The sequence below is a fragment of the Carya illinoinensis genome, chromosome 6 (genome assembly GCF_018687715.1).
Source record: "Carya illinoinensis cultivar Pawnee chromosome 6, C.illinoinensisPawnee_v1, whole genome shotgun sequence".
NCBI lineage: Eukaryota > Viridiplantae > Streptophyta > Magnoliopsida > Fagales > Juglandaceae > Carya > Carya illinoinensis.
Window position 1 is genome coordinate 30,533,381 of NC_056757.1, and position 139,248 is coordinate 30,672,628.

The 139,248-nt window shown below is 35.3% G+C and overlaps 14 protein-coding genes and 2 long non-coding RNA genes across 19 annotated transcripts in view; 9 read left to right on the plus strand and 7 right to left on the minus strand.

The window, feature by feature from the left end:
- LOC122314215 (ethylene-responsive transcription factor ERF113-like) overlaps nucleotides 1-2,130 on the plus strand; it is a 3,065-nt gene extending 935 nt beyond the window's left edge. The window contains exon 2 of the mRNA XM_043129639.1: nucleotides 1,447-2,130. Coding sequence (XP_042985573.1) covers nucleotides 1,447-1,976 — 530 coding nt within the window. The 3' untranslated portion in view covers nucleotides 1,977-2,130. The remainder of the gene's footprint in view (nucleotides 1-1,446) is intronic.
- Nucleotides 2,131-10,987: 8,857 nt separating this feature from the next.
- Nucleotides 10,988-16,506, minus strand: LOC122313969 (E3 ubiquitin-protein ligase ORTHRUS 2-like). Of its 2 annotated transcripts, XM_043129315.1 has the most exons (9): nucleotides 15,939-16,506; nucleotides 14,788-15,320; nucleotides 14,287-14,412; nucleotides 13,473-13,572; nucleotides 13,275-13,336; nucleotides 13,100-13,202; nucleotides 12,706-12,850; nucleotides 12,367-12,584; nucleotides 10,988-11,758 (listed from the first exon to the last, which is right to left on the minus strand). In XM_043129315.1, exons 1-9 carry the CDS (start codon nucleotides 16,413-16,415, stop codon nucleotides 11,255-11,257), a joined length of 2,268 nt encoding a protein of 755 aa, XP_042985249.1. In that variant the 5' UTR covers nucleotides 16,416-16,506; the 3' UTR covers nucleotides 10,988-11,254. The 2 variants fall into 2 exon arrangements, with proteins under 2 accessions (XP_042985249.1, XP_042985250.1); XM_043129316.1 differs by lacking the exon at nucleotides 14,287-14,412.
- Nucleotides 16,507-21,581: 5,075 nt separating this feature from the next.
- LOC122314512 lies at nucleotides 21,582-23,936 on the plus strand. Its single transcript, XR_006243734.1, has 2 exons — nucleotides 21,582-21,945; nucleotides 23,144-23,936. It is a non-coding gene; the product is annotated as an uncharacterized LOC122314512 (long non-coding RNA).
- A 6,610-nt stretch (nucleotides 23,937-30,546) lies between these two features.
- LOC122312750 lies at nucleotides 30,547-35,225 on the plus strand (the record flags this gene model as incomplete). Its single annotated transcript, XM_043127409.1, has 3 exons — nucleotides 30,547-31,146; nucleotides 32,241-33,485; nucleotides 34,026-35,225. Coding segments are annotated over 3 exons (3,045 nt in total), but the record flags the coding sequence as incomplete, so codon positions are not given.
- Nucleotides 35,226-44,118: 8,893 nt separating this feature from the next.
- LOC122312751 (glycine--tRNA ligase, mitochondrial 1-like) lies at nucleotides 44,119-45,520 on the plus strand. Its single transcript, XM_043127411.1, has 6 exons — nucleotides 44,119-44,124; nucleotides 44,227-44,286; nucleotides 44,433-44,513; nucleotides 44,588-44,751; nucleotides 44,820-44,992; nucleotides 45,276-45,520. Exons 1-6 carry the CDS (start codon nucleotides 44,119-44,121, stop codon nucleotides 45,518-45,520), a joined length of 729 nt encoding a protein of 242 aa, XP_042983345.1.
- Nucleotides 45,521-47,681: 2,161 nt separating this feature from the next.
- Nucleotides 47,682-49,727, plus strand: LOC122314116 (geraniol 8-hydroxylase-like). The gene is made up of 2 exons (XM_043129524.1): nucleotides 47,682-48,770; nucleotides 48,883-49,727. The coding sequence occupies exons 1-2, from the start codon at nucleotides 47,883-47,885 to the stop codon at nucleotides 49,486-49,488; spliced, it is 1,494 nt and encodes a 497-aa protein (XP_042985458.1). The 5' UTR covers nucleotides 47,682-47,882; the 3' UTR covers nucleotides 49,489-49,727.
- A 504-nt stretch (nucleotides 49,728-50,231) lies between these two features.
- On the minus strand, nucleotides 50,232-53,714 carry LOC122312509 (phosphatidylinositol transfer protein 3-like). Its single transcript, XM_043127145.1, has 6 exons — nucleotides 53,285-53,714; nucleotides 52,339-52,591; nucleotides 52,207-52,243; nucleotides 51,294-51,399; nucleotides 50,952-51,062; nucleotides 50,232-50,576 (listed from the first exon to the last, which is right to left on the minus strand). Exons 1-6 carry the CDS (start codon nucleotides 53,417-53,419, stop codon nucleotides 50,460-50,462), a joined length of 759 nt encoding a protein of 252 aa, XP_042983079.1. The 5' UTR covers nucleotides 53,420-53,714; the 3' UTR covers nucleotides 50,232-50,459.
- Nucleotides 50,617-50,945, minus strand: LOC122312510. Its single transcript, XR_006243201.1, has 2 exons — nucleotides 50,695-50,945; nucleotides 50,617-50,654 (listed from the first exon to the last, which is right to left on the minus strand). It is a non-coding gene; the product is annotated as an uncharacterized LOC122312510 (long non-coding RNA).
- A 12,688-nt stretch (nucleotides 53,715-66,402) lies between the features above and the next one.
- Nucleotides 66,403-70,790, plus strand: LOC122313416 (probable beta-1,4-xylosyltransferase IRX10). The gene is made up of 4 exons (XM_043128395.1): nucleotides 66,403-66,823; nucleotides 68,100-68,488; nucleotides 69,324-69,565; nucleotides 70,101-70,790. Exons 1-4 carry the CDS (start codon nucleotides 66,727-66,729, stop codon nucleotides 70,612-70,614), a joined length of 1,242 nt encoding a protein of 413 aa, XP_042984329.1. The 5' UTR covers nucleotides 66,403-66,726; the 3' UTR covers nucleotides 70,615-70,790.
- A 1,218-nt stretch (nucleotides 70,791-72,008) lies between these two features.
- LOC122313417 (transaldolase-like) lies at nucleotides 72,009-75,877 on the plus strand. Its single transcript, XM_043128396.1, has 7 exons — nucleotides 72,009-72,290; nucleotides 73,274-73,442; nucleotides 73,620-73,669; nucleotides 74,107-74,407; nucleotides 74,840-75,028; nucleotides 75,123-75,305; nucleotides 75,464-75,877. The coding sequence occupies exons 1-7, from the start codon at nucleotides 72,109-72,111 to the stop codon at nucleotides 75,707-75,709; spliced, it is 1,320 nt and encodes a 439-aa protein (XP_042984330.1). The 5' UTR covers nucleotides 72,009-72,108; the 3' UTR covers nucleotides 75,710-75,877.
- Nucleotides 75,878-78,416: 2,539 nt separating this feature from the next.
- LOC122313495 (sterol 14-demethylase) lies at nucleotides 78,417-81,399 on the minus strand. The gene is made up of 3 exons (XM_043128560.1): nucleotides 81,238-81,399; nucleotides 80,494-80,995; nucleotides 78,417-79,669 (listed from the first exon to the last, which is right to left on the minus strand). Exons 2-3 carry the CDS (start codon nucleotides 80,953-80,955, stop codon nucleotides 78,671-78,673), a joined length of 1,461 nt encoding a protein of 486 aa, XP_042984494.1. The 5' UTR covers nucleotides 80,956-80,995; nucleotides 81,238-81,399; the 3' UTR covers nucleotides 78,417-78,670.
- A 1,108-nt stretch (nucleotides 81,400-82,507) lies between these two features.
- On the plus strand, nucleotides 82,508-85,812 carry LOC122313496 (octanoyltransferase LIP2p2, chloroplastic-like). Of its 2 annotated transcripts, none has more exons than XM_043128562.1 (4): nucleotides 82,508-83,089; nucleotides 83,175-83,439; nucleotides 83,880-84,030; nucleotides 85,144-85,277. In XM_043128562.1, the coding sequence occupies exons 1-4, from the start codon at nucleotides 82,917-82,919 to the stop codon at nucleotides 85,161-85,163; spliced, it is 609 nt and encodes a 202-aa protein (XP_042984496.1). In that variant the 5' UTR covers nucleotides 82,508-82,916; the 3' UTR covers nucleotides 85,164-85,277. The 2 variants fall into 2 exon arrangements, with proteins under 2 accessions (XP_042984496.1, XP_042984495.1); XM_043128561.1 differs by having other exon boundaries at nucleotides 82,517-83,089; nucleotides 85,164-85,812.
- LOC122313497 (uncharacterized protein At4g14100-like) lies at nucleotides 85,717-87,159 on the minus strand. 2 transcript variants are annotated; one of them, XM_043128565.1, is made up of 3 exons: nucleotides 86,558-87,159; nucleotides 86,249-86,438; nucleotides 85,717-85,939 (listed from the first exon to the last, which is right to left on the minus strand). In XM_043128565.1, the coding sequence occupies exons 1-2, from the start codon at nucleotides 87,024-87,026 to the stop codon at nucleotides 86,254-86,256; spliced, it is 654 nt and encodes a 217-aa protein (XP_042984499.1). In that variant the 5' UTR covers nucleotides 87,027-87,159; the 3' UTR covers nucleotides 85,717-85,939; nucleotides 86,249-86,253. The 2 variants fall into 2 exon arrangements, with proteins under 2 accessions (XP_042984499.1, XP_042984497.1); XM_043128563.1 differs by lacking the exon at nucleotides 85,717-85,939 and having other exon boundaries at nucleotides 86,012-86,438.
- A 957-nt stretch (nucleotides 87,160-88,116) lies between these two features.
- Nucleotides 88,117-94,403, minus strand: LOC122313493. Its single transcript, XM_043128559.1, has 4 exons — nucleotides 92,984-94,403; nucleotides 90,540-91,111; nucleotides 90,219-90,438; nucleotides 88,117-89,600 (listed from the first exon to the last, which is right to left on the minus strand). Exons 1-4 carry the CDS (start codon nucleotides 94,229-94,231, stop codon nucleotides 88,251-88,253), a joined length of 3,390 nt encoding a protein of 1,129 aa, XP_042984493.1. The 5' UTR covers nucleotides 94,232-94,403; the 3' UTR covers nucleotides 88,117-88,250.
- Nucleotides 94,404-101,355: 6,952 nt separating this feature from the next.
- Nucleotides 101,356-104,099, minus strand: LOC122314011 (indole-3-acetic acid-amido synthetase GH3.17-like). The gene is made up of 4 exons (XM_043129380.1): nucleotides 103,495-104,099; nucleotides 103,303-103,404; nucleotides 102,312-103,162; nucleotides 101,356-102,127 (listed from the first exon to the last, which is right to left on the minus strand). Exons 1-4 carry the CDS (start codon nucleotides 103,782-103,784, stop codon nucleotides 101,550-101,552), a joined length of 1,821 nt encoding a protein of 606 aa, XP_042985314.1. The 5' UTR covers nucleotides 103,785-104,099; the 3' UTR covers nucleotides 101,356-101,549.
- A 28,898-nt stretch (nucleotides 104,100-132,997) lies between these two features.
- Nucleotides 132,998-139,248, plus strand: part of LOC122312752 — a 7,675-nt gene continuing 1,424 nt past the window's right edge. Inside the window, exons 1-7 of the mRNA XM_043127412.1 lie at nucleotides 132,998-133,061; nucleotides 133,804-134,288; nucleotides 134,587-134,682; nucleotides 134,820-135,477; nucleotides 135,566-136,902; nucleotides 137,009-137,785; nucleotides 137,927-138,784. Of these exons, the coding sequence (XP_042983346.1) occupies nucleotides 132,998-133,061; nucleotides 133,804-134,288; nucleotides 134,587-134,682; nucleotides 134,820-135,477; nucleotides 135,566-136,902; nucleotides 137,009-137,785; nucleotides 137,927-138,784 (4,275 nt within the window). The remainder of the gene's footprint in view (nucleotides 133,062-133,803; nucleotides 134,289-134,586; nucleotides 134,683-134,819; nucleotides 135,478-135,565; nucleotides 136,903-137,008; nucleotides 137,786-137,926; nucleotides 138,785-139,248) is intronic.

Below are 139,248 nucleotides of genomic sequence, written 5' to 3' on the forward strand. Positions count from 1 at the left end.
CTACTACTTTGCGTAAATATCTGATCTTCCTCTTTCTCTCTCTCTCCCATGGAAATGGAGACATTCTTAATTTTCATGCTTCTTTCTCAGATTTTCATGTATTTCACATTTTTTTAATGTTTATTGTCTCTTTTTTCTTTCTTTTATTTTGATTGAATGAAAACCCTTTCACACATCTTCCATCAAGTAAAGCTTTAAATTCCACTACTGATCATTTTCTCGATCTATATATGTTCCGTGGATTACCATCCTTCCAATATTGTTCCGTCTTTGACCAAGTGACCTTTAACCTTATCCTGGCTAGAATTATACTATATATGTCATGCCATGTTCTTAAGATTTCTACATATGTTATTCATTGCTTTAAGTCTGCCTAACTTGAAAAAAGTCAGCTAATTCTGCTAGCCCATTAATGTTTGCTGCTGATAAAAGTTTCGGTGGAGATACGCACTCTTCCAATGTATGCAGTAAAAATAATCACTACTTTTGCCTAGGTAGCTCTAACCTTAGAACCACCGGGTCTCGAACAACAGTTCGAATAATGCTTCTGATCTTCTACTGAAGGAAAAATGTATGAGTTTGTATTCAATAGATTTACTTTGATTTTCACATGAGTCTTGTGTGAAATGAGTTTTCTCACCTCTCCTGCTCAAAGTAATAAAAACAAATTAACGCCTTAAACCAAAGTGCAGCATTACTTCTCAGGTTAGAGTTTAAGAATTAGGAATTGTATGATGCATGTGGCCGGGATTTGTAGACCACTTTTAAGAATTTTTTTTACTTTGTCATAGTGCATGAGGTACTAATTTTTATTGTGGAAAAGTGCAGCTGATGCCCCACTTCTAGCTTTCCACATTATGCATGCATGAAAATGTTAGGAAGTTAGGGGAGCGGCATGTTGCATGCGTCTAATAGCAAACTCGAAACATAAACCTAGAGAACTGCCATAGACATAAGGGGTTAATATAAGTAAATTTACAAACTTCCATAGTTTCATAAAATCTATTAGATCTACTTTACAATAAAAGTAACTTTTAAACTACATCAGTTTATGGTTTACTTTTGTACAATCATTTTGTTTTGTGGTTAAAGTATTTTCCTTAATCCTATATATATCTTGTGTACGCACCTGATCAATGTACCCAACCTACACGATATGTTAATAATTCTGCATTATATGATCTCTACTAGCTAGGAGTTGTGCAGTAAAATAACTCCTGGCCAGTAAAAGGCATGAGAGTGTAATAAGCATCATTATCTGATTGTATATATTAGCTGACGATCGAATTCGAGAATATTAAGTTGTTATTTAAGCCTATTTCTTCGAGATCCCACTTAAATATCGTAGTTATTAATTATATTAAGTACATATTAATGCCTCATATCATGTGCTGTGGCCCTCTTTTTTTTTTTTTTTTTTTTTTTTGCATGCATGAACTTGTGAAGAGAATACAAGAAGACGACACTATAGAGGAGTAAGACAAAGACCATGGGGAAAATGGGCAGCTGAAATTCGAGACCCAAAAAAAGCAGCCCGAGTCTGGCTCGGCACATTCGAAACCGCTGAGGATGCAGCCCTGGCATATGATAGAGCAGCTCTGAATTTTAAAGGCACCAAAGCCAAGCTTAATTTTCCTGAACGAGTTCAGGGAACGACGTCCGAATATGGATGCCAATCGGCTTTTGGAAATACACGAGTCTCCCAGTCTGCAGTACCTCCTGTTCAAAATCCAGGGCCAGTTGTTAATCCCCCTCCGTCGACCTTGTCACAGGAGACTTTCCCTGGCCTATATCAGTACGCACAGCTTCTTTCCAGTTCTGATGTTGAATTCCCTTATTACACTTCGAGTCTTTTTAATCAAGAATCTTTTGCTTCACAATTCTCGTCATTTTCATCTCCATCTTCCGCCTCATCGCATCATCCCCACCAAGAAAGACAAGAGGAAGATCAGGATGACAAAGGTCGTCAATTCTAGCAATCCCATTAATTAATTAAGCGAGTGATATCTGTAATATATATGATTTTAGTTATATATTTTGTATCCATCCATCCAACTTTGTGAGTGCTTGTATCATAATTTGCAATCTTCCCTTCGATTGTTTCAATAACAGGAGATCTATTCCCGGCCACGGAACGAGGAGCTAGCTTCTGAATATTGTTTTGTGAAATCACTAGTTAGCCTAAATGCTTAAACCGGTGAGAATATATAGATTTTTTTTATTTATTTTATATGTTAACACTTTCCTGACCTTACGTGTGGATCAGACTCTCCCTTAATAGGTGCATGCATGACCCAACACGTAGAATATTTAATTAAATGAGATAGATTGTAGAGTTAGAGTTTGAATTTAGAACTTTTATTCTATTAATAATATATATTGAAAATAATCAAATCAATACGATTCAAGATAATATCAAATCAAAGTGATTTGATAATTATGAAAATCAAATCAAGATAATATCAAAACAACTTATCTTCAATAGATATTATGTGAAATTATCATTTCTCCTAAAAATTTAAACTATAAAAAGAAATAGATTTTATTTATTTATTTTATATCTTAACAGTTTTGGGCCTTTGGCATTTTGGAAGCTAGTCTAGTCCAATGTTTAATTTGTATGGGGAGGACATGGATTTATGATTAGTACTAATACCCGATAATCATCTGCTTAATTAATTTGTATAATGAGAGATCGATTGATAGATTGTGGGGTACCTAAGCTTGGCAACTATATTATATATGCATGCATGAGAGATTTGGGTTCGGTTAGTTTCTACTTTGAAGTACCATTAATTAAGATATTCCTTGTCGCTTTCTGGAAAGCGAACGTGCGCGCTCATGTACTGATCCATAAGCGGACATGATTTTGCAGCATTCCTTGCTATGACATGCATGAATATTATGCGAGTCTTTTCATTATATATTATTTTTTTCAAGAATTTTACGGACAATATTTTATATAATATTTAAGATAAAAAATGCTTGATATATATAAAATAAAAAACAACAAAAAACTAATTTATAAACAGATCGATCACATGTCGTGAAACCCTTTCAATATATCCGATCTTTATTATTCTAGATATATAAGAGTTCAGATGAGAGCTTGAACTCGTGTCCATTGATCGTGAATTGATTTGGTTTTATATTAAGTCACGGATACAAGTACTGTTGTAGATCTTCTTTCTCTTTCTTTCCCATTTACTTCTAACTGGTATTTTGAGCTGCTTTCTAGTCTCCCCAGGTAGCTAGCCTGCCTATATGGTAATTTGGATTAAGAAAAATAATTTATTATGATTGATCAAAAAGTAGATTTTATTGAAAACAGTGCTAATTTAAATTTTAAGTATGAAAAAATCAGTATTGGTACACAGATTAGTACGCAACTTTATTTATATATAGCAAAACTCTTTGGATTATATATGCAGTACTACAGATCAAGAATTAGTACTCCATCGCGTATGTGTAATTATTACAGAAAAGTTTTACGTGATTTATCATTTTTATTTTTTTTATTTAAACACGTGATATTAATATGTAAATATGTGTGTTTAAATATAATGATAAAAATAATAAATCATATGTTAGTGTGTGGCATAGGCCAGCATAATAAACAGCATTTCTCATTATTTTTTTATATATATCGGTATTTTTCACAATTTGAATACGTGATATTCTTATAGGATCGATGTCATGTAACTAGTTAAAATTAATATTTATATGAATAATTTAGTTACATAATATACTTTGAATGCCACATATTCGGTGAGTACGTAACAATATTTCGTACGTACGTTACACCCGGCCAGTACTCTTACGTACCCCTGCATGATCACTCAGGTTAAGCACTACGTACTTGCCAACGTTAATTAAGGGTACTTGCACAAGTTTAGACAGAGTACTGAAAGAAAAAGCTTGAGATTGATGATAATGATGTCTAGAAGCTGTTAAGGACACGAATTAATGAAAGTAGCTGCTAGCTAGCCTAAACATCATGAATATATACAAACTATTATATATGAATACAAACCATTTGGAGGAATAGATCATCATATGTTGTAAACTTTTTAATTTTCTGTTTCTGTCGTTAATTGCAAGGTGCGTATGTGATTGTTGTGATAATCATGATGTGATCAGCACCTCGAAAACACATGCATTAGCCTACGTTTTTCTTATAGATTTTGTTATCATTTGTTTTTTGGCCTGGTATTAGATCGTCAGTTAGCTAGGCAAGCTGAAGCTAGCTAGCTCGGGATCTTTCGGTTTTTTTTTTTGTCTGTCAAACAACGTCAAAACATGTTGAATCTCACAATATCTTATCACTTGGCCGGAGATCATTGTCTTCTTGGCTTATTCTAAATGTAAGTGCATGCCCGAGCTCAACATGCATTAATAATGTCAAAACATGCATATATGCTCATGCTCACGCTCACGTACAGTCAGTAATCTTATATAAATCCCTTCTAGCTAGTAGCTATAACAGTACTACGTATCACGAAAAACTCCAAAGTCATGAGGTCGCTTCAAAATTAAAGTGGAATATTTCATATTATTTGATGGAATGGGGATTCCGGCCGCGCCTGCCCTACCAAAATCACTCCACTGATCTATCACACATGATCCATATAGATCTGCATGCGCTCTCTTGATGATGGAGTGAATCAGATCGAATTATCCATTTTGTAAATTCATGTAGTAGTACTATCGTAATGATTGAGTTACATGTTAAATGTTGCTATCACTCTTTTGTCCTGCTCGGAATGATTAAGATTCTGGCTTGGTCCACCTTAATATTTTTTGCACCACTACTGACGTGTCTGGATATATATATGCCATTATAACCAATCTCTCACATAATTACAACATGTCATCATAAGAATTATTTGTATTCATCAGACATCCGCATGCATGCATGCTGATAATTAAAGTTCCATCCATGTTAAATCAACCCATTAATTACCACCGATATGTACGTTTAATTATTTGAATGTCGACGCATTAATTTAGATAATTAGCTTAATTTCATACTTTGACTAATTAAGGGAATGAAAGTCCTACCATAATGATCTTGTCCATGTAGAAAAGCTACATCCGATCAGTACCCCCCAATATATATCATTTTTAGTAATAAGAACAAAACTTTCTATTTTCATTTTATTTTATCTACAATAAACAAAAAAGGAATGATATTTGCAATCTTTAGGTGGGGCTTCACACACTTTTAAAAAAAATAAAAAATAAATATGAGACTCACAAGAAAAAATTATTTAAAAAAAAATTAGTAGCGTTATGTGTATTTATAGTTTTACTTACACTTTTACTTACGAGACTCATTTTGTTAGTTTTCTTTTTTAAATTTTAGATTTCATGATTTTTAGTATTAATAACTGATATATGGAGAAGTAAGGTTTTTTTAAGTATATATGAAATTTTCACTTATCCTAAAAATTTAAGCTAATAGGAAGATGTAAATTTTATTATTTATTTTATATCTTAACGCTCTCTCTCACATGTGGGCCAACCTCTTCCTCAATAGTTGACTCAACACATGGAATATTTAATTAAATAGGATAGAGTATAGAGTCTGGATTCGAATTCAGGACCTTTACTCTAATACCATATAAAATTATTATTTATCTCAAAAGTTTAAATTGATGAAAATAGATAGATTTTATTATTTATTTTATATCTTAACAGTATATTTAACATTTTTCTTTTTCTAGTGGTGAGCCCCATCTTTTTTCAAGGTAAGGGCACGAGGGTTGCATACCATACGATTGCATCTATCACTACTCTACAAAAAATACTATCATATAAGAAAAATATTATTTATCATGTATGTAATATCATTCTTTTATAATAGTCTTGCATGATACTAGATGGATAAAAAAATAACGCTATTATATATGCCCCTAATTTATATCACTCACTTTAACTCCTTGATTTAGCGTCACATCTCTTATTATAAATAAATAAATTTTCTCTACCTTTTATGTTTATGTTTTTAATTTTTTTTAATAAATCAGGTAGCATTATGTTATATTATTACATTAGAGACAATTAAGTGATTTAAATTAGAAGTCAATAACATCTCTAAACAAAACTGTTCTTATTTATTTATTTGATGTATGGGAAATCTCATGAGGAGAAGAATTCGATCCTTAATTCTCTTAATGAAAAAGCGAAAGTGTTGCCATTCGATTCTTATTTATTTGATAAACATAAGAAGACAAATAAGATCTCTCTCTTAGCTTTTGGGATATGGGACAGGAATCGAGCCCCCAAAGGTAAAAGTTGGTACGAGAGAGAGAGAGAGAGAGTGGGGGGATGTTTACGCATGCAGAAGGTGCAGTGGGCCGTGCCAACTTGCCCAAAAAAGCAATCTGCAGTGGGCCATTTGAGACCGTCCAAAGCCCAAGAAAAGTGGCTTTGAGGATTGGATGAAAGGGAAGTCACTCAGAAACCGACAAAGAGGTAAAAAAGAAGCTTCGAGTTGGAGCTTTAGCTTCTTCCCCCTTTTTCTCTTTTTTTTTTTTTCTTTTTCTTATATAATTAATAATTGAAAACCGCTCAAGCGTGAAGGCTGACATGGGAAGTGTTCCCTTCCCAAGACAAGCATGGCATGGGATCAGGGGGAGGGAAGATTTGATGTATATATTGATATTATTTATTGACATGATAGAGACAAGAGGCTGCACTTTGCGTGGGGGCGGTGGCTCTGTGTGGCCCATTTCTCACTCTCTCTCTCTCTCCCTCCGTTTCTTTTTTGTTTGCTTTCGGCTTTGTCCGGACGTCAATTTTTGCGGCTCTTTTCGCAGCGGTGAATTGTTCTCTCAGGCTTCATGATGATAAATCTTGAAATACCACTCAATGCATAATAATGGATTTTTTTTAATAAATTAACTTGAATTTTATAAAGATAAGTTTATCAATTAATATGATTTAATGTGAGAAAATTAGATCATAAATTCTTTTATTATAAAAAATATCTAAGGTTTCACATTTAAATTTATGAAATCTTCAAACTTTTTAAAAATTAATTAAGATTTAATTAAATTTATGTGCTTCAAAATTACTATGAATAGAATTGAAATGAAATTTTCTCTTTATGAACAAATTAGATTATTTAATTATAAATAAAGATAATCACATCATATACATTTTCTAAAATTTAATATTTTTCCTATATTTAAGCGTGATTCACCTAATTTAAATAAACAGATAAAGAGACGTAATTGAGGTAGCAAGAGTCTACATCAACTAGCTGAAGAGTGAATGGAATCTATCTAAAGTCTAAAGATGATCTTCGGGCAATCCCCCTTTTTGGGGTCCAGTCCAATTCAAAGCCCAGAAAGTCTGTGAATTAATTTGGGCCTTATGCAACTCTTATGGATCAAGACAAAGTCCAATACAGCTATGAAGTGATGAGGTTTCCATTTATGACGGAGAACAATTTTCACGCCTAACTGTCGTTTACTTTCAGAGATGATATAAAATGAATTATGATTAAAGTTAAAAATTAAATAAAATATTATTAGAATATATTATTTTAATATTAATTTTTTATTGAAATTTGAAAATTTTGAATCGTTTATTTTATTTTATATAGAAATTTGAAAATATTGTAATGATTAAATAAAATGAGATAAGATGCTTTATGAACAATCACAAAATGGCTAGTGGTAATCATAAAAATGGTTCAAAATCAAGCTGAGCCATTCAATGTCAAGTTGTCAACTTGGCAACAAAGTGCACCAAGAAAGGATAGTGTAGTACGCAAACGTCATTCAATCCATTAGAAATAGGACTGTTCATTTGGATATTCGGATGTACCTGGCCCGGAACTCGAATTTCAAAATCCGGGCCAAAATCTGGCCCATGTACACCCGGTTATGACCCGGTCTGAAACCCGGATGAATCCGGATTTGTTGAAACCCGGAAATCCAAATTCCAAGTATACCCCTTTTTTCTTTTTCTTTTTTTAACTACAAAAATCTATGTTGTTAAATTTCTTTTAAGAAGGATTTTGTTTTCATTCTATTACAAATTTTTCGAAAAGAATGTTAAAAAGAATATTCTTTCATATACAAAAATAATTATTTTTTTAACTAAATGCATCTTAAAATAAAATGTAAAAAAAAAAAACTGCAATCACTACATATTATAATATTTGGTGCATATTCTTTTATATACAAAACTAATTCTTATTTTTAACTAAATGCATCTTAAAAAAAAATGCAATCACTACATATTATATTATTTGGTATTTATACATTACATTACAAAACATAATTACAAAATATGAAATTACATATAAAAAATAGATTACATAGAGCCACCAATACATATTAAATAATATGTCTGCTTTATGCAATCAATGCATTTCTCAACAGCTATTGTTGGTCTAATCTTATCTACGACTCCTCATATACGGTTTGAGTTGAGTATTTCTCACCAATAATCTCCTAGCACCCATGTAATTAATAAATAGCATAAATTTTAGTCAAGTTGAAGAACAATCAACTTATTTGAGTTGAATCAATAAACAACATTCCTAGATAATCCCTACAGAAGCTGTTTCACTTCTCAATTCTTGAATTCCAAGTTCTAGACAATAAGGTAGAGATAGAAGAGGAAAGAAAACATACATCAGAATATCCTTCTATATGGGAGATACCTCAATAATGAAGTTCCTAACTTTCAAACTAAAAAAAGGCTTTGAAATTTCATTGTACTTTGGAAGTCTAAGAAAAAGAAATGGGGACTATCTATATTGAAGCAGGATGCAGTTTACTACATATGGGTGCGAGTTAACCTATACTCCAGATCAAAGGCCCCAACCATCATCAATTTTCTCAAACTAGTAGCTAAATTCAGTCGAGGACCTTACAGAGCAGTTATTTGTATGAATTCAATGCATGCATAAACGAGAACATCATCACAAATAAATGGGAGAAACAGTTCAAGGTTCTACTGCAATTTTTTTTTTTTTAATACACAGAATCTGTTAAGCTTCATGACGTTATTAATTTATTATTATTGTTTTCGAACATTTTCTTGCTGAAAACCAATGAAATTATTGCTTCCAAGAAAGGTGCAAAGAAATTCAAATGCATCATTACTAGAACCAGAGGCTTCCAGATTCTGAAACTAAATGGTGAGACTAACAATTTCATTTTAAATAAATTATGTCAAGATTTATTAGTTGATGGCTTAAAAGTATCTCTTCTGCATACCTTTTAAAGAGCATAATTAGAATCTACCTCATCTAAATGCATGATGGTGGTTGCAATAAGCAAAAAAATTATGAATATTAAGGTTTGTACTCTTTTGACAACACAATAACAAATCGAATCATAAATATTAAAGAACTAATACGGTATGGGCTGTGATTACAAGACTCAAGTGGTGTTTCCTCACACATACACAAGTGCCCATGCCCGTGCCCTAACAAATAGAACAACCTTCTCAACAGAAATCAGATTAATAATAGTTTATTTATAGAACAGGGCACTCTTGTACATGGATGGGCTATGCCTATTGCTATCAATAAAAGTTCTTGCTTACTTATCAAAAAAAGTTTATAGAACATGGCAGCATTCAAATAATATTTCATAATACTTGCTTCCATCCTGATAGCAATGAAGCTTAGTTCTCGTATTGCAAAAGGGTTAAGACACTAAGGAAATACTAACCTAAGAGATACAATAAAAACAGAATAATAACGAAACAGAACCTAATTTCTTAGTCTTCTCTGCTTTACCATTCTATTTTTCTAAATGTAACGAGATTTTTAGGATTAAAACAAAAAATGTAGGAACCCTAGATCTGGGCATAAAACACAAAGAAATAAACACAAAATAGATCCAAATCAACAAATTAATAACAGGAAAAAAAAACCCCCTAAAAAATTGATGCAGATATGAACTTGAACAAATTCTAGCATAGATCTAACCATAAAAAACCTATTAAAAAAAACGGATACATGTAGATCTAAACTACCTTTTACGAAATGAACATCTCGAGTAAGAGAAACGGCGAGACCAGAGTATACATGCAGCCAAGGCTAAAACCCACAATATATATATATACATTAAGACCTGAACTACCTTTCACAAAATGGCGATCTCGAGCGTGTCACGTGGGTTGTTTCCAAACTGGTTTCGCGTGAGAGAGAAAGGTCTGAGCAAAAAGAGGCCTGCGGTCTAGGCTTGGGGAGAGAGAGAGGATTTGAGATTCAGGCAAGAGAGGGATCGAGAGCTCGACGATTGAAAATGGAAACGAAGGTTTTCATATATATAGTCCGAGTATCGGGTTTTAAACCCGAAACCCGGATTGTATAACCGGATCCGGACCGGAATGATCCAAATTTTATAATGTGAGTTTCGGCCCGGATTAAATCCGGAACCGGGATCCGGTTATCCCGGTTCCGGACCGGGTTGAAAAAAAAATTCAACCCAGATGAACAGCCCTAATTAGAAAATAAGTGAATAAATATAAAATTCACATGAAAAAAATTAATTTTTTAATAATAAACTTTACTTTTTTTTAAAATGATTATACGACACTTTACTTTTTTTTTTATTTTTAACATTACTCTACAATTAAAGAATCAAATAGGAAAAAAAGATAAACTCTGCCGAACCACAGAACATGTACTTTCTATAATTCTCTTTTCTAGCACATTATTTCTGTGTGGCAAGTATCCACCACCGTGGCAATGCATTACCATGATTAAATCCCAAAGACCACAGCAATAATTTTCATTTTTTCTATTACTGTTTGGCAGTGAATTAAAATGAGCTGCAACTAGTTGTTCTCATAAAAACACTCAGCTGTTGCAGCACCATTTCTTAAGAAAAAAGGAGTAAGATATCCCGAGTCAAGTTCCTTGCCAACATTAAACTGCATGCTCTATTTATGACATCTTGATGCTAATACGCCGAGTTTAGTCATTTTTCAACATGGAAACATTAAAAAGATATCCATGGAAAATGCCCGATCATCATTAGAAACAAATCAAATTAAAGACGCCAACATGTTCAATGATCAAGTTACATGGATCCCAGAAAAAGGAACATCCACTATCCCCTCATTGTTCTCAAACTAAAGATAATGTACAAGGAGGGTAGCAGCTCAATAACTAGTTTGAGTGCGCATTTTCCCCGAGAGAGAGAGAGAGAGAGAGAGAGAGAGGTACTGATACCACAGTTCCAGCTTTCTTTTATGATGCAGCAGAACTGATGGTCAATCAATTCATTCGACCACTTGCATTTTTAGCCCTTTTGCTTACAGTCTTCGCTCCAACATCCAATGTTGACAAGCTGCCTCCATTACCCGACTGTTTCCTTTTGCAAGTCTCTGTGACTTTGCATTCTACTGCAGGATCTAGTAATATGTTACTGGAGGCCTTTTCGGCTTTAATATTATCATCAACACCATTTTGGCCTTCAGCAGCCTGATGCTGCTTAGAGAATGTTCTCCCCTTCTTTCCACCAGGGTTTAATTTACATTTGTTAACACTTGCTTTTTTTAACTGGTCTGTTTGCCGAACTTCACTTGCAATCTGAGTTTTCAAACTGTTGTCCTTTGCTTCCTTCAGAATTGCATTTTTCGCATCACAAATTTCTACACTGTCGGTAACTCCATCCCGCGTCTGGTGGGTGCCATCAGTTTCTTCACTTGACTCAATACCTTCTGCCTCTTCAATTGTGCGTTGTAGTGATTCTATCACCTCCATCAGTTCTCTGTTAACCTGTTACAGAAACTCAGATATCACAAATAAGTTTGTGCCACTCCTTGCTATTTTGATGAGCATTGCAACCTTAAGAGATGGTTGCAAAATGAGGGCTGGTCACTACAGATACGTAAACAGTACATCTGAATAAAAAATGTCATCGTTTTTGTTAAAAAACAAAATTGCCATCTAACAAGTCCTGCGATATACAAGTTTAGAAGCAAACAACTTGTTCAAGTGCAAAGAACATAATCAACTCATTCTAAATGGCACGTTAAAAAAAATTGTCATCTAACAAGCCCTGCGATACACAAGTATAGAAGCAAACAACTTGTTCGACTGTAATGAACATAATCAACTCATTCTAAATGGCACATAGGACAGAATAAAACAGTTCAATTTCCATTGAAAACTAAAACTCATACCCAACCCAAGCCCCACTCTTCCAGGTAACCAAATGTAGACTACATTTGCCTCAACCAACTAATTAGAAGATCCATCAACCTGCGATCATATTGCAGGCTTGTGTGATGCTGAAACATTTTCACTAGAACTGTTCAGCATAAATCATGTCCAGGCATTATATGAATGTCAAAATCCAAGTGAGTGTGATCTACCAAGCATACCTGCGGATTCTGAAGAAAGTCAGCTATGTCAGTTGAACAAGAAGGGCATTTCATGATGTTCTTCTGTGCTCTTAACATTCGTCTGCCTTCACATGTCCTCTGTCTCATGAAACTTTTACCAGAGAAAGCACCCTCAAGACAAGCTTTGCAAAAGTTGTGAGCACAAGGGGTAGTAAGTGGGAAAGCCATCAACTTCCGACAGATGTGGCAGCTAAACTCTGCATGGTCAATTAAGATAAGCATGACTTCTCAGACATCAGAGTGGATTGAAATATGGTAAAGCATGAAAATGAGTGATGAAAATGAACTTTATAAATGTGAATTATACAGGAATATAACCTTTTAGAAGTCTAGCTTTCACAGGCATATTTTGTGTTCGCTGTGTAACTTTCCTTGTGATCTTCCCTTCTTCCAATTCTCCATTATCGACCGGTTTTCTGCTACATGGTGGAGGTCTCTTCCACCTCCAGCAACCTCTTTCCTCCTGAGAATCAATATAGGACAGTTTAGGACACTTAAAAAATTAACATCTACCCTCTTTGCTAAATGGTCTAAGAGCCCAATAGGAAGGTCTAGAGACTCCTAGAAACAATCTTTTATACCCAGATACACTTTTGCAGACATTGTGTACACCAAATAGGAAAGAAGAAATGAAACATAAGGAAGAAAGAATTAGAAAAAGACAGAGAGGGAACCCCCTTTGAATACAGGAAGTAATAGACATTAGCTTTACATCATAGTCCCAGGATGGAGTTGCCTTCCTTTCGGTTATGTCAGTTGCATCCTTTAACTCATTAATGATAGGCAGTGGTCTTGGCCGGTCTCCATGATCATCACTACAGAATCATCTCCAAAGATTTAGTCTCATACACGCATGCCTAGAGAGAGACAGGGTGGAAATAACAGACCTTGTCCAGGGGGCAGGATCATTGTCACATCTAACAAAAAGATATCTGCAAACCTTATACCCCTAACAAAACAAACATTAATCGGTTAAGAAGCTATATCCCTAAACATAATACAATTTATCATTGAACAAGTTCAGCTAGAACACAGCAGAAGCGGCTATTTTATTGTTTTTCTTTTAACGGTCATAAGCATCTTACCTGAGTCCCATTTTTCCGCCAGCATTTCTCAATTCTGTAAATCCCATCATAACGCAACCCTGTCTCTGGGGCATAAGAAGAGCGCTTCTCCTTGTTAGACCTGTCCCCCACTCCCAAAACAATTTAATTAAGAAAAAGATAAATATACAAAACAGAAGTGTACACCTTTAGAAACAATCTCATGCAGCTAGTCTCAAGCTATAAGTATTTTTTTTTTTTCAAGAAAAAAAAAAGTAGCTTATACAGTGAAATGATCCCCTTGTTGGAACTGATGACCAATAACTGAATTTCTACCGAATAGTTAATGAAATAGTGATATAAGTACCAATAAAAATAAGGGTTTCAAGGCCCAACATTTTGTGGAGTTTTTCACAAAGAGAATGGCATTGGCTGCCTGTTTAGGAAAAACGATACCTTCCATTTGATCATCTCACCCTGTTTTCTTTTAACATGCAAGCTCATTAACTGTAAGTTCCTCCATAGGAAAACAAAATGTTTACAGAATGGATAAGATCATTAACCTTTTCAATGTCTAACGTTTGTTTTATATGCCACCAAATTTGTAGAAGTTGAAAACTATGATTATCCAGTGACTTTGCTTCATTCACACTAGGAAGAATCTATGACTACTATAAATGATACCACAACAGTGACCCATTATATTTGTATATTGTTTGAAAACTGAGATTGGCAATGCAAATACAGTATTATCTATTTTTTCCACATAAAAGAAATTTGCAATAAAGAACAGTCAAAGACCCAGATGCAGCGGCATGCTACCAGATTATAATGAGCTTCCATTAAAATGACTCACCTCACCACCCGAACAGGATAACCCTTCCGGCAACTTACTCGTAATGCCTCATTGAATTTTTCAAACTTTTGATCAAAAGAGTGTTCCTTGTTTGTGCGTTTATTGCCACTAAGGTCTCTTCCGCCGCTATATTGTAAGGAATCAAGAAAAGACCATTCGTTGAAGACGTGAGCAGCATACTACAAACAAAACCAGGGTCTTCTTTTTCTATTGAAAAACTAAAACTAAATAAGCGCATGTCATCCATCCAACTTTAATAGTTATATTTCAAGTATTATGACCATTACTGACCACTTCTTTGACAAAATAATCATGGAAAACCTTTATTCCGTACAGTCATGTGAGAACAGCATCAAGCAGATGCAAAAGACTTGTTGAATAGATGAAATTAGTCATTATGAATATACTGCAGCTCATTAAAAGAATTGGTGAAAAGCAACCCAATTACTCACTAAAGCCAGAACTCAAGTATGAATGTCAATAGTACTGAAAAGAAAATACCTCCCTGTGTAGAGGAACCATTCACCATGGTCCTCATCGTCTTCGTAGCCTCCAGATAGGGCCACTGACTGGGCACCATACTTTGACTGCCCAGCAATTCCTGCAACAAGAGGAAGATGCACACCCCACTGCCTACATTCCAGCCTATCTTCCCAGGTCTCCCCAACCAACACACCCCGGTTTCTCTCAGGGTCATTTTCTGCTAGGATTGGCCCTAAATAATCGGGAGGGACTGTGACAAATATCTTTCCACTACTAGCATTGGCCTTTCCACCTTTCTTTGCTCGTTCACTGGTGTATGCTTTATCTGGGCGGTCTTGGTTGCGTATGAAGTGATAAACCTTTGGGGGACCCCCTACAGCATTTGATTTTGACATTCTTGCCATTCGAATGGCAATGACAAGTGTAGAGTTTATCCGAGGCTGGCTTGCCATACCGGCTGGGATTTTATTGCGGCAATTCGCACAAGTGCGCTTGCCCTGCCCGATCCATTTCTGGAAGCACTTTAAGCAAAAGTTGTGACCGCAAGGAGTCTGAAACAACAAGAAAAAATAATGAGGTCACGAGCTGCTGCCAATAACAGAAACACTCACGCACTCTACCTCGCAACCATCATCCATTTGCCTTTTAAGTTAACCAGTAGACGTATTATTCATCATATTTAACCAGTTAAAGCACAGAAGGAAAGAAAATGCTTATAATTTCATATATAGCCGTGGTGACGGCTTCAGAACTAAATTAATCTGGTATAACATAGAAAAGCCCCAGGCATTTCAAATACTTCCAAAACAGCTAAAACCCCATTAACTCTCAGCTTTGAATTCCCATTTCAAATAGCGGCTCCAAGAAACGACAGCATTCCCCCTGCCAGTAAGCCCACCGAAACAGCTAGAAGATTGTAAAAGATATACTCCATATGCAACAGCACAGATTCGAAATCTACAATGAAGAATCCAATGCCCAGTGGAAAACGACCGATTACCACTAATAATACTTCACTACGCTACAAACACGATAATGCATACTCTGAACAGCTTAGCTGTTTTCCCTACTGTGAAGTTAAAATCATGCACAATGTGATTTGGTGAGGTTACTTGGCCAAATAGAGCAAGAAATTATAGAAACAAACGACCGAAAACGAAATCACACACCGTCACAGGTCTTTCCGGTAACTGCATGCAAAACGAGCAGTTCAAACTGTTATCGAGAATACCAAGAACTTCGTCATCTCCGGTGATCATTCCCTTCTTCTTGAGATTCGCGTCGTCATCGTCGTTTCCATCTGAAGATCGCGCGCCCTTATACATCAGCTCCTGCCGTCTCCTCGCCTTCTCCCGATCTGTAAGAGACCCGTTCGACTCGATCGCCCGAATCTCCGCGATCAGGTCTCCGGAACTCCTCGACGGTCCGGCACCGGCGCATGTTTTGGGGGAGATCAACAAACAGTCCGGGCAGTCCCAATGGAGGGCATCGACGAGGGTTTGGGGGCGGGAAGAGGAGATGCAAGCAACGTGCCAGGGCGTGGCGCATGTTTTGCAGGTGAGGGTGTCGCCCGGAGAGGAGGGCTTCTTTTTACATACCATGCAAATGCCGTCACCATCGCAGGGAAGCTCAATGGCGTGCTCCATGGGAGTGAAGGATACGGCACGAAGTCAACAAGAGGATTGAGGGTAGTAGGTCCACAGAGAGAGAGGGGGGGGGGGGCAGCGAGGAAGTGGGACTGAAGCTGGTTTTTCAAGTGTGAGTATATTTTTGTCGGGAATTGATTTTGAAATTTCAACTTTTTCCCTCTTCTACTTTTATACCATAAATGGGAAATTATTTTTCAGGCGTGAATCATGCGGTGCTTGTACAGCAAAGTACAAATGGAAGCCTTCCCAAAAGATTTTATTTAGATTTTGTAGTTAGGTCCCTCGATTTTTTGTTAGCTCTGAATTCCACTTAAATAATAAAATATATATATATATATTTATAATATAAAATATGCGAATGTCACATTTTTTTTAAAAAAAAACTAATAAATATAATATTTTATTAATTAAAAAAAATACAACACTTGCATAATTTAGAAATATATCTAGCATTATTTATAAATAAAACACATGAAGTAGGTATTTCACTTTATGTATTTTCCAACTAGTATTTAATGTGACGTAAATATTATTTATTATTTTATTTTTAGTTGACGTAAACACACGTAGAGAGGGAGGATAATTCTTTGAAGATTTATTTTATTTTGAAAAATTCTATTCATAAGTCTCATATACCACATATTATTATTTTTATTATTTTTTTAATTTTTTTCTCTTATTAAATGTGTAGTATATGGATAATTAATAGAAGAATTCTATTATTTTAAAAAGAATAAAACTAAAGAAAATTTAAAAAATAAATAAAAAAATAAAAAATTATATGGTGTGTGGTGTATAGACTTATGAGTAGCAAAGCTCTTTTATTTTTAAGGCTCATTAAAACTTGACGTGTATAACGCATTATCCATGTCATTTAATTTGTATTATTTAAATTTTAATATTTATCTTCTAAAAGTATTAATAGTGATCTAGTTAAAGTTTTATCAACATTTAATTAAGAAATTCATTTTTATAAATTTAGCTAATCATTTTTTAACAATTTTAAATAATAAACTCTTCAAATCTATTATTATTATATTAAAATGTTAATTTTAATATTTTTATTTATTTTAATTTTAATCTGATTTTAAATGAACGGTTTGACCTTTTTATTCAAATGAAATGGATAAACCCTACAAGGAAAAAGAAAATCTCAAGAAAACAAACAATTATTACGAAAAATAAGATCTTTTTTTCGCAAATGGACTTAACTTTCCATAACTTTTAAGATTCTTTGACTGTTTAACAATCACCAAATTTGGCCAACAGGTGAAAAAGTAATTTTTTATGTCCAAAATAAAATTTGGCAAGGGAAAATAATTTTCGTTAAAAATATTGTACATATATTGAGTCCATTATAATCAATTTTTATGCAATCTAACTAAACTTTGACCAAAATTTAACTAAGTTGATTTCACTATTAGTGTTCAAAAGTATCGTTTAGATAGTGAGTTGAGATAAAAGTTTAGAATTAAATAAAATATTATTATAATATTATTATTTTAAGATTTGAAAGTTGAATTATTTATTAGATTTTGTGTGAAAATTAAAAAAAAATTGTAATAATGATATGAGATTAAATACTTTCACTATCCAAATGGTGTCTAAATCAAATTATATCATATAAACACTTTACTGTGTATGATTTATATATTGGCTTGAGAATATAAATTTTTTTAATGTCCCTTTATAACAGCAAAGTTCCATGCTTTTAAAAACTATGTAATATATAGAACTATGTTGCATGACTTGACTAACATATCAAGATTTTGAATATAAGTAATACTGTAGTTTATGTTTTCGTTTACCACATCCATTATTTTAATATCAACTTATTTGAGAATAACAATACCATTTTTACTATAAAATTTGTTATTTTCAATTGCATCACCGCTCACCTTATGTAACACAATTTGAGTGTGTTCTATTTCAATTACTTGAATACAAAATAACTGTAAATAATTATTAATGGTGGTAGCTCAATGACTACTGAGTTATTTTCATATGGTTTAACATGTATTAAATTATCATTTTGAATTAAAATATGTGTTGATGACGTATTTTGTACACTTTTTGGCCAGACCCTTGTCAATTCAGGTCTTCAACTAGGATCCTGCGGGCACAAAGCAACTACTGAATCTGGCGACTGATGTGGCGTTCGGGCAAAACTTTCGATACCTAAGTCAGCCAAGACCAAATAGGAAAATTAAGAAATAGTTGTAGCAATCAGAGGGTGTGTCCAACCCCCCATTTTGGTGCCTAGGGTTGTAAGATAGGCACCCGGGAAGGGGGGGAGTCTCTTAAGGAGTCTTCTCGAGATGACGTATTTCTCTTTTTCCTTATCCAAACGACTTCCTATACTACCTAAGTCGTGGATTGCCCCTGACTTGGCACCTGTGTCCACCTCGTCAGGGTTGAAGGCCTTCGAATGGGCCATCATTGCACTTGCTCGGATATATGCCCTCGAGTGCTAGGCTCGACTTTTAGGGCTTTTAGTAGTTTATGGGAAGTGCTCTTGTTGTCTAGATTGGGCTGTATTCTTGGACCTAAGGTTTCGGGGAAAATCACCCCAACAATTTGGATTTGCATTATACAAATAGTATTAATAATTTAAAATTCTATGAAAGTTCTATTTGGATGTTGAGTTTTTTACTAATAGTAATGAATTGAGATTGTTAAGTGAGTTTTGTGGGACCCACTTAATATGAGTTTAAATGTGTTTGAATGTTAAGATAAATATAGATATATCTATAAAAAATTAAAAAAAGTTATGGGTCTTGTGTATAAAGAGATGTTGAGATTAAAAAAATTATGAGTCATGTGTAAATAGATTTTAAATTGAGTGATGTTCAGTGACTTGGAAGATGAATATTTGAATACTAAACTCAGTTTAAAATTAGACTGAACTGAATTAATTTTAATATTTTTCAAATTTAAATACTCAAAAAGTCATTTTTAGCGAGGAGCGATCGAAGGTTGATAGTGGGTTGGCCTTCCATCGAAATAGTTCTCAAGTTCAGTCATGTTGGCTGATTTGGTTTATTTTAATTAGTTTTTAGTTTAAACAATTAATATAAGAGATCACTTAAAATATAACACGTTAATTTATTTGGCAAGAGATGATAACATTCGTAACGAAGAATAAGGTTTATGATATAAAATTTTAACCATTTTAAATAAACACAGTATGAAAATATTTAATTAGGAAATAATTTTGTTAAATGAAAACAAAAGCTATACAACAAAACAAGATTTTTTCCAGAGTGAACTAGGTGACTCTTAGCGACAAATATATTAAATGCTAAAGATATTGTAAAATCTTCAGTGTTGTTTGTTGACTTTTAAGGATAATTAAAATATAGAGCGTGGTTCTCACGTGCGGCCCATATTTGTGCCTGATTTTTATGCGTCATTATTTTTTAGCTCTTTTTGAGACATGCATCATATCATTGGATTTGCTATAACGATATGATATCTGTGATTAAAAATAGATAAACGTGTTACTTTTACTGGCCATCATAGATTTTAAAATTTATTGGAGTTGCTTTAATTCATCTTTTTTTTATCTATTTTACTGTTTCTTTCTTTTTTTAGTTTTTTTATTATTAATTAAAATAATAAAAAGAGTTAGGTCTCGTTTGATTATTAGAGTATATTAAAATCAATTCAATTTAATTTAATTTTAAGTTGAATCTAATATTTAAATATATAACTCTCAAATCATTAAATTAATCTCAATTTAAAATATTTTTACACGTGTAACATATAATATATTTCAACTCAATACCTTACATACGAGATCCACAATCTTTCTTAATTTCCTATAAATAAATTTAAACTTATCTTAATATCTAAACACATATAAACTCATTTTAGGTGGATCTTATAAAAATTATTTCATTTTCTCATGATTCATCTCATTACTTTATGATGTCATGTTTGATAGGCATGTGCAAAATACCCGCACAATCCGATCAGGTCAAACCGGTTAAAGTCGGGTTGAGTAAAGGTCGGTTTCAACAACCATCAAATCCGACTAATATCGGACGGTATTTGAACCCACTCAAATCACTGGAGTCCTGGACATTTGCTGCAGATCGCTAGAGTCCTGGACATTGAAAGATCCACTTACACCAATCTCAACAGGCTCGTTTCCCAGGTAAAGGAAAATAACAATTTCAAATCGTATGAACAACATTGCTAACAGGGAATTTTTTTGTGGGCAGGTGATTTCTTTGACTGCATCTCTACGTTTTGATAGTGCTTTGAACGTGGATCTCATAAAGTTTAAGACTAACTTCGTTCCCTACCTGAGAATACATTTCATGCTTTCTTCGTATGCGCCGATTATTTCAGTCGAAAAGGCCTACCACCAGTAACTCTCCATGGACGAGATCACAAACAGCGACTTTGAGCCGTCGTCCATGATGGTAAAATGCGAAACTTGCCACGGTAAGAGGTTCATCCGCATTATAAGAGGTTCCCTTCGTCTGTATGTTAAAACCGTCAATGACAAATCCTTGAAAAAGAAAGAGAAATCTTGCATAAATTTTGGGTTTGCTATACAGAGAAGAGAAGAGGAAAATGCAGAAACAGAAAAAAGCCTATAGATTAACTTTGATATGCAGAGAAGAGGAGAAGAGGCTAGATGCCGCAGTTTACAGATCTGCTTCCCTGCCTTTAGCGTAGCGTTGCTCGAGCTAGACGCCGCCGTTTACAGATCTGTTGCCGCCGCTGTCGCTGCTGATGCTGGGTAGGTCGAGATCTTCTCTTACTTCAATCCTAAGACCACTTCTCTCTCTTCCTCTCCCGTGGTCTGTAGATCTTTGGATTATTTGAATTAGTTTATGTTTCTGGAAGCATTGATAACGACCGTGGTTCTAAAGTCGGGTCATACGGGTTCGACCTGGTTTGCTTTTGATCGGGTCGAGTCGGTTCAGGTTGGCTACTTGGATATGATCCATTGGGTCGGATCGGGTTCAAAATCGACTTTACAATGCCGGGTTGCAGGCCTAATGTTTGATATGTAGACATTTTAAAATATTTCTAATTATGGATGCAAGTTTATTTGATGAATAGATGATGATATTTTTTCTTAAAAAAAATGAAATATTATATTTTAATGTTCACTTAGCCAAAAAATAAAAAAAGGAGAGTGACAAACAGCATATTGGATCAACATGGCTTTAGGCCGAATATCTATCGGTTACAGAGGCGATCTCGAATCGGAATTGCGCTTTCACTGCCCCGGTCCAAAAACAGTTCCCGTATATGCAAACCACCATCCATTTCGGTAAGTTCCACTCATCTGCCTCCTTTCCACATACACCACACGAAAGTGGTGACGTGGTTTTTTTTTTTTTAAACGCCCTAAATACCCAAAGTCTGTGAAATGTGGGTATTTCGAATTTTTTCCCCTCCGCCAGCCTTCACGTCCGCCACCGTTTGGACCACCGACGAGAACAACCGACCTACTGCATTCAGCTCGCATCCACGTTTAGCTCACGTCCACTTTCAATTCACACAGGTTTTCTCTTTCTTTGTTATTCCTGAAATCTCTCTTCTTCTTCTTCTTTTTTTGTTTTTTGTTTTCCCTTACTCCCCAGTAAGTTTCTTGGCCTCCAGATGGTTGAAAAATTCTCTCAAAAAGCAGTCCTTGTTGTTCAATTCTACGTGGGGCTCTCATTCGAGAGACTTATCGCCCTCTGTTTGGGGCTTTTTTTTTTTTTTGTCTACTTCCTATGGAATTTTATTAACTATGACTTCTTTGCCTGATTACTCAATGAATATTTTTTTAGTATTTTTGTTTTCCCTCTTTTGTATAATCATCATGTAAAATGTAAGCATTCGAATTGGCTATCGCAAGTTCAGTACATTAATTTTCACACAAAAATATATTTGATAGGTTTCATTTCTCAATTTGTGGGAACTTGGGACTTGGGGTGTTAACGCATCTCATCTAGGAGTAACATGAACAGCATCTAGATAGCAGGGATCACGGAGTCCAAGCACCTGCATGGTGCATTGACACTTGAAAACCCGAGATAGAGCCAGAACATGATATGCATGCTTTGGAATTCAACTTGAACCGTAATATTGGCTCAAGATATCTACTTATCAAAAAAATATCGGCTTAAGCCTAGCACAGTTTGAGGAGCCCCAGCAGATATGGGAAAACTCCAAGTTTCTTATAGAAATGAGGTCCAGCCACTACCTCAGAAGAAAATGTAGAAAGAGAAGAGGATAATGACACCAGAGCTCTCATATGGAACAAAATTCAAGTCCAAAATTGAATGATTAGAGCCGTAGTTAGAATATTAGTTTGAGTTGGTAACCATGTTTTTTATTTTATTTTTTATAAGTTGGGTAACAATTTAATTTCCATATCTTCAGTTTGCATCTAAATTTGAAATTTTTTTTAAATGCATTCTTGGATATTTGTTACTCTAAGAGTGCAAACTACATTGGACAAGGATTTAAATATAATCTCTTTATTACATCATTTTCATGTAGATGCAGGACTATGGTAGTGGATTGTCTCAATTGCATGCAGCTTGAAAAAGCACTTGTCACATTAATCTCTTAAGCAAAACCAATCATTCTACAATGTCTCTCTTGATTCCCAACTTCCCTTTTAAGGATTGTTTAACCACCATGCTTTTAAACTGAAGTATTTATTTTCTAGATTTCAGTTGAAGATTTATGTTTAACCACCATGCTTTTAGACTTGAAGGAAAATATTTGATGAGGAACAAGTTGGTGAGGCCCCGAACCCCCAAGTTGGTGCTAACGTTAAAGATGTTGTTGGAACCCAATGTAGTACTGTCACACAACAAATACCATCGGGCAATGATAAGATGTGAAATTGTGGTTGAAAATCATTATTCTATTTTTGATGGATTTCTTGAAGTATTTTGTGAAAATCTGGAGACTTTCTTTTGGAGGTTGTGGTTGTAAAGAATGTACAGATTTCTGGGTGTTCTACTTGTATGAAAATTATTATTCTATTTTTTATGGCTTTCTTGAAGTATTTTGTGAAAATCTGGGGGCTTTCTTTTGGAGGTTGTGGTTGTAAAGAATGTATAGATTTGTGGGTGTTCTACTTGTATGACACATCCTTGATTGTCACCAACTAGTTTTGCTTAATTAGTATATCGGGGTCGGGTGGGGTTTGGGTAGGTTTAGGTATTATAAGTCTTCCTTGATGAGATTGGTATTTTCTGTCCTCGTATTATATTAAAAAGTGAAGGGGAATTTTCTTATCAAATTAAAGTTTCTTTGTGTCATCTCTGCTGCTGTACTCCATTTAAGCAAACTGAATAATAGTGACATTATAACGTGTTTCAATGATTAATCTCTATTAATTTCTTTCTGTGGCATTTTTAACAGGGTCACAGCAAGAGCATCGAACCGATATGTTTTGTTGATGAATCATAGTTGCTGTAATTTTGTTTTGATGTGAGCATCTTTGTAACTGACAAATTTTGAATGAGTGAAACTAATTTACAGTGTAGCTGAGTCAGTGGATGTCCATGTTTGACGCATAGGGAAGTTTTTTGTTGCGACATATTGCTGTGTATGAAGCATGGGGTCTTTTTGGTTTTCGGCATGCACTATCTCACATAAATTGCACTCTCAAAAGTTTGTATCCCCTAAATGGAAAAGATATACCAAATCCAGGAGCAGAAGAATATGCAATCAAAATGACCATCTCATTCCAGGTTCATATATTTTTACAAACCGACATCTACCAACCTGATAGCACTTCACGATTACGAGCTGTCAAATACAAAAGCACATCCTCATCTATCAACCCGATACTTATACCAGATACTTACATAAAATCACACTCCCACATCTATTAAAATGAACTCATGAATATTTTTCACAGCCCATGAAGCAAATGTGAAGTCCAAACCACACACTCACTACATGATAAAACTAACAAATATTTTTTTTTTAGTCCATGAGATGTTTTTACAGAAATTGATAGTTCTATATCCTTGAATGAAAAATTGGATTACCAAATAAATCAACTACTAATTTAAATGAACAACTTTATGCATTTTAAGTACATTTACCTTCTGTTTTTGTTGGTCCTCTTTCTTTTTTACTTTTGGCTGTTGAGCATATTTTTAATCTTTTCAAAAAACTGAAAGTGCATATACTCAACTGATTGAGAGTGGGCGGCTACCAACTGGTGGGTCCTAAATGCTCTAGTGAGAAAATATTCTACATGGAGTTGTTCTACGGAACAACAACTGTAGCAGCTGCACACTTGCACACCAAACGTGACATCCCGTTTGTTTGTTTTTTTTTTAATAATTCTAAACGTGCGTTTTTAGAAAATATATACGGTTGGTGTTTTCCATTTCGAATTCCTCCCTCCCGCGAAACCCCTCCTACGTCGCCCGCATGACATCGTCCTCCGCCCAGCGCCACCGGCGACGCCGGCTCTCCGCCTAGAAACACCGTGTGACGCCCCCAAATTCCGTTTGGGATCGGACGGACATTTGAAGCGTCGAGACATGCAACACAAGGTTACCTGCCCCCGTTCATGACATATGTTCCTAGCATGCATATAATATTATGCAATATTCGCAGCGGATAATTTTTTTTTCTTTAGCAATACTATGCACCAAATTGAAAATATCCCAAATGCTTAAAACATACTTCATACATAAAGACCCATTGAATAAATCACAACACTAGTCCAAAATGGTTATGATCCAAAAAGTACTAAAGATGCAACTCCATTGTACAAGTAGTAATTTACGTTAACTTCTATATTAACATTGACGTCGCACCGTCGCTTAGTCAACTGTGTCTAGTTGATCAGCTCCTGATTCTCCTTCAGGTCCTGTAACAAGATCTACCATTCTGGGGGAATGGTAGTTGAGACTACTAAAGTGAGATTTGATTACAAATCTCAGTAAGTTAACAAAAAACTTCCACACATGCTAATGATGCATGGATGACAGTAAAAGCATAAATGCATAATTAAATTCATAAGTAATTAAAGCATAACTTGACGTACAACATAGCATAATTGACATAACTTAAATTGAAACATGAACTGAACTTGACTTGACATGAACTTGATTTGAAACTTGATTTAACAGGAAAAATACATACTCCACAGTTGTTGTGGCCCCATGTATTCTACGTGTAAATACATACTCCACAGTTGTTGTGGCCCCATGTATTCTACACAAACTTGACTTAACATGAAAAATACATACTCCACAGTTGTTGTGGCCCCATGTATTCTACGGAAACTTATTTTTTAACTGCTTAAATACATACTCCACAGTTGTTGTGGCCCCATGTATTCTACATGTCACAATTGCTGTGTCTCACATAGTGTATGCTCCACAATTGCTGTGACCCCATACATAAGTAATCAAGATGAAACGTGACTAGAATACGAAATGACTGAAGCCCTGACGTAACATAACGTGACTTGAACATAAATTGAAATACATGACCAACTTGAGATAGAAACATTTCGTAACATGGCATAACATATAATAGACAACATATTTAACATGACATACTTGCAACAGTGAATATTACATGACTTGACATACATGTAATAGATGGCATACTTAGCATGACGTACTTGTAAGGTACAGTAATACATGACAGAATATATTATGTAACAGATAAAAATTGACGACAGAATAAATTCTGTATAATAGACAATTACGTGATAACTTGGCATGGCATGACATATATGATAACACACATACATACACTGTAGTTCCTTTACTTAGCACACATACACAGTAGATTGCTAGTAAGTTAAAAACTAACTTACCTCGATCTCCGCGTTTCTTATAAAACTTCAAGTGCGACCACGAGGAAAAAAGCTTCAAAATGGGTGTGCAAAAGACCTCCTAAAAGCTGTCCGAGAGAGAGTGTTTGATATTCTTTCAATGGAAAGTGTAAATGAAGATAATTTCGTGGGGAGAGGTGGCTAGAGATACTTATGGATGAGATATGGAAGAGATGAGGCTGGAGTTGAGAGTTGAGTGTAGTTTTCTCCTACCCAAAATATCTATAAAAGATTATCTTATAATATTCTATCCAATAGTATCTACAAAAAATCAACTTAAGATATTTTTATCTAATAATATCTATAAAAATCAACTCAAAATATTTTTACCCAATAATATTCATGAAAATTACCTCAAGATATTTCTTTTTATCCAATAATATCTACAGTTTTGAACAGACGTTTTGTCCGAAAATATGAAAAAATGTTATTGCGCCATAAGACTTTAAATAACCCTCCGAGTCTAATGGCACAAAGCATAATACATTTTGACACTTCTAACTATCTCCAATAATCAAAAACACACTTCTGATACCATAGTAAATAATAACACTAACTATGTAGTTAGACAAAAACCTATACGATTAATGGATTCGTGAAAACTTATGGGGTTTTCACGAGGTTCCTAAAGTTAATAGAAATTTCACAATTGAATTTCTAGCGGACTGTTACACACCGACTAACACTACATTGCTCATACAAAGCTGCCGCTCCTCGGGAAATTGTTTAACAAGCAAAAGGTGCTTGTTTTTGGACTGCGAAGACCAGACCTCTCTGGCCGCCGGCGTTGTTCAAACAGAAGGTAAAAAATTTTCTACTTCTGGGAACTTCCATATGGTTACGTTCATCGTGTACTTGGAGAGGTGAGTTATGGGTTTTGTGAGATGTATATTTCGGATTAGGGCATGGAAAAAAAAACAAATTTGCATGGCTTTTGACCGCTGGTTTGGACCTCTGTTTTGAAGCATCTCATTCATACATTGTTTGATTGGAGCTGATTATCTGTATTGCGAATCAAGTTTTTGCATCGTCATTCACCACTCTACTGTACTCAAGCTGTGGTTTTATAAATAGAAAAGGAAAAAAAAGAAAACGTGCGTTTTTAGAAAGATCCAGTGATTCATGGAACATCATATAGCTCAAGCCTCACAAATATATGCATACAGTTCATATAGCTGAAAAGTGCACATCCAAACGGCTTTTAAGTTTGGAAATGAACTTCTTTTGTCATGAATCCAAACTCATACCAATTGTTCAATTTATCCACATTTTTTTAATCTTTTTTATGGTAAAGAACGTGGCTTCTAGCTCAGTCTGGAAGTCTATAACAATTATCATTCAACAAGATGCCATGAGTTTCATCAAGAACATAAAGTTTTATACCTTCATGTCACCAGCTCGCCTTCCAAACTTCTAGCTGCAACAACGCCAATGAATAAATTGTGCCCTTTGGCTCTGGTGCTGGCCTACCAATCTCTGCAAATGCCTCCCATAATCGTGGACAATCGAACTTCAGTATATTGTGTCCTGCCCAAATCCGTCCTATACATAAAATAATCATAAGATATTCATTTATAAAAAAATGTGGGACCTGACCAAAAATAAGAGCTAAAACCATAATGTTATTCTGACTTTCTTATGTGAATTCAAATTCCATAGATTTTGCTTTCATCATTTCTATTATCTGCTGTAAATTGTAGTGCAGAAATGCTTCTCCCCAATTCCCAATTTGGGGAAAAGTTGACTTTTAGCATTTCCTCATTGATTATGCTTATTGGGGATTATTATAATGAATAAAAATATTATTAGCTTTACATTTGGCTTATTGGGTTGGACCTAATTTGGCTTTGATACTGGTTTGTATGATTATATATGCAGCAGTTATAGAGTATGATTGATTATAATGTTATTTTGAAAGGAAAGATCATGCAATTAAAATCTACCACCAAGGTTCTGGGACCTTATTGAGAACTTTGCAGTTTTGTCCAGTCTCTGATTTTCTAGAAAAATTTTCATATATTGATTTATAGTGTTGAGATTTTGAACAAAAAAATGGCAAGGTCTAGAAATTATAAATTTGTGTGCAGTGGTCATCATATTGATGTGCTGAATTGAATGCTAGTCTTGTTTCATATCCAGTATCACCATGACTTGGTTATGAAATTATTCAAGAACTACTTCCATTCATGCAATAACTTAATTTTAGTGTTAACTTTGGGTCCTATATGCTACTTGCCAATACTAATTCCAGGCCAGTTGTGAAATTGAAATGTGATTTCAGAATTTTAGGCTGTGTCTAGGCTGAAAGCACAATTTCTAGCAATTGTGAGTCATAGTGATGAAATAGATACTGCTGGTATTGGTGTAGATTCACATGAGATTTAGCTTCCTGTTTTATGCTACAATAAATGATTGCAACTAATTTATTAAACTATTAATTAACTTCCTATTTTGTAGCTGTTGATATTCTGTGGGAAGCAGAAAGCATCATTCAGTCTGGATGAAGCTTCTAGTTCAGTAGCTTCTAGTTCAACAGCAGCAGTAATGAAGTATAAGTAGTGGATACTCTGCAATTCTCATGAAACACGTTCGGGTCCACTGAAACTTAAAATACTTGACCAATTCAATATTAATGTTCATATTCCTAACCAATGTAGGTACTGTTGAACCCAAGATTTCAAGTTTTGTGTAATTATATATTTACACATGGAGTTTGATGATAACAAATGAATTCAAAGAATAAAGAAGTCTCAAGCTCAAGTTGTCTACACAATGGAGTCAAGCACATCAAGGAAACAAGCATGAGCAAGAAGGGAACAAGTTCACATTAAAATTATAGAGTAATGTTGTAAATCTCTTCAAAATTCGAAATTAGGATTAATGCTCAAAATTAATATTTTATCATAAAGCATTAAAATTGTTGAACTCAAGGTTTCAAGTTTCATGTGATTATAAATCTACACATGGATTTTGATGATAACAAATGAATTCAAAGAATAAAGAAGTCTCAAGCTCAAGTTGTCTACACAATGGAGTCAAGCACATCAAGAAAACAAGCATGAGCAAGAAGGGAACAAGTTCACATTAAAATTATAGAGTAATGTTGTAAATCTCTTCAAAATTCGAAATTAGGATTAATGCTCAAAATTAATATTTTATCATAAAGCATTAAAATACATTTTCCACATGTGCATGAATATTTTTGAAAATTAAATTTGAAAATTTTGAAAGATGATTGATTGTCATCTTTTGCATGTGCATGCCTTGATTAAAGGGTTGAACTTTGAAAATATTAAAGATGATTGATTGTCATCTTTCACATGTGCATGTTTTATTTGAATATTTTCAAAAGTGATTGATGCTTTTTTAGACTTATACAAAAAGTAAAAGATTAGGTTTGAATTTTTTGAAAATGAAAGTGTGCTCATTTTGTCATATGCCAAAAGTAAAAGATTAGGTTTGATTTTTTTGAAAAAGTGAATGATGTTGTCTTTGACAATTGAGAAAGAAGAACCTTTTATTTGAATTTTTTGAAAAAGTGAATGATGTTGTCTTTGACATGTGAATCTTTTTAAATTTGAATATGAAGTCTCATATGCCTATAAATAGATCATTTGAGAGCTTCACATTTACAACACCAAGAGCATACAACATTCATTCAAAGCTTTCATTCTCTCTTCTCTAAACATTGAGCCTTAATCCTTGTTCATTTTGAGAGATATAGCTTGCGCTGTATTGTTCTTATTTCACTCGTTGAGGAGTGTTTTCTGATAACCTACCCACTATCAGCTTTTGTATCAGAAAAAGGGTGTGTATAACCCTTGTGTGTGTAGAAAGTATTCTACACAGGGAATAGTTGAATCACCACGTGTAAGGTGATTGCAAGTGTAGAGGGTGTTCTACACGGATCCTTTGTAGCGGTGTTGTTCAAAGGTGTAATAGGTTTCTATCTCCACCTGAAGGAGGTTGAATAGTGAATTTGGGAATCCTCAAGGGGTAGCTTGAGGCGAGGACGTAGGCAGTGGGGCCGAACCTCGTTAACATACTGAGTTTGCTTCTCTCTTACCCTTACTCTTTATATTTATTGTTATTTCATATTTTGTTTATATTTTATATTATATATTTGATTTATAATTGTTATTTTTTTTTTAATACAACTCAATTCACCCCCCCTCTTGTGTTAGTCATCTGGGCAATAATTGGTATCAGAGCTAAGAGCTCTATTATAAGATTAACTATCTTTTGAGTTAAGATCTTATGGCTAACATTGCAGCTTCATTTGGTGAAGGTCAATCTAGTAGTCGGCCTCCACTCTTTTGTGGAGATAATTACTCATTCTGGAAAGTTAGAATGAGAATATTTCTTCAAGCTCAAGGTAGAGAAATATGGAAATGTATTGTAAATGGACCTTATATTCCAACAAAAGTGGTTGGTGGAGTAAAGGTCAAAAAGGAAGAAGAAGAGTTTGATCGTGAAGACGATAGACTTTATACTTTAAATTTAACTGCTATGAATTTATTATATAATGCTCTTAATGGAAATGAGTTTAATAGAATAATGAATTGCGCTACGGCAAAGGAAATTTGGGATAACTTGGAAGTAACTTATGAAGGAACTTCGCAAGTCAAGGAATCAAAAATTTATATTCTTACTCATGAATATGAAATGTTTAAGATGAATGATGATGAATCTATTTCTAGTATGCACACTCGTTTTACTAACATCATAAACAGCTTGACAGCTCTTGGCAAAGTTTATTCCAAGGTGGAGATAGTAAGAAAAATTCTCAACTCTTTACCAAAACGTTGGGAATCAAAAGTTACAGCGATTCTTGAAGCTAGAGACCTCAAGAAGCTCGAAGTCAATGAACTCATCGGGTCACTTATCACCCATGAGTACACATTGAAAAGAGGAGAAGAAGAAGGAAAGCCAAAGAAGAGCTTAGCACTTAAAGCTGTTCCTCATGAAAGTGAAAGTGATGAAGATGAGGAAAATGACGATAAAGATGAAGAAGTTGCGATGATAACAAGAAGAATTCAGAGGTTCTTGAAGAAAAATAGAACTCCTCCGAGGAAATCTTTCAAAAAGTTTTCCAAGAAAGATTCAGGTAAAAACGACACTTTAATTTGTTATAAATGCAATAAACCTGGTCATATCAAGCCAGATTGTCCTATGCTAAAGAAAGATCGAAACAAGGGCAAGAAAGCAATGAAAGCTACATGGGATGATGATTCAAGTAGCTCAGATAGTGAAGCAAGCAATGAAGAATCAGCAAATCTTTGTCTTATGGCTAAAGATGACATTGAGGTAACAAATCTTGATAATATTGAAAATCCTTCATATGAAGAATTGCAAAATGTTTTAGAAGAGATTTATGAGGAATTTGAAAAATTGGGTATCAAGTATACTGCTTTGAAAAAGAAAAATTCTTCTTTAACAAACGAAATTGAAATTTTAAGAAAAGAAAGTATCATTTTGAAAGATGAAAATCTTGAATTGAATAAGAAGAAAACCGATTTAGAAAATATTGTTGAAAACTTTACGAATGGAAAAAGAAATTTTGAAAAACTTCTTGGTAGTCAAAGATGTGTTTTTGACAAGGCAGGTTTGGGATATATGCCAAAACAAAAATACAAACCTTATAAAAATTTCTTTGATAATCATTCTACCTCAAAGACTAATATTCAAAATTCTTTTCATAAAAATAATTTTATCAAAAAAAGGATATTATTATAATCATTCAAGTTTTTCATATATGTCACATGCTATTTGTAATTTTTGTAATAGAAATGGTCATAATTATCATACTTGTCCTATTAGAAGAAATCATACAATGACTATTAGGGCCATATGGGTACCTAAAAATCTTGTTTCTTCTAATACTAATAAATAAAGGACCCAAAGAACTTGGGTACCAAGAAAAATCATTTTAATTGTTTTTATAGGTATGCATGAAGTCATCCACAAGCAAAAATAAGTGGTTTTTAGATAGTGGATGTTCAAGACACATGACGGGAGACAAGACTAAGTTCTTTGATCTTAGATCTAAAGAAGAAGGACACGTGACATTTGGAGACAACTCGAAAGGGAAGATCGTGGGAATAGGTAAAATTGGTAATGAATCTTCTCTCATAATTGAAGATGTTCTACTTGTTGAAGGTTTAAAACATAATCTTTTGAGCATAAGTCAATTATGTGATAAAGGATTTACAGTTACTTTTAAAATGGATAAATGCATTATTTTGAATGATCATGATTGTAATATTTGTTTTATTGCTTTTAGAAACAATAATGTTTATACAATTGATTTTGAAGAAATTACCTCACAAGATGCTATTTGCTTGTCAGCTCAAAATGAAACTAGTTGGTTATGGCATAGAAGATTAGGTCATGCCAACATGGAACTTATTTCCAAACTTTCAAAAAATGATCTTGTGAGAGGTTTACCAAAAACATATTTTCTTAAAGACAAAATTTGTGATGCATGTCAATTTGGTAAACAAACAAAAACTTCTTTTAAAACTAAGAAACATATTTCCACTACTAGACCATTGCAACTGATACACATGGATCTTTTTGGACCAAATAGAGTTGCAAGTCTAGGAGGAAAATATTATGCATTTGTTATTGTTGATGATTTCTCTAGATATACTTGGGTCATCTTTCTTGCTCATAAAGATGAGGCACATAATGCCTTTACCAAGTTATGCAAGAGAATTCAAAATGAAAAGGGCTATACTATTTCAAGTATCCGAAGTGATAGGGGAAAAGAATTTGTTAATAAAAATATTGAAACATTTTGTGATGAAAACGGTTTTATTCATAATTTTTCTGCTCCTCGAACTCCTCAACAAAATGGGGTAGTAGAGAGGAAAAATAGATCTCTTCAAGAGATGGCAAGAACAATGCTCAATGAGAACAACTTGCCTAGTTATTTTTGGGCCGAAGCGGTAAGTACTGCATGTTATGTTATAAATAGAGTTATGTTAAGGTCTAAATTAGATAAAACCCCCTATGAGCTTTGGAATGAGAAAAAGCCCAACATTGGTTACTTTCATGTATTTGGATGCAAATGTTTTATTTTGAATGACAGAGATAATTTAGGCAAGTTTGATGCAAAATCTGATGAAGGTATTTTTCTCGGGTATTCTACTAATAGTAAAGCTTATAGAGTATTCAACAAAAAGACTTTAACTGTACAAGAATCTATGCATGTAGTATTTGATGAATCTAATTCTCCACTCTCCAAGAAATCTATTGATGAAGAAACAGAAGGTATAAATAACACAGAAAGTCTCAATCTCAACAAAGAGAAAGCAATAGAGGAAGTTCAACATGGAGCCATCAGGAAAGATCATCAAAATTTAATACAAGATGCAACCAAACAGTGGAAATTTGTGAAAGATCATCCAGTGGAACAAATTTTGGGAGAACCTTCACAAGGTGTAAGTACTCGATCATCTCTTAGAAATATTTGTAATCATACTGCTTTTCTATCTCAAATTGAACCCAAAAATATTGATGACGCACTTCTTGATGAATCTTGGATTCTAGCTATGCAAGAAGAGTTGAATCAATTTGAAAGAAATGATGTTTGGACACTTGTTCCTAGACCCAAAAATTATACTATTATTGGAACAAAATGGGTTTTTAGAAACAAGAAAGATGAGTCTGGAGTCATTACTAGAAATAAGGCTCGACTTGTAGCCCAAGGTTTTAATCAAGAAGAAGGAATCGATTATGATGAGATATATGCACCTGTCGCAAGATTAGAAGCTATTCGAATGCTACTTGCATATGCTTGTTATAAAGATTTCAAACTTTTTCAAATGGATGTTAAAAGTGATTTCTTAAATGGTTTTATAAATGAAGAGGTATATGTTGAGCAACCTCCAGGTTTTGAAAATCATATTTCCCCAAATCATGTTTTCAAACTCACAAAAGCACTATATGGACTTAAACAAGCTCCTAGAGCTTGGTACGAGAGACTCAGTGGTTTCTTGATTGAAAAAGGTTTTTCAAGAGGAAAAATCGACACAACTCTTTTCATTAAATATGAAAATGATGATATTCTTTTGATTCAGATTTATGTTGATGATATAATATTCGGTGCTACTAATGAAAATATGTGTCAAGTTTTTGCTAAGACTATGCAGGAAGAATTTGAGATGAGCATGATGGGTGAACTTACATTCTTTCTCGGATTGCAAATTAAGCAAGCAAAAAGTGGGACATTCATCAATCAATCAAAATATATTAAGGAATTACTGAAGAAGTTTGGGATGGAAAATGCTAAGGAAATTGGAACATCAATGAGCCCATCAACTAAACTTGATAAAGATGAATCCGGTAAGCCAGTTGACTCGAAGATATATCGAGGTATGATTGGTAGCTTATTATATTTAACAGCCAGTAGACCAGATATTATGTTTAGTGTGTGCTTATGTGCACGTTTTCAATCATCTCCAAAAGAATCACATTTAATTGCAGTTAAGCGCATTCTTAGATATCTTAGTGGTACAATTAACCTAGGGTTATGGTACCCTAAGCACACATCTTTCGATCTAATCAGCTACACAGATGCAGATTATGCTGGCTGTAAAATAGATCGAAAAAGCACTAGTGGAGCATGCCATTTCTTAGGTCATGCATTAGTTTCCTGGTTTAGTAAAAAACAAAATTCTGTTGCACTATCTACTGCTGAGGCAGAATATGTTGCTGCGAGTAGTTGTTGTGCTCAAGTTCTCTACATGAAGCAACAACTTGAAGATTTTAAACTCATGTATAATCACATTCCAATCAAATGTGATAATACAAGTGCTATAAATCTTTCAAAGAACCCAATACAACATTCTAGAACTAAGCATATTGAAATAAGGTATCATTTTCTTCGAGATCATGTGCAAAAAGGTGATATAATGTTAGAGTTCACAGACACACACGATCAGTTAGCAGATATTTTCACAAAACCTTTACCAGAAGATAGATTATGTATGATCAGAAGAGAAATAGGTATGATGCATGCTATGAATATCTCTTAAAAGATAGACCAGAGTCAATAAAAATAGAGATAGATTTTTTTTAATACTTTTACATAAATTTGAGATTCTTAGCCTCATGTTTGAGACGCTCATTCTCTTCATACAATATCATGTCATTCTTATTCATGGGAACCGGCAAGCGGAATGAAGAATCTAATAAAGATTTCAACTGTTTATTCTTCTGCCGAATGATTCCTTCCCTTGTGTGAGACTCTTGAACAATTTGTTGAAGTACAACAATTTGTTCTTTGAGCTTTTCAACTTCGTGATTTTTGGCTTGTAGTCGCTGAGAAAAAGCCACAATAGAGGAAGAGTAGCGAGTCCCAAGACTCACCAAGTCATAAATAGTATCAGAATCTGACTTATTAGTCAGATTATTATTTTCTTGCTGCAACATGGCACCAATGGTAGCTGCAGAAAGAACAGGAGGTTGAGATGCAGAATGCCTCATGGATGGATCTAGAGAAATGTTAGAAGAATGAGCCATTGAGAAAAGAATAGAAGGCTTAAAACGAGAATGCTGAAGGAATGCAGATGAGTTATAGAGATGAGATGAAAACTTGATGCGGATTAGATGAACTTCAGGACTGATTTTATAGAGATAGCATAAAGAATAAGACAAACTATTTTCTCTTCAAATCTTATTTAGTCAAAAGAAATACAAGATATGCTGGACACGCATTGTCAAAAGTTTTCTTACTAAGCCAGCGAGATTAACAGTAGATTGTCCCTATTTTTCTAGTAAACGATGAACCTCTGCTGTTATCTGCCGATGTTGACCTTGTATCTGAACCCTTTCTCGTTCCAGCTCTTCTATTCGTGGTTGCAGATCATGAGCATACAAATCTGCAAATTTTTTCAACTCTTGGTTTTCTTGCTTTAGCCTTTTATTCTCACTATCCTTATTAGCAAGCTTCTGTCGTAACTCAGATATTTGCATGTTAAGATGATCAATCTCACTCACCCTCGCCATTAACCTTCGAGACATGATCGTAACAGAGGCAGCATATTGATTACTGAGCATTCTTGATTCTGCAATAATCTCAGAATCAGCCTTACTAGAAAAACGGTTCACTGCTCCTATCATGGTATTGACGGCCTCAGGAGAGAAGATTGATGATTGATGCGTCAAGGGTTCCTGATTCAAGTCTGGAACATTAGTGGAAGAGAATTGCTCAGCCATTCTATCGTTGTGGAAAAACAGAACTCAGGTCAAGAAGTGATTATTTTTTTGGCATCCGATAGATGAAAATGATCATTTTTTTATAGAAACTCGGAGCCTTCAATCCCGTTTGTCAACAACATCAGGCGATTGTTTAAATTTTCAGCCGTATTAAATTCATAGAGTTAGGCCTCGAGGCTTTGCAGTACTTGTCGGGTCACGGACGGCACCATTTTTCAACTATCTACAGTGACTATTAAACGCATCGTTTTCTTTAGTCCATTTATTTGCTGCCGATCCTTTTTAATGATGCCAAAAGGGGGAGAAGTTTTAGACTAGAACATTAACATTGTTTAAATTGCTAAACTTGTTATATATGCTTGGAATTATATTTATACTTTTGCTTGAAAAACTAACGCATATTTTCAGGGGGAGCTTAAGTATTAATACAGGTTTCAAGTTCTATCAAATATTTGTCATCATCAAAAAGGGGGAGATTGTTGAACTCAAGGTTTCAAGTTTCATGTGATTATAAATCTACACATGGATTTTGATGATAACAAATGAATTCAAAGAATAAAGAAGTCTCAAGCTCAAGTTGTCTACACAATGGAGTCAAGCACATCAAGGAAACAAGCATGAGCAAGAAGGGAACAAGTTCACATTAAAATTATAGAGTAATGTTGTAAATCTCTTCAAAATTCGAAATTAGGATTAATGCTCAAAATTAATATTTTATCATAAAGCATTAAAATACATTTTCCACATGTGCATGAATATTTTTGAAAATTAAATTTGAAAATTTTGAAAGATGATTGATTGTCATCTTTTGCATGTGCATGCCTTGATTAAAGGGTTGAACTTTGAAAATATTAAAGATGATTGATTGTCATCTTTCACATGTGCATGTTTTATTTGAATATTTTCAAAAGTGATTGATGCTTTTTTAGACTTATACAAAAAGTAAAAGATTAGGTTTGAATTTTTTGAAAATGAAAGTGTGCTCATTTTGTCATATGCCAAAAGTAAAAGATTAGGTTTGATTTTTTTGAAAAAGTGAATGATGTTGTCTTTGACAATTGAGAAAGAAGAACCTTTTATTTGAATTTTTTGAAAAAGTGAATGATGTTGTCTTTGACATGTGAATCTTTTTAAATTTGAATATGAAGTCTCATATGCCTATAAATAGATCATTTGAGAGCTTCACATTTACAACACCAAGAGCATACAACATTCATTCAAAGCTTTCATTCTCTCTTCTCTAAACATTGAGCCTTAATCCTTGTTCATTTTGAGAGATATAGCTTGCGCTGTATTGTTCTTATTTCACTCGTTGAGGAGTGTTTTCTGATAACCTACCCACTATCAGCTTTTGTATCAGAAAAAGGGTGTGTATAACCCTTGTGTGTGTAGAAAGTATTCTACACAGGGAATAGTTGAATCACCACGTGTAAGGTGATTGCAAGTGTAGAGGGTGTTCTACACGGATCCTTTGTAGCGGTGTTGTTCAAATGTGTAATAGGTTTCTATCTCCACCTGAAGGAGGTTGAATAGTGAATTTGGGAATCCTCAAGGGGTAGCTTGAGGCGAGGACGTAGGCAGTGGGGCCGAACCTCGTTAACATACTGAGTTTGCTTCTCTCTTACCCTTACTCTTTATATTTATTGTTATTTCATATTTTGTTTATATTTTATATTATATATTTGATTTATAATTGTTATTTTTTTTTTATACAACTCAATTCACCCCCCCCTCTTGTGTTAGTCATCTGGGCAATAAAAATACATTTTCCACATGTGCATGAATATTTTTGAAAATTAAATTTGAAAATTTTGAAAGATGATTGATTGTCATCTTTTCTATGTGCATGCCTTGATTAAAGGGTTGAACTTTGAAAATATTAAAGATGATTGATTGTCATCTTTCACATGTGCATGTTTTATTTGAATATTTTCAAAAGTGATTGATACTTTTTTAGACTTATACAAAAAGTAAAAGATTAGGTTTGAATTTTTTGAAAAGGAAAATGTGCTCCTTTTGTCATATGCAAAAAGTAAAAGATTAGGTTTGAATTTTTTGAAAATGAAAGTGTGCTCATTTTGTCATATGCCAAAAGTAAAAGATTATGTTTGATTTTTTTGAAAAAATGAATGATGTTGTCTTTGACAATTGAAAAAGAAGAATCTTTTATTTGAATTTTTTGAAAAAATGAATGATGTTGTCTTTGACATGTGAATCTTTTTAAATTTGAATATGAAGTCTCATATGCCTATAAATAGATCATTTGAGAGCTTCACATTTACAACATCCAGAGCATACAACATTCATTCAAAGCTTTCATTCTCTCTTCTCTAAGCATTGAGCCTTAATCCTTATTCATTTTGAGAGATATAGTTTGTGTTGTATTGTTCTTATTTCACTCATTGAGGAGTGTTTTCTGATAACCTACCCACTATCAATTTTTGTATCAGAAAAATGGTGTGTATAATCCTTGTACGTGTAGAAAGTATTCTATACGGGGAATAGTTGAATCACCACTTGTAAGGTGATTGCAAGTGTAGAGGGTGTTCTACACGGATCCTTTGTAGCGGTGTTGTTCAAAGGTGTAATAGGTTTCTATCTCCACCTGAAGGATGTTGAATAGTGAATTTGGGAATCCTCAAGGGGTAGCTTGAGGCGAGGACGTAGGCAATGTGGCCGAACCTTGTTAACATACTGAGTTTGCTTCTCTCTTACCCTTACTCTTTATATTTATTGTTATTTCATATTTTGTTTATATTTTATATTATATATTTGATTTATAATTGTTATTTTTTTTAATACAACTCAATTCACCCCCCTCTTGTGTTAGTCATCTGGGCAACAGGTACACATGGTGATCAGGAAGCAGCAGTGCAAATTAATATTTCACAATGCATGAATGCATATATATTAATGCTAGCTGCAAGCATGATAGAATGCTATCTATATAGGTAGGTAAAGAATCTGCAGCAGGAGAAAAGTATGATATTGCTACTGTGTACTAAAAGTAAGGCAATATTGTGGCCTTACTTTTAGAAATGCATAATTAATGATGACCAATTACTTTTAGAAATGCAAATTAATTAGGTATATATATATATAGCTAGCTGGACCATGCATCGACTCCATATATGCAGTACTGTATTCAAGTAACCATAAAAGCATTAACAACGGTGAAGTAGACCTAGCTGCCATTTATAGGAATTTACTTGTTTTTATCTGTTTTTATGTTGTTGTTGAACTTCATACGATAACACCAACAACAATACTGATTTTTTTTTTTTTAATCATTGGCCCCTATAAAAAATAAGTGCATGAAAAGAAGAATAATCTACTTATTGTACGCATAATGTAAAGTATAATTCTTTCCAGAATAATACTTTCCTGCAAGAAAGTGGGGATTGAATAAATCTAGAAGTGTGAAATTGTGTTATGTAATCCTGATGACTTTTATTTGCTAGAAAGTCATTACAATATATGCTTTGATCCCTTATAGGTCTCGGTAATCAAATGGAGATGTCTATCTGAGGAAAGCTGAGTTTAACAGGCATCGTCTTTTGGTAGATGCAGTACAGTTCACTGGATTCAGTCGGAATGCACTATATGCTGCCACTATATATATGGACAGTTTGAGGAGGCTGCACTGAACTGAAGATATAACTCTTTTGGCAAGGATTTTGAATGGTTCATATAATGTCCATTCAAAAGGATGTTGCCTGAATCTGTAGTAATTTCATTTTAAGACTAGAGTTTGTAGCATTTTCTTGTACAGTCCAATGGATATGTATTAAAATCTGAACTTGTATAGCAGGAAGTTTGAGACATACTTGATGGCTGTTCTTCTACATTCCAATATGTTCAATGACTTACCATTTTAAAGTTTACTTTGTATCTACATCTATTAAATTTGATTCTACCCTATCCACAACAAGAATGTGGGACCAGATCTCAATTTTGATGAGGTAAAACGTTGAATTGCCATCAGGATGCTATTATATGACCATAACAGTTTTGCCATTGAGTATAATATATGCAGCGGAGTAATAATCAAATTAATGACTCCAAAATGCTGCTAGTTATTTTCATATATACTTGGGATAATTCAACCTTGCTGAAAAACATAAATCCACCTTGCCCTTCAAATCATATGAGGATCAGAAAATGACAAAAAAAATATATGAAGTGCATAAAAACTGAATGTAAATTAATAACAGAAGTAGTTTTGAGCAATGTCACTAAATAACACTTAGAGAAGTCTACAAAGACAATTTAATTGCACAAAAGTTCTTTACACGGTGAAGGTTAACACCATACAATTTACATACATGGTCTTGGTCCACAAACCATGTGCACTTCAAAAGAACCATGCAAAACCCAAAAGAGTTCATACACCGTACTTTACATAGAATTTATCCGAACCAAATCGACACTATTACAATTTTTCAGAATCCAGTACAAACACAAAAGTTTTTGCTTTTGCTTTTTTAGATTTTTTGCTAACTCTCTCACTTTATCTTCCCGTTTCCGAACGGCATACTCGCGCTGTAATAGCGAGTAAAAAAATGTGATGAAGGAGCTTGAACTTATAACCTGGATAGCAAGATATAGAATTCTTCCTGAAGCATTTGCAACTCCTGAAAAGATCGAAAAAATTTAACATTAGATGACATAATACATCTGAAAATTTCTTTACGTGGATTCTTGTTTACAGTCATCGCTATATGCCAAACTAGAAGACCTTTTTCTATGATACTTCTTCCATTCTTCAGGCTCCCCATATCAAACACATAGTTTATTGTATTCACATTAGAACCATATTTCTGCTCTACGTAAACATTCAAATTCCAGGATATGGTCATCCAACTCTTCTCATCCTCCATCCCTGGATTTTAGTTCTTAAAAGAAACCTTAAATTTCACACATTAACCAGCCCTACTAAACCTAGAAAGCAACTGAAATCCACCAATTTTTCATTCCACATTGCCATGTAGCCAGAATTTGAAGCTTACATCTAGTATTCACATATCTGCCTACCTCTTTCCTTTTCGTATTCAAGTACACAAAAAACCTGGTTCACTAAGCCACTTCAACATTTAATTTCCCAAGCAATAGAAACTAAGAAAGCAATGCAAGGTAAAAGTCAAACCAACCAACTGTCTTAGGAAGGTTATAGATAACCACAGAACTCATAATGTTTGCCAGCGCAAAAATCCTGCAAACCCAGGTATTAGAAACATGGAATGTACAAGAATTACAATCATCGATGCAAACCAAAATTACATATGTGCTGGAGATTACCGGTCATCATATACATTAGACTTCCCAACACTCTCAAATCCCTCTGTATCAAGGTACAAGACAGAAGTACTAACTCCATCAATATCCAACTCTATTTGTCACAGAGAGAAAAAAGAGAAATGTATGCCATGAGAGGCAACATCGGCAACTAGAATCACAGATTATTTTCTAGCAAATACAGGGAGCAAAAAAGAATGAAGTAAATAGAGACAAAAAAAAATTTATTTTTGCCCAAGCCCTAGAATCACAGATTATTTACCTTCCCACGTCATGAGAGGCAACATCGGCAACTAGAATCACAGATTACTTTCTAGCAAATACAGGGAGCGAAAAAGAATGAAGTAAATAGAGAAAAAAAAATTAATTTTTGCCCAAGCCCATTCCCACGTCATGAGAGGCAACATCGGCAACTACAATCACAGATTATTTTCTAGCAACTACAGGGAGCGAAAAAGAATGAAGTAAATAGAGAAATTTTTTTTTTCTGCCCAAGCCCTAGAATCACAGATTATTTACCTTCCCACGTCATGAGAGGCAACATCGGCAACTACAATCAAAGATTATTTTCTAGCAAATACAGGGAGCGAAAAAGAATGAAGTAAATAGAGAAAAAAAAAATTCTGCCCAAGCCCTAGAATCACAGATTATTTACCAATTATTTACCTTCCCACGTCGAGAACACAAGTTCGGGAGAGAGGAGGGAACTCGAGCCCAGTTTTTCAAATGTTTCTAAAAAATCAGAAGGATGAGGAGATTCGGGGGGAGAGTTTGTGCGAGACGAGGGGGAGCTGGTATATGGGAACCGAGTCGAACGTCGAGAAGGAGAGAGGAGGGAACTGGAGGCTCTGTTTCTCAAAAGTTAAAACGAAAATCAACTGGAGCTGAGGGAGGGAACGGAAAGTCAAGGACTCTTTTGTCATTACACATCGCCACATAGGGTGTGCGTCCGGCTGCTCCCAAACAGGGGCTGACGCGAAGATTAATTCTTCTACATGTACCTGAACAAATCCAGTCGATTATATCTTCTTTGAAGTATATTCCCATATCTCGAGACAAGCCTAGAGATGGGAGAGTCAAATCCTTTTTAACCAAAATCAGAAAAAGCATTAAACCACGGACTTCAAGCATCCACTGTATAGTTATAACACTAGTAACAACTCAAAATCTGCAAAGAGACTATTATTCTAACGAGTTAAGGACGATAGTAAATACATTGGTGGAGATTTCTGCACATTATATATATATATATATATATATATCCATTTGAATTTGTAAAATTGAATAGTTTTCGATCAACCAGATTATTTAAAACCTAGAAAAACAAAAGACCACAAATAACTACACTAATGGTTGTTTGGTGACAGAGAAAAAAAAAAACACAAGTCAATTTCAAGAAAACCAGACTAAATGAAAAAACAACCAATAAATCGAATCTAACAAAAAAAAAAAAAAAAAAGAAACTAAGAACTGTTACAAAACAAGGAAATATATTCTGAAGTTACTTTGACCGCCGTATTTCGTTGTAGACCAGCACTACTCATCACTCCCTGCATTAAAGCATGAAATTTGCCATGAGTACATACACACATGCATGAATACAATTATACTAATAAATATGGATTTATGCATATATATATATATACATGCACGTGTATATATATTGGAAATATTATTTTCCTTATACCAGTGTATCGACAAAGTAGGGAGTCTTTCTCCAATGGCCTTTGAAGCTTTGCAAAGGTAAGGCAGAGGATCTGAAATTGGACAAGAGGAAAAAAATAAAAATTTTTAAGAAAATAACTGAGAGATATTTTGAAATGCAGAGAATCAGATGATGAAGGAAATGTTTAAGTAAACCCTCGAAGATTCTGAAGACAGTTCATATCTGATTGGTGAGGAATGAGAAAAAATCTAGAGAGAGGACACTGTGCTGAACTTTTTATAAGTGAGATTTTTATTCTGAGAGTTTTTATTTAGGCGTTGTGTCGTGGAGTAGAAAACGGGTTGCCTTTCCCAATAGACTCAGAAATCATAAGCATAACCCCAACTTAGAAATCATAAAATTGTGCAATAATAGCCTAGAAATTGGAAACCCAGCTCAGAAATCATAAGCACAACCCAACTCAGAAATCATAAAATCGTGCAATAATATAGATCTCGGGTGCAATAATTAGACTATAACACAAGATGTTTTGTTCACTCCAATCACTATATATTATGATGAGATGGAATAATATTTATGAATAATATCGATAATTTAATTTCATTTTGGCACATTGTTATTGATAAAGCTTGCTAATGGGATATGAGCCTCCTCCATTTTTATTGTAATAAGTAAGAATGCTTGTAAGAATACTTTTGTCGTCCAGCAGCTAACAAGATATCTGCTATAGTCTCAAGGCATAAAACAACATTCGTGTGGAGTATTGATTAATTGATGTTTGACAGGAGAAAAGTGGTGTCCCTCTTGTGGCTCAGGAAAAATTCCCAGAACCCAGAGAAGTGGGGGTAGTTCTTTTCTCAATTAGCCATAATCACTTTCGTTATCAATTCCATAAGCACAAGTGCATGACCTATCTTGCAAGACAACACTCTTTTAATTCACCTGCCTGATGTTGGCTAACATTACTTTGAATGATGGTGTATAATTCCAGAAACTAGTGATCAATCCAGTCAAAAAAGAGCTGGGACTTGCATTCAAGGGGAACCAAAAAATGGTGGTCGAAGCTTTGGAGGTAAATATTTAATAGCCATCTTTTGGCTAGGCAAGATTTCTAGAAAATGTAATCATTTGCTTTCTTCATTTTAGGCAATGAATGAAAAAGAAGCTTTGGAAATGAAGGCTGCTTTAGAATCCAAAGGAGAGAGTGAATTTCATGTGGGCACTCTTGGAAAAAACGTTACCATTAAGAAGAACATGGTTGCAATTTCAAAGGAGATAAAGAAAGAACACCATAGAGTTTCACACCATCTGTAATCGAGCCATCTTTTGGCATAGGGAGGATAATATTTTGCCTCTTTGAACACTCTTTCTATACAAGGCCGAGTAAAGCTGGGGATGAACAATTAAATGTGTTCCTTTTTCCGCCTCTTGTAGCACCTATTAAATGCACGGTTTTCCCACTTGTTCAGCAACAATATTATGAGGAGGTGGCAAAAGTCATCTCCCAATCATTGACTACGGCTGGAAACTCACATAAGGTTGACATTACAGGTATTTTGCCTTTTCACTAATTTGCTTTGGCTGTTATAAGGGATGATTGGGTCACGGGGTAAACGTGTGAAGACTGGGGCCTTGGTATCGGTATGCTCAACCTTCTGTCTTGATCACATTTGTTTATGTTCAAGCTGTCTTGTCTTTGTTTTGCAATTACTCCAGTTACCATGAAAGCTCTGATAGTTTGCCTTAAAAAAAACTACAATATGTAAAATGCTGTCTTATGCACATATGTATGTGCTTCTTACTGATTATCTGCGCGCTTGAATAATGTTTACAGGGACTTCAATCGGTAAACGATATGCAAGAACCGATGAACTTGGTCATGGTGTACCATTTGCAAGCACTGTTGATTCAACATCCTCCGTGACAATTCGGGAGAGGGACAGCAAGGATCAGGTCCGTGTTAGTGTAGAAGAGGCAGCGTCTGTTGTAAAGGAGGTGACCGATGGACGGAGAACATGGACAGATGTTTGGTCTACTTTCCCCCATCATTCCTCTGGATCCGTCGAGGCAGATGAGTGAAGTTGGATCGTGATGCCGACGCGAACAACCTTTCGAGTGACACCTATTGTTTAGATTGTTCAGCCAGATCCTTCGCTTCATACATACTGCTAGCAAATCCTTTTGCATTGTGACGCGCAACCGTAAGATTTATGGAAAATTATATAGGTATTTACCTAGCAGATTCCAGCATGTTCATGTTTCTCCTGGCAATGTGCTTTGTACCGTATGTCAATGCTGCCATTCCTTGCTATGCACAACTTGATGAATATTGGGCGACGGGGGAACTTCAGAAAAAGAATTTTACCCGCGAGATGGAAAGTGAATTAACTTGATGACATTACATACCATAAAAATGTTGTAATACGCTTAACTTCAGTATTAGACAGTTCTAATAAACTTCGTTCAGTTAAGCCGTGCACCGCCTTCGAAATTTCCTGTCCTTTCCCTGAATCAGAGAAGTGAAAACGTTGTCGTGTCACTCTAGTCGGTCAGAGAGCGGTGGCACAATACTACACGTTGAGTGCCTCCGTGGCGGCATTCTGGGCTCTTATCTTCCGTAGGCTGTGTGTGTGTGTGTGTGTGTCTCTGTCTGTGTTTCTGGTCGGCGAAAGCGTAGGCAACAACGACATTTGCGATCAAGAAGGAGAAGAAGATGCTGAGAGTTGCAGGGAGGAGACTCTCGTCAATGGTACCGAGGGCAATTCCGGTGCTCCCCTCTCGCCATCTGCTTATAAACAACCCCGACTCTGGTACATCCTCCAATTGGGTATTCTTATATCTTTGAAGATTTCCTCGTTTGCTTTCAGGATAAAATATAAAACTTTAAAAATTTGTCAAAGTTTTCGTACGGTGAACAGTTTTACAAAAGAAAAATTTTATATATAAATTCACACAACACACCATATTTTTATTACTATTTTATTTTATTAAATATTTAGCATCTAGATAATAAATAAATAAAAATTCAATTAGTTTAAAAACATAAACCTAAAAATAGATAAATACTTCAATGCTATTTAGTGATTTTGAAACCACTGACAGAATCCTCTCTGACATCTGACAGATCCCACCACATTAAATAAAGAGAAATTAAAAACTAAGGTTCTATTTAGTTATTTGAAGAAATGTTTTAAATAATAATTAATAAAATATTTTTATAATATAATTTTTTAATATTAATTTTATATTAAAATTTAAAAAAATTTTAATGATGAATTGAGATGAAAGTTTTAATTTTATCTAACCAATCCGGACCTAAAAGGGAAAAAGAATTCGAAATAATTCTGCTTCTGTGAACAGTAACAAACTAGTTTGATCAACAGTTATGCTAGCCACTTTCAACGGTATTTTTCAGAATAAAATACTATAAAAATTAAATAAAATACTTGTGTGGGTCCCACCCCATTAAATACTATAAAAAAATCAAAATAATTTCATCTCATCTCATCTTTATAAATAAATATACATTTCATCTTATCTTTTTATGAAAAATTCTATATACTATATTACTATCATACTTATATTTAACTAATTAAAATATAATACATTTATTACTATTAATTAATTATTTTTTATAATTTTTTTTATAATCAAATAATAATAAATACATCACATTATTTATAATAAAATATAAATAAAATATATAATATTATTTCTTTTTAATTAATCTAGTACAAATATTAATATACAGTACAACGAAATTCGATCTCATCTAACAAATTCCTATCATTTCATTTTCTCAAATGAAGCCGTGACTTAAAGGTAGATAGTTGACTTCCACCTCTTACGAGGTGGATACGAAGCGTATTGTTGTCCACCATCAAAATTTTATCACATCTCAAAATTTCTATCGCATTTCATTTTCCTAAATGATAGTGATAGATTACTATTCTAATACCATCTATTTATTATCTAAATTTATTTTAAGTTTTTTTATTTTTTATTATTTGTTATAGTATTTTTTTAACATCTTTATTCATTAAAAAAATTAAAAATATATATATAACTTTACTAATATAAATTTCATTAATTATTAAGTAAAATAAAAAATAAAAATATTTAAATAAAAATAAATAAATAATAATATGATAATAACTCTCGTTATTCATAAATGAAGCCGTGACTTACGAGGCAGAAAGTCGACTTCACCTCTTACGAGGTGGGTGGGTAAGAGGTGGCAATGCCAATAAATGACGTTTGCGTTTCCCATCCACATCCCACTTCTCAAGTCCTCCTAAATCATATCAGGGAAACTTGGCTCCTGCAAACACTGGAAGCATTGTTCAAGTTTTGTTTTCCTTCGTCTATGGAGGAAGAATAGTTGTCTGGTTTTCTCTATCTTTGTTATTTCCACTCTGATCAGGTTACATAATTAGGAAATATGGATTTGTATAGCACTTTGCTATGTTTTTGCTTCACTTGGGTTATCTTCCAAGCCTTCCGCATAACTCGAAGCACTGCAATTTCGAAAAAGCTTCCACCTGGTCCAAAACCATTTCCAATACTCGGAAACCTCTTGGATTTGGGTGACAAACCCCACAAGTCGCTAGCCAAGCTTGCCCAGATTCATGGCCCCATAATGAGCCTAAAGCTAGGCCAAGTAACAACAATAATCATTTCTTCGGCAGAGATGGCAAAAGAAGTTCTTCAAACGCATGATCAATTGCTGTCCAACCGCACAATCCCGGACACAGTTCGAGCCCACAAACAGGATGAGTTTGGCTTGCCATGGATACCAATTTCTACCCGGTGGAGGAACCTTCGCAAGATCTGCAATGACCAGCTATTCTCCAACAAAGCACTCGATGCCAACCAAAATATCCGAGGCATGAAATTGCAAGAGCTCCTTGTCGAGACTCGTCAAAGCAGCCTATCCGGCGATGCAGTAGAGATTGGTAAGGCGGCTTTCAAGACTGCGCTTAATCTGTTATCGAACACTGTTTTTTCAGTGGATTTGGCCGATCTGAATTCTGACACAGCTAGAGAGTTCAAGGAGATTGTCTGGAATGTCATGACAGAGGCAGGGAAACCCAACCTTGCTGATTATTTCGCTCTGCTTAAGAAGATCGACCCTCAACGGGCAAGGCAGCGCATGACAGTTTACTTTGGGAAGCTGATGCATCTCTTTGACCACATGATTAGCCAACGATTGCATGAGAGAAAGGTGGCTGGTTCTGCTAAGTGCAATGATATGTTAGATACCCTTCTCAACATCAGCGAAAAGAACAGTGAGGAGATGGACAAAACTAAGATAGAACATTTGTTTTTGGTAATTATTACTCTCAATTCTGGTTGAAATTTCTTTTAAATACTCATACATTTGATCAATATGGTTTGTGATCTACAAAGAATTTTCTAAAATTCTCTTTTTGCTGGATTAGGATCTATTTATTGCAGGCACTGAGACAACTTCAGCCACACTGGAATGGGCAATGGCAGAACTACTCCACAACCCAGTGGCATTGTCAAAAGCCCAAGCAGAGCTGGAACAAGTTATTGGCAGAGGCAACCCTGTAGAGGAATCGGATATTACGCGATTACCTTACTTACAAGCCATCGTCAAAGAAACATTTAGATTGCACCCAGTTGTTCCACTTTTACTACCCAGGAAAGCAAAAGCAGACGCTGAAATTAATGGTTACACAATTCCAAAGGGTGCACAAGTCCTAGTGAATGCGTGGGCCATAGGTCGAGACCCAAGTATATGCGACAATGCAAATTCATTTATGCCAGAGAGGTTCTTAGGGTTGGAAATTGATGTTAAAGGCCGGAACTTTGAGCTTATACCCTTTGGTGGCGGAAGGAGAATATGTCCTGGTTTGCCATTGGCAATAAGAATGTTGCACTTGATGTTAGGTTCTCTTGTCCACAATTTCGATTGGAAGCTTGAAGAAGGGATAAAAAGCGAGGATATGAGTATGGAAGATAAGTTTGCCTTAACTTTACAGATTGCTCATCCGCTAAGAGCCATTCCTATTCCAGTCTAAAGCTGCACAGAAGAATTTTCTTGGTTTTGGTGGAAGGACCGTCCCCCTCCCTTGCAATCTAAAGCTACGTAGGGAACCGTGTTTTTGTTTTGTTTGATGTACTCGCACTTTGGTATTTTCTATCTAATAAAACATATATTTTCTTTGTGCTCTGTAGTACTGTATACAAGGAAAACTGTTCCGGATGATTTCGTGTAATACATTATATTAATTTTATAATAAAAATAATTTTATAATCTTATATGTTATATAAAATTACGTCAATTTTTTTTATTTACTTTTATAAAAGATTCAAACATCTTTCCATTTGGATCAGAGAAACTTGTAACGTGGTAGTTCAAGAAAACACCATTATTAAAAGTTTGAACGTTTCATATGTAATCTTCTTGTTTTATTATGGGTTTATCCTCCCTGAATTGCCTAGTAGGTTAGCGTCAAAAATCTAATATTTTATCTTTTATTGAACATTATTTTTAGTCATTTATGATCCTGTCAATTCTGTTTAGAGTTTTGTTATATACAAATAAAATATCGTAATAATCTACATATCAATATTGATTCATTCATATTCATATTCAAATTTTTTAGTATTATTTTTAATAAAATTTACTTTTTAACTAATCACATTAGATTAATATATATATCAATACATATTTATACTTATAATTAGATTTTTCTTTTTTCTTTTCGTTCAACCTCTCATGCCATCCCCTACTGTTGCCTGACGCATCTAGAAACTGTCATCAACAGGAATTCTCGAATTATCTTCATTTCTTTTTGTCACAGTTGCACAGAACATGCTGAAGAATAAAAATGTATGATCTCAAATATTGGTGTGACAGGCCAAATATATATACTCTCTGGCTTAGGAATTTTGAAAAGAAAACAGATTTTCCAGATCTATGTTGTGTCAGCTGAAACAGCTAAGCCGACAAGTAATAGAGAGAGAGAAACCCCGTTAGTTGAAAATTTTATGCATCTTGGATAGGGACTAATGGTAGTGGGCCTCCGTACGTATCTGGCAGTTGGCTCTCATCAATCTCATTCAGCAGAGTAGATCTCAGACTTTTGTTCTCAACAAAAATTATCTGTAAACACACATTTTTGACGCATAAACAGTCAGATTAGTTGATGACACAATCAACACCAGTGGGCTTCCTCTGTACCTTTTGGATAACCCATGCTTTTAACCATTTAAAAGACTACAAAAATATCCGTCTGACTTTCTGATAATATTGATCAAGGCTGAAAGTTTTGATACTTTGACCGATCATTCAAGGTGGTAACTTTCTTTTCTATCAGAATCATATGATTTTGTCGATTGCACTGATGCCAAGATTAAATGCATCAAATAGTGATGGTATGAATATTTGGAACTGTAACATAATAGTTTCTGTGTCCAGTGGTTAATTTGCATGCATGAATATGCATTTTCTTGCAAGAAAGGACATCCCATGCTTTACCTTCTTTTTAGTTTTGCTGTCAATGAATGGGTAAACCGCTTTCCATGCCGTCATGAATAAGTAAGGTACATGGACTATGAATAACTTGCCTAGCCTCTCTGGGTAACAATCCTGTCATTAAAAAACCAAATTGCTAAAATTAAGCTTTTTTTAATCATTGCCTATATATATTATATACATATACTCATAAAAGAATTTATATATATATGGATTATCATGCACAGCTGAAATCAAAGTCCCACTAATGGAATGGTGGAATCAATGAATCATTGACGCCAAGTGTATTTACTCATTTATAAGTTGTAGCAATAACATGGCATCTTAGAAGTGGGAGGATCAAACCTGCAAGATTGAGAGAGCTGCCAGATATCCTCGTATGTCACTGTTAGAGTATCCCCATCCTTTAAGATCTCCAATGCACACAAACTTCTCCTGTCCTCCTGGCATTCTGAAAGACCAAGACCACATGCATAAGTCGCAGTCCATGATTCAAAGCTCTTACACTCAGAACCAAACCATAACTTAAAAGGAGGTTAGCTAGCTCAATAGCACAACTTTATGTGGTTTGGTAAAACTTATTAAAGACAACTCTGGGTTGGGGATGTTCAAATTTCTGCCCCACCCAAAGCGAAGCCAAAAAAGGCAAAATTTCAACCCGTTGGCCCAGATCCAATCCGACAATTCCCAACTCAGCTCAGATCAATAGTCTCTGATCTCTGGATCAACGGAAGGGAACAAATTGAATCAGAAGAACATCCCTAACTCCAGGGTCTGTTTGGTTTAGAAAGCAGAGGATTGAGGAAATATGTCTAGAGTTCACAGCACCTTCTTGCTTAAACCACGACTTATTCTTTGAAATTATCATGTAAACCATTCTCCAAATGCAGGGAAGCTGCTTTCTTTCTTTAATCTTTCTTACATTTTTTAGATTACATCAAAGGAGGCTGCTTTCTAGGAGATAGATAGGTTGTCAACATACACATGTTATCCATCTTGTCTTATCCATCTCTTCTGATAATAGAGCCTCAAATGACATGGCATATCGACTTAGAGATTAAACGATTCTTCACAGACAAAGATATCCCCTCTCCAGGGAAATCTTTGACCCATACAAGTTGAAAAACATATCATCTCAACTTTAAAGATAAAATGATTCTTCAAAGACAATGATACCCCCTCTGTAGGGATATCTTTCACCCATAAATATGGTGAAACAGATGTTTAACGTCTTGATAGGGATGGGAGAGAAAGTTACCTGGAACATATTTTGTCTAGAGTGTAGACCACAAAACCTGCAGAAGATTCACCAGGTCCTATTTTCAGCATGGAGAATTTCAAATGATTTGAGTGAAATCCAATTTGCTAGAGTTTCAAAGTCATAACATACGCTTGAACTCCTCTATGTTGTTTTGCTTATGCCTGCCGCCAAAGACAACTACTATGGGGCGTCCATTCTTATCCAGGCCTTGCATAAACATCTTGTTATGGGCAAGTTCGTTTGGAATCTCCGATGCCCCTATGGAGCCATTAGGAACGAATTTCTGCCTCCAGCTCAGGTACTTCAGGAATAGGTTAGAAGCCTTCTCAATGTCTAAATCACGAGCACGCAGAAATCTCCTGATCATGAAATTGTCCACTTCCTGCAAAACAAAAACAATCCATATAATCCAGGAAAATAAATTATGTTCAAATAAATATAAACACAAATTGTAACATGAACAAATATACGAGCTTTAACGTACAAATCAATTCTACTAACAAACAAGGTTATTGAATCTAAATAAAGCATCGCATTGGCCTCTTTGTTTTCCTTGAGCTGAGACTCATACTTACAAGGATATTTTTCTAACCGTGTGAGTTTAAAGTCCAATTGTGAGCATCATATTGCAATTTTTTCAGTTTATGAGGTCCTTCTAATTATAATAAGACTGTCACATCTTAATTGAAACAGGTTTCTGGAAAAATATAGTAAAAGAATAAAAAAGGTATGTCAAACATTTGGGATCCAAAGTAAACGATCTTAGCTAAGTTCAACCTTCAGGTTTAAGTTTAACCCCGCGCAACCTCATTCTATTATTCTGAGAGACGGGTCAAAAGATTAAACATTTGTGTGCCATATTAAGCATATCATTCCTTAATTTAAACACCCGAATCCCTTCAGTTGTACAACGTAATAACTCTTAATTTGCCTCTTTTTCATCACGATAGACACAGCACCACTAAACCCAGAAATAATTTAGCTTCAAAACAGGAACAGTAATAACCATCCAAACAACAAACTATCCGATGCTAACGAAAAAGGCAACGAAAGGTCGAAAAGAAAAGGGTGGGACCTTGGCAGAGGGATCTTCTGCTTCGACGAGCGCCCTCATGATGCTCACTTTGTTTTGCTCAATCTCATTGCTTTCCATTTTCAAGCTGCTATCTTGCAGCTCATTTGCTTCCACCCCGTTTTCTAACAACTCCATTATTCTCTATTAATATCTCCCCCTTACCAAACACGCACTCTTCCCTCAACCAAACCCAACACAGACGCCTACCTCTCTCTCTCTCTCTCTCATTAAGAAACTAGACAGAGAGAACATTGAAGAATGAGTGCATACAGTCGAGCTGATTCGGACTCACGGGATCTAACGGAATTTAGAGTTCCCATTGAAATTAAACCGTCGGTGTTTCGAGAGGGTCGTGAGTCGCGGGCTGAAAAGTCCACCACAAGAATTGTAAATATTTTCAAAGTTAAAACAGGTCTCCAATATTGACTCTGACATTGCAATGGTTGGTGTTGAAAATACGCCACTACTTTACTTTTGGCTCCTCTACGAGCGGAGCAACCTCTCTCCCAATAAGGTGGGTCCCCTCCCCTGAATCTCTTTTCATCCTGCGGCCTATCAAAGAAGGAATTGTAACGTAACCTCCTTTTTTATTTAAATAAAATAAAAAATATATATTTTTTAGAAAATTAAAAAATAGAAAATAATATTTCATAAGTTTTAAAAAAACGTATATATACAAATAAGATTAAAAAAAAGGGTAACAATGACTTATTTTAAGCAACAATAATTATTTTATAATAAACTATTTTCCCAGAAAATATATATGCTTTCTAATTTGTTTTTTTAAAATAAAGTTCATTTTTTTAAGACATTTTTTTTTAAATGACTTTGAATAGTTATACTTATTTCGGAAAATATTTTGTTCTTTCAATTTCTCTTAATAATTAACTTATTTATCGAGTATTTTAGGTCTTTTTTTTTTTTTAGAAGCGATAGATTAATGACTGTTTTGGTTACACAATGTCACAAACTCAAAGTATCTCGTCTCATCTTATATAATTATTATAATTTTTTAAAATTTTCACAAAAAATATAATAAAAAATTCAAAAACTTTTTTAAATTTTAAAACAAAATTAATATTAAAAAATTATACTACAATAATATTTTATTTAATTTTTAACAAAACATCTCATCTAAAATATGTAACCAAACAATAACTATAATTTTTATGCTAATTTTTTTGATAGAAGGGGTAGATTATAATCTTTAATAATTTGAAGAGATAATTATGGTAATGGATTGTTTGGAGGATGATTGTAAATTAAATACTAGTTTAAACTTGAAAGAGAATTTGTATATTTTCTCCAAATTCAATAGAGATGTGGATTGAAGTCAACCGCTGAATTAGCTGCCAGCCTGCCATTAGAAAGGGGGCAACTTCCATGATTGCAGTAATGGCCGACAAGTACAGTTAAATTAACACCATTAATGGAAGACTACAGCTGATGCCATAAATGGATACAGACTATGATACGTTTAAATTTTTATTTTACTTATTTATAACATTTTCTTGAGATTTTTTGCAACTTAGGTGACGTTTGTAAGTTGGTTTAAAAGAATTCAATTCAGTCTAATTTTAAATTAAATTTAATATTTAAATATTTAATTCTTAAATCATTAAATTTATATTAACTCAAAATTTCTTTACACATAGAACCAATAATTTTTTTCAACTGCACGCATCTTTACACACAAAATTTATTACTTTTTTTAATTTTTTATAAATATATCTAAACTCATCTTAACATTTAAATACATCTAAATTTATTTTAGTTTGACTATACAAAACTTATTACTATTTATAAAAAACTCAAATAATTTCAACTTAATTGAACATCCAAACGGGCCTTACATTTTGAAATTTTTTTAGAAAAATGCTAAAGTCACATGTCCCTGCAGAGAATTTAGAAAAATTATTAGGTATTTTAGAGTATAGATAACTTATATAGTAGTCTTAACCTATAATCATATGTAATGTAATTAAAATCATTAACATAAATTTTAATTTTAATTATCATGACACTATTTATATTAATATGTTTTGATGACTGAAAAAATGGTTATTATATTATCAAATTGGTCATGCTGTGTAGACTCAATGGTGAAACCAAACATTTTTCTGTGTAATGCCAACTTTTCTAGCATGCAACATTTATGTAAAATAAAAATAAAAATAAATCTTAAGCTTAATTCCATTGTACATTGTAAGATTATAACTCTACATCAAAGTTACATATTGGTAAAATTATCTTATTTAAAGAAAGCTTTTATTTCGAAAAAAAAAGGATTTATAATTTAGCATATACATATAAAAATAAAATTCTAAAATACCCAACTTATCATCCATTGAGATTTCTTATGACAGTATTTCATGGAATAATATTCATCCATATCATTTTTTTAATGACATTTTTAGAGATTCGATAAAATCTAATGTGATTTTTTGTAAGCTCATCTTTCATTCTAGTATGTAAGCTAGTTTATACAAGTTTTATACAAAAGTCTAAATATTTGGTGATACATTAAATATTGGGTGGTAGCCTCAAATGGGATTTTTTCAGTTAAGAGTGCTTATTTTGTTGCTTATGAGTTACAGAGTATGCATAAGGGGCAGTCTTCTAATGCTTCGGGGTTGGAGGCTCAATGGAAAAAGATTTGGGGTTTGCAGGTCCCAGGGAAAGTAAAACAAGTGTTATGGAAAGCTCTTAATGATATTCTACCTACAAAGACTGTGCTGGTTAAAAAACAGGTTTTGCAAGATCGCTTGTGTCCTATCTGTACTAGAGAGGAGGAATCCGTCTTGCATGTATTATGGACATGTCCTGCAGCAACTGATGTATGGGAGGACTCATCTAGTCCTGTGAAGAAATGGCATTCAGATTTTGTGGATTTTTCTGATTTATGGGGCAACTTGTCTATGAAACTCGAGGGACAGCACTTGGAACAAGTTGCAGTAGTCTGTCATAAGCTGTGGGCTAGACGAAACAGATGGGTGTTTGAACAAATCTTCCAAGATCTAGCTTCTCTTTTTATGGCTGCTTTGAATGAGCTTGAAATTTTCCAGGCAGCAGGTAGTATACAACAACAGCACAATTCTGCAGCAGCAGCAATTTTCTGCAGCAGGAAGTATACAGCAGCAGCAAAATTCTGCTGCTGCAATTCAGCAGCAGCAACTTTCTGCAGCAGGTAGTATACAGCAGCAGCAAAATTCTGCAGCAGCAGTTCAACAGCAGCAATTTTCTGTAGTAGGTAGTATACAGCAGCAGCCAAATTCTGCAGTAGCAGTTCAGCAGCAACAACTTTCTGTAGCAGCAGGCCAGCAGCGAGTAGAGGTCCACACCATGTGGTCACCAGCAAGAGAGCCTTTTTATAAACTTAATTTTGATGCCTTTTATTCAGCAGATAGTAATTGCATGGGGATTGGGATTGTTTTGAGAGATGGAAGGGGTGATATAGAGGTGGTTCTGGCTGCACCAAAGACTCATGTTCCTTCAGCTTTTCATGCAGAATGCTATGCCTTGTTAAGAGCTATGCAACTGTGTAGAGAATTGGGTTTTTCACACATGGTGTTCGAAGGTGATGCAAAACAGGTCATTGATTGTGTTACTGGCAAGTGCTCGGATTGTTCTTGGAAGGGGCAGCTTGTAGAAGACATCCAATTCCTGTTGAATGGGCAGGCCAATTGGAAGGTTTCATTTACTAAAAGGGGGGGCAATCACACAGCTCATGCTGCTGCACACTTGGCTAAGTTTCTAAATTCCGAATGTATGTGGATTGAGGAGGGTCCTAGTGAGGTTATGGAAGTTGTATTGAGGGACAAAAATTATATTATTTCTTGATGGATAAATGAAATTATGTTTTCATTCAAAAAAAAAAAAAAGTATATAATACCCAAATAGATATTTTCTTGCCTAGTGAAATTTAATAGATAAAAGCTCACAACTATTCTTCCATACAAAAGATCAATCCTAAATTATTCTTCTAGTATTTATTTCACTTTGGATTTCATTTTAAGAAATTTAATATGATATAAACAAGAACTTTGGGTTTTATATTAATAAGTTTATTATTATCATGAATTTGGTTTTAATTTTAAGTTTTCTTTTAGAATCTACCCATCAAATTGAAAGAATTGTTGTGGGCAAAGAAATTAATTTTGAATGGACTAGATCATAGTAAATAGGAGAAACTTGGAGATGAACTTTTCCATGTATATACAGATTTTAGAAAATTTTGGAGATTACACCAGGGTTGTAATTTTTTATTTTTGGGGTTGGGAGGGGGGTGGAATTTATATATTTAGAATTTTGAGGAAAAAATTAGGCGAGATTTTAATTATTAAAATTTTTTTAGGGGCCATGGCCACCCGTATCTATAACTTGGCTCCATCATTGTGTAGACTATAGAGCACACCATCTATTTTATTTAAGAATAATTTTATATATAATTTTAAAGTGCGTAAATATCGTATAATTGATTTTAAAAAAAAATTGAATTTATTATTAAAAAATTAATTTTTTTTATATAAATTTCATGTTTTATTTATTTATTTCAAATACGTAGCGGTTGCTCAATTCACAATTATAAATATTTTTTTTATTTAAATAATAAAATTTAATTTATAAAATTTAAATTTTAAATTAAATTATTTCACGTAAATATTTTACTCAATATAATTTATATAAATAGAATTTTTCTCAAAAGAATTGGGTTGGGGAGTATTAACTATTAAGCATGGGCGCGGAAACCTCCATGCTTGATGTGAATGAGATCAGTTTCCAGGTGTAAGATAGGTGGGGCTCGGAGCTTGGGTTCTGTTTCAACCAATTTTCGACACGGTATTTAGCCCCAGTCCTGGCCCGGATTCGGATTTATACGTACGAGTCAGCCCAGAAAAGTAGGAGAGATCGAGCGAGGCAGTCTGGCAGAGAGAGTTAAGATTCAAGACACACAGGCAGTCTGCAGAGAGTTAGGCGCTGCTAAGTCTAACAGATAATAAGATGAGAAGAGATAAAATATTTTAAATGATACTAAATAAAATATTATTATAATATAATTTTTAAATATTAATTTTATATTAAAATTTAAAAAAGTTAAATTATTTATTATATTTTGTATTAAAATTTAAAAAAGATGTAATGATGAATTAAAATGAGATGAGATGAGATTTTTAAGTTTAATTAACAGACCTTAAGATTCGAGACACACGGGCCTCCAAAAGCACAATGCTGCTGCTGAGAAAGATTACTAGTGCATTCAATCAATAGTATAAATTATATTTAAATATTTTTAAAAAATAAAAAAATATATATCAATACTAGGACTGTTCATATGGGCCGGATTTTATCCGGCCCGGCCCGGAATCCGGTTTTACCGGATTGCAAAATCCGGACCTATGCGGTCCGGGTACAGATTTAAAATTTGGGTATCGGATTAAAAACCCGGTATCCGGTTCCGTTATCTGCCCCTCCATTCTAATCTCTCTCTCTCTCTCTCTCTCTCTCTCTCTCTCTCTCTCTCTCTCTCTCTCTCTCTCTCTCTCTCTCTCGTTCATCTTCGCCTTATTCTCTCTCCCTCAGCAGGTGTGTAAACGATGCCCTCCATCACATCCCATGCAGTACATTGACGTTAAGTAGAAGCAAACTGGCTCCATCACATCCCAAGTAGCGCACAAAGACATAGGCCTCTTTGTCAATGGCCGTGTGACGCCCCCAAATTCCGTTTGGGATCAGACGGACATTTGAAGCGTCGAGACATGCAACACAAGGTTACCTGCCCCCGTTCATGACATATAAGATGCAATATTCCTAACATGCATCTAACAATATGCAATATTCGCAGCGGATAAATTTTTTCTTTAGCAATACTATGCACCAAATTGAAAATATCTCAAATGCTTAAAACATACTTCATACATAAAAACCAATTGAACAACTAAGATCACAACACTAGTCCAAAATAGTTATGATCCAAAAGTACTGGAGATGCAACTCCATCGTACAAGTAGTAATTTAACTACTATATTAACATTAACGACGCACCGTCGTTCAGTTGATTGTGTCTAGTTGGTCAGCTCATGATCCTCATTCAGGTCCTGTAACAAGATCTACCATTCGGGAGGAATGGTAGTTGGGACTACCACTGTGAGATTTGATTACAAATCTCAGTAAGTTAACAAAAAACTTCCACACATGCTAATGATGCATGGATGACAGTAAAAGCATAAATGCATAATCAAATTCATAAGTAATTAAAGCATAACTTGGCGTACAACATAGCATAATTGACATAACTTAAATTGAAACATGAACTGAACTTGACTTGACATGAACTTGATCTGAAACTTGACTTAACATGAAAAATACATACTCCACAGTTGTTGTGACCCCATGTATTCTACGTGTAAATACATACTCCACAGTTGTTGTGGCCCCATGTATTCTACACAAACTTGACTTAACATGAAAAATACATACTCCACAGTTGTTGTGGCCCCATGTATTCTACGTGTAAATACATACTCCACAGTTGTTGTGGCCCCATATATTCTACACAAACTTGACTTAACATGAAAAATACATACTCCACAGTTGTTGTGGCCCCATGTATTCTACACAAACTTGACTTAACATGAAAAATACATACTCCACAGTTGTTGTGCCCCCATGTATTCTACGTGTAAATACATACTCCACAGTTGTTGTGGCCCCATGTATTCTACGGAAACTTATTCTTTAACTGTTTAAATACATACTCCACAGTTGTTGTAGCCCCATGTATTCTACGTGACACAATTGCTGTGTCTCACGTAGTGTATGCGTCACAATTGCTGTGACCCCATACATAAGTAATCAAGATGAAACGTGACTGGAATACGAAATGACTGAAGCCCTGACGTAACATAACGTGACTTGAATATAACTTGAAATACATGACCAACTTGAGATAGAAATATTTCGTAACATTGCATAACATATAATAGACAACATATTTAACATGACATATTTGCAACAGTGAATATTAAATGACTTGACATACATGTAATAGATGACATACTTAGCATGACGTACTTGTAAAGTACAGTAATACATGACAGAATATATTATGTAACAGATAAAAATTGACGACAGAATAAATTCTGTATAATAGACAATTACGTGATAACTTGGCATGTCATGACATATATGATAACATACATACATACACTGTAGTTCCTTTACTTAGCACACATACACAGTAGACTGCTAGTAAGTTAAAAGCTAACTTACCTCGATCTCTGCGTTTCTTATAAAACTTCAAGTGCGATCACGAGAAACTGTAATTAGTGATTCTAAAAATTAGAACTAAATCATTAATAATTTGAAATATGGAAAATACTAACTTAAAGAATAAAATTTTCATTTTACTCTCTACATGTGGGAAAATGACCGTTTTACCCATAACTTAAGGATTTTGCATACTAGTTCCAAAAGTTTCCAAAATTTACATTCTTCATGTAAATTTTATCCTAAACTTAAATATCAACTCAGAAAAATTTAAAACAAAACACAACTATGAAGAACACACTATGGCTTAAACATCCATAGGCCATTTCCCGTGATTTTTGTTGCAATTCCTTCCAACTTCAAAACTCATCCTTAAACCAAAATTTTGCAACAAACATCTTCCAATCCTAAGTTCAAAACCATACTTAAAACATTCATTTAAAAAAAAACTAATAATTAACACCAAACTTTTTTATAAAAAGATCCAAGCACTTGAATCACAAGTTTTGACCTTAAATCAAAACATCTACAAGAATTTCAAAAATCAAATCTTACTTCTAACATATTCATAATATCATCCTAACATCAACCATTCTTTAAATTATCAAACTAAAGTCACCAAAATCACAAAATAACATTTGGAGGTTTTGGTTTTACACTTAGTCCAAAAACAGAAACTTTTTTCTTAACTAGTTTTGATAAATCTCTTGATCTATGACTTATAAATATATGATCTTCAAACCAAACCATTACATGGTTTAAAAAGATGTCCTAAAACATATACAAGCTTCTAATTCAAAATCACATGGTTAGAAATTAACCAAAACATAAATTTAGCCAAGAATATCCACACTTTGGCTTATTTGAATATCTCTTTGCATAAAATTTCATATCTTTGAAACTAACATCAAATATCTTCAAAATAATAATATAACATGTATATAAGATGTTTAGGATCCTCCAATAAAATTATCAAAGTCATTAGAATAGGTTTAGACCACCAAAGAGTTAAACTTTCTCAAAACAGAAACTGTTTTTCCTCTTCCAGTTTCTAAGTTTCTAAATCTAAGAAAATATTTCATCAAAACATTTAATCATGTAAAAATCCTCAACCAATAGTCATATATACATGTTAACAATACTCCATAAAAATTTCGGATCAATATCTATCCATTAGCTTGGTCAAAAACTCCAAACTATAACATATTCTCCAGTTTACCTCCCAGAATGACCTTTCTATAGTTTATACAATATTTGACTGACCAAATGATCTTCAAATGGGACAAATAAGATATCCATGTAAACTAGACTCAAAAATTAACAACTTATATGAATGAGACTTTATGATTAAACACTTACAACAGCTTCGAAATTGGCGTGCAAAATACCTCCTAAAAACTGTCCGAGAGAGAGTGTTTGATATTCTTTCAATGGAAAGTGTAAATGAAGATAATTTCATGAGGAGAGGTGGCTGGAGATAATTATGGATGAGATATGGAAGAGATGAGGCTGGAGTTGAGAGTTGAGTGTAGTTTTCTCCTACCCAAAATATCTATAAAAGATTATCTCATAATATTCTATCCAATAGTATCTACAAAAAATCAACTTAAGATATTTTTATCTAATAATATATATAAAAATCAACTCAAAATATTTTTACCCAATAATATTCATGAAAATTACCTCAAGATATTTTTTTTTATCCAATAATATCTACAGTTTTGAACAGACGTTTTGTCCGAAAATATGAAAAAATGTTATTGTGCCATAAGACTTTAAATAGCTCTCCGAGTCTAATGGCACAAACTATAATACATTTTGACACTTCTAACTATCTCCAATAATCAAAAACACACTTCTGATACCATAGTAAATAATAACACTAACTATGTAGTTAGACAAAAACCTATACGATTAATGGATTCGTGAAAACTTATGGGGTTTTCACGAGATTTCTAAAGTTAATAGAAATTTCACAATTGAATTTCTAGCGGGCTGTTACAGGCCGCCTTCTGCTTCTCCATCTCCTCCAGCTCCTTTTGTCGCCGGTGACCCGAATTGGCTCCCGCTAGAGGAATCAAAGGTTTTGTTATCTGCAATCAAAGGTTTTGATATACATTAATTGAAAACCTTGATGAGAAAATATGGGATTTGTTTATAGCTTTTTGAGAATTAGATATATCCCCCTTCATGGCCTATTCTCCTGTTCCGAAAATTCATCCATTCTCAGTTAAGTTGTAGCTGCTAAATTAATTCTCCATTTTCCCTTGATTCCCAAAATGAAGAAATGGACAAATAGAAAGAAAGCAGAAATTTTTACCTGCTCAGGCCTTAGGAAGACAGCGTTTTCCAAGACGATTACGGTTCCATTGTGACAGGGGTTGGGATCGATGGAGGCTTTGTTAGGAGAGGGTGGCTCCAAACCACAGAGGACAAAGAAACACAGGAATTGGCGAGGGTTTGGGCGGAGGCCTTGGTTATATTGAAGAGACGCCGAGCTAGAGTCTTCCTGAACGCCATGGATCGTACAGAAGTGAGGAAGAGTTGAAGTGCTGTTCGACATACAGGGGAAACTGCTCCTGAGGCTTATTTGCGCACGCGAGGAGATGACGAAAAGTTTTCTTAAACTACTCTCGTTTGTTCATTTTAACGTTTGAACCAAAATATTTTGATCGTGATTTTTCTTAAAAGATCTTTAATATATATAGGTTTTTATTAAAAAAAATTATGCTTTTAAACCCCAAATACAGCAAAAAAAAAAAAAAAAAAAACGGTTTCAATCTGAAACCCGGAATCCGGGTTTTACAAAACCCGGGTTCATCCGGGTTCCGGCCCGGATCTGACCCGGGCTAACCCGGTTTGGGTTCCAGCCCGGATTTCAAATCCGGGTTCCGGGTTGGGTATACCTGAATTTCCGGATCGGAACCTGGATGAACAGCCCTAATCAATACACTTAAAATTATTTTCTTAATTAACAAATAAATAAATAACTTGCCCAGCGGTATAATATAGCAGTACAAATTAGGAGACAAACTAGATTTTTCCTGTTTTTATATTTTTGTTTTTAAGATTTTTTAAACATTTAAAAAAATTACAAATGTAGACTAAAAAACACTTCTTCAATTATTAAATAATAAATAAATAAAAATGGGTAACTTCTCTTGGTCCATTTTCCAGCCCAAAATTGTTTTTGTTTTTATTTTTATATTTACTACGTGTAAATTTTATTTTCTAAGCAACTTCATTTTAAAATTAAAATTAAAATAAAATAAAAATAATAATAATTACAATTATGAATACGTAAACTGTCATATAATTACTTAAAAATAATAATAAATGCGAACCCACTTAATTTTGAGTTTCAGACACTCTAATGAGGAAAATAAAAATAAAAATAAAAAACGAGACAGCAACTTTTAGTTTCGGACCCAAATTACTTGGCCAAATTATGGGCAAATTTATTTATTTATTTTTATGAATAGTTGTGATGGTAAACTTGGTCAATGTTTCGAAATTAAATATTCTATTATGTTTTATCATTTGAAATTTTTTTATAAGAAAAATAATATTTACAGTCGTAAAATAGTATCATGTAAACTTTTTTAAAAGAGTGAATAAATACAAAACCTATTTAATAAAAAATTAACTTTTTAATAATAGATCTTACTTTTTATCAAAAAAATTATGTGATATTAGTATACTTTATAATTATATACAACATTACTCTTTACACAAAATGTGGGTTAAATGGGTCCGAATTCAATTGAAAACATACGCAAATAAAATGAGAGCATGTATGGTCAAATTTAGGCTATATTTGGTTAGTGCCAAACATGGCCTTAAAGTCGAATGAGATAATTTTAATAATTTTCTGCCCCTCGAGTATACGAGCTAACTCTTAAGACTTGTTTGGACGCATATCGAATTTTTAAAATTTTATTTTTAAATATCACTCAATTATAAAATATTTTTTTTATTTTAAATTTTAAATTTTTTGTTTAATTATTATTTAAATATAAAAATCTATACAACTTTGGGTGATGCTATATCAACCGAGAATCCACCCATCATATAAATTTTTGTTTTCCAAATATTGTTCAAACACCTTAAACATGTTTTAAAAAAAATAAATTTTACAAAGTTATTAAAAAACACTTCATTAACCAATGGCTTAGTTTGGATTGAGAAATACTCTCATCCTCATCTCATCTCAATATTATAACGTTCACATCAAATATAACAAGCAATTCAACTTTTTAAAATTTTAAAATAATAATAATATTAAAAAATAATATTTCAATAGTATTTTATTTAACTTTTAACTTTTATTTTAATTTACTATCTAAATCTAACTATTTTTTTTTTTAAAGTACGATTGGTAGATTTGGTACCTACTCTCGGTGGGTATTCTCGATAGGACTAGAATTTTCCATGCAACCTTTACTAACTTCAAAATAAGGATAATTGTTGATGTTGTGTTTCGTAGCCCGAGCTCTATAGAAGCCCAACATCGGAACCTACAATCAAGAAGAAATGAGAGCTTCAAGGTGGTATAGGGCACCTATGATACTAAAGTTAGTGGGCAATTCTCATGGTTGCTATGAAGAGTAAGGGAGTAAAGTATACATAAGGAGAATTGGAAAAAGAAGTAGAAGTCCCCCTGTCAGTGAGGGTATGGGTATTTATACCTTAGTCGAGGCTTGATCAACGAGAGAGATCATGAGTTGTCAGTCTGTACTTGGTCAAACCTATTGTCAACCTCCTTGCCAGGCAACAGTGTGTCGAGGTATGGTCGTGCCAACCACTGGCATCCCAGAGAGTTTCGAGGTGGTATAGGGCACCTACGATACTAAAGTTAGTGGGCAATTCTCATGGTTGCTATGAAGAGTAAGGGAGTAAAGTATATAGAAGGAGAATTGGAAAAAGAAGTAGAAGTGCCCCTGTCAGTGAGGGTATGGGTATTTATACCTTGGTCGAGGCTCGATCAACAAGAGAGATCGTGAGTTGTCAGTCTGTACTTGGTCAGACCTATTGTCAACCTCCTTGCCAAGCAACAGTGTGTCAAGGCATGGTCGTGCCAACCACTGGCATCCTAGAGAGCACGTCGTTGCGTGCCTGCCCTCCCGAAGAGCATTAAATGTGGCGTGGTTCCCTAACCATGGTGTGCTCGTCTTTGTATCCCATTTAATGTGACATGCCCTCGATCAGGCACACCCACTCCTGAATGTGCTCAGTCACCAGATTTTTTGAGGCAATGACTACTCTTGTCCTTGTTTGTAGAAACCTGTCGGCTAGTAGAGGTGTCAGGTGATTCCTGTTCGGCGTGTGCTATTCAGCTGCCTTCGTAGCTAGGCTTCTTGGGCCTAGTCTGGCTTGTCCTGTTCCTTGCCTTTGGGCCCTAGGTCTTCTTGGGCTCCGGAGTCCTAGCCCTCAGGCCCAGCCTGACTCTAGGAATAACTCCAGTAATAATAATGTTAAAAAATTAAATTTAAATAATTTTTTAACTTTATAATACTTTTAATTTAACTTTCTTTCTCATTTTCCTAAACGTAAATTTTAATAAAACATTTTCACTTAAAATTATTTCACTATTACTAATAAAATTTTGAAATAGTCCGGGTATGCAAAAGATGCCCTTATAGAAGCTGTTAATTTTACAAACTATTGTCAATTCTTTAGATAAAGGAGGGTGAACAACCGATGATTGTACTCACAGCAACTTTGCTGAAAAAACAACTAAAGCATCTTGAACATATTTTTACTTATTATTTTATTATTATTATTATTATATTTTTGACGTACAGTTTATATGAGATGGACTCGTCATCAAACCGGCAAAGAAAACACAGCTTTCAGAACCCGATAGATTTGTACGTGTTTGCTGCAACTCCATTACGAAAGAATGCGTCTTCTCTGTTTCTTTAAGCAATGCCTCTCCGTATTCTCCATCAATTCCTACCTCAAAACCTCCATTTGCTTTTTTTTATTCACTATTCTTAAGCCTAAACTCTAAGGAACCCACGAACTACCACCCATACGACGTTCCAACCATATGACTCTGATATAAGCCTTCATATATACAGCGTTTTTTTTCCTTCTATTTGGAACCAAACCCGAAGACCCATTTACATTTTCGGTTGTTTTCGGTCTTGGGCATTGCGTTTGCAGGTAGAAAAATGAGGACTGGTGGGTGGGTTTTTGCTGTTCTTATCGTCTTCGGTTTTGTTTGGAGGATTGGTGCGGAACGGAATGTGCGTACAGAGCGAATCTCAGGTGATTTCTTGTGGTGGTTTTCTTAATTACTTACTGGAATTTTAAGGCGTTCTTTTGTTCATTTTACGCTCAAACTGTTTATATTCTAACTTTGAGGTTTCTACTATTGGTAGAAATGTAGAAACTAGTAATTATGCCCTTCTGCTTCACAGGGAATTGAGTATTACGTTTTTTTTTTTTTTTTAATTTCTCCCATTTGGCATTTGTAATCTATACTTCCATTCTAAACAAGGTGCGTGTATAATTACATCAGTGAAACAAAGAAAAGAGGGGCTTCGGTTGGTTCTTGCAGAAAAATCTATTTTGGGCGCATCTTGCAGAAAACTTAATTAGAGAATAAAGCCTCTTAAAAATGGTTTTTTAGAGGCTTCAGTTAAGCACTCGTAAGTGTATTTTGTAATTTAATTCATCCACTAATCAAAAGTTTCTGGAACCCGGTTGTGAAATCGTTTTCTAGATCTTGCTTCATATCAGGTTCTAATGTCACGATGGTTATACAAATTGGACTCCATTCAGCTGTGTATTTTAAGGGTGATTTGGACCGAGGTTATTGCACAAAAGTGCATGTTATTGTCTTCACTGAATGTGTACTGCGGAGAACTCCATGTTATGACACGTGTGTATTGTATCTTAGAAGGTCATGATAATAGTGTTTATACGTGTATACACGATTGAAATTGCTTACTTTGAGAGGGCCGAAGTTCGATTTTCCTCAAAAGATTTTGCTATGATAACATATGTGACCCCACATTGTTGCTACTATCCTCTATTCACTGGCAATATGTAATTTATCTGTTGCTTCCATTTGTGAACCAGTTCTAAATTGTATGGACTAAACTGATTAATAATTAAGAGAAATGATGGAGAAATTAGATTTGAATTCTAGTTGCTAGATACTGTTTATATTTAGGCTCAATCTCAAAATCAGTTGATTGATGTTTTTGTTGATTTTATAAGGGCATGCCAGCTTTTATTTGTTCGTTTTCATGCTCATCACCCTGTGGTTATGATGCTTGATAAATGAAGATCCTGATTACTGCTGAATGTTAACATTGTGAAAATATGTAGCTTCTTTTCTGTTGGTTTTCATTGTGGAAATATTGGCATGATGTGATTTCAAGTATTGTGGATCTGTATCTATCAATCTCCTTGCTACATCACCTGGGCTTATTTCTTAAATCATGGAGATTTAAACGAGTCTAGGTTTACTGGACCTGATTGACTTACTTGGACTTTGAGCCATAAATCTTAGCTGTGGTTAGTTTAAATGATGCAGGAAGTGCTGGTGATGTCTTGGAAGATGATCCAGTAGGAAGGCTGAAAGTTTATGTATATGAGCTTCCAAGCAAATACAACAAAAAGCTTCTTCAGAAGGACCCTAGATGTCTGACCCATATGTTTGCTGCTGAGATCTTTATGCATAGGTTCCTCCTATCCAGCCCTGTTCGAACCCTTAAGCCTGAAGAAGCAGATTGGTTTTACACCCCAATATACATCACTTGTGACCTCACACCAACTGGCTTGCCATTGCCCTTCAAGTCTCCACGGATGATGAGAAGTGCAATACAGCTCATCTCTTCAAATTGGCCCTATTGGAATCGAACAGAGGGGGCTGATCATTTCTTTGTTGTGCCCCATGACTTTGGAGCCTGCTTTCATTATCAGGTAAGAAACTTCATTTTCGTAACTTCTGAAAACCATCATTCTTTTTCAGTGGAGGGGGTGGGGACTGGGAATTGAAGCTGTGGCTGGATGTATGGATGGTATTTGTGTTGGTAATCCTCTCCAAGTGCATAATGAACATGGAAAGTAGACACCTCTTGTTTAGCTAGTCAAGTGTGAAATTTATACAAAAGTTTATTTGATTGAAGAATATATTCAACTTATATATATATATATATATTTTTGATAAGTAGAATATATTCAATTTATATATGGCAGCTTCAGTTGTGTCGTGTCAACATTGGTATTGGTCTGGCCTGTCATTTCAACACAGGAAGGTGTCCAGATGACTCTTGGATTTTTCTTGGCCAAACATTGAAATGGACATTTGCTTTAAACTCTGGATTGGAATGGTGTAATGTAGCATGAGGAAACTTAAAACGTTCATCTTAGTGAGAATAAGAAAGTTGATATTTGCACTCATTTAAGAATGGGCTAATGTTGTAAATGTGAAATCATGGATGCTTTCAACTTTTTAAGCCATGGACCTAGCTGCCTCAATCCTCTTGCCTCTCTTATATTTGGACTAGTATGGTGTTGTTAACATGTAATCAGGTTTTGGTGTGGGTGCATAAGAGCTCTGTTTTAACAATTGTAGTGAAAGAAACAGAAAAAAGGAAACTGTTGTTATATTTAAGGTCATGAAGAATTCTCTTCCCCCCACCCTCTTTATCTTGGGTTCACTTCAACTGCAAGTGAAATCATGGCCACATCTTTGGTTGGGGATCTAACATACTGGTCATGACCAAACTTAAGGTTTTCTGTGTGTACTGTGTAGGAAGAGAAAGCTATTGACCGGGGCATTCTTCCATTACTTCAGCGTGCTACCTTGGTTCAGACTTTTGGACAACGTAACCATGTGTGCCTCAATGAAGGTTCAATCACTATTCCTCCATATGCTCCCCCTCAGAAAATGCAGACCCACCTGATTCCCCAAGACACTCCACGGTCCATCTTTGTCTACTTCCGTGGCCTGTTCTATGATGTTAATAATGATCCAGAAGGTGGTTATTATGCAAGGTATGTTCAAACCGAACTTAAACAGGTAGTTTTTATTTTTTAATAAATTAAGACTTTGGTTAGGTGCAATTTCGTTCCCAATCTAACCATTCAAAGCTGCCTAGATATTATGTAAAAATATAAGCTTTCATTAGATGCAAAGTCACGCTGCTTTGATGGCAATCGCGAAGTTGCTGCCTGATCTCTGACTGTGCTAGCTTTAATGAATAGGATAACGCCTAATGTAGTTCAACGAATATAGAAAAGTTTTTACACCGAAGTAGGAAATATGTACCGGTTGATTTTTCTGATAATATTTTTGAAGAATAATGCCCCTGGGATCTTTCTACATAGGTTCCTCCGTGTGAACCGTAGTTAATGTTTCTGACCAGAATTTTTATAGAATAATTTTTGTATTCCTTTAATTTGATGGAATACTTCTTGTGTGCTATCAAATGACATGGTGTTCTTATCTGGCTCTGGGTTCAACCTCAACCTCAAAATGAAAAGGTCACGTAACATTTTAGACCTTTTTAATGCTTTCATCTAATTGCAGGGGTGCAAGGGCAGCAGTTTGGGAGAACTTTAAGGATAATCCACTTTTTGACATCTCCACTGATCACCCAACCACATATTATGAGGACATGCAACGAGCTATATTCTGTTTGTGCCCTCTGGGGTGGGCCCCATGGAGTCCTAGGCTTGTTGAAGCAGTGGTTTTTGGTTGTATTCCTGTGATCATAGCAGATGATATCGTTTTACCCTTCGCCGATGCCATCCCATGGGAGGAAATCGGAGTGTTTGTGGCTGAGGAAGATGTCCCTGATCTAGATACCATTCTTACATCTATACCTCCAGATGTAGTCCTAAGGAAACAAAGGCTGCTTGCAAATCCATCCATGAAATGGGCAATGATGTTCCCACAACCCGCACAACCAGGGGACGCTTTTCATCAGATACTGAATGGGCTGGCTCGCAAGTTGCCACATGACAAGCATATTTACTTGAAGCCTGGAGAAAGGATCTTGAATTGGACTGCAGGACCTGTTGGGGACCTCAAACCTTGGTAATGAAGGCATTGATTTGTATATTCCTGACAAAGGTGTCGACCTGTACCAGAGATGTAATTTTCTCTGTTTCTGGAACTTATGATTTTTGTAGAGATGGATGCATACATCCTTTCAGGAAATTGGAATAGGAGATGCATATTTTTCCCTGTGCATCGGCTAATTCATAATTTCTTACATTTTGGTTTTTGGTATTAGTTTCAATATCCATTTTTCTTGAGGAAAGTATGAGTGCAATTATGAAAGATAACTGGACTAAATACATGTTAAGAGTTTATAAACGAGTTCTTGATCATGCCGTTCGGATTGTAGGTACCTAGCAATTCTATGATGGCAAGCATCAAGAGAATTCTATATTGCAAGATGCCATATCCTCTGCTCTAAGTTAAAATTCTGATTAAATATATTTTCTCCTTTAAACCATCGTGCGTTACATCTCAAACAATCAGAACTGAAACATTGACCTCATATTTAAATTTTTTGAGTTACACCCAGAGCCAGAAGTAATTTCAAGCACTATGTGCAAGACAGTCTAAAAACTAAAGTGGGTTTCTGTTTTGGGTTCATGTTCTTGGCAAAACCCAATGGATTATAAGATCTTGACAAGAAGGTTACAGAATGTTAGAGCCAAGCAGTGCTCCAGGCGACTGCGTTTGGATGTAAGAAGGTTGGTTGGTCTGAACCCAAAAAAGATTGAACTCTAGTTGTTAGAATTGAATTTGATCCGTACGATTATGAACAATTAAACAACATAGAATGTGCTCTAACAGTGTTTCTTTCTTCCAAACTTTCAACGACTTTCAGATTGCTGGTTCCCCTTGCGATGGCTATTCCACCTAATAAACTGAACTGAAGGTCTTTAAAAGATGGATAATAGTAGTGGGAACGGCAATTGCAAAGACACGTTTGCGGATCTCCATGTTACATACGATCGGTAAAGATTTTTTTATTATAAATAATAAAAGTAGTTAGATTCAAAGCCACCATAATCATATTATATATTAAATATTATATGTTAAAAAATAATTCGTACAATCTTAAATACACGGCACAAAAATAATATATAAAATATCGGATTTATATAAAAAAAATTATTTTTATAAAAAATCCCTATTTTTGAAAATATTACAAAAAGTTTACGCATCCAAAAACAATATTTAACATTACTGTAATATATTATATGATATTATATATTATATAGTCAATATTTTGTTATTACGGTTTCAATCTCAAAAGTTGAGAATATAAATTGACCAATTATATTAATAAAATATATAAAAAAAAAATTATGTAAAACTGTATATAGAGTTTTAATTTATAAATTATATAAAAATAAATTACAATACCTTTTCTTTTCATACATTGTCGGATAGTCCAATATATTTACATCGTCCGCGGCGTGGCGTAATAAAACTATAAAAACATCTCACTCTCTGTCTCAACTACCGCCTGTCTCTCTCGGTTCTGCCTATTCCAGTCTGTATCCTTTGATCTACCATGGCAACCATTTCCAGGCTCCCCACACCGAGTCCTGCGCCTTCTGCCTTGTCCACGCTGAGACCCAGATCTTCTCAGCCTAAGATTTTGATCGGCTTCTACAGCGGAAGCACTTTCAACGCCAAAGTTTCATCTTCCAAGTTGGCCGTTCGGAGTAACCCTGCTATCAGGGGCCCTTTGGTGTATGTTTTTTTTGGTCACTTTTATTGATTAGGTTTTTTTTTTTTTTTTTTTTTTTTTTTTTTTTTTTTTTTTTTTGTAATTTTTTTACTGGCAATGTTGTTGTCTTGGTCTTCATATGTCGCACCGTGGTGAATGGTTGGCAGCTGTTAATTTATGTTTATGTTTTTGTTTGTGATTTATTTTTTCCTTGTGATCTATGGATTATGTGGGATCTTCATTTTTTTTGGGATTGGATGTCACTATTCTATGTTTCATTGATATGCTCAATAGCCATCTCTAGGTCCTTAGTGGATTATTATTACATTTTTTATTTTTTTTAATTTTTTTTAATTTTTATAAATTCCATATTTCGTAATGTGGCATTCACCCTTATTTGTTTTGTTCCTTTTTCAAGACAAGCACAATTGATTTCTGTGTTACTATCCTCAGAGGCTCTGAAACATGGTAAGAGGGAAGATCTCCGCTATTTTCTATCCCGCGTTAAACTATAAACTTAAGGTGGTTGCTTGATCTCGATGTTTTTACCGAGTGCACTTTCTTTATGATCTGGTTACATGTTTGACTAAAAAGGCCGTGCATGTTGAATTCTTCTCAAGTTCTTAAAGATTGGTGCGTTTCCACCAAATGACTCATCAATATTACTGGCGTTTTAGCATAATCAATCCCATGCAAATGCATTATTGTGTATTTCTGTTCTTCATCCAATCATTAGACGTACTTGGATACAATTTCTCATGGTTCTTGACCACGAGCCTCAATTTTTAGTGGATTGCATTTACATATCAGTACTTGGCCTTACATATTATTTGCGCATTGCTCATAATATGTAAATTACTCATTAATTGACTAAGTCTCTAATCATTATATTCTTTGAGTTGATTGTAGTATGTGGTATTTTCTTGGCAATTCTCTTCTCTTAATTGTATTTCTCATGCCCACAAAAGTAGAAACTTTGTATTCTCATATTAAGTTTTTCTAACAGTGTCAGATGTTCCCAAGTTGGAAATGGAAGTCCAGCAAAGAGAACAGTTCTTCATGATCTCTACGAGAAAGAAGGGCAGAGTCCATGGTATGATAACCTCTGCCGACCTGTTACGGATTTGCTTCCTCTGATTGCAAGTGGTGTTAGAGGTGTAACTAGCAACCCAGCGGTAATTATGCATAATATTATCAATTTTCTAATGCGTAGAAGTTTTTAAATCAAATGATACCTTGGTGAAGGCAGGGGATTGAAATAAAAAAGATCGTTTGTACTCAGATTGTATATTTAGATGCTTCTTATGTGGTTTTTTCCCTTGTAACTAAATGTTTAGTATTCATGATTGCAGATCTTCCAAAAAGCAATATCGTCTTCAAATGCTTACAATGATCAGTTCAGGTATATTGATTTTTAAAACAGTTGCTGATATTAACTTTAAACAGCTAAATCTAGTTTAAAAGAACTTGTGCCCTATAGCCATGCCAATACTTGAGAGATCATGATGGAGTGAATGAGGTTTTAACTTTTGGTTGTGTTACCAAAATGTCTTAAACTAATGTTTGAGGTAAAGGAGGTATAAAACTACAGTACAATAGGCTTTTCCCCCTTTTTGTGGCCTGATGTATACATAACTCGCGTGGTCTGCTAGTTGCTGCTGGCTCTTGATATCGAGAAATGACATGTGCTGTTCTTTGATATTGTAATTCTAGCTTCTCCTTCCAGAACAAGTCTATCTGACCGTACTTCATATGGCTTTGCCTATTCTTTCATTAATACACTTTGATTACTTATAAAAAAAAAAAGTCTATCTAACCTTAAGTTATTGACATATTTAGGGAACTTGTTCAATCGGGTAAAGACATAGAATCTGCGTACTGGGAGCTCGTAGTGAAGGATATTCAAGATGCATGCAAACTTTTTGAGCCAATATATGATCAAACAGATGGTGGTGATGGATATGTTTCTGTTGAAGTTTCTCCCAGACTTGCTGATGATACTAAGGGGACTGTAGAGGCTGCAAAATGGCTCCACAAAGTGGTTGATCGCTCCAATGTTTACATAAAGATTCCTGCTACAGCTGCCTGTGTTCCTTCAATTAAGGAAGTTATTTCACTTGGCATAAGTGTCAACGTGACAGTAAGTAGTTGTTTATTCTACTCATCAATGCTTAGCTTAAAATAAATAATCCATAAAATTTTCACACAGTAGATTTTCTTGGTTTTGCTTTATTCGGTTGTGTTTTACCATCATATTGACTTGTCAATATCTATGGTCCATGACTTACTGTTATACCATTGATCTTAAGAGGTTATGATGGTAAAGTGATTCTATTAAACAGGGCTCATTTGGCCCTTAACAAATGTGGTAGTATTTGTATAGAGTGGCATCATCTCTTCGGTTTAAAGAGGCTTTCAAAGTATGAAGAAAACGAAGATCAATAGTAATTGGTTATTTTAATTTAAGCAACAGATAACAGTCGTAGTCTTATTAACATGTATATAGATTTTCTTAGTTGCGTTGCAATTTTCTGTGGTACCATTCTAACCATCTCCTGTTGTGTATGCACAGCTCATATTCTCTCTTTCTAGGTATGAAGCAGTCATCGATGCTTACTTGGATGGCCTTGAAGCTTCGGGGCTAAGTGACCTCTCCAGAGTTACTAGTGTTGCTTCCTTCTTTGTCAGTCGAGTTGATACCCTCATTGACAAAAAGCTTGACAAGATTGGAACCCCAGAGGCCCTTGATCTTCATGGAAAGGTAAACTATATTGCAAATACTTGATCATTCTGTGGAGGAATTAGAATCTAGAAGATAGGATTTGCTAATTTCATGGAAAATTACTGTTTTTTAGGCCGCAGTTGCTCAAGCAGCCTTGGCATACAAGCTCTACCAGAAGAAATTTTCTGGTCCAAGATGGGAAGCTCTGGTGAAAAAAGGTGCCAAGAAGCAGAGGCTGCTGTGGGCCTCAACCAGTGTTAAGAATCCTGCTTACCCTGACACCTTATATGTGGCTCCTCTCATTGGACCTGATACGGTAAGCCAACTAATCTCTTATACGTCAACTAGTGAATATACATTGTATAACTGAGCCCTTGGATGAAAATCAGAGTCTAAGCTCCTGATTTTCAAGCTTGATTTTGTTAAATTCAAATTTCAATCCCGTTTAAATTCTTTGGCATTTTTCTTTTGCAGGTTTCAACCATGCCCGACCAAGCTTTTCAGGCATTTATCGATCATGGTCTCGTTTCTAGAACAATTGATTCAAATGTATCCGAAGCTGAAGGCGTTTACAGTGCACTCGAGAAGTTGGGCATCGACTGGAGCAATGTTGGCTCGCAGCTCGAACTTGAAGGTGTGGATTCTTTCAAGAAAAGCTTTGACAGCCTGCTGGATACCCTGCAAGAGAAGGCAAACTCTCTTAAATTAGTGAGCCTGTGAGCCTTGTGGTTTCGCTTATGACATGTTTATTGTCTGATCTTTACGTTAATAAAACTGGTGGGCGCCGTATCCCGCTGTAAATGTAGTTGAGGGGACTGAATTGTAAGACGATTATGATATATTCATGTATGACTATGCTTCGTGGGAATGTAAGGTTTGAAGGATCAATCATCTTTGATTGGATCATGTGTAGTGAAAATGACGCCAGATAAAGCAAAAGAAAACACAAGCAAATCAATCACACGATACAAAATTAATGTGATTCGACAACGTCTCTACATCTATAGAGTTGTAAAAGATTTTATTGTATTAAAGAATTACAAAATACATTTTGGGGCAAAATTTTACCGTTCATAACACTTAGAATTTGCTATATTGTTCATTAAGTATATATTTATAGTGTCACATGGCGAAAATTTTAAATTTTTACTTTTTTACATTTTTCGCTCGAGTAAACTCTTTGTCCAATGTTTAATTGAGTGAGCCTTGGGCGAACTCTCTGCTTGAGCCACCTGCTGTGCGAACATTGAGTGAACTTTTTGCCTAGTACTTCTTGAGTCGCAAACAGTGCCAAAAGCGTCACTGAAAATCTGCAAAAAAATCGTAACACATCTTTGTTAGGTCGGGCCATCAAATTGGCCGACACACCAACAAACCAAGCTCACATCATGGTCATAATAATCAATAAAATATGCCGTATTTTTTCACCCATCTTAAAACAACTTCTACGAGGGATTGAGAGCCTCCTTGTTGAAGGATTAGGCCGAGTAAAAACTATAACTAAGAGAAATACAATCAAGTTCCCGATGCTTTTCTTTCAAAATATCCTAGAATATTGTAAATAAGATTGGGAAGGATCTCAGTATATCAACATATAATATAAGAATTCAAAACAATATGAAAAATCCTGAACGACAAAAATAATTATCTTCACAATTTGGGGGAGGCTCTCCACACCAATGCTGACTTTTAGAAGTTAATTTTCTTTTATATGTGACATTAAATAATTTAAAAGTTAATTATTATATTTAAATTATTTACTAAATATTTAATACACGTAAAAAAAATAAAATAAAGAAAACGAAGAATAATATTTTCCGTAGATAATGTTTTGTTATATGTCAGTTTAGCTTAGCCATCTCTCAGGATACCACCTCCTCCTCCTTCCCTTTTACATGATAAATGAGGTATCCAGATTACAAAGAGATCACCGAATCAGGTCTTCAGTATAAGGTTACCTGTTGAAAAGTACATTACAAGGATTATATATTCAAATAAGAATGCAGGACCTAAGGATAGGAAAGGGGTCCATACCAAAGATGGGAGAGACTGTACTGGCAAGCCATTAACTTTGTCTATGCATTGCGCTGAATCATAGTACATACGTGAATTGAACCCCAATTCTGTGTGTGTGTGTGTGTGTGTGATTGTATCAGCCTCACATTATATTCGACAGTGTTGAAGCCTGCAGGATCATAGTGCCACCGGAACTGGGTTATCCTGAGAATGATTTTAACAACCCAGACCAACAACATTTTCGGTGATATTGGATCCTTTTGCTGATACTTGTATTGAACTTGTTTGAATCCTTACGAAGATGCAATACCAATGTGTTTGAAAGGGCCAACGAGCTTTGGATTTTGTACTGAGGAACAAAGGGCTGATAGACAAGACTCTTGTTCGATATTGAACTCCTAAAAGTCATATCAAACTGATTACCTGTGAGGGTCAGCATGCATCACGTACACTATGATCTGAACACAGGTTAATTTTTGTTTTGTTTTTGGAGAATGAGGACAATCCTCCGAGCTTTATTGATAAACCCTCATATTTGGCAGAAGAAAACCGTGGTTATAATAAAATAACCTTATTATCAAATAATTACAACCAATAAAAACTACCCAAATCATAAAGAAAACAGTAAATATTTTAGAAAAAAAATGCCAAATTAATCTGACATCAGATGAAAAAATCTTCCCTGTAGCTCTACTAAAACCAATCAAGTTAGGTTCCTCTTGACAATGCTTCCTTCCTTGCCTGCTTAGTCTCGCAACAGAAGAAATACAACTTAGCTTGGAGCCTTGGACTGAAAAGGATATGGCCTGGCATTTCTCTTACTTGCCCTCACTAAACCTTCCTCAATCGCACATAAGGTAAAAAACATTTGTCAAGGCACAACAAACCTTTAAGTCTTCTAGGAAGAAAACTCTCAGCCCGAAGATCCATAAATGAATTACGGGCTTCTTCTTTGACAAAATAATCAGCCACCATATTATGTTCTCGAAAAACATGACAAATTCGAGCATTAATACATGGTGCAGAAGGATTATGATCCACCAGAGAGACATAAAACATCATCATCTAGATGGAGGTGGAATATTATTTCCTTCCCTGGGAATCCAACTTTATGGCAAGTAGCTTTTCTATTGATTTTCTTACCACCGGTCCTTGCCTGGCAAAGTGCGAAGAAGCTAAGAAATTTACCAATCAGTCTGTGTAATTAGAATTTCTGTTTTGATTAGGCTTGTATTAGCAATATATCATCGTTAGCTATATTTCAATGGAGAAAGCCCGGACACTATGTTTATGCTATAAATGAAGCATTCAATTGTTGATCAGTGAGTTTGTTTTTGTGAATCTAATTAAATTGGACTCGAGGGTTATTCACAGAGCATGAGCATATTTCCTTTCCCAAGTGCTTAAAAGCTAACCAAAAGTCAAAATCAAAGCTTCAATCTCTAATGATAAAGGAATACAAATTCATGCAAAGAGCCCCAATTTTTGGCAGTTGGAACTAAAACAAAACCACAAGCTACAATAATAACCATAATTTTTAAGAAAACTAACAACAAAGGTACCAATCCAACTAAAGAGAGCAAGACCATTCTGGAAACACAGATGAGTTAAAAGTATGAAAGGAGGGACCAGATGCGCACAGCACAGAGAGATAAAATCCCTAGATTAATTAACAGAAAGCTCCCGCCGCTTGTACCGCACCATCACCTTTCCTTTCACACCCACAACCATGGCATTCCAATCAATCTCAGGAAAAGGTGATACAAGCTCCAACTCAAAGTTCCTCAGCAAATGGCTCCATATTGCCTTTATCTGCAGGTATGCAAAGGGCTCACCAAGGCAACCATGCCTGCCACCTCCAAATGAAATATATGAGAATGCCCCTGCAACCTTGTCTTCTTCTCTGCCAACGGCAAATCTGTCAGGATCATAACTGTCTGGATTCTTAAATATATGAGGAAGGCGGTTCGCAAAAGCTGGTGATGTGGCAACTATGTGGCCCTTTGGGATGTCATATTCTTTTCCATCTCGGGTTGTCACACTAAAATCACTATGCGAGCTACGTAGCAGCATAATCAGTGGTGGGTGGAGTCTCAAGGCTTCCTTAATACACCGATACAGGACATCCATCTCCGACAAGATATCATGATCAACCTTACTCCCATGCTTTCCCATCAGGTTTTTCTGCTCCTCCAACACAGCAGATAGGTACTCCTTGTGACGCATGAGATAGGCGCCAGTCCAAGTGGAGGTGATGGAACTTGTGTGCTGCCCAGCAAATAGAGCAGCGATAAGCAAGCCAGTGACCTCTGCCTCAGTTGTCGGGCGACCATCTTTGTACTTTGAGTCAATGAAGCACTGCAACATGTCATTCTCTGCATTTCCACCATATTTACGGGAGTGGATAATGTTTCCAAAGATTTCTGCAAGCTTCTTGCGGGCCTGGTCACGTCGTCGATGAGCAGGAATGGGCAGGTATGGAAAGATAACACTAATAGGGAGCATTCCATTGTCGAGGTCATGGAACAAGGCAGAAACATCATCAAATAGCTTGTCACGAACTTCTCGGCCCAAGAGACATCTACTGGCTGTGAGGATGATTAGATGCTCCAGCTCATACTTTATATCCACTTCACCGCTGTCTCCCCACTTCGAGAAGTAGTCCTGTCCATTGCCAAATGAAAAAAAAAATAGGCTTATGGAATGATCAATCCTGTTGAGCAAGGTAGAATGCAAAATCTAGGAAATAAAAGAACCTCAAATCAATAAACTGCTGAAATGCTACGTCACACAACTGTCATCAAGAGCGCATGAAATAATATTAAATGCACTGCATGACTTAGCTGATAGTGGGGAAAATTAGAAGACCTCAATGTGTAGCTTTAAAATGGTAAATAATATTTTGTAGATTAAAGACGCTAACAAAGCTTAACTACTCCCAAAATAATGCAGACGTTTTCTATCTTCCACAAATCCTCGCCTACGCTGGTACTTATTTTGCATTTGTTTCCTGCATACAAATACGCATCTCTTCACCAGAAATAATCCTTAACCATTTTGAGTGAATCATTTCATTTTCTTAGGAATCTATGCCCCATTCTGCATGCCTCAAAAGGCTTTTAAATTACCAAACTAACGGGAGAGATAAACATCATAAGCAGCATGAAACGTATGCAATCTGGTGTCTTAACAAAGTTATGGTAAAGATTTCTAAACCATATGAATTCCTAAGCACTTGTAAAGATTTATCCTCTCAGTTTGTTCATTTCGCCACAATCCAAAACGCCTCTATGATTTTATTTCAATCAATACTAGAAGTATATGATCGGGTAGCTTCATAGAGAATTGCCTCAGGAGTAGTCTACATCTCAAGAAAATTACATCTCACCTAACAAGCCCTTAGGATCTTCCAGTTTAATTTATAAATAGCCACCAACATGAGGAAGCATCGTAACAGCAAATCTATCGTATTCAAGGGGGTCACTTACCTCTGCTTCTGCAACCATCTGATCGACATATCCCTTCAGTTTGTTCACTCTCAAGGACTCCGTAAAGAAACGAAACTGCTCTTGCCGCACCGAGTAATCGACATCAAATACTACTCCTGGGCCGAAAGTTGGCACATTGAACTGGTACACCTCCTGCTGGCTAAGATCAGACTCGGAGGCTTTAAAAAAGTGTGCCGAAACCTCGGGACCAATCAAGAAAGTAATCTTCTTGTTGACCACATTCACTGTGAATACACTCCCAAGCTTCGGGTACTCCTCTCTGAGCATCACGATCGGACCTTTCATGAAGCGGACGAGCCCACCGATCACGGGCCATGACTTGAGAACTGGAGGGAGACGTTTTCCCGATCTAGGCACTATTAGCGCAGAAATTAGCTTCGCCACCACTAAAGTGGCCACAATGAGAAGCCCCATATTGAAAAATTTGTTATCCGCATCCATCGTGATCTTCAATGGGCAGAATTATATCGACGAGATTCGACTGAAAATCCAAATCCAAACACAAATAAACATGAATATTTACCGATCAGATTTAAGAAAATTACAAAAGATCAGATTTAAGAAATTCTTGATTTGAATTATCTCGTATATCATTGATCCGGAATTTGAAAATCTTCAAATTTTTTTTATCTTCTCCCCTCGCATTTCTCGGTAACCAAACGGAGAATAAAAGAAGGCTAGAACTATTTTACACTTAAAAAGGGTGCAATTATGCCTGCGTACCTGATTTCAGAGTAATGTAGCAGAGAGAGAGAGATAAGGAGGGAGTTGGGAATTGAGGGTTGAGAGGGAGGCAGGCAGAGAGGCCGACAAGTAGAAGAGGGAGTGTGATTAGATCTTTAGCTAATTACTTAGCATCGTCATTAATTATAAAGGGCTGAGCAAAAGAGTGCGTGACCGAACCGAGCCGAGCCGTGGGTCGAGAGCTCCGGTCAGAGCAGTAACCTAACCCGGGTTAACTTTGTTTAGTTGTCTTTGATTAGCTGTGCCCGTAGGATCTGCAAAACGGTGGGTCTTTCGGTCTTGTTTCAAACGTGTGCTGTCTTGAAGGGGAGCACGTGGCAACTTCGACTGAAGAGAGAGAAGGACAAGACACTCGACGACTAGAGACTAGGGCGTAGCAACAGAATAAGCGGACGTGGGGACCAAGTGGCAGTCTGGCATCTTGTATTGATTTTTTTTTTTAAGTTTGGAAAATGATACCAACGCAGCATTTTCATAATACATTATTAAATAATTCATAAAAATATTATTATTTTACAATATAATTACGAAAACAGTTGTAGGCTTAGTGTTATTTTAAAAATTTTAATTTTGGTTCCTCTCCTCTGAAGACTCGGTCGGCTATCCTAATGTTGATAAAAAATTCTATTTATTAAATTCTTATTTTATTTTCATTTACTATAATAACATAATCTTATCCATTTATCTGTGAATTTTTATTTGAAAAAAAATAAAACATCATATAAGAATGATACAAACTATACATTTTAGGTAATAAAATGAATGGAGCCTGCTACGTACACAGAAGATTTTTACCGAAATGCTCTACCGATAAGTGTAATTGTCTTTTTTTATTTTTTTCACTTTTTATTTTACCATTTTTTAAAATTATTTAAACATTTTTAAAAAATAAAAAAAAATCACATATTCATTTAAAAACATTTATTTAATCACTAAGTTAAAAAAAAAATGGGTAGAAATTGTTTGTGGAAATAGTATTTGAAAAATGATAAACTTACTTCTAATTAACAACTTATATACAACTATGTAATAAAATAATATTATTTTAAATTTTACTTTGACTTTTTTTTTTTTATGTGTTTAAATATAATAAAAAAATATTATTATATTTAAAGTTGTGTATAAATTATGAATTGATTGTTGGTGTCATTACCCATAGTATTTTCCATTAGATTAGCATGGGATGGTAAGGGATCTTGGCTCATATCATCATAGTTAATCCTATTTCTAAATTGTCTACTCAAAATAAGAGTGGAATGATGGATGATAGGCAGTCCAAAACTTGACACCCTTGAATCAATGACAACACGAGAACGTTGTTACGAGAAGCCTTGTGACGATTTTAATGCAAGGACTGCGGATCGAAGGTTGTTACACTCGACCAAATTCTAAGCTGTTTCAACTTCAAATCAAGGTGTTGTTTTGGTTCTCAACCGTTGTTTAACGGTTGGATAATAAATTAAATAATGGAAGGCTTTGGAATGGCTTACCCCATTGGCTAATAAAAGGTGCAAATGCGATCGAGTTGGTTCTCGTTGCTACGTTCTTCGGTGTCGCAAAGCGAGTTTTCCCTTTCCGCCACCTCCCCTTCGCAGCTTCGTTGTGACCGTCACGGGTTAATGGGCTCTGCTTCGTACCAACCATAGAGACAACAAGATATGATTTTCACGGTAGATCACTTTCAAATTTCCATCCCGGCGGCATGCGCAGCCCGCAAGCACAGCGATAAAACATTCCGGCCTCGGTCCCACACAATCGGGCCAACATTGAACGGACTCTCAGATCCCAAAGCCTTCGAGTCCACCTCTATATCTAATGACCGACCAGGGAAGTGAGTTTCTCCGTCTTTTGCATTTTTCACAGACACCTCACATGCGCAACATAATACTCACTTGGTCTGAGAATCAATTTTGCAGATGCGAGTGTTTCGACTTGTACAAAGACCTGGTTCCTTATGGGAAGGCATGGTCTTGGCAGCGAAGAATTGTTAGTGACAAGATGACCTTGATTGAAAGAAAGCAAGATTGTCCTGATACGCTAATCATTCTACAGCATCATCCTGTGTATACATTGGGCACTGGGAGTTCCGAAGAGTATCTGAATTTCGACATCAAGAATGCTCCCCACGATGTTTACCGAACCGAGCGTGGCGGCGAAGTCACCTACCATGGCCCTGGCCAGGTACAAATTAAGAACCATGTACCACAATTTTATGACTGCATGTCATCTAATTAAATATAAATACTAATTTTATTTATGATGGCATTTTATAATAAGGCGGATGCACAATGTGTCCACTCCGAGACTCCCTGACAAATTAACAATTCCTCATTTTATAGCATAATTCTCAATAAAGTTTGAAAATTTCTTTTGGCTGGGGAAGAAAGTTCGAGTATCGGATGGGTAACTTCTTCTTGAATTATCCGAATTGTACTTATAGAAAACTCCTTTCCGATGACTTGTGCACCTCCGAGTCGAGACTTTGTTCTGGGATGCCCAGTGTGCCAGTAACAAAAAAGGGTTAAGTTTTTTTTCCATTTTTAATTTAGCGTGTCCGTAGGGCATTCTCTTAATTTTTGTATTTTGTTCCAAAGTTTTAATGTATGTGTGTTGGACTGTAGGTAGTTCTGTACCCAATTATCAATCTCCGAAATCATAGGATGGATCTTCATTGGTACCTCAGGGCACTTGAGGAGGTGGTCATCCGCGTTCTTTCTACAACATTTTCTATCAAGGCATCTCGGCTTAAGGGTTTCGCTGGCGTTTGGGTTGGTAAGTTTCATAATCCTTCCATTTTGTTGTAGTTCTTTGCATAATGTATGTTCTCATTTTTTATGCAATACTACTTAGTTTAAACTATCAGTATTCGGGTATATCAAGCAATACGCTGATTTTTACCTGAGTTCCTAATAGTCCTAATCCATGCTTGTTTGGTGTTTCCAAACAAACTGTCATAACTGTGGCTTTTAAATAGAGTAACCTCTTCTGTTATGCCCCATTTGGAAGTTGTGGGAAAAAAGAAAAAAAAAATGTTAAAGATCCATACTTAGTATTTTCCAACATATATTTTTTTGATAGGTAAAGCAAGAACTTGATTGATGAGAGCAATAGGCATAGCCTGTATTTTCCACCATATAATTGAACTCAGCATGTCTTGAAACTGTTTTTCTCATTTCTAAGAATAATGATAGCCTTACCACTATTTTACCACTTTTTTTAATTTTTTAATTTTTTTAAAAATTTTTCTTTTACTTAATGATTAAGCAAGTGACTATCACTAAAATTATATATTTTTTAAATTTTTTCTTAATGGTTAAGGATGTTAAAAAAATACTTAAAAGAAAATGATAAAAAAATAAATACACTACAAGTGGTAAAACAGTGGTAAAAGAATGGTAAGTGTATCATTATCCTTCTTTTAATCCCTTACAAAGCATCACGAGTGAGTATTGAATAAGGCCGTATAGCGTCTTAAGTTTGATGTGCTCGTGCCATCTCTTACCAAATTAAGAGTAATTAATTAGATTTTTGAGAGGTTATGGATGAATTGTTTATACTACTTTTGCAATTATATTTTCTTGGTAAAAGTTGACTCTGAGATGCTGTAATTAACCAGAAACATGCCATAAACTCCTGAATATTTTCATTAACCTATATTTTCTGCTGAATTGAGGACCTGGACTTCCTGTTATTGATCTTAATACTCCCTGCTTCCATGATGCTGTTCTCCTTTATTTTTTGTTCTGGTAATTCAATGATAATAGCATGCAGTTATTGCCTCGTCAGTTTCTTCAACAGTTCTCTTTTTATCCTAGATTGAATTTGTTTGGGGGGGAATAAAATGCAGAGTGTTTTAAGTTATTTTCATTACCCTGATCTTTCTAGCTTGTTCAACATCACCTTAGGAGACAAGAAAGTGGCAGCCATTGGGATACGAGCTTCTCAATGGATAACATATCACGGCTTAGCACTAAATGTCACCACAGATCTAACCCCATTTCAGTCGATAGTCCCATGTGGGATAGGAAACCGTCAGGTTGGAACGATCAAGGGGTTGCTAGGAGAACTTCAGCAATCCACTGGATGTGTAAAAGCAGACGTACCTCATCCCAATGATTGCCAGCTTATTGATATCACTCACGCATCTTTGATCAAAGAATTTTCCGAGTTCTTTCAACTTGAAATTCATCATAAAACCATCCACATGTTGGAGTTTGAGGAAGCAACAGATATAAGCTCTCTAAGGAGAAACTAAACTGACAGATTCAACGCAGCATGCTGAAGTTATCTGGTCAGAAGAAGAAAAAAGATTTGTAGTGTTCTTGTTGCCTTCTCTCATAAATACCTGGATGAACTCAGCAGCAGAAAGTAAGTATCGTGCTTTAGATTATACTGGCTTCTACAACAAAGTTCTTTTCTACCATGCACAGTGAAACCCATTGCCAGATAGCCACAGAATTGTAACAGAGAATTTGACAGTCCTCTCTATATTTGAACATAATTGCTTCCCATCGAATGCTTGAAGATAATAAAAGAGATTTTTGTTTTTTTTAAGAACAGTAGAAATATAAAAAGGACTACTTTTTCCGTTTCATAATGCATTGTATACTTTGAGCACCCTGAAATTTTCCAACTTCCCGAATCAAGTTCGATTGAGACAAGGGCATGTCATCCTTTCATCCTGCAAAAGTAGGAAATTCTTGTTCTAGTAGTGACGTTCAAATAAAATGTAAACACGAAGAACATCACAAAATGAAATGAACCGTAGACGATCATGATATTTCTATAGCGTTTGAAGATGCATTCTGGCTTAGAGCGACATGGGGCATGGTTCAAGTGAAGTGCGGGATGGATAGAAAGAAAGGATGCGTCATTTTATGCAACAAAACAGCAAATCGTCTGCCTCTGTTTTGGAGAGGCTGCCATTTTCTGAAGTGCACATAACACATTCCAAATTTTTCTAATGAGTAAATACATATATGCACATTACATTCTTCAGAGTTTATTACTGGAGCCTCGAAGTACTCCACCCAGATGCTCCCGAGAAGCGCCGGTGATGGCAAATTGTGCAGTTGGGTCGGATCCATTACCCCTCCTGTCGAAACAGTACAAAGGGGCTTGCCACTGGGCATCCTCGAGCACCGCTCCCACTTCAAACGTCATGACATGTGCATCCATCCCTGCACATCTTTTACAATTCATGTTAAAAGACAAGTTTCGTTTCCGAACACACTGACTGAAACGGAAGATTTCTTTGGCGGCATGTTGTGTTTGTTTTTTAATATATATGAATACGTACCCGTGTAAAAAATCCAACGAACGGGCCTCTTGGAGACGACATCCTCGTAGTACCAAATGAAGTCCACCTTCTCCCAAACATTGCAGAGGAAGCCATCGACTCGGCGCTGACCCAGATAGTTGGCGCCGTCGAGCCAATTTGGGCGAAGAATACCCACCTCAAAGTGCAATGTCCTGCACTCTTTGTTCGAGTCCAATGTGTAGATGAAGGAAGTACCATTGTTCCATTCAAGGTCGTAGAGAAGCTTGCCCAGCTGGTTCTGTATGATGTTGAAGTTCCGGCCATTGGGCCAGTCGTACCAGAGATCGATTATCTGGAGGGAGCCGCTGTTGTTCATGAAGATTATGGAGTGGAATTGGTGCGGCCATGGGGCTGGTGTTGGGTATTCCTCTCTAGATTTGCAGAGAGAAATGGTGAGGAAGAAGAAGAGGAGGATGGATATGGTGATGAGTTTAGCTGCAGAGGCCATTGTCGATGCCCTCCTCGAAGCTTACGAGTCACAGAGCATCGGAGAGAGGGACGCGTGGTTGGTTTGTGGATTTCTTCTCAATATCTAGATTCTAGTGCTTGGTATAGATCAATGGCTGTGGCTGGGAGCTGAATAGGCTCAATAAAAATTCTACAATCATTCTCCGTCACATATATCCACACACACACACACACACATTTTATTTTTATCAAGTATGTAGTATAAGATAAAAATTAAAAAAAATTCAACTAATTTAAGAAAAATAAAATAATAAATTAAAATAAATCTGGTAATTATTTAATTAAAATAATTTCGCATTTCTTCTCAATCTTTGAATGTTTTCCAGAAATCTTTTTTAAAGAGAGAGACAATTGGACCTTTAGTGAGATATTTAAAAAAAAAAATACATTATATTCTAAAATTGTGTTGAATATTACTTTCACACCCAACGACAATCGTGTCAAAATCATGAATTAGGAAATGTGACTCGTCGGTTCCATATTTGTTGGTCTGAAACCAAGAAAAGATCACCACTCGGACTATGTTTGAATCAGTCTAAAACAGTAATTTTTATGATCAACACAATGACTTCACCCCTCTTCACAAAAGGCATCCAAAAAATCCTGCCCAAAAAAGTTCGAGGCGGCCGATGATCACGATGGACGTAATATTCTCAAACCCACTAATCCCCCGATCGACAGAAATATAAACATTCCAAAATGCCACACTCGAGACAACTAAAATCAATTCATACCCAATTTGGTAATATCTGTTACAAAATTTGCTAAAACATTTCAATCTCATTAACTGAATTATACAGGTTCACAATATGATTGGAACTGCAAAACTATAACACTTCAATTGGCTATCAAACTCACCGGTTGATTCTCGGCATCTTGCCAATAATTGGTCGGGTCATGCCAGACGCCAGAAATTAGATGTACAGAAAATGGGGGGTAGCTACCAGAAACCATTAATTTGCTTGGAAGGTTAGCTCATATTCTCAATAGCATTTGTAACTGGCCACATGAATGATAACTCAAATAACAGTCCATAATTCACGTATTTGGGGCAGACAACCCCGTCAAGGTAAAGCTCAAAAGACAGTTCATTCTCAGGCATTCTGGGCAGACAAATGTCCAATTAAAGAAGTACAAGACAAACACGAACTTTAATACCTCAGTTGAAAATTGCCAAAGCATATCGTACAGAGTATGAATTTGTCTAAATATACTTCAATCCGGAGATGTATTGTTGTCTAGAGATTAGAGTCTGTGCCAGGGAATAAATAATTCCTAAAAGCCCTAAAATCCTAATCTTAAGCACATCTGTAATGATAACAGATGGCAGATTAAGGGGCAACGTGAGCAATGGCATCCAATCAGGCTGTTTCTTGTAACTCCACACAAACCTGTTGAAAAGGATATGGCTGGGGAATGTAAGAATAAGGAGGGCCAAATTCTTTACCACGAAGAACCAATCCGGCCCACCAATTTGGAGGCCCCACCCTGCATTCCCATGCCAGACATCTTCCCATATGCTATATATAGCAGTCAAGACCAAGTAAGCTGATATGACCACCGTAACGGGGAAATACCTTTGCTTGTCCCCGAACCCAGCAACAAAATCAGAGTCCTGGTTGAGCAGCAGTAAAATAGGTGCCAGGAAGAATATAGCACGATTAGATCCACCTGTGAGGTAGATGTTCAAGATAAGGCAGATAGCAAAGCACATCACAGTAGCCACATTGCCGACAGCTGGCATCCATGCTCCCTCAGCAGACATCCTCTTGATTGTGAAGGCTGGCACAGTAGAGACCCGACGCTGCTGCATGAATCTCATTCTTGTAGGAAAACTACCAGCGCTGCTTGTACTAGATTGATTGTGTCTAATTCCAACCCTTTCAAAAGCCTTTTCCCTCATAAGTGAGGTAAGTTCAAACTTTATCTCCAAAGCAATCAGCATAAAGATAGCTGCATATAGACCAAGGAGAGAAGTTCTTGCCCCCTCAACAGCCAGTAGAGTCGTGAGCTTCTTCTCTTCCTCCTCCATGTCTCCAAATCTACTCCCTCCAAGGAAGTTTTTGACTCTCACTTGGCCCTCCAATAGATATGTCACAGGAAAGAGAGCCACAAGATGAGCAAATACCCAAGGTAGCACCTTCGTGCTTGAGGCTGACGGAAAATGGGTAAAGACCACAAACACAGAAGTACAGACCATAGTAACAACAATCAGGGCATGCAGAAGAGGTGTCTGAAGGAAATATTCAGCAGATATGTAGATACCCAGAGAAATCCCCACAGCTATCGAGTAAAATGATCTCAACTCAACAACATACTTAATCGGTATGATGGACGTAACAGCTGCTAGAGTAAGCAGAATTGCCAAAATAAGAAGCCAAGATGGCCATGTTGGCTTTGGGGCCATGAAGCCATAGATGGACATGTCATCAGGAGATTGACGAGCATCTTTGTTTAGTTCAGACCGGTAAGCCCATGATAATGGGATGGGTGGCTGCATTATGATAAACAGAAGGCCCATTGCCACCACCAGAACTAGGCCTCTCTTAGCAGACTGCACAGGGATGAGAAAGAGAGTTTGGTTAGTTCTTTTATTTTTTCCCCTCTTTTTAAGGATTCAACTGTCTGCATTAGAATGAACACCATGATGAATTGTTCTGTTTTTTCTGTTCACTATGCCAAATCTTCAAAAAGTTTCGAAAAATTTGTAACTTAGTTTGTGAAAATGATTGGCCTCATTCTACAAGAAAATGGAATTAGAGCTGCAGATGTAACATCATGTTGGCTATTAGCTAGAGATACAGGGTGTTAAGCAGCACCAAAGAGGCTAAGCAGTAGATAACACGAAAAAAGAGAGCAATTGCGAGTAATAAAAGCAGAAGACTGAATGGGATAAAAGAGCACAGCAAAATTCCAGATAATTCGTAACCCATATCAACAGAAATGTATTTAAGCCTTGAATTAAGATATAGAAGATGAATTTAAAGAATCATAATATAAATCCAATATGAATCCATATGGGGATCGAGACAAGTTAAGCTACACCAACTATGTGTGGCCCAAGCAACAGATTGTTAACCTTTCCCCTTTCCTTTCCAAACTCCGGCAGTTAATAGTATTTATGAAAGAAGAACAAACAAAACAACAATTGCAAAAGAAAAGGCAAGCCTACCAGAACATGAGAGAAGTGGATAGCCACAATTGGTACGCAAGCCAATCCAGTAGAGAGAATACAAAATCCCAGAAGTAGACCCTCGGATGGAGGTCTCCCATTCCACCATCGAAGGGCTTCAAAAATTGTCTCCCGGCAAAACCAGACCGAAAAAGCAACCACACCCGCATGTGCATAACCTTGCCAAGCTTTCATCTTTGCAGCTGTTCTTGATTTATCCCTGCAAAGTCCATAAATTGAATAATTACAACATCAATGTTGTTAAGCCTATAAAGTTTTGAGAAACAATAAAATTGTTGAAGAGTGCAAGTGAATAATTACCTGTAAAGCAGCAATGGAGGAGACACGGCCAATAAAAGAATAGCTGACATCCATACAACAGACTTCGATGTAATGACCAGCATTGCCAATTTCGAAGAATAGAGGCAAGTCAAAATCCAAACTGCCATTTGTCCGATACGATGATCCATAGATAATCTTCTCACTAGGGCCAAACCCACAAAAGTTGTTACAATAACCATGTAGCTTGGATACATGACCTCTTCCTCAAATCCATAATAGTAAATGCTGGAGTAATTGAAAAATCGATTCTCAATGTGACATAGCAGCAATGCATGGCTGATTAAACCAACCTCACCCAAAAAATGAAGTTTTGCAGGTAGAATAGCTAAACCAGGAATAGCCATGGCCAGAACAACATTTGCTATTATGAGCTTACAGAAGGATTTCAGGGACATGCCTGCCAACCAAATATTAAGATCCCAGTAATTACGCATCACAAACCATGTGACCATTAAGCTCCCAAGCACAACAAAAGCAAAGTATGATGACAGGCTCTTCTTTGTGAAAAATCGAGCCAAATAAAAGCCGGCAACTGAAGGCAGTGGAAGGAACTGCAAAAGAAAGGACAAGGAATAATTCATAAGATCTTTTCTTTTAATTAATACTCACAAGATTTTATCAGATAATACAAAAGGTATGATCAAAATGCACAGGAAGTATATAGGAGGAATACCCAACTAGAAATAGAATAAGAGAAGGGAATATCCTGAAAACTCAGCCCTTTGAAGTTTGAAATCTACAGAAGCTAGCCAAAGGAACTGAGCAGGGACGAAGAAAGTTTAAAGCTCCTCCATAGTCCACTCACAACACTCAATTTATTTATTTTTTATAGGTAAATAATACTTAATTTATAACATTCATTTTCCTCCAAATGCACCACTAGACATATAGGGACCATCTTCCACACCACTATAATTTGTGGGGGCTGCCATATAATCATTGGTGGAACTACGTTGAGACCAAAAGGGGCCATTGACCCCCCCGCCTCCCAAAAAAAATAATATTCAAATTCAATTAAAAATTGGTAAGAAATAATATTGATCCCAAAAAAACTTCTTGAAATCCTTCAAAAGTATGAAAATTTTCTTCTAAATCCATCTAAAGTTCTTTTTTTTTTTTTAAAATAAGTAAACGATTGTATTAATAATAATAATAATAATAATAATAGGCATAGCCCAAGTACACAAGATGGTATACACGAGATAACACCTATCTAGGAAGAAATAGTGGAAAAATCCATCTAAAATTCTTGAGCTTCTTGAAAGTAGGAAAAAAACAGTTTTTTTATGCCTTCAAAAGGGATTGGTTTGCATTATTACTCCAATCTTGAGGCATTGGAGTATAAGGTTCCAATGAGACTCCAATTGTATCATTAACTAGTCCTTTTGGAGTATAAGTCATGTGGCTTGGACCTTCCATTAGGGCGTTACAATAAATATGTAAGAGATGGTACTCAACCAAATGAATGATCCCAAACAGCTCAAATGCAGATGCCCATACTAAGAGAGATACCCCGCAATTGAATTGTATCTAAGCATTACTAACACCTACGAAGTAAGATCCCAGATCACAGGCAATAAATATTCATGGTCCCACCTTGACTAGCAAAAGTCACTGCTTTTGGTGTGCTAAAGCTAGGGATAGCAGTGATAGCACAACAGGTAAGATTTTAGCAAATTCGCACATAATAGGACCTCCCATCATGCCACAATCAATAATCTTAACTGTGCACATTACATGTATATTCTAGTCTTTTACTTCGGTATATATTTTTTATCCACGGGGTCCAGTCGAACCACCTAACCTGGATAATTAAACAGGTCGTCTCGAGTCAACCTGTAAAATAAGAGTGTCGGGTTTGGGTCATTTCAATTGACCCAATTGGTTAATTGTGTCAGGCTCAGGTTAACTCATAACTAACTGACATGACACTTCCCATTCAACAGCCCCAGCTAACACACAGATTTTGAAGTTATGTCAAAAGTTGAAAGGATGAAACTTGCATGATTTAAAATAATAAAAAGGCATTCGGTCGTAGACAATTTAGTGCTAAATTATACATTAAGATGAGATAGGCGGTTATGGACATAGAATAAATACATTTCCATAACCATCTTTTGCTCCACACCAATTATCAAATCCAATGTAGAGGAAGACGTGTCATATGAGGTGAGCATAATTGCATAAAATTTATAACCAAGACAAGAGATGCAGATATTGAACAAGGTCTCCTACTTGCAAATGGATGAAAAAAAAGGCCAAGGCCAATAATTAGAAGCTCATTCGTTCAAATCAATCTTGTATTACACGGCGAAAACGAAAATCACAGTTACTATCTATAAAATTAAAAATATAATCGATGGTACATTCTCATTGATTTAGTTCCATTTAGTACATAATATTTAACGATTAAATTTTCATACCAAGATAGGAAAGCCCACAACGATTGCACTGGCGGCGCTAACAATCACAGCCATGGTGGTAAAAGCCAGCGAACTGAAAGCATCGGAAACCATCCCCAAGGCATATGCTGCAGCTCCGGCTGCACCTCCAAGCATGGTAACAGTCACTAGTAGGTAATTCAACGGCGGCGGAACCTGAATGTATCGCCCGAACGAATGGAAAACCACCCTAATCTCCAAACAGATAACCACAACAACCAAAGCAATAGCGCCATTCACCACACGGATACTATGCAGCTGGCGGGGATTCTTCGTGACCCACCAAAGCGCGTCCCTCGTCGAAGCGTAGAGTTGGAACAGGAAGGGAACAAAGAAGAGAAGGAACAAATCGGACACTGAAGCGGCGGAGGAAAATATGACAGAGTGGTGAGAGGCGACGTGAAAGACTAGAGGAAAGAAGAGCAAGTTTAGAGTATGGACGCAGCTCTCAAGCGGACCGAGAATTAAGTTATCGTCGGGGACCTCTCCGCCATGGTACTTTACCTCGTGCTTGGTCTTGAAGGAGGAAACTCGAGGAATGGAGTAGAGCCAGTAAAAGATGCAGTTGAAGGCGACCAGATAATAAGAGGCGTTATGCATACCGACGGCGGAGACAGTAGCCCAAGTGAAGAGAGAGGATGCGGCGAGTGGGACGCACGCGAAAAGAAGACGCTCAAGCGCGAGTACGATGGAAGGGTTCTCGATTTGGATCCATTTGAACTGAAGCGACGCCCAAACACCGATGAGGAAATTCGTCTCAGCACAGAGGAGGGCAAGGGGGACGGAGGCGGCAGAGAGGCGGAGGGAGGCGGAGAAGAAGAAGGCAATCTGAGCGAAGAGGAGGGAGAGCCAGACGGCGAAGAAGGCACCAGGCTTGAAGTTGAGGGAATCGAGGATGTAGGAGACCATGAGACCGAGTGTTAGGGTGGCGAGAACAATTGAGGTCCCGCCGAGGTCGAGGATGATGACTGCGCAGGGAACGAGGGCGATGGCCATTCGAACATTGAAAGCGAAGGCGGAAGGGGAGAATCGAGAATTCTTGAGGGATCTAGAGGAGGGTGGGGGTGAGGATGATGAGCTGAAGATAGGGTTGGGACTAGGGTTAGGGTTTGGGTTAGAGTAAGGGGAGCCATTGCCGAGGGAAGAAGAGGAGGAGGAGAAAGAAGGAGCGCTGACGGAGGATGCGATGTAGGGTCGGAAGGACCGCGGTTGGAGCTCCGGCGGCATCATTTTCGCCGCTGTATTCAACGAGTTGTGGGCAGGGCAGATTGGGGGTGTCGTCGATTCCGGGAAGATTATTAATTTAGTACCGTAGAAGTCGCCACGGCACGAGCTGCTTCGTTTGCCCACTCGTTAGGGATGGGATGGATCCAGACCCAGGGGGTTTACACTATACAAACGGTGACGTGTTTGTGCAACCTTGTGCCGTTGGATTACTAATCATATGGAGATCGGAGCGCGAGATTTTTGATCTAGAGATTAGGATTGTCAGCACACAACTTATCAACAATTTGGAGGTAATCAAAATCCCTTTATACATAATATTCATAATTTAATATATTTTTATATATAAAATTTACAATATATTTTAATTTTTTATAAATATATTTAAACTCATATTAACATCTAAATTCATTTTAAATGATCTCACAAAATTCATTATATTATTTTAACTTATTATTATTTATAAAAAATTCAATTCAATTCAATATTCAAATGGGACAGAGATATATCATAATTAAAACACTAATAATATTTTAGCATTGTAACGTATAAAGTTTTTACATAATTGTGTGTTTGGTGTTAAAAGTAAAAAAAAATTTGAAGTAGATTTTCTTTTTTTGAAACAACTGAAAAGTATATTTATATTATATTTTAATTAAATTTCTACGTTTATTATTGACATAAACCTTATTGCTGTTATTGTTTTCTCCTTGCAATTAACCTCTTAATTAATTTTTTCTTAACGAGGAAACCCACAAAAAGTGGACAGAACAAGAATCCAGGTGCGTTAAACGCAAAATTTGGGCCTAACAACGATAACGAGATAGAATTAATGTAAATGCTTTCTATGGTCATGTTGGAAATGGCCATTTGGCCATATGTGTATAAGGACGTGTCCTACAACTGCTTATACAACCGTTCGCCTGCTAATATTAAGAAAATTCTAGTGTCATACATTTGAGAATACTCTGATACTTAAGTCAGTATAATATATATCTAAAAAATCTATAATTTAAAAGCTTTTTCATTTTTAGAATTACCTTGTATACATAAAGAATGCCTATTAGATTAGGTTATCCTTATATGAGATTGTTATCCTGTGATGTTTATCTTGTGTTATGTTTATCAATTGAGACCATTTCTATATAATTGAAACAGTCACATACGTGCATGAAATTTACTTTTTTTTTAAATAAAATGGCATATAGTGTGCAAATCTTTGTTGGGCCTTTCAATTTAAGCTTGCTTATAGAAGATTTTCATAATGGACTACAAAATGGGCCCTCCAAGATGCATAATAATGTTGACACTTGTGCGTGTACATGCATATATTTGGATAGTCACATCAGGTAGTTTTTAGTGAATTATAATATCTTAAGTAATTTTAGATATATTCATAAATTATGTAAATATCGTATAATATTTTTAAAAAATAATAAGGTTCACAATAATTAAAAAAATAAATTTTTATATAAATGTTATATTTATTTATCTTTTTAAAAGAAGTACAAGTCGCTTCTATAATTACAAATATAATTTCTTATTAGTGTTAACAATCTACAAGCTTAATTGAGCTAGGCCTTAGTGCAGTACTCATTAATATTAATTTTTATTTAAGACATTTTCACCCTCCTTTCAATAATAATAATAATAATCTAATTTGAATTCCGAGGTGAAATTGATTTCCCCTTACTCAACTTTTTGTGTTATTCATAACCCGGATTGAGGTATTTATAGAATTTTTATATAAATTTTGTAACAAATAAATAAAGTGGATATTATAATAATTATTAATAGCATACAAATTATAAAGTGGATATTACAATTTTTATTAATAACATATAAATTAATAATTGATGTCTAGAGCACACAGAATAAAGTGCATTAGTATTATCCTTCTTGGGCTAGGCCTTATTTTTTTGATCTTTAGTTATTTTTTACATAAATTTAGTTTTCGGATTTGATAAATTTTTATTATATGTACAATGTTCAATGCATTAGTATAATACTTATTGGAAAACTTAATAATATTTAGGCTTTTATATATATAGCAATTAACAAATCATGGTTTTCAACATCATTTTTTTTTTCTAGAAAAAGCTTTAGTAAATTATAGGTTTTTATATATTTTAAAAAATTATGTTTTTCAATATCATTTTTTTTCTCAAAAAAACTTAAATAAAACATAGAATTTTATGTATAAAAATTATGCTTCCCAACAATCTGTATTTTCTTTTTTCTTGGGAAAAAAAAATCATAACATGTAGGCTGTTTTATTAAAAACAAATCATAACATATAGGATGTTTTATAAAATTTTAATTTTTTTTTTTTTTTAAACTACAACCCTAAACCCGGATGAAACCCGGTTTTGAACTGGGTCATATCAAGCTAACCCAAACTGGGTTTTGGATTGAGTTTGAAATTCGGATTCTGGTTTAAGCATACTTTAATTTCCGGTTCGGAACTTGGATGAACAGTATTAGGCCAAGCACAATCCCGTTAAAGTATTAACTATTATGTATTTTTAAAATTTATAAGATATGCTATTTATATTTATAGTAATGTTAGTTTACGGTTTTTATACTGCCCACTACTTACGTGATATAATTTAATTTAAAAGATAAATTTTTAAATTTAAATATTATAAATAAAACTTTATTATTTAAGTTATGGAGATAGTATGTGTTATATATACCAATTTGAATAGAGCATAATTCTTATATTTTATCATAAAATATCATGTCTAGTCATCTATCGTGCCCAATAATCCTACCTTCTCTTGTCAGTTGGAAGCCTAAAAATAAGGGACGGAGTCACGGAACCACGCTCACGATCCATAAACTAAAAAGGGTCCAATTAATCCACCTAAATTTGTGGAACTCTATTTAAAAATATAATTGTTTTAGATATTTTTAAATTATTTAATTATTATTATAAATATTATGATATATTCTTAATATACAAACGAGACTCGGATCTCGTTTAAAAGTTGGACCGAATTGATATAATTTAGTTTAATTTTAATCTAAGTTTAACATCTAAGCATCTAATTCTCAAATCACTAAACTTATATTAACTTAAAACTTCTTTAAATTTGAAATTTACAATTTTTTTAACTCAATACCTCTTTATATAAGAGACTCATAATTTTTTTTTAACTTTTCATAAATACATCTAAATTCATATTAGGTATATCTTATAAAACTCACTATACTATATCAATTTATTGCTATTTATAAATAACTCAAATCATTTCAAGTTAACTTAACATTAAAATAGGATCTCAGCGACCGAATCACTGAGCTAATTCTGTTACTTTCATAGCTCAAATAACACTAACATAATTCAATTAAGGGAGCTTATTACCGGTCTTCGGGTATATACAAATTTTACACCAACCAATCAAGAGATGAGATATAAAGGTTTCTTTAAAAGTGAAATAAATATGGATGTAGTGAATTTATAGGCTTTTCATAGCTTGTCACATACTTCGAGACCAATACCTTTATCTCTCTTACTTTTTACATCTATTCCCTTTGGCCTCCCATTTTTTTCTCTCTCTCTCATAAACTGGACTCCGATTCTCAACCGTCTCCTCTCTCGCACTATCTCCAAAGCAACGAAATCACAACTCAAACTACCGAATCAACAAATTTGACATAATATTCTAAATCGACGAAATTGACAAAAATTAATAATCATCAACTCACCTTTCAAACATAATAACCCATCTTTTACGAAATCAATGAAATCGAAGAATATGGGTTCCAAATCACCTGTTGAGAATCAGCAACCTAAGCTACATTTTTTATTTCACGATTATATTTTAGAAAAATCGGCCCATCTTTCACGATTTTTTATTATAAACTACATTTTCTATTTCACAATTTCTATCAACCCAATCCAGACAAATTGATCTACTGCTTCTATTCGATAGAGGGACAAAGTGCGAGAGAGAGAGAGAGAGAGAGAGAGTGGGAGAGAAGTCTATACAAGATACTTCATCTGAGAAGTCTACTTCTGCTGCTTCTGAACAGGAGAGAAATACTACTGCTGTGAGAGACAAGAGAGAGTGCGAGAGAGGGAGAGAAACAAAACTGAAGCCTGGAAGCCTTCTTTGCAGACTGAGAAACAATACTCTTAGCTTGCATCCATAATATTTTAAGTGAATGTCCTACGTGTCTATTTTTTATTAGTTAGTGTAATTCTAAAGTTTGCACAAATTTCGATTTGAAGCTTTTCTCTTCAATCAAATCTTCTTTATGTTTTTGTTTTTTCTTTTGCATCCCTGTGGGGTTCTTGTATCAAAATTGTTCGCTCTAACAGGGCCTTCTTTTTGGGCTGGGAAGTTTTGAGCCCATACACCTTTGCAAGACCACTTGGTTAGAGATTGGGTTGGTGTTGAGTTTCGGGCTCAGTATTTCTCCATGCCTCGTAAACCAACAATTCAACAACTGACATAGAGAACAGAGAAAAATGTTCCACAACTTGCCGACAACAGGGACGAAGGGAAGGGCCCCCTAAAAGTTTCAGAAACCACCCCCTCCCCACCTATAGATAATAGGATTTTTTAAAAAAGAAAATCCATTTTATCTAATAAATAAATAAAATACATCTTCTCTGGCTTTTCAAAAAATTAAAAAAATTCCCTCAAAAATGTTAAAATTTACTCTCTAATGACTAAAAACTTCAAAGTCCCAAATTTCTTATTACATGTTGGTTGAATAACTTTTAAAAAATGATACATAATACACTCTGATTTTTCTCCTATCCCATTATAATAAAATGTTATTGTTTGTATTTAAATGTTTTGTTTTTAAAAGAATAAGAGATGACCCAAAAGTAATGGAAAGGGACATATTTTCATAGTAAAATGAAAGTGTGAAATGTAACATAAAGTATTACTCCATAAAAATAAAGAAGTATCGGTTCATAAAAAGCTTTTACAATTTGGCTAAATCTAATGCATTATATTTTTTTATACAATAAAAAAAATCATAATCTAATTTACAACAATAAGTTCCGTTAATTTATAAAATTATTTTTATAAGATATATTTTTAGACAATTATTCGTAATAAAGATATTGCATTTAGCCATTATTTGAGAATACAAATCATTACATTTCATCTTATCTCATCTCTAAATATTTTATAATTTTATTTTCAAACATTAATCAAATATAAACATTTTTCATATAATTATTACAATTTTTTTAAAAACTTATAAGAAAAAAATACAAATTTTTAAAATTTTAAAAACAAAAATAATATTAAAAAATTAACATTTAATTTTATAATATTTTTATTATTACTTAAAATCTAATAAAATATATTAATTAAAATAATTTAAACACACGGGTTACTAGTACTACGTTCCTAGTCGGGAGGAGCAAGAATGGCCCACCCTCGAAGTCCTTTCCCTTTCAAACCATAGCACAGTGACATGACCTTATCCAGAGGAAAGCGACCGGGAAAAGACCCATTCTCAATTCTATTTTGTATGCTGCAGTGTGAGCCTGAGGGGGAATGCGGGTGGGGTTGCAGGGTTTTATAAAGGACGCACAACCATCCGGGATTTCGAGTCAAAAGACAGCTACAAAAAGCTCGTCTTTTTCTCCTCAACTTCCAACATCAATCCAACACACGTGTGGCTCTCGTCAGAACAGACATATATTACTCAATACCAACTAATGGCCAAAAAGCCAACCACTATCTCACAAATATTTGGGGATGAGATCGATCCATACATGTCCATGCACTTTGAGAGTGATTGATGCACAGTAGTCCCCCAACATTATCCCAATGACTTTGCAAGCCGGGAAGGGTACCTTTTTAGAAAACTGTCCAATCACCATTCAACATGTGAGTAAAAAGCAAACTCATGCAACCACTTATCTGAAAGATCAAGTCCTTGCATCAGATGGTAATTTATAGTAAAAAGAGTTGTACAACATAATGTAATTTTGTAAATTTTTTATGAAATTCAAACTTTCATCTTAAATAACGAGTTTTTAAGCATTCTGATTCACAAAAAATCTGGGAGAAGAAGTGCCAGTGGAGCCATATATTTTGCTGCATGATGAAAGCAGAAGGTGGAAGTGACTAAGGCCACATGTTCCCCATTAATGCAAGGGGACAAAGCCAGGAGACTTGGCTTTATGCACTTCTCCCCCTTCCCTTGTACAGGTTTTTCTGTCTCCTTGGGTTGCTCTCATTGTCTCCTTACTGTATATGTCTGTGGGGGTTCATGGATTTCCGCCCATTTACCCGATAGTCGTGGCTGCATTTTAGCCTATACCTGCATAGCTACAAAAGGGTTTCCTTTTTTTAAACTGTTGAATATGTTGGCGTCACTCTTATGTATTGCGCTCGTGCCACCAGTACTGCGATTGTTTCTGTTTCTGACAACAACCAGAGTTGGTAAATGGAGGTCCTTTCTACCCTCAGATCAGAAAATGAATGCTGTGACAGATTTCTGTTGATGTCCAAAAATCCTTAGCATTCTCAAGACATGAATGGCACGGCCTCAGAACACCATGATTGAGTTCCCCGGATGTCTGGTTCTCATCCAATGTTCATGGATATGTACTGCATCACCTTCAGATTCACAACTTCTAGTTTTCTTGACTCAAATAGGCTTAAGAAACTTGAACCAGCTTTACGATATTGGCCAGAAACCTTTTTTTAATGCGCATTTCAATTTTTATCCTCATTTCTACGTCGGAAAAAGTTCAGCATATCACTTTTAACTTTGCATGAGTTTCGTCGTAATTCAAGAGAAAACGATAGCCTTTTTGGTAGTGATGCTAAATGACACTTCGAACTTCGTATCACATTTCTACTTCGGCCATCAGATCCAGTGAATGGAAACGGTATCTTGCCCTTTTCAAATGACCACTTTCTAGGCACCAAAACTGGCCTTGTGAGTCATTGATTAATCTTTCCCTTTCCCCTTATACGCAACCTAACACGGCGCATCAATCTCTTTATAGTAAGGAAGGTGTTAATAAGCATCAGAAGGGAATCCATCCATGCAACTTGTGGGAAAATTATCCAATTCTTTGGAGAACAAGGGTGATCATTTGTTGCAGAAATTGAGAGAGAACTTTCATGCAGGATTATCAAATTTCACAAACTTCAAGCATACACAATGAGGAAAAAAAATCAGTGAACAAGACCACAACTTCTACGGACCAAGTTTTAAAGGATTCCAGGCAACAGAGCCAGAAAACTAACGCCATGATATTCCTACATGGCAGAATCTGGAAAAAGCAAATAGAAAGATCACTAGCCCAAACCATGTCATTCTCATTTCATTTAGTCTACATCCTAAAGGGCTCCCAAAAAGGAATTTTTTTACTGAAAAACCTTCCTATCACCCTTTCGTCCAAAATCTTGATGGCTTCCTCTGATTTAATGCATCTGGGCGTTTTGTATTGGTTGACAGAAGACCCTTGAGAAACACAAAAATCCATGAGTGCATCAAATGTCCCGGGCATCACCACCCTTATCTCCAAGGGTCCAATTGATTTGTCCTTTTTCCTGCATCTCCTATAGACAAAATCCAGCGAATCTTCCATTATGGAGCAACATTGTTCCATTTTATTCTGATCAAGCTCGGGTAAATCGTTATTCCCTTTCATTTTAAGCTCCCAATATAGTACATAATGACCTGGGATTGATGAAGTGTCAGCATAGCTAGTGTACTCAGTCAAGAGAAAGCCGAGGGGCTCGAGGAGGCGCTGCGCTTGTGTCACTGCATTTAACAGGTCTTCTTCATTTGTTTTGTCAGTGTCAATGCTCAAGACCACATTTCTGCGGTGAACAAACCGGAACTGGGGAGCATTGTTGTGGAAACCAGTAACCATGAGAATGTCTCCTACCCTGTATCTGTATAGCCCTGAAAAAGATGAGAGACATTGAGAAAATTAACTGTGGATCACATGGACCTTCCAGTATAGACTTGTTAAAGCTTAATTCAAAATAATCAATCAATATAGCCTACAAGAGGAGCAGCTCTAACAATTTGACCTTCCAGTATAGAGTTGTAAACATTGATCTGGATAAATAAACTAAAAGCTCACCTGTAAAAGTAGTGACAACAAGTTCGTAATAGTGACCAAGCTTCACGTCCACTAGGTCGACTGTTTCCATTCTTGCCTTTCTAGTCTCCTGTGTGCAATTCTCATCAGAAACACTGCTGCATTGGATCTCCTCAGACTCTTCATGGTTTTTCTCCACTGGTATGAACTCAAAGTAGGCCATGTTAGGGAGGAGAGTGTAAGAAACATCGGAAGGCTTGCTTAGCGGTTTGAGATTGATACCAAGGTAGCATTCAGAAGAAGCATACATAGTTGAAACTAGAGGGAGTCCACCGCTGTAAAATTCCAGTGTAGGGATGTATTGGGCCATAGAACCTGTAACAATTACTTCAATATACTTTGTTCTAGGCCAAAGCTTTTTAATTATCCCTTCCCATGATTTACTGCCACACTCGTACTCAATCAAATCAGCCAAATCTGAATTGGGTTTGCTAACAATTAAAGATACAGCCTTTTTGCAACTGGGTTCTGTGATCCAGTCACTGACACGACCAGTTCTAATGTTAGAACACAGCTCTCTCCAGTAATCCTCCAAGAATTTGATAGCCCGAAGAAAAGCAGATGCGAAAACAGCACCAACCCTTAGAACCTGGTCCCTTTGTACTAAGCCACAAAGTAATTGGCAGTACATGCTCTGCTTGCTGTCTGGACACAAGATAGCCTCGTCCGGGCTTGTGTAAATATTGAACCGATTTAAAGGCCGGTTTCTGAAGTTTTTGCTCTTGTAATAGCTTGTTAGGACAGGTCTTGCCATCAAACCTGAAGGAGTAATAATTTCGGGTTTGATAAACAAAAGGTACATTCCTTTTCCTTGATCCAAGCCATCCACATACCTGAATTTGTATTAACACTCTTCTTTAGTGTCCTTGCTTTTACTGTTACATTCTTTCTTTCCTATTCTTCTTCTTCTTCCTTTTTTTTTTAATCAATTACTAAAACGTAAAAGAATAATTTTAGGAGAAAGGTTTCTCACTTGTTCATCACTGGCACAAGGAGGTTATAGAAGAATGTCTTTCTATCCAAGTCTTCAGCAGTTGAAGGCATCAACTTTGGCTGCCCTCCCGAAGTTCCTGAGCTGCATGAAAGATGCCAAACCTTTTAGAGTGAACGGAAAGATGTAAAGTAAGAAGGAAAAAGAAAAAGAAAGACTGAACAATGTCAATGCCTTGTGAGGAGCTCAGTGATTGGTTGAGCCGAAATTATCTCTGATGGCTCTCCATTGGCTATCCGCTCGATGTAAGGCTTAACGTCTTCATAATACACAACAGGAACTCTCTCCTTGAAAGGTTTCTTGTCAGAATGGCCACTGAGAAAGCTCCTAAGATATTCTGTGTGAACATTTTGTGTTAGAATCTCCTCTAATACCTGTTGTTGCACTTTATACGCATTTGTGGTCAGGTCCTCTAAAAGCTTCATGCCAGCTTCCCAATCATTTGGATCATACAAGGGCAACATCCTTAGCAATAAGTGCTTTTGGTAGCACTAAAACTGGATACCAACTGCTGATGACATGAATAACTTGGAAAGAATGAATTGTATTGTGGGTTTATTTGATCAGATAATTGAATTGTGTAGGTGATGGATCAGAAAAGACCCCAAAAGCAGTCAAATCTGCAGCTTCTTCCTGCTGAACTGAATTTCACAATACCGCATCAGCAGAATTCAGAACAATGAGGATGTTCAGCAGAAACTGTTACATAACAGCTTGCGGGGCCTTCTCTCATATTTCAAAAGGCCTCTCTCTTTCTGAATAGGAAATTTGTTTCTGTGCAACTGCTAATGAGGGGAGGATGGGAAATGTTTAAATAACAGCTTCTGTAGGGGATGTTAGTTAATGATGTATATTCTAAAAACTAGAAATTAAAAACAAGGAAATGCAATGGAAGTAGAGGCTATGGAGGTCCTACACACGTGGCCTTGTCCTGTAAGCTGTGAATCAATTATAAATTATTGGTCAAAGGTACCTACGAGTACCTGTTTTTCCATTTCAAATCAACCACTTTAGAATCAAATAAAAAAATCGTGTAGGATTCCAAACCCAATCAATAGCTTTCTTTGCTTAAGATAAGCTTGGTAATCAATTAAGTATTCAACAATAAATGCCGGTGTTGCTCAGAGTCAAGCTCTCAGAACACTACCAAATATTAAGAATGAGGGAAAATAATTTAAGAACAACAAAGTCATGCAAGCAATTCAAGTAGCCATGACAGAACAGGAGAATGATATCAAACTGCCAATCAAAGCGAGGCTCGCTCTACAGCTTTAGTGCTGAACCAATAAAATATGTAAGCAGAGAACATCAGTTCAAAGAATCAAAAGGGTGGGGGGTCCTCTAAACTTATTTTCTATGATAGACGATAAATTTAGGTAAGGTTTGCTAGTTTTTAGTAGATGTTCTAGGTGGCATTACACATGGGGATATGCATGATACCACAGTAGGATGCAGCTCCCATGAACTCATTAAGCAGTTGCTCGTCACATTTTCGGCCAAACTATCTCCAAAAATAGAGGTCCTGCTTGGCTGACAGTCTTGCTGATTTCAAGACAAAAGACTGTCCCTGGTCTGAGATCGAAGTTTCCACCACCAGGAGTGTACTAAGACGCACAGAAAGATTTCTGTGGCTCTAAGAAAATGAAATTTTTTTTAGCTAATAACGCTTTCTTGTTTCCTACTCGTTTGAACTTCCAAAGCAACTTTAAGAAATTTCAACTGTATTATGCAATCCTAATAAAAAATATATCTTACTCAAGTCAGAAGGAATGTGTATTTAATCAAATTCATGTTATAATAAGGAGTGCCATCTTACACTGCAATATTCAAGGACAGAACAATGGCAACTTTCAGCTCAGTACTATTTCATAGTATTGGTTCTACTTTTGCTCTGAGTAGTGAGTACATTAGATTTGATCATATGAGTTAACTGACACAATATGAAAAGATCGAAAAAAAGAATCATAATCCAGTACAAATATTTTAACAAAGAAAGTAGTTTCCAGACAAGGGTTGTCATGCTTGTGAATCATGTGTCATCTCAAGGGCCCTACAGTACTGGAATCATCAAAATTATGATTGGAGACCGACCAATGCAACAAAAATTTGTCGGGATCCATAATAGTAGAGCCATGCTAGATTATGAATCTCAGGGCTAAAGAGTCAAGATAGTTGTTTGCATCCGAATCACCTGGTCATCGGAAGATCTGGGCACAAAGAAAGTACTATTTTGAGAAACTTATCAACCAATTATACAAACTTATGCCGCACAGCTAAAAGCTCGAGTTTCTAGGCTCAAACTCGTCAGCTCCCAAGAAGAGCCAAAACCCAAAGCTCTTTTTATTTTTAGTTTTCCTGATGATCTTGTGAATCATTTTCTAAAAGATAAAAAAGAGGACCCTAATAGTTAAGAAAGCAGTGTATATTTTCATTCAAAGGAAAATATGATCTTTAAGGGTTGAAAATAACAGCTTTGTAAGAAATGATTCTATTTATACTGATTCCAAAGAGGCCCCAGCAGTGAATGCACTCAGGCTGCAATGTCCAGGGCCAAAAAAAAAAAAGAGGCATGCACGCGGCATAAGCCAGCTTGTTAATTGTTGGATAAAAAAGTCAAGCCAGAAATGGCAATGAGTCCTCAATTGGTAACAAAATACGATAACTAGCTAGCGTGTGAATCAGTCCACCCGAGTGCTCCATTATTATTGAAGGCCTTCATTTATGGTGAAAGAATATCGTGTAACAACATTGCACGTCTCTACTATCATAAAAGGAGGAGTAGAATCGTAAAAGGATGTAGAATGCATGGTAAGCAAGATAGGGTTTGGATTATCCAGAGTTGATGGAGAAGTGCCAATTTTGCTTGCTGCATTGTATATATATATATATATATAAACGGTAGTACTCGATCTGTGCCTGTGGCATCAGATCTCATCGGGTCAAGTGCACTGTAGAAGGTGCTCGATGAATGTGTACGTCAAGCTTGGACTCTGAGCTGTTTCTGCGATATATCTTAGTAACTTCAAGAAGAAGTCCGGGCCGTCATCTAAGCTCATGCAGCTCTCTATTATTATTATTATTAATTTGTAAAACACATTGAAGAGGAATATATATATATATATAGTTGGTAAAATAAGGGTTAATCAGCATGTTAGGACGGAGAAAACGGGATTTGCTAGATTTGGTTAATTTGGAAGGTTTTTCATGTTCAAGGAAAAGACAAAAGGAGTCTTATATATATATATATATATATAATGGAGGGTACAGACCGCCCTTGAAATGGGCAGGGAAAGAGGGGCAAAACAAGGGAGGGAAAGATTCATGAGGAAGGGTACGTGGGATCTCCAGCTCGCTATGGGTGCCATTAATATTATATCTTGTTGACCAAGAAGAAATTTTCTGCCATGAAAGTTCAAATCAAGTTTCTCTGCTGCATATTGCACATTCTGAACTTGCACCCATAAAAACCAAATTAATCCTCCTCGAAATTTTGGAGACCAAGACCCCCCTAAACTCACTCTTACAAGAGATCATATCGTACTAATTTATCCTGAAACAAACAGAAGAAAATTAAGAGGCACTCATGCATAAAATATATACTAGCTAGACTTCATCAAAGCGAGCAACTATTTTTTACAGCAAAGCCACTAATTCGGTCGATACGGATACGGATACAGGCATTGTGATTTGGCAATTGTACGTACGTGGTAAAACCTCACATAAATTAATGAAGTTTAAGATAAGTACATGAGATCATAGGCAACATATGGTAAAGGTGCTGAATGATCACAAATTTAATTATGGGTGGTACCGCGCAGGTATTATTTAGTAATTAAGAAAATGATTTTAAGTGTATAGGTATTTTTTTTTATTTAGTGATTAAGAAAATGATTAAAAAATTATGAAAAGAAAATTGAGAAAAAAATACTAGACAATCACGCCGAACGGTAAAGATGGGGCGGTAGAGTAGCCCCATCCTTTAATTATGTATGTCGACTGTCTAAATCTTTTCGATTAGTTAGAATGCTATCATATTAATCAGATAAACATATATATAAATTTAAGGAAAAATATAGTTGCAAGTATAATTGTGCATTAATCTGTGTATCAATATGATGTGATTGGTTAAAAAATAGATTTTATTAAAAACAGTGTTAATTTAAATTTTAAGTATAAATAAATCAGTAGATTTTATTAAAAACAGTGTTAATTTAAATTTTAAGTATAAATAAATCAGTATTGGTACACAAATTAATGCACAATTATACTTATATATAGCAAAACCCTAAATCTAATCCATGATTTTACTTTATATCATCGCTAAATTTCACACAAACCTATGCCGGAAGGTGGCATGCAAGAGAGCTCATGGCCTCCTGCAAGTTCCTCCTACATGACTACAAACGTTATTTTTTGTTTTTTTTTTCAATGGTAGCATCATTAATGAATGGTTGACATACTTTTACTTCGAATATCTTGAGCACAAGAGGTCGACGAGAGTGATGATGATCACCAGATCCAAGAACAACTTGTAGTACTTGTAGTGCCCCAAAATTTAGAAGTTTCGGGTTGGGAATTAAGTATACTTAATTATGTCATGATGTATAAATGTATGGCGCCAACATCTGTACCTTAAAAAATCAAATTAATCCTTAAAAAATATGGATCACATGGCGTTTGGTTGGCCCATTGCACCATGTTATATATTATCTAATGGGAATGGACGGCGATACAGATAAAGATAGGAAACTCCTTAGTACAGGACTTATGGCCTTTCTTTTATAAGCAAGTTGTTTTATTAATAAAAGGAAAAATATAGTTGCAAGTACAATTGTATACTAATCTGTGTACTAATATGATGTGATTGGTTAAAAGGTAGATTTTATTGAAAACAGTGTTAATTTAAATTTTAAGTATGAATAAATCAGTATTGGTACACAGATTAGTGCGCGACTGTGCTTGTATGTAGTAAAACTCTTAATAAAAACTAAAGGATACATGATACAAGATTAAGTGGAGTGGGAGTCCCCAACAAACATCTTAAAACAAACAAAATGCAACATCAGTGAAAATAAAAAGGGGCATCTGGAGCCAAAATTAGCTCCCACTCATTTCTCACTAAGTAGAATGCCGCTTGAAGCGGTTTTGAATAATCTAATAAACAAACTATTAAATTGCGACTTTTAGTCACAGTATGAAGGTGTGTGGTGTAGCTTACTTATCTGGATTGGCTATAGAAAACTTTTACTTCCACTTCATCTTGATCATTGGTTATGGAAAGTGAGAATATAAGAACATAACAACCAAAAAGCTTGTCAATACACTGGAAAAGAACCATCACTGTCTGCGGTGGCGCGTGTAGATCATGCACCACACTAGGAAGGGAGCCGATGGTCGGGCCTGGGTGGACCGAGGCCGCTTATCTTAGTGAAGCTGCGCATGATGCTGGCTGAGGCTTGCTGTATAGGCCGCGTGTGAACCACTCTTTTTGAAAAATTTCTTTCACCATCCGACAGATCGGCGGCTGTAGAAATTGCTGGCGTGACGCATGGTGGTCGTAGGTGTCCAGTAGGTAGGAGATCAGCACTTCTCTATGCTATGAACAGAAAAACATGAAAAAAAAAAACTATATATTACACCGGCTGACGCTAAACAAGAGGAGAGTGGGTGGAGTTGAAGCTCCAAACCCCCTCTGGGAGAAGACAAGGTACTCTTGATGCCGACAGTATTTGGGTGGAATGGAAGTAGTCTCTAGAGAGAGCGGGATCTTCGTTTTGTCTTTTTTGTTTGTTCGTGACTTATGGCTTGTTTGGCATGACAGGTATATATTTTTTGATATTTTTTTAAAAATATTATTCAAATATAAATATTTTTTAAATTCAAATTTTTAGTTTTTTTGTCTCATTACAACTTACCCAAATTTTCAAACAAAACATTAAAAAAAAAACACAATTTTTTCAAATTTCAAAACAAAAATAATACTAAAAATTAATATTCAAACAATTTTTTTAATTTTATAATTTTTTATTCAATTTTTTCTCTTTTATTTCTCAAAATTAAATAAAACATTTTAACTCAAACTATTTCACTATCATCTACAGAAAAAATTATTTATACAAATCGTAATAGACAAACCATGCACAATCCATTTATAAAAAGTAAACCTTACATTAAATAAATGTGAAAAAAAATCACATTTTTTTAGTATGCGCGAGGATTTTCGGATTTGTACCTAACATTACTATTTTCACAAATATACTAAGATATTTTAAGTGCCTAAACGAAACCTTAATGTTTTGATCAGAAACTATATACACTACCTCTCAATAAAATGTCGTCAATGTTGACTTAGAAATAAGCATTTTTCTTATAATATTTAGCAAAAACACAATGCAAATATAATAACTTTAGCAACTATATATATACAATTGATTAATGGCATATATGTTAGTGGGTTGAGTAGTACTCCAGTATCAGATAGTTATAAAATCTTTTTTATTTCACTTAAAAATAGATAATAATAAAAAAATGGACAGTTTATTTACTGTTACTTATGGATAGAAACAGGAGTGTGTTATGCAAGAGGCATATAATGGCTTGGAAGCAATGTTTTGAATACCGTATCGGATGGCGTACCGGTCAAGACATTAGAACGAAATATTTCGATACCGATACCGTTTCGGGATAGTCGATATATAAGTAAATTATATTTTAAAATAATAATCTATAAATGAATAAATTATACATGAATACATATGTATATATGTAATTATAAATAGTCTGATATGAATTGGGGTTAAAAAATGAGATTATAATTTAAAAAAAAAAAACATAAAGGTCGAAATACTGGCCGGTACAGGCCGATACGCAGGCCGGTACAGGTCCGTACAGTCGGTATTTCAACCGGTACGAAATAGGTACCTTACCTATATCGGCCTGGTGACCGGTACGGAATGTACCAGCTAGTATGCCGGTACGGTACAGTACTAAAAACACTACTCGAAAGTGAAACAGCCTAACAGTTAGGATTGAGCAAAAATTAATAAGATGTTCGTTCAATCATGGCCTATGGTGGCTCGATCGGATAAGTCTTGGCTATAGGCCGGCTAGCTATTTAAAAAAAGCACTGTGCATGTTCTGATCTCTTGCACAGTCAGTCGAATACTTAAATCAATTGAAATAAAATTAATTTACCCACAATTAATTGAACTTAAATAAACACAAAAATATTACATAAATGACTTAATATGTAATCCATCAACAACAAATTAAAGAAATTAAGGAACATATTGTAATGTTCGTAATTTAAGTAAGAACGTGGAGAGATAGATGCACATGGAAACAGTGGCATCCCCGAGAAAGAAACAGCATTTTGAAGCTATATATAGACCTTTCATTAAAGGGAAGGGTCATCTATTAATAAAGTATAATGTGGAGCTTCCCCACCATTTAATATTACCCCATTAATCACAGAACTAAGAAGGTACACATGAAGGTCTACGACCTGAGAAGATTCCACTTTGGAAGTTCACATTCCAAGCCCACGATTATGTATTTGGGCTGTATATGCAGCACCAAACGTTTGAAATTGCTTTGCAAGTTGCAACCATACGTGAAAGCCCAAAGAAAATGTAGGATTTAGCCGCACAGTGTCGTATAGAAAATCCCCATTTAGACATCAATCCATTTGATTCTTATAAGTAAAAGTAGATCGACAGCTTGTTTTGCAACCAACCTTCATTTATTTTCCCATGAAAGCTAGCTAGTGCACGATACACATTTATTAGTACTAGAACATGTAACATATTAAGCTGGACTTTTAAACTTCGGGCTACAGAGTTACTAGATCATTCATGGCATTATCTCCGGATGGGATATCAAGGAGCCCATGCATGGTTGGATGCACTTCAAGAATGAGCTTTCGCAATTTTTGAAACAAGTGTCACCGTCCGTACTACTGCACTTGCGTCGCAATTGCTCATGCATGATTTCTTGTAGAGACAGTTAGCTGTTTTCTATAGGAGGGAATACTTGTAGAGACAGTTAGTTGTTTTCTAAAGACATTTTGAAGTGATTGGTTGCATTTCTTCATTCTGGATGCATGTTTTCTTCTTTTGAAAAAGGAACACTCAATGATGGGATTGGTTGGGCTGTTACAATTTCTTTTAGTGAGGTGGTAGTTTGTCCATACGGATCTCGTTGAGATTTCCCTGCATGCAGCATTGCAACCCACACATAAACCGAGCCTTAACATCCATCTAGCATGAAACGATAGGAAATACTAGCTGGTGAATAGAACACATGAATAAGTATAAAGTGTGATATTTAAAAGACTACAGAACACATCATCTACATGGCACATGGTAAACTTTTGCTGGATCAAAAATTTATTCACGTATGTGGACTGTCTGTCTAAATCTTATCGATTAGTTAGAATACTATCATATTAATAAGATGAACATATAATAAATCTAATCCATGTTTTTACTTTATATTATTGCTAAATTTCGCACAAACCTGTGCCGGAAGATGGCATGCAAGTGAGCAGCGAGCTCATGGCCTCATGCAAGTTCCTCCTACCCTACAAACGTTATTTTTTATTTTTTTCAATGTTAGCATCAATGAATGGTTGACATACTTTTACTTTGAATATCTTGAGCACAAGAGGTTCACGAATCATCACCAGATCCAAGAACAACTTGTGCTTGTAGTGCCCCAAAATTTAGAAGTTTTGGGTTGGGAATTAAGTATACTTAATCATGTCATGATGTTTAAATGTATGGCGCCAACATCTCTACCTAAAAAAATCAAATCAATCCTTAAAAAATATGGATCACATGCATGGCGTTTGGTTGGCCCATTTCACGTTTATCATATATTATCTAACGGGAATTGATGGCGATACAGATAAACATAGGAAACTCCTTTCATTTATTGCAAGTACATGGCCGCTTAGGTTTTTTTTTTTATTTTTTTTTTATTTTTTTATTTTTTTATTTTTTATTTTTTATTTTTATTTTTTATTTTTAGAAAGAGACGAGGTCACCTGTCCATGAGTGACCCTTTCCCAATTTTATTAAAAAACCCTCACTTATGGCAGAGGAAAACCGTGGTTACAACCCGATACCTGGGGGTTACAAAAAAGGCCAAAACCCAGGAATCAAAAAACCAAAACCAACTAAAGAAACCAACAACTGACAAGACCAAAAACCACCAAAATAAACCAACCTGCAAAAGAGCTCACATATAAGAATCAAAAGGGAAAACACAATTACAAAAGCATACCTCATTTCGAAAGCCTCAAATATGGTAAGCCAATTCTATCCATTCGAAGGAGACCGCGCAACTGGCTAGGCAAGTCTTCCTTCTCATCAAACCAATCCCGAGTAAGGCCCCCAGCTCCCTGCTTAGCCAGAAAATCAGCCACAGCATTACCTTCACGAAAAACATGAGTTAGTCTATAATCCAAGCATGCAAGGCATGCACGAAGTTCATCCCAAAAATCCTCAAGATACCAAATATTACAGGCACCCTTAGTAACCCAGTTGACCAGAATTTGAGAATCAACCTCGATATAAACCTGTAAAAAACCATACCGACAGCACCTCCTCACACCTTCCAATAAGCCTTTCAATTCAGCATAATTATTGGAACCCTGACCTAAATCCATGGAGTAAGCTATACACAAATGACCACTGGTATCTCGAATAACACCCCCAGCACCAGACTGACCCGGATTACCCAAGCTACTACCATCAGTATTAAGCTTCACCCAACCCTGCTGAGGCTTAATCCATTTCACCATAGTCACCCTCTCAGGTGGAGAAGGAGGGACCGGAATATCTAACCTCCGCAAAATATCAACATCTTGTTTAGCCAATCTCAACTGTTTTATAGACCCTTTAATAAGATGACAAATCCAATATTTAATACTGCTCCAAACCGATTCAGAGGTGTCGTCCTTCCCCTCAAGTCTAGCTTTGCAACGTCTGGCCCAGAGTTTCCAAGAAACTATGGATGGAATAAGACCAAAAATAATACGAATATAAGAAGAGTTACCAGCACGGCGAAACCAAAAATTGACCTGCTCCTGCCAAGTATTAAAAAAACCCATGTGCACACCCAAATGAATCGCAGCCAAGCGCCAAATTTGCCTCGCAAACTCACCTGTACACAAAATATGATTAAGATCCTCAAGATGACCCACAGAACAACAATTGCATTTAGAGACGATGGGGATACCCGCCAACCTGATCTTCTCATCCACTGCCAAGCAATTATTAGTAGCTTTCCACATCATAATAGAAATTTTTTTAGGGAGAATAGCATGCCAGATCCAATGAGCCCAAGGTAAAACAGGCGCCCTTACCCTTATACAATCCCAAGCAGACTTAGTGTTAAAATTACCAGCAATATCATTTTTCCAAACAAGGACATCCTGCCCCTCCTTACGAGTAGAGAAAAAATTCACCAACTCTGTAGCTTTCTGATTACCCACAAGCCTTTCCAAAAGAGGAATATCCCACCCATTCTCAATACGACACTCTTTAATCTTCAGAAAAGGTTTATCAATAACCGGATAATGGTCTCGCAGAGGACCATCATCATCCCAAGTATCATACCAAAAGGAAACATTACCATCTTTCACCAGCCACTGAGAATTATTTAAAATATCTGGGATACATGTAGCAATCGCCTTCCAAAATCGCGTACCTTTATTAGAATCCACAAGAGATAAATGCTTACCTCGCACATATTTTCCTCTGAAAAAGTCCGCCCATAAAGAGTTTCCCAAAAGTAATTTCCAGGCAAATTTCATATGTAGAGCTTTCTGAATATCACCAAAATCACGGAGACCAATCCCACCTTCCTGAATGGGTTTACAAATATGTCTCCAAGCAACCCATTTACACTTACCTTTACCCGCAGTATCACCCCAGAAGAAAGAACTCAGAATTCTATTCAACGCCACCAAGACCACATTAGGAACATGTAGAACCGCAAGCAAATGAGTAGCCATACTCGACAAAACATGCCTCAAGAGAATAGTTCTACCACCAGCCGAGTAGCCATACTCGACAAAACATGGCCGCTTAGGTTGTAATTGGAGAGGAGAAATCTCAAAACTTCGTAATTTTCTTTTTAAATATTATTTAAACATAAAATATTTTTTAATTTTAAATTTTAAAATTTTTAGTCCAATCATTACTTAATCATTACCATTTTTACAAACTTGTAAACATAATATAAAAAATAATACATTTTTTTCTAATTTTAAAATAAAAATAATATTAAAAAAATAATACGTAAATATTTTTTAAATTTATAATATTTTTATTTAATTTTTTTTCACTCACTCCTAAAAATTCAATAAAACAACTTAACTCAAATAATTTCATTACTATTAACAGAATTCTTAATCTCATTTCATTACCCGAACATGCTTTAGGCTCCGTTTAGATAGTAAAAGTGTTTTTATCACATCACATCTCATCATTATAATTTTTTCAAATTTTCACACAAATATAAGAAACAATTAAATTTTTTCAAATTTTAAAATAATAATAATATTAAAAATAATATTTTAAAAATATTTTATTTAACTTTTATCTCAACTAACTATCCAAATGACACACTAATGTTTTGATCATAAACTATATACGCTCCCACTTAAACTCTCCGCTTACTCATTCTCCAAAAAAAAGCATTTTTGTCGTAAATATTCGTGAATGAATATTCTTGTACTCAGTGAAAGCTGTTGTGAAAAACGATGACAATGAATTGAAAAAATAACACCGAATGAGAAAATGATCACACACGCAATCACACACGACACAAGATGTACGTGGTTCGGCAAATTGCCTACGTCCACGGGAGCTGCAGAGGATTTTTATTATTGAGGAATCACACTACAAGATGGGTCACAACACTGTTCATCCACAGTGTTTTCGTAGCTGCTCTGTTGCAGACAAAAGAGGCAAAAAATCATATATATAGTTCAAACGGCGGAATCCCTAAAACGCATGTTCGCTCGAGCGGCGTGTCGAGCGCGCGTCGAGCGAACTTCCCTTCCGCATCCCGCTCGAGCCCACTGTCGAGCTGACGTCGAGCGTTCGACTCTGCCTGATTTCGCTCGAGCGGCCAATGCCTCCGCTCGAGCGAACTCCTCCTGCTCGAGCTCACTGTCGAGCCAACATCGAGCGTTCGACTCTGCCTGACTTCGCTCGAGCGGCCAATGCCTCCGCTCGAGCGGTGTGGACCAGACTCCACATTCCTCAACAATTCTCCCACTTGGAGACTGGTACACTCGCTGTATCTCCGTCTTCCTCAAACATGATATCCTCCACCTCTGCAACTCACTGCTCCTGTCTTCATTCTAGAAGACCAACTGAAGTTGCGCACAACTTCAGTTTCTCAAGCGTAACACCCTTTGTCAACATATCAGCAGGGTTCTTGCTTCCACATATCTTTTCAAGTAACAACTGTCCGTCATCTAACAATGACCGTATGAAGTGGTACCTGATTTGAATGTGCTTGGTCCTGGAATGGAATGCTGGATTCTTGGCAAGGAATATGGCACTCTGACTGTCACTGTAGAGAGTGCCTTTCTGATTCTTCTTACCCAATTCTTCCAAGAAGCCTTGTAGCCATACCATCTCCTTTGCAGCCTCTGACACTGCAATATACTCAGCTTCTGTTGTAGACAAAGAAACTGTTTTCTGTAAATTAGAACCCCATGACACTACAGTACCACCAAGTGTATAAACAAAGCCCGTGGTACTCTTTCTGCTGTCAATATCTCCAGCTAAATCAGCATCAACATAGCCCTGCACCTCCAAGCTCTCTCCAGAGAAACATAAACAGGTTTCTGAGGAACCCTTTAGGTACCTCAAAATCCACTTCACTGCTTCCCAATGTTGCTTTCCTGGGTTACTCATGTATCTACTCACAACTCCCACTGCATGGGCAATATCCGGTCTTGTACAAACCATAGCATACATAAGTGAACCAATGGCTGAGGCATAAGGAACCTTACTCATGTAATCTCGTTCCTCCTCTGACTCTGGTGACTGATTATTGCTGAGTCTGAAGTGACTTCCCAAGGGTGTGCCAACTGGTTTGGCCTTGTCCATGTTGAACCTGCTGAGTACCTTTTTCACATACTCAGCCTGTGAGAGTCTCAACGTACCTCTGACTCTGTCTCTGACAATTCTCATGCCAAGGATTTGCTTTGCAGCTCCCAAATCCTTCATTGCAAAGTGCTCTGACATCTGCTTCTTCAGATTATTGATCTCATCAATACTAGCCCCTGCAATAAGCATGTCATCCACATACAACAGCAAAATAATATAAGAATTGCCAAAATGCCTGACATAGCAACAGTGATCTGCCTGACATCTAATATACCCTGCACTGTGCATAAAGTTGTCAAATTTCTTGTACCACTGTCTAGGAGCTTGTTTCAGGCCATACAAGCTCTTCTTCAGCCTGCAAACTGAACCTTCCTTTCCCTGTACCACAAACCCCTCAGGCTGGTGCATGTAGATGTCTTCTTCAAGGTCTCCATGAAGAAAGGCTGTCTTCACATCTAACTGCTCAAGAAATAGATCTTCAGTGGCAACCATAGCCAGTACCATCCTGATAGTTGTGATCTTTACCACAGGAGAAAAGATCTCAGAGTAGTCAATACCCTGCTTTTGCTGAAAGCCTTTTACAACAAGTCTAGCCTTGTACCTCTTACTGCCATCATGCTCAGTTTTCACCCGGTACACCCACTTGTTGTGTAATGCCTTCTTCCCTGATGGAAGTTCTGTCAACTCCCATGTCTGATTCCCTAGCAAGGAATCCATCTCGTCTTTCATGGCCAGCTCCCACTTGCTAGAATTCTCATCTTGCAAGGTTTCTTCATAACTCTGCGGTTCTCCACCATCTGTCAACAGAATGTAATTCAAAGTAGGTGAGAAACGCTGTGGGGGACGTATAGTCCTAACTGACCTGCGAATTGCAACTGTAGGAGTAGACGGTTCTGAAACTGCCTGCGGAATAATAGGAATGGGTGTACTGGACCCACTCTCCCCGTCACTCTCATCTCTACACTGCACTGTGACCTCTGGTAGGTCATCCAATCCTACAAACTCGGACTCCTGAGGAGCTACTGCAGGAACTGTACTCGACTTATCCTTGTACATCATTTTCTCATTGAAAATTACATTCCTGCTTCTTATGATTTTCCGACCCTGATCATCCCAGAAACGATAGCCAAATGCCTCGTCTCCATAGCCAATGAAATAGCATTTCTTTGACTTAGCCTCAAGCTTACTGCGAGCATCAGAATCAACAAGCACATAAGAAAGACAACCAAAGGTTTTAAGGTGAGAAAACTTAACCTCTTTCCCGCTCCAAACCTCCTCAGGCAATCCACAATCCAGTGGAACTGATGGCCCTCTGTTTATCAAATAAACGGCAGTGCTGACTGCATCTGCCCAGAAAGTGGGTGGTAGTCCAGCGTGCAACCTCATGCTTCTAGCACGCTCATTAATGGTCCTGTTCATACGCTCAGCAACTCCATTTTGCTGTGGTGTCCCAGGAATGGTCTTCTCCATTCTGATACCCTGAGCTGCACAGTACTCCTTGAACCCGCCATCAACATACTCACCACCATTGTCAGACCTCAAACACTTCAGTTTCAAGCCTGTCTCTGTCTCAACCATGGCTTTCCAAGTTTTGAAAACATCAAATACTTCAGATTTATGTTTCAAAAAATAAATCCATACCTTTCTACTATGGTCATCAATGAACGTAACGTAGTAGCGAGAACCTCCAAGAGATGCAACTGGAGAAGGACCCCACACATCTGTGTGCACAAGATCAAGTCTTCCTGTCTTTGGCGTCCTGCCACTTTTCAAGAAGCTGACCTTCTTTTGCTTCCCCATAACACAACTCTCACACATACCGAGATCAACTGTCTTCAGTTCTGGTAGCTTGCCTCTAGACAGAAGTTCCGTCATGCCCTTCTGACTCATATGGCCAAGCCTACAATGCCACAAATCTGCTGTGCTCTCTGCAACGGTAGTAGCAATAGTGTCAATTAAACCAGTAGTCATATAAAGTGTACCAGTTTTCTTACCCCGAGCTAGTACCAATGCCCCTTTTGTGACCTTCCAGGTGCTATCTGAGAACACCACTGAATGACCACACTCATCAAGCTGCCCAACAGAAATGAGGTTCTTCTTCAACTCAGGAATGTGCCTGACCTTTTGCAAGGTCCATTTGTTCTTGCCAGGGAGTGCAATGTCAATGTCTCCCATCCCCACTACGTTCAAAGCCTCACCATCAGCCAAATATACCTTCCCAAAATCACCTGCAACATAATTCCTCATTAGTTCCCGGTGGGAAGATGTATGGAAGGAAGCCCCTGAATCCAGTATCCAGTCATCAACTGGACTATGAACTGCAAGCAATAGTGCATCCTGTACTTCTTCAGTTACCACATTAGCACTATCATTCTCCGTCTTCTTGGGGTTTTTGCAGTTTTTCTTTATGTGGCCAGCTTTGCCACAATTCCAGCAAGTTGCCTGCTGACCAGGCCTCGACTTGCTCTTGCCCCTATACTTTGATTTTGATCTTCCTCTGTTTGAATTCCTGTCATGTGATCTCCCTCGAGATTCAACATTCAGGGCTGAACTCAAACCCGAGGTCTCGCCTGAATCTTTCCTGCGCACCTCCTCAGCCAAAATCAAATCACGAATATCATCATACTTCAGTTTATTTTTACCAGCAGAATTACTAACAGCCATTCTCATGGCTTCCCAACTATTTGGCAATGAAGCCAATAGTATCAGTGCACGTATCTCATCATCAAATTCAATTTCAACAGACGACAATTGATTTGTGATAGTATTAAAATCATTCAGATGTTGTGCAACAGACGTACTATCTGCCATTTTCAAATTGAATAACTTTTTCATCAGATGTACCTTGTTATTCGCTGACGGCTTTTCATACATACCTGACAAAGCCGCCATGAGATCCGCCGTCGTCTTCTCCTTGATGACGTTGTGTGCAACGGATCTCGACAGGGTTAATCGAATAACCCCCAGAACCTGTCGATCCAACAGATTCCAACTAGCATCATCCATCTTTTCCGGTTGCTGCCCCAATAGTGGAAGATGGAGTTTCTTCCCATAGAGGTAGTCCTCTATCTGCATCCTCCAGTATCCAAAATCCGTGCCATCAAACTTCTCGATCCCCGATACCTTCAATTCATCTCCAGCCATCGTTTCTCCTCAGACCCGAACCTGGCTCTGATACCAATTGTTGTGAAAAACGATGACAATGAATTGAAAAAATAACACCGAATGAGAAAATGATCACACACGCAATCACACACGACACAAGATGTACGTGGTTCGGCAAATTGCCTACGTCCACGAGAGCTGCAGAGGATTTTTATTATTGAGGAATCACACTACAAGATGGGTCACAACACTGTTCATCCACAGTGTTTTCGTAGCTGCTCTGTTGCAGACAAAAGAGGCAAAAAATCATATATATAGTTCAAACGGCGGAATCCCTAAAACGCATGTTCGCTCGAGCGGCGTGTCGAGCGCGCGTCGAGCGAACTTCCCTTCCGCATCCCGCTCGAGCCCACTGTCGAGCTGACGTCGAGCGTTCGACTCTGCCTGATTTCGCTCGAGCGGCCAATGCCTCCGCTCGAGCGAACTCCTCCTGCTCGAGCTCACTGTCGAGCCAACATCGAGCGTTCGACTCTGCCTGACTTCGCTCGAGCGGCCAATGCCTCCGCTCGAGCGGTGTGGACCAGACTCCACATTCCTCAACAAAAGCAACAGATAATATATACACACACATATGTACTGACTATATGCTTGATAATGGCACATAGATATATATGGGTAATAAGGCTCTTATCATTCCTCTTAGCGTATTTGAAATGTTTATTTTTTTATTATTTTATTATAAGTATTTTTTTAATATCCTTAATTATTAAAAAAAATAAAAAATATACAATTTTACTAATAGTTACTTCTTTAACTATTAAGTAAAAAAATTAAAAAAATATAAAAAAAATAGTAAAAAAGTGATAGGAGGGTAATACGCCTATCATTTTCTCATATATATATATATATATATATATATATATATATTATAAATATATATATACTGGGTCGAGTCTAGTACTATCTTAGGTTGCAATAAAATCTTCTTTATTTCATCACCTAAAATATATAGAATATGGGCACTTTACTTTTACAATAACTAAAAACATGTTGGGATATGCATTTTCATTTAAAAAAAAAAAAAAACATATTTTAATCTTTGTAATTTAAGTAATTAAGAACGTGGAGGGATGCACGTGGAAATTGTGGCATCCCTGAGAAAGAAACTGAAATATATATCTCTCTATAATAATAAGCGTCTATCGCGCTTCTACAGGAATGAGCAGTGAATTGTTGCATTCCGTTTCTTTCTTCCATTTTTATTACATAGTTACTTTTTTAACCTTTTATTTTCTTCCTTTGTGTCCGTTTATATAAGGATGTTTTAGTCTTTCGTGAGACTGTGTCAGTGATATTCAGAAGAATTTCAGACCAGACAAATCTTTCATTCTCAGCTTCATATTCCTCCCAAGTTCTCTCTCTAAACTCAGACCCATCCTCTATTCTCTCCCTCTATCTCACGACTCTCGATTTCTCTTCGTCTTGCTGAAACCCAAAATACCAAAACTGTGAAATTTTAAAATTTTTGAGATTTGCTTGGTTGGCTGCTAATGGGAGGGGTAGAGATAGGCTTCTGGAGAGATTTCAGAGTGAAAACAACCTATCCCAGTACGAGCAACCTCAGGAGGGCGACTCCAAGGTTCAAGACACTGTCAGCGTCAATAACAATAACACTGTCAGCATCAACCTCAGGATGAAAATGGACGAAGAGATTTACGGACTTAACCATGGCAAAGGTCTCTTGGGTCCCCTAAGAAAGCCCTCTCCAGACACCATCTCCGTGAAGAAGGACTCCAACGCTGATGTTGGAATTTTCTAACCAGTGGCTTTCCCACCAGCAGTTGCAAATGCAAGCCAGTCAAGTAAGCTTTTATTTATTGTGCTTTCTTTGCATTACGGGTAGCTTGTTTATTCAGAACTTAAAAGCTTACAAATCTATCAATTGTTGATGGGATCTATATTACTACCGACAGTTTCAGCAGTTCAGGGACCAACAAATGTTGAAGCATCATGGTTCGGCGGCTTGGGATGCACAATTGAAAGCGACTGCACGATACCAACAGCGGCAGACCCAGCATATGGTACTAAACCGGGGTAGAAACAGCGAGTTCGTTGGAGGTCGAGACGGTCGTCCTCTAGGTTTGTCAGCATCTGCATGGCCCCCTCTGCAGCCGGCTTAGCAAAAGCACCCGCAGCAGCGTCAGCAAAATGGCTCTGGCATGAGAGCTGTATTTTCTTGGAAATCCTGGTGGTAAAAAGGAATGCGCCGGTACCGGTGTGTTCTTGCTTCGTCGCGTTGATTGTCCATCTAAACAGTAGCGTGTAGAGACGTGCAGGGCCTTGATTTCAACTGACGGTGGTGCGGGGATCGATGAATTTGCTTTAGTAACGTGACAGGGACGTATGGCATCATAGAATTGACCCCATCAACCTAACATTGACGTTTCATCCTCAATCATAAAATATATATTTGTATTTTAAGTAAACAGTATCTTCTATTGATTAAATTATATTTTTAAATCCATATTAAATAGATAAGATATAACTCATTCAATCATTTAAATTTATTAAGCAGATGATTTATTAATTTGTATGTTGTGCGGACTTTTTTGAGGATACTGGTCTTTAATTTCAATGTTAGTAGTTAGGATGGGACGAGTGGTTTTTTTATAATGATGTTACATCAAATTTCATAATGGCAGTATATATATATATATTGGCTTGATATTTTATAGGTTAGAGATATATTCCTGTTAATGCCACATGCATTCGATCCACAGTAATCATCTTTGCTTTCTCATCTAAAATAGTAATTTCAGTACTAAATAATATTCTTATCGCACTCTTATCCTTATCTCGACGTTCCTTTATCACACAATAAATGGTGTTGGCATAGTACTAGACTTAAAAGTAGGGGTGTCAAATCGTGTTAACGGGTCGTGTTCGTGTCGTGTCAAATTGTGTTAACGGGTCATATAGGTCAACCCTAACCCGACCCGTTAAGCTTATCGTGTCAAAATCTCAAACCCTAACACGACCCATTAACATAACGGGTCGTGTCATGTCAACCCGTTTTGACCAATTAATAAATGTTACGAAATATATATTTTTTTATAAGTAAACAAATAAATTAAGAAAATATTACGAAATAGGTTAATACGACACAATACAACTCATTTTAAACTATTTATATAAATAGGTTGAATAGGCCTGAAATTAACCTTTTAAACCTGATTAAATTTAGCATAATTTTATATAAATGTTAAAATTACAATATCTATAAAAATTATAAAACTAATTATAAGTCCAAAACTACAATCCAAATAATAAAAATATCGAAATTGAAATTCTAACAATTTTATTTTTAGATATAAGGGTATAATTGTAACTTTAATTTTCTTAACGTGTCATAACGGGTTAACCCGTTATCAACCCGTTAAGCAATCGTGTCTTAACGGGTCAACCCGTTTTGACCCGAACCCATTAAGGCTAAACCCTAACCCGCTATTATCGTGTCGTGTTCGTGTTGGATTAACGGGTCGTGTGACATATTGCCACCCGTACTTAAAAGTAGCACAACTCATTTAAAATATAAAATAATAAATCAATTAACATGTTTTTTTATTGACACACCACATAAAAAATATTGACATATTGATCTACTTAAATAAAAAAATATATATTTGTTTTTTGAATTTTTTATTAATATATATAATAAATCTTAAGCTTGGTAAATGGGGGGTATGTGGTATATAAATCCTATGTATATATAGCCCCATGGTCGGGAGCTGCACGTAATTTCTCAAACCAATCATGACTCATATCAATCTGGTTTTACCCCGACAATATCTATCCTGCTTATACACACAAGATATGAATGTTCCTTTGCTTTTGATATTTTCACTATAAAGACTTCTTAAAATAATCCATGATAAGTTTCAAAATAATCCATGATATGTAAAAGCATTATTCTCATGCAAAAAATATGTTACGTATAGATATAATAATAGTTATAAAAATATGGAATCATTATCATGATCGATGTTGAATTATTGCACTACGTACGTACTGGCCTACCTTATAGGAAACAAACATGAAAAGCAACAAAAATTCATCAAATTATGATTTTAGTAGAATATATATAAAGGGAAGTGATTGAAAAAAATAATAAAGAAATAATAGAAAAAATTGATTTTGCCTATAAAATCTTGCCAATTCATGTGTGATGTGAGTTTGCACTTAGGATGAAAGATATTAAATATGGATATATCTTTTGTAGATTTGCTGTCAATCTCAACATCAAGAAAAATATTACCATCCTGGGAAAAAAAGGGGTATGGGAGAGAGCCACAAATCATAAACAATTAAAAAAATGAAATTTGAGAGATGGGTACCACTTAATTTTGTTGTTAAACGAAAGCTACCACATGAATCATAGATGTGAGGGACTCGAAGTTAGGATCAGGTTGATCATCCAAGTGGTTCTTTTTTTAAAACTTAGTTCAATAATTTATTTCAAGAAGTCGATGTCTAATGTCAACAACCAAGTTAATTTATATTATATAGATGTATATATATATAATATAAGGCAAATCTGAGGAATGGATCAAGAAGATTGAAGTCAATCAGACAGACAAGATATCACACAGATCTCAAGCACAGGCATATCAATAATGCAAAAGTGGAAGTCTCGGAAGATTTTAGAGGCAAAACGTGGGAACTGTAAAGGGTGACATCGAGATGTGTACTGGTTTGTGTCTGTCTATCTCACTCTAGATTGTCAGTCATGTAACAACAAATAAGCCAGTCCTGTCGGTTTGACTTCGAGGTCTCCACTTGCAGGTAAAGAAAACTTATTTTTTTATTGGTGAAAAAGGAGGACGGGAAATGGACACATCAAAGGCTGGAACCAGGTCACATGCAGGAACATGAATAGAATAATGATAAGGGGAATGACGAATGCAGCACCAAAGATTGAAATAGAAGCATCAAATATGTATTTTTATTCTACCAATGTTGTTTGAAGATTACAAAGCGATTTTGTTAAGTAGGATATGATATTAATGTGTCCATGGAGTACAGAAATTTTGAGTACGTAATAGCAGCTTCTATTGATAAAATAATTTTCTACCTTCGGTTTGAATGTCAAGTTATAATGTAGGGACAACAATAGTTACATCTTTAATCAAAATATGGCAATAAAACAAAAAGTCGATAATGACTCATTAAAAAAATCACAAATCCTTTTCCATATGACTTTATTTTATTGGTCCAACAATTAGACAATTTTTAAGGCAGATATTAATTGCATTAAACTAAGGGTGGCCATATATTTTGAAAGAAGTATTTTACAAACGGTTATGGACGCGTTTCATCACTATTCGCATACGATCACATGCAATCAAATAATTGAGTGTCTTGAAATTTCTGATATTTAAATCAGCAATCACAAGTAAAAACCTATTTTTTATATCAGATAGCTTTCATATATCTAGATTGTCTTTGTATGTAGAGTTCGTAAGACTTTTGTTATCATATGACAGCGGGTTTATCAACGGAACATCTTTGATGCCTAAGTCAATAATCATAATGGAAACTCCATTTTTTATATCAATAAATTAGATAGCTTTCACGTATTTAGGTTGTATGTGTATATAGAGTTCGTGAAACTTCTGTTATTATATGATAGCATGTTTATCCGCTATTTAAAATTACTTTAACCCCGAAGTTACCACCTTTTGGCAAGATGGCATCCTTAATATCACTTTTCTAATGTATATATTGACTGTCAATTTGAAGCAGATTCAACTACAACATGAACCTTTGATACGTTTCTAAAGAATTAATAAAGAAATAATTATCCTAATCAACTATTTATTTATATATTTATTTTGTCTATTTTGATGATTGACATTTGTCGGAATCAGGCTTAATTTTAAAGTACTTTATCACGTGGTGACAACATGGATTTCATATTTAATAATTCCCACGGGCAATATGTGGTCACTAAAAAAAGACGATGATTAATAAAAAAACAAAAAAAATCTCAATAATGCCTTCTCCATATCTTTGCTTCCACAATAAGAAAATTTTTAAGACACGAGTCTATGACAATTAATTTAATCGTAGATTCTCTTTGACTGATGCAGTGCCACATATGCCTTCTTTGTGTATGTGGAAATGCTCCGTAGGATCACTGAGTCTAATAGTAACTTAAAAAGGACCCAACGACATTGATGAGAATTTAAATTAGTTAGCCATGGGTTTGTATCAAACATAAAAGATTAGTCTAAAATATCGCAGGGTGGGGCTGCTATATATAATAGCTTGATACATAGATTGATGCTTACGGTGCGCAATTATTTAGAAAAAACTGTATCAGAAAAGATTGAATACGATTTTATATATAAAAATATTAATGATTTTTAGAGCTAATTAATATAAAAGTATATATTTTTCTTGCATAACATGAATAATAATTAATAATGAATCGAGTTGATCATGATGATCATGATCAGTAGGTGACCCGCGAATTTCATAGTGGGAAATCTAGAAGCTAGCTTGATTTAAAAGCACACTGATTGCTGCACCAACGTACTTCCACTCACCATATATATATATAGTGCATCCCATCGTTCACGGAAGTATAAAGTCTTACAGCTGTTGCCTAACTTGCCTTAAAAATAATTAAAAAAAGGATTATAATTGTTCACAACAACAATAATAATAATAATAATCATACATTAAAAACTCTGCAATTCAATTTTAAATATTATTTAATATTTAAACATGCAGTTGAGTGCATTTAAACTTTAACTTCTGTGGCCTCACAACTGACAAAACAAACAAACGATGCTTAGCCTCTTAATCTACTCTACTATTATTTATTATTATTTTATTATTATCTTTACTTTATTTTTAATATTATTTAATATTTTATTTTTATTTTTTATTTTTTTTTACTACTATTTTACAATTAGATTTTTTCCTCTTTTTATCTTTTCTTTCTAAATTACTTTTAACGTTTCTCACTTTCTTAAAGATTTACAGCTAAACGAAAAAATAAATAAATAAATAAAGCAGAATATATAAAGGGACAATGCTACGGTTATCGCTCCCAACTCCCGCTGGGAGCTACCGTTAGTGTAAAATGAAAAATGTTTTTTTCATATTTGTTTAGATTTATTTTTTTAATACTATTAAATAATTTTTTTTAAAAACAAATTTACAACATCATTCAAAAACACTTACTTAATCACTAAGTAAAAAAAATATATATATATATTAAATATGATGTTATATCATGCTGATGGTGTTTCGAGTAGAGTAATTAATCTACAGATGTAACGGGTTGAAGACAGACTTAGTCGAGCATTCAAACAAGTAGTAATTCACCAAAAAGCAAAACCAGAAACCGCTTTAAGGATGCCTGGTTTTCATTTGGTGGAAGAGAATCTACTTCTCAGCACAAATACATTGCATGTGGGTTTCCCTTGTATGTATTATCACGTACACAAACCTCCCACATTCCTCTCACGAAATAAAACTGTTCTCCATTGACCCACCCCGACTCCTATCATTTCGCTCCTCACCTTCTCTTTCCTCTCACTTATTTTTTCTACTTTTTTTTTGCCCTATCTCATAGAATTTGCATATGGGTTTCCGTTTTTGTTGATAAAGCTTTGTATGAAGAGATTTTGGCTGTTGTCTTCTTTGGTTTTCTCTTTTTTGCTCTGTTTGGAGGGTTTTCTGATGGAAAACGGTGTGGATTCGATCTCCCGGGATTTTTTCAGCTGTACCCATGTCTAACATCTTCGGTTTTAGTGGTAAACTCTCGATTGCTTTAGAAAAATATAAATGATATACTTTAAGTGTTCTTCTAAATAACATACTCAGTAAAGAATTCATCAAAATTAAAATGTTAACCTCTCTCTCTCTCTCTCTCTCTCACAATAAAAACGGTGACCCTCTGTTTTAGACCAGATAACTCTGATCCGTAAGATTTTTACAGGTCTTCTGTAGCTGTCAAGTGCCGCAGCTATGATACTACATCGCTCTTCTGTATCTGTTAGGCGCCGCAGCTATGATGCTACATCTCTTGTCTCTTGTAGAGAGATGCTTCACGAAAGATGTTATGAAGCAATAGAGTGATACTTTGTCATAATTTTCTCTATAAAAGAATTATTCAGCTCATCTTTTTTCGCATCTCATCTTCTTCACTTTTCTAAATTTAGTCTGTATTCTTACTCTGTAATCTCTTTCTGCTTTCTCACTTTGCAATGGCTCAGCAATCTTCCCATCATCAATATATGAGGTATTCTGCACCTCGTTCACCAGTTGTTTCTGCTTTTTCTTCTTCTGTAGGTGCTATAATGCAATCCAATAATGATCTGATTAATAAGTCAGATAATGAAATTATCTATGAGCTTGTGAGTCTCGGTACCCGATACTCATCAACCCTTGTCGCATATTCTCAACGACTATAATCTAGGACTGGTGGGGTTGACAAACTCCACGAGAATATTTTTATCCTTCAGCGGCTTCTTATGGAGTCCAACATGAAGATAGAAGCAGTAAAGCAAGAGAACAGAGATTTAAAATCTTTGCTTAACTCTTCTTTTAGAGTGGCTATTTCTTTAGATAGGAAAGACATGCAGATTTTTGAAGAGCATGAGCGTTTAAAGATTGAGGCAAAGAGTCTTAAATTTCTGTAATTTTACTTTGTGATAATAAAATAATACTTCACAAATATTCATATTTGTGTTTCTATCTTCTGTTAGATCTTCTATGTGTTCAATTTTATTTCTCCTTTAATAATGCACAATTTCTTACAAAACCGTAATATGAATCTGAAATGCTAATTGTATTTAAGAGATGGTATTTTAGATCTAATAATTTCATTCATCTCCTCCATGAATGTTCTCTAAATCCCAACTGAAACTTCTCATTTTACAAATTTTGTTAGTTACAGTTCACTTGTAAAATCTTTGCTTGTTATTTGGAAAAATTCCACGGGATCAAGATATCAACAATCATGACAGTGTTGCTGCTCTCCTTCTAAACAGATTGATTCACATGAATAACATCAGTTGTTTCAGTATACTGAATGAGATGTACTTATTTCTTCTGTTCTTTATTTTAGGGCATTTCACCCCTCTCTTACTTGCTGTTGAGCAGTATATAGCGGTGTTGCTGATTGTTGAACGTGTTGCTGATTGCTGAACGTGTTGCTAATTACTATTATTTAATTTCATGGGAAAGTTTTGCATAGTTACTTTTTTAACCTTTTGTTTCCTTTCTTTGTGTCCGTTTATATAAGGATGTTTTAGTCTTTAGTGAGATTGTGTCAGTGATATTTTTTCAAAAGAATTTCAGACCACACAAAATCTTTCATTCTCGGCTTCGTATTCCTCCCAAGTTCTCTCTCTAAACTCAGACCCATCCTTATCTCGACGTTCCTTCCTTTATTATCTGTCTTTCTAATGCATTATTGATATGCATGTGTTCGAGATCTGTGTGATATCTTCCAAAGTCATCACCAAATCTTGCACTTGTGTCTAAAACAAAGCAAACAATATATAAAACCAAATGAAAACATGATATGGGTATCCCAAGTGGGCAGCCCTAATTGAAATGATCTATCATTTATTAAATGGATTCACGAAGTCTTTCCTCTTTTTCGTCTTTTATGTTTTTAATGAAAGGAGGTCAGGCTGCAGCGTTTTCAAAAACAAAAAGTCACTTCACAGACTAAGTGAAAAAAAAAAAAACAAACTACAACCTGTTGTATTTGGGACACGCTAAAAATATAGGTTGACAGTCTTATCCTAACACTTTTTTTTTGTCATTTTATTAAGATATAAGTTTATTTAAAATTGCCTACTACTTAATTAATTAAATTAAATTTAAATTAAATTATGTCCGCTTAAAAAGTTTACAGCAACAATACTTGCTAGAAATGATTGATTGAAAAAAAAAAAACAGGTTATGTACAGATGGATGACACTTTGAATTATAGAAACTTGAGGCAGCTTCAAGATCACAATTGGATTGCTTGCCTTTTAGTGCGTGTCACATTTTTCCCTAAAATCTAATCCCATAAATTTCCATAAAAATTAAAATCCATCTATTAGGAGGGACTACAGACTGATGGTCCACTTGTTGAGAATTATTAACATTCGTATTAAGGCAATTGGGCCCAACTTTATGACTGGAGACCAGAGACGTACAAGTTAAAGGTACAGCTGCCGAAGAAAAAGATTTTTTTTTTTATTTATAACTTAGCGATTAAGTAAGTGTGAATTTTATTTTTTATTTTTAATATTTAAGAGTATTTTAAAAATACATGGAAAAAAAAAAATTTACACTTGTCAGGACCCAAATGAGGCGGTGGCTGTACAGCCACTCTTCTTATAAAATAATTCTATTGCAAATTTTTTATTATTTTTGTAAAATTCTTAAAATTAGGGAAAAAAAATCTTTAAAATTTACGCACCAGCTTTGAGGACATCCACAACTGCATCTTCGAGTGATTTGGCATATCTTTAATCATCATGGATGATGGAGACCGCATCGCAATCTGAGGTGATGTAGCTGATCATTTTCAACAGCAAAAAGTAGAGAGATTTTAGTACTAAAGCATGTTCTTCACGAGAAGATGTAATGGTTTATGCATATCAATTTCCAGACTCCATCATTCCAAATAATTTAGTTTCTATAAAAAAAAATTGATAAACAAATTAATTATGTGTCAATATATTTAACTGGTAATTAATTCTCATATTTGTATGACTAAATTAAATTGTTATTATTAAAAGAATATAACCTTAAGATCGCATTAGATTTAAAGAATGATTTTGGATAACATATCTATTACAATTTTGGATAATAATTTAATATGAACTGGTTTAAACCCGTATATGAACAAATATTTTTTTATTTTTTATTAAATATTTAGTATATGAATAATAAATAAATTAAATTAAATTAATTTTAAAAAAATAAATGTAAAAAAAATTAAAAACAAATTTAAAAATTTAAAGGGAGAAGCGGACACAAATTGGCGAGTGCACCAGCTGGTTCTTTATTGTGCATGTGATTTTCAAGTTTTCAAGTATCAAGGGTACAATCAAAATCAAATTAGGATTTGGCAAATCCTAATGAAGTTGACAACAATGGAGACATGAGAGGATTTCGATGGGCAGAAGAATAGTAATTTTTTACTAATATCTTAAATCAATACTTCAAATGTATTGCCATCTTCCACTAAATTTTGTCTTCTGTAATGAAGACAATTGTGTCAAGTAATTGGACAAACATCATACAAATATGACTAAAGATATACAGTAATAAATTATAAGTCATCATGAATCCGTAGAAAGATTTGGTTGCAGCAGTGGTTTTGAAGGGTGATAAAACATCTGGATGATTGAGGACAACAATAACCTTGAATAATTGAGTAGGCCCCACCCGATTAGGAAACGTACTGGTTGGAGATTGAAATAATTCAATAATTGCCCTCACTACTCATTTTTTTATTTTCCATCTGTCACTGAAAGAAATAATATTGCTTACTTTATAATGGTTCACAGAATCACACATATGAACTAATGAAAGCAACTAATTAAATAAATAAATTAATCAATCAATCAAACAACTAATTATTTCCTCATCGTTACTTTATAATGGTTCACACATATGAACTAATGAAAGCAACTAATTAAATAAATAAATTAATCAATCAATCAAACAAATCTAGCTAGCTAGGTCATTTTACCCATGAAATCGAGAGTTTTTTATCTTTTTTCTACTAAGATCTTAATTAACCCACCTCTTGTGATTAATTACCTGAAAAGAGACAACTAGATAACTTAGGAAAGTTTGCATGCATACGTGGTGAATTGATATTGAAGATAGCTCAATTGCTCAAAAAATGAAATTGACCGACAATATATATTTTGATTGATTAAAGGGTTCCAATCACATGGGTATTTGCTGAAACGTTGTACAGAGATGGGACCCGTACGCCTACGCATTCGAGGCGGATGAGGAAGATGTGAGTTTGGTTTTTAGGAATCGGGCATGGAGGATGACTCGATTCCTGTCATAAGATCCCACCGTTCCTGTCTTTATTTGTAGACTTAATTCAAAAGTAGCAAAGTAACGAACAAAAAAGTCAAGCAAATGATCTGTAAAAAGATATCTTGTCCCAAGATATGGTAATAAAAAACAAAAGTTAATGTCATCACGTTAATTTATTACCGATAATGCCAAACATTCCCGCAAGTGGAAACAATCATGAAATATTTAATCATATAGAATGACTAAAAAAACAGGTCTTTCTTTTCTTTATTTAAGATAACAATAATTTAAATATATATTTGTATTTTAAGTAAACAGTATCTTCTATTGATTAAATTATATTTTTAAATCCATATTAAATAGATAAGATATAACTCATTCAATCATTTAAATTTATTAAGCAGATGATTTATTAATTTGTATGTTATGCGGACTTTTTTGAGGATACTGGTCTTTAATTTCAATGTTAGTAGTTAGGATGGGACGAGTGGTTTTTTTATAATGATGTTACATCAAATTTCATAATGGCAGTATATATATATTGGCTTGATATTTTATAGGTTAGAGATATATTCCTGTTAATGCCACATGCATTCGATCCACAGTAATCGTCTTTGCTTTCTCATCTAAAATAGTAATTTCAGTATTAAATAATATTCTTATATCACTCTTATCCTTATCTCGACGTTCCTTTATCACACAATAAATGGTGTGTTGGCATAGTACTAGACTTAAAAGTAGCACAACTCATTTAAAATATAAAATAATAAATCAATTAACATGTTTTTTTATTGACACACCACATAAAAAATATTGACATATTGATCTACTTAAATAAAAAAATATATATTTGTTTTTTGAATTTTTTATTAATATATATAATAAATCCTAAGCTTGGTAAATGGGGGGTACGTGGTATATGAATCCTATGTATATATAGCCCCATGGTCGGGAGCTGCACGTAATTTCTCAAACCAATCATGACTCATATCAATCTGGTTTTACCCCGACAATATCTATCCTGCTTGTACACACAAGATATGAATGTTCCTTTGCTTTTGATATTTTCACTATAAAGACTTCTTAAAATAATCCATGATAAGTTTCAAAATAATCCATGATATGTAAAAGCATTATTCTCATGCAAAAAATATGTTACATATAGATATAATAATAGTTATAAAAATATGGAATCATTATCATGATCGATGTTGAATTATTGCACTACGTACGTACTGGCCTACCTTATAGGAAACAAACATGAAAAGCGACAAAAATTCATCAAATTATGTTTTGATTTGACAGGGTGATAGGACGTCTGGATGATTAAGAATAACAGGCACCTTAAAACGGTCTTTATGGCTCATTTGTGTTCACTTCTAACTTGGTCTCGCATAGCTGATTCAGTTTTTGTTTCAGAAGGTACGTATTTCCTTAGTTTTATTTCTTTTTTTATGGTAAGGAAAATCTGCCTACACATAATCTGCCTGTGTATATATATGTATGTATATATATATATATAATACAATTAAAACTTACAATGCCTTTTGTGTCTAAACAGGAATTGTCCTCATCAAGAGATCTAAATATATAAAAGACTCTCTATTGTTCATTTCAAGACCTGTAAGTGCCTTTATATATATATATATATATATATATATATATATATATATATATATATATATATTATATATCTCTTTTTGCTAGTCCCTACTTATAATTTTTTTGTGGATCCTTGCTTTGAATGGCAAATTAATTTTGAGAAATATTTTATTCAAGAATTTTGATATGTGATATCGATCTATGCTTTTTATAAGTTCCATTTTCATGGTATTTTTTCATTTCATGTGTTATTTTCTTATCTTCATTTGCTTGTTGATTTAAAGTATAAATAATTTGGTTGTATGTATTTTTCAACATATGAATCAACGAAATTGTTTATAGCATTTAAAATGCATCATGGAGGTATGGATTTCGCATTAAGTAATTATTATTTATTCATTTAATTTTGGTTGTGTGGAACAGTATCCAACTTTTGGAAGAATCATTTGCTTCGTTAACATAATGAGTAGTGGTAAGCTTGTGTTAATAAGTTATGTAGCATTTGTTTTGAAATAGTAATATTAGTTTTGTAAAAGTTAAGTTTGGAGATTATTTTTTGAAGATCAAAGAAAACAACGGGCGGAGAATATCCCGTATAAAGATTTACCAAAAGAGAAAAAGGATGAACTCCGTAGAAAACGGAGAGAAATATATGCTAAAAAAAAGGCATCTAGCAGCGATTCCCTCCAAATAAAAGATTCAACTTCGTTTGATGGTGATCAACTGACTATATCAATTGATGAACGTTCAAATGATGATGTCCAACATATAAACATCATTCAAGACTTTACTGTTCTACAAAAGGTGTCAAAGAGACAACGGATTTTCCATTCTGATATTGACATCGGTGAACTGATTTCATCTCATGAAGTATGTGTTCCTCCTGGTGTAAATCTCTGTGTGGTTAATTCAGAGGCAACTTCATCATTAAACAATGTGACATATCGTTCAAATTGTCCGAGTCATTCTATGGATTTTCTGACACGTAAATCAGGAAATACATACATAGATGAAACAATCGTCTCTAATCAGTTTCTAATTCAACAGGTTTTCCTGAAATTATTTTGTCATCTTTCGTATTCAAACATCCTTCTGTTCTTTTTCATTGAAATTTGAGAACATTCTATTCAAATAGGCTCCATGTGTTGTTCAGGAACAGTCAAGTTTTGAAACAAGTATATCGCCACCTTGTAGGGGGTAAGAAACCAGTATAATTATATTATTCATTCTTCTGATGCCATTCTCAACTCTTGTCACTCTTCCAGTAGTGTCTTTGGTCAAATCATTCAAAAAACAATCGATGAGTTTACACCTATTGTCTTATATTAACTTTTGAACTCAATAGGTGAGGGGCATCGCCGCTCTGTTGGACTTAGGCAATTATTACAAGTCGTGCCATCTGAAGCATATTCTTTGCCGTATGTGCCTTGTTGCAGACATTGTAAAGCAAAGCGATTCTATCATGAAACAAACGAATTTTGTTGTGCTGATGGGACAATTTCTTTGGCTACAAATGTCGTTCCTGATCAACTTTATGATCTTTTCACCTCTAATATAGATGAATCTACGCATTTTTAGACCTATGTTCGGACTTATAATAACAAGTTCGCGTTTACATCCTTTGGAGTTAAATTCGATGAAGATCTTTGCAGACGGAATAAAAGAATTTATACATTTCGAACTCAGGGACAGATCTATCACTATATCAATGATTTAATCCCTTTAAATGGTCGTCCTTCTTATCTTCAATTGTATTTCTATGATACGGAGTATGAATTAGAAAATCGCATTTCTGATTCAAACAGAATGAATCCATCAATTATAGCTCAACTCATTGATATTCTTCACATCAATCCATATTCTCTGTTCTTTTGGTCTCTTGGTGATTTGTCAAATTTGGAAAATCAAGTAAATCATATAAGATCAGATGTTGGTCTAGATCAACGTGTATTCAATGTCCCGACATCTTCACAAGTTGCAGCAATATGGGTTGAAAATGAAGATGCAGATCAGCTAAGAGGACGAGACATTTGTGTCTTTAGTCATTCTGGTGGAAGTCATATAGTTCAATATTGTTTTGGCTGCTATGATCCACTTCAGTATCCGTTGTTATTTCCTCTTGGCGATACTGGTTGGCACCAAGGCATTCAAAGGGTCAATAGAGGAAGCACATTAACAAGTAACGAAACAACCCGATCAATATCAGCAGAAGAATTACTTAGAAGAGAACATCGAGGTTATAGTGTAATCTTAATCTTCTCATTTTGTACTTAGTTTATAGACATCCAATTTTATAATATTTCATTCCCCTACAACTTTTGCAGCATTGAACAGAAAAAGGAAGGATCCAATTGTTTCGTGTCGTGAATATTATTGCTACAAGTTACAAATCAGAGAAAATGTCAGATCAATTTTGTTACTGTCTGGTCGCCTATTGCAACAATTTGTTGTCGATATGTATGTTAAGATCGAGACGTTAAGATTAGATTATTTCCATAGCAAACAACAACATATTCGATCTGAGTTATATCAAGGTATTGTTGATACCATTACACTTGGGGAAACTGATGCTTCTAATGTTGGAAAACGGATTATTCTGCCTTCGTCATTTATTGGGGGTCCAAGAGATATGCGAAAAAGATATATGGAAGCAATGGCTTTAGTTCAGCGTTATGGTAAACCAGACATTTTTTTAACAATGACGTGCAATCCAAACTGGCAAGAAATTTCAAATGAATTATGCCTGCATGAGGAGAGTCAAAATCAGCCTGATTTGGTTGCTCGGGTCTTTCGTGCAAAATTAGAAGAATTAAAGGATCGATTATTCAAGCAGCAGATATTTGGAAAAGTCTCGGCATATGTTTATGTTATTGAGCACCAAAAAAGAGAGCTTCCACATGCGCATTTTTTAATTATATTACAGAGGAATTGGAAACTCTATGCTCCTGAATCTTTTGATGAGATTGTATCGGCAGAAATACCTGATAAAAATACAAATTTGCACTTGCATAATGCTGTTATCAAGCATATGATGCATGGACCATGTGGAGTGTTGAATCCAACAAATGTTTGCATGAAAAAAAATAGTTGTTGCAAAAGCCAATATCCAAAAAGTTATGCATCAGGTACGACTGTTGGAAATGATTGCTTCCCAATATATAAGCGTTCTGACAATAGAATAACTGTCAAACTGAGAGGCCATAATTTGGATAACCATTGGGTCGTTCCATATAATCCATATTTGCTTGCAACATTTGACTGTCACATTAATGTGGAGATTTGTTCTACGATAAAAGCAGTCAAATATCTTTATAAGTACGTTTACAAAGGGCATGATCGTGTTGCTTTCAATTTGGTTTCCGAACAAACCAATCAACAATTTGACGAAATCCAACAATTCCAATCGGCCCGATGGATTGCTCCACCTGAAGCTATGTGGAGAATATACGGCTTCATTGTTAATGAAATGTACCCATCAGTATATAGCTTACATTTACATGTTGAGGATAAACACCAAGTAACTTTTCGAGCAAATGAAGACTTAATCAATGTTCTCAACTCTGATCGATCTGCAAAATCAATGTTAACAGAATTCTTTGCATTAAACCAAGTAGATGAAAATGCCAGGACATTGTTATACAAAGAATTTCCAGAATTTTATGTTTGGAGCCAACAATACAAAGAGTGGACTCGTCGGAAAAAAAAAAACTGTTATAGGTCGAATTGTTACAGCAAATCCATTTGAAGGTGGGAGGTATTATCTGTAGATATTGCTAAATCATGTAAGAGGACCTTTGTCGTTTGAAGATCTTAGGACAGTTGATGGTGTCGTGGCTCCAACATTTCGTGAGGCAGCAACTATGCATGGTTTGCTACAAAGAGACAGTAGCTTACAAGATTGTTTACATAAAGCATCTCTATATCAAATGCCGTTCAGTTTGAGACGACTATTTGCAACTATTTTGGTTTATTGTAATCCAACCAATCCGAGAGAGCTTTGGGAACGTTTTGAGCAAGATATGTCAGTTGATTTTAGATCGACTGAAGATTCTATGTCGAATGTAAGAATGCAAGTTTTGCGCTCAATCTCTTTTACACTTGAATCAATGGGGAAAGACATGAATTCGTTCCATCTTCTTGATGACAACATTTGTTTTGGTGAAGACCAACTCGAATCTAGGGAAATCCATGATGAATTGGCTGTTGAAATTCCAGAAGAAGATATTGTTGCATCAGAAACCCTTAATAGTAAACAACGACATGTCTATAATTCAGTTTTGGGAAAGGTTTTTTCTAATGAAGCTGCTACATTCTTTGTCGATGGCCCTGCTGGGACGGGGAAGACATTCCTGTACAAGGCACTTCTTGCCGCAGTAAGATCAAGAAAATTAGTCGCACTTGCAACTGCTTCATCTGGTGTTGCTGCATCCATCATTCCTGGAGGTCGAACAGCACACTCGCGCTTTAAGATTCCACTAGATACTGATGAACATAGCATATGTTGTGTCAGTAAACAAAGTGCCATCGCAAAGTTACTACGTGTGGCAAGGTTAATTATATGGGATGAGGCCCCTATGTCAAGAAAACAACATATTCAAGCATTAGATAAAATGCTATGAGACATTAATGATTCAGAGTTAACATTCGATGGAAAAGTTGTCGTTTTTTGTGGAGATTTTCGCCAGGTTTTACCTGTGGTTCGTAAAGGAACAAGACAAGAACATGTTGACGCCAGTTTGGTTTCTTCTTACTTGTGGCCTACATTGATCAAGTTTCATTTGACTGAAAATATGCGAGCAAGATTGGATCCAGTCTTTTCAGAATATGTGTTAGAATTGGGCAACGAAATGCCACCAATCACAGTTGATGAAACTATAAAAATTCTTGATGGCATGCTTGTTCCTTACGAAGATGACTGTACTTCTTTGGATTATTTAATAGATGCTGTTTTCCATGATATTCATGAATATTCAATAAATATTTCAGTTATGATGAATCGGGCCATATTAACACCAAATAACAGTTATATTGATGAAATAAATGCATTACTAATTCATAGATTTCCTGATGAGATTAAGCGATATTATAGATTTGATGAAGCAATAGATACATCTGAACAGTCAATTATGGAAGATTTTTTAAATACTCTAACCCCAAATGGACTTCCTCCTCATGAATTGTTACTGAAGATAAACTGTCCTATCATGCTGCTTAGAAACATTAATCCTTCAGAAGGACTATGCAACAGAACACGTCTAATTTGTCGGGCTTTTGATCAAAATGTCATTGATGCAAAAATCGCAGTTGGGCATCACAGCGGAAAAAGGGTCTTTATTCCAAGGATCCCATTCTTACCAAATGTTGATGAAAATAGTGGCTTTCCATTCAAACGAACTCAGTTTCCTATCAGATTAAGTTTTGCAATGATTATAAATAAGTCACAAGGGCAAACATTGGATTTTGTTGGAATATATTTACTTCAACCTGTTTTCTCACATGGTCAATTATATGTGGCTTTATCAAGGGCAAAGACTGCATCTACAGTAAGGATTTTAATACGGCCATTGTCAACTGAACGATCAGAAAAGAACTGCACAAAAAATATTGTCTATATGGAATTATTAAGATTATCATCTTTAGATTAATGTTAAATGGGTAATGATTCGATTGTATAATTTCAGTTTAATTAATTACTTCAACAACATTGTGCACTTAATAGAATTTTCTTTTCTGTATATTTAGTATTGTATTTTTTAATTTATTATACTCTTAAATTCTCTTTGCAATTTTTTTAATTTAATATTGCGTTGACTATACTTACACATTTAATATTTTTGTGTGTGAACAGTTTTAAATATGCGGACGGTTTATACATCAATAAAAGATATCACTCCAAGTACAAGAGACTGAAAAATCAAAATGATTGTGGCAGAAAAGTCACCCAAACGAACAGGCCAACGCTCACCAGTGAAGTACCAAAGCCTAACATTGATTGATCCAGAGGTAT

Coding starts and splice junctions, on each gene's coding strand:
- LOC122313969 (XM_043129315.1), bottom strand. CDS start 16,415: ATGGAGCACGCCATTGAGCTTCCCTGCGATGGTGACGGCATTTGCATG. Junction 14,413..14,787: donor TGGTTCCTCTACACAGGGAG/GTATTTTCTTTT, acceptor CTTACAATATAG/CGGCGGAAGAGACCTTAGTG. Junction 12,851..13,099: donor CTCCATCCTGGGACTATGAT/GTAAAGCTAATG, acceptor ATTGATTCTCAG/GAGGAAAGAGGTTGCTGGAG.
- LOC122312751 (XM_043127411.1), top strand. Junction 44,514..44,587: donor TGGTGGTCGAAGCTTTGGAG/GTAAATATTTAA, acceptor TCTTCATTTTAG/GCAATGAATGAAAAAGAAGC. Junction 44,993..45,275: donor ACATAAGGTTGACATTACAG/GTATTTTGCCTT, acceptor TAATGTTTACAG/GGACTTCAATCGGTAAACGA.
- LOC122314116 (XM_043129524.1), top strand. CDS start 47,883: ATGGATTTGTATAGCACTTTGCTATGTTTTTGCTTCACTTGGGTTATC. Junction 48,771..48,882: donor AGATAGAACATTTGTTTTTG/GTAATTATTACT, acceptor TTGCTGGATTAG/GATCTATTTATTGCAGGCAC.
- LOC122312509 (XM_043127145.1), bottom strand. CDS start 53,419: ATGGAGTTGTTAGAAAACGGGGTGGAAGCAAATGAGCTGCAAGATAGC. Junction 52,592..53,284: donor CAGAAGATCCCTCTGCCAAG/GTCCCACCCTTT, acceptor TTTGTTTTGCAG/GAAGTGGACAATTTCATGAT. Junction 52,244..52,338: donor CAACATAGAGGAGTTCAAGC/GTATGTTATGAC, acceptor AATCTTCTGCAG/GTTTTGTGGTCTACACTCTA.
- LOC122313416 (XM_043128395.1), top strand. CDS start 66,727: ATGAGGACTGGTGGGTGGGTTTTTGCTGTTCTTATCGTCTTCGGTTTT. Junction 66,824..68,099: donor GCGTACAGAGCGAATCTCAG/GTGATTTCTTGT, acceptor TAAATGATGCAG/GAAGTGCTGGTGATGTCTTG. Junction 68,489..69,323: donor GAGCCTGCTTTCATTATCAG/GTAAGAAACTTC, acceptor TGTACTGTGTAG/GAAGAGAAAGCTATTGACCG.
- LOC122313417 (XM_043128396.1), top strand. CDS start 72,109: ATGGCAACCATTTCCAGGCTCCCCACACCGAGTCCTGCGCCTTCTGCC. Junction 73,670..74,106: donor GCTTACAATGATCAGTTCAG/GTATATTGATTT, acceptor TGACATATTTAG/GGAACTTGTTCAATCGGGTA. Junction 75,306..75,463: donor CTCTCATTGGACCTGATACG/GTAAGCCAACTA, acceptor TTTCTTTTGCAG/GTTTCAACCATGCCCGACCA.
- LOC122313495 (XM_043128560.1), bottom strand. CDS start 80,955: ATGGATGCGGATAACAAATTTTTCAATATGGGGCTTCTCATTGTGGCC. Junction 79,670..80,493: donor AGATGGTTGCAGAAGCAGAG/GTAAGTGACCCC, acceptor GGCAATGGACAG/GACTACTTCTCGAAGTGGGG.
- LOC122313496 (XM_043128561.1), top strand. CDS start 82,917: ATGATTTTCACGGTAGATCACTTTCAAATTTCCATCCCGGCGGCATGC. Junction 83,090..83,174: donor TCTAATGACCGACCAGGGAA/GTGAGTTTCTCC, acceptor TCAATTTTGCAG/ATGCGAGTGTTTCGACTTGT. Junction 83,440..83,879: donor CCTACCATGGCCCTGGCCAG/GTACAAATTAAG, acceptor GTTGGACTGTAG/GTAGTTCTGTACCCAATTAT.
- LOC122313497 (XM_043128565.1), bottom strand. CDS start 87,026: ATGGCCTCTGCAGCTAAACTCATCACCATATCCATCCTCCTCTTCTTC. Junction 86,439..86,557: donor TCGTTGGATTTTTTACACGG/GTACGTATTCAT, acceptor AAAGATGTGCAG/GGATGGATGCACATGTCATG.
- LOC122313493 (XM_043128559.1), bottom strand. CDS start 94,231: ATGATGCCGCCGGAGCTCCAACCGCGGTCCTTCCGACCCTACATCGCA. Junction 91,112..92,983: donor TTGTGGGCTTTCCTATCTTG/GTATGAAAATTT, acceptor TTTCTTTTGCAG/TTCCTTCCACTGCCTTCAGT. Junction 89,601..90,218: donor TCCACTTCTCTCATGTTCTG/GTAGGCTTGCCT, acceptor ATCCCTGTGCAG/TCTGCTAAGAGAGGCCTAGT.
- LOC122314011 (XM_043129380.1), bottom strand. CDS start 103,784: ATGTTGCCCTTGTATGATCCAAATGATTGGGAAGCTGGCATGAAGCTT. Junction 103,163..103,302: donor CTTGTGCCAGTGATGAACAA/GTGAGAAACCTT, acceptor ATACAAATTCAG/GTATGTGGATGGCTTGGATC. Junction 102,128..102,311: donor TGTTGTCACTACTTTTACAG/GTGAGCTTTTAG, acceptor CATCTTTTTCAG/GGCTATACAGATACAGGGTA.